The 139,737-nt window shown below is 55.9% G+C and overlaps 3 protein-coding genes and 2 long non-coding RNA genes across 12 annotated transcripts in view; 2 read left to right on the forward strand and 3 right to left on the reverse strand.

Moving 5' to 3' along the window:
* The window catches only part of Clptm1l (CLPTM1 like), a 15,858-nt gene extending 8,819 nt beyond the window's left edge, over positions 1–7,039 (reverse strand). For 2 of the 3 annotated variants that reach the window (XM_063257932.1, XM_003462093.5), the window contains exons 1-5: positions 6,693–7,039; positions 6,158–6,258; positions 4,224–4,413; positions 2,239–2,387; positions 1,103–1,181 (exon numbers count right to left, since the gene is read on the reverse strand). In XM_063257932.1, the coding sequence (XP_063114002.1) occupies positions 1,103–1,181; positions 2,239–2,387; positions 4,224–4,413; positions 6,158–6,258; positions 6,693–6,854 (681 nt within the window). In that variant the 5' untranslated portion in view covers positions 6,855–7,039. The remainder of the gene's footprint in view (positions 1–1,102; positions 1,182–2,238; positions 2,388–4,223; positions 4,414–6,157; positions 6,259–6,692) is intronic. The other variant, XM_005000011.4, reaches the window with a different exon arrangement.
* A 116-nt stretch (positions 7,040–7,155) lies between these two features.
* On the forward strand, positions 7,156–13,329 carry LOC134478042 (uncharacterized). The gene is made up of 2 exons (XR_010050380.1): positions 7,156–7,410; positions 8,074–13,329. It is a non-coding gene; the product is annotated as an uncharacterized LOC134478042 (long non-coding RNA).
* Positions 13,330–28,405: 15,076 nt separating this feature from the next.
* Positions 28,406–53,927, reverse strand: Slc6a3 (solute carrier family 6 member 3). 6 transcript variants are annotated; one of them, XR_010050382.1, is made up of 16 exons: positions 53,861–53,927; positions 52,260–52,585; positions 51,214–51,345; positions 45,789–46,020; positions 42,027–42,165; positions 41,425–41,559; positions 40,840–40,943; positions 39,737–39,861; positions 37,481–37,593; positions 36,636–36,764; positions 36,112–36,211; positions 34,766–34,866; positions 33,272–33,439; positions 32,599–32,670; positions 29,681–29,812; positions 28,406–29,563 (listed from the first exon to the last, which is right to left on the reverse strand). XR_010050382.1 is itself a non-coding variant. In XM_003462109.3 (15 exons), exons 2-15 carry the CDS (start codon positions 52,543–52,545, stop codon positions 29,540–29,542), a joined length of 1,860 nt encoding a protein of 619 aa, XP_003462157.1. In that variant the 5' UTR covers positions 52,546–52,585; positions 53,861–53,927; the 3' UTR covers positions 28,406–29,539. The 6 variants fall into 6 exon arrangements, 4 of the variants coding, with proteins under 4 accessions (XP_003462157.1, XP_063114003.1, XP_063114004.1 ...); XR_010050383.1 differs by lacking the exon at positions 36,636–36,764; XM_003462109.3 differs by lacking the exon at positions 29,681–29,812.
* A 5,895-nt stretch (positions 53,928–59,822) lies between these two features.
* LOC134478044 (uncharacterized) lies at positions 59,823–68,719 on the forward strand. Its single transcript, XR_010050384.1, has 3 exons — positions 59,823–60,782; positions 61,009–61,108; positions 68,596–68,719. It is a non-coding gene; the product is annotated as an uncharacterized LOC134478044 (long non-coding RNA).
* Positions 68,720–68,757: 38 nt separating this feature from the next.
* On the reverse strand, positions 68,758–94,304 carry Lpcat1 (lysophosphatidylcholine acyltransferase 1). The gene is made up of 14 exons (XM_013140829.2): positions 94,058–94,304; positions 81,459–81,601; positions 80,259–80,473; positions 79,419–79,531; positions 78,615–78,675; positions 76,841–76,899; positions 76,187–76,221; positions 75,461–75,515; positions 74,157–74,239; positions 73,441–73,566; positions 72,781–72,934; positions 72,273–72,371; positions 71,560–71,701; positions 68,758–70,690 (listed from the first exon to the last, which is right to left on the reverse strand). Exons 1-14 carry the CDS (start codon positions 94,187–94,189, stop codon positions 70,506–70,508), a joined length of 1,602 nt encoding a protein of 533 aa, XP_012996283.2. The 5' UTR covers positions 94,190–94,304; the 3' UTR covers positions 68,758–70,505.
* Positions 94,305–139,737: the final 45,433 nt, after the last annotated feature.

Here is a 139,737-nt window from a genome sequence, read left to right on the forward strand (position 1 = left end):
TGGAGGCTTTACTGCAGGGGGGTAGCAGGCACTGGGGACCCTCAGGCCACCCATTCCAGGGATGCCACTTTGCAAGGTGGTACTTCCCTGCCTGCTGGCTGCACTACCCTGGGGATGTGGCTGTCCTGTGTTGGCACTGCTCTAGGAAGTCACATGGCTCAGGCAAAGCCTGCTATGACAGAACTTCTCCTGAGTCAGGACAAGGCTGTCCCAGACCTGAGGGTCGTGGCCATGCCAATGCCAGCCTCCCTCAGCATGCAGGGATCTGCAGGTGCTGCCTCGAGCCTCCTCCCAGGACACCTGCTGCAGACAGCACTGGGCCTGTTTCCTGCAGGCCTTGCACACGGAGCTCCCAGAAGCCTGCACTGCACCACACCATCTGCTGCTGCAGAGCCCACATGCCCTTGGCCCAGGGTTGTGTGGTGCTGCCTCCCTGTTCCAGCAGAGTCCAAGTGCCCTCGGCATTGCAAATGCACTGCAGCATGGGCCATGAGGAGCAAAGGGAAACTGAGTTGGAGAAAGATGGGGCTGGGAATAGAGCCATCACCCCACCTGGCCTGCAGGTCACACAGGTGCAGCAGGCAGCCAGGACAGTAGCATGGCCAGCCTGGTGCCCTGGGGCCTGAGCAGACATCTACAGAGTCTGTCACCCACACGGGACCTGTGCACCAAGGCAAGCACCTCACTCCAGCATCGGCTCCACCCCATTCCCGACAGCAGGTACCCTCACGTGCCCTCCTCACAGGGACCTCAGCCAGAGCGCAGCCTTGCCCAGAACCCCAGCTGTGAAACAAGGAGTGCTGTTAAACATTAGCCATCAGCACTCCCGTGCCCAGCCAAAGGTCAGCTGGCCTCTTCTGCTGCTCTTGGTGCCTGGAACGCCTGCCTCTCTCCACTTCTCAGCCTCGCCTCACCCCAGGAGCCACAGCCACCTTTGGGCGGGGCCCCCACTGGGGAGGCCACTGTGCCAGGTGCTTCTGAACGGATCCAGAGGAGCTGTTTGGACAGAGCACCTGCGCTTGAGGAAGACGGGGTCAGGACCACAGCCACTTTGCTCCTGGAGGCCACCTCTCTCGTGCCACCAAGGACAATCCCAGCTCACCATCAAGTCCTTCACGCGGTTGCTCAGCTGGTCAATGAACAGGATGGGAAGGTAGTGCACCGTCTTCCCCAGCTGGATCCTGGAGCAGAAGCATAGCACCCTTGTCAGTGTGCACCGCTGCACCTGCGTGCAGAACCTGGGCCCAGGAAGCTACTCCAGTTCCTGTCGCCTGACTGCATCTTGGGCACTGTAATACAGACTTTCCCCACAGCGATGGGGTGACATGCAGTAAGATGGGAACCCCCTACAGGCTCCAGGGCTAGGGGTACCAGGGGCACAGTGACACACAGGGCTGGGCCCATCTGTGCGCTGACACAGAATGACCCATGAGGCAGCTGGGAGCAGAACAACACCCTTTGCTACTCCAAGAAGGATGTGTGCTGCCCTGCTGGAAACCAGGGACAGGTAGGGGTGCCCCACCAAATGGGCTTTCTGTCCCTTTTATGCTTTGAGCTGAGTGGGCAAATTATATGCTCATAAGTAAGAGGTAGTCTGAAGAAGAAAACACCCTGTGACAGCACCACGGGGCCTCACTGGGCCAACTCCTAAGCTGCGTGGTTTCAACATGGGGCTCCCTGAGTGTGGGAAAGGGACAACACGCGTCTGCCCCCCACATCAACAGTGACATTTAACACACGATGGCATGTGACTCGAGGTCGTGATCTAAAGACAGATTCTCCGGGCTGGGGATTTAGCTCAGCAGCATAAGCACCTGCCTTGTAAGCAGGCGGTCCTGAGTTCAATCCCTAGTACTGATTTTAAAAAAGACAGATTCTTCAGCATATTTAGAAGAATCAAGTAAAAACCTCCCTGTGCTTCCTGGCTCAGGCGGCCAGACACGGGGCCAAGTCACTATTGAAGAGGGGCCACACCCACTCACACCTGGCCATTTGCAACCTTGGACATCTCCACTGAGGGCAAAGGTCGAGGGGCACCTGCTGGAGCTCCCCCTCCTCCCAGGCTTGAGGGCCTCGATCAGTAGGGGGTCAGGGGTGGTGAGGAGGTGGGCAAGGGCCTGGAGGCTGTAGGCAACGCCAGGGCACAGGTGTGGTCCACACTGCCTGGGAGTTGCTGGCCCAGGTCTAGAGGCTCCTCGCACAGTGTCATGTCACCCAGCAGGGCCCAGAGACACTCACATTTTCATGTACCGGTGCACATCGGCAGGCAGCGAGGATCCATCGAAGACAAAGTCGTCCACCATCACGTTCAGCGTTAGCCTGGGTCTCCAGTGAGAGATGGGCTCGTCCAGGGCACTCGATGGCTTCTTCTCAGCCTCCATCTGCTGCTGCAAGAGAGAAACCACCCACACTGGGCAGATGCCAAGCTAGGCTCAGTGAGCCTAGCAGGGTGCCGTGAGGCCCCAGGCTGCGGGTTCCCTGGTTCTGGTCGCATGGTTCCTGTTCCATAGTCACGTGGCCAAGAGTCATCCTGACTCTGCTGCAGGACTGTTGGACTAAGCAGGCTCTCTGGGGGTTTGGAGGCAGAGCTCAGGGACCCTAGTGACACAGTGAGAGGGGCAGGGCTGTGAGACTGCATGGAGGCACTGCCAAGCCAGCTACCACCATGGTCTGCGAGAAGCCAGGCGAGGACTGGCATGAACTCTAAATAAACTCAGCTCAGAAACAAAGCACCAGGACAACCCTGCTCATCACAGACAGCCGACTGTTCTCTCTTTTTTTTTTTGTCCTTTTCCTTTTTATCGGTACCGGGGATCGAACTCACAACTGCCTGCTTGCAAGACAGGCGCTTATGCTGCTGAGCTAAATCCCTAGCCCAATAGCCGACTGTTCTCAAAGCAGCACTGTATCACCCTTCCTAAGAATCATTTACCTGTGACACTTTACACTACAGGGTCTTCCAAGAGGCCAGGGCACCTCTGCCACACCCCAGAGGCTACTGCACACACCCATCACGACACACTCGCCCTCCAGGAACCCCCATACAAGGTCCCAGGAGGACCACTGTCTCCAAGGAGACTGGTAGAGATGAGGGCTCCTCCCAAGGATACAAAGCAAGTAAGGGCCAGCTGGGAGAGGGTTTTCAAAGCCTGCCCTTCCCCTGAGATACCCATTTCCTGTGCCAGGAACACATGGAGACCGCTTCCTGGGAGCCGCTGCACCTTTGTGAATCAGCTCGCTTCCGCTTCCACTCCGTTTGATACAGATGAGCTTTCCCTTGTTTTGTTTGTGGCCCCAAGAATCACACTTTCGTGATTTCCAGTTATTCTCTGCACACACAGCTTTCAACCAGTAAACAAAATGGAACTCATGCCTGTAGCCTTCTACAGTCTCGGGTTATGAGCTCAGAATTAATGTCCAGCTGTCCAGTCTCCTGTGCCACAGCAGGGACTACAAGCAGAGGGACATAGGCCCTGTTCTGGAGATGCAGAGGACCTGTGGCCTGAGAGGTAATGTGGGTAAAGAGTGCTAGTAGTCACTTAAACTGGACATCCCCGATTTGATATGGAACTTTTTGGAGGACTACACCACGTAGCTCAGGTCTCACAGTCCTCAGGTGGTGCTGTCTCACCTCAGGAGCAGGAAGGGGCACAGAAGGCCTCGTGCTGCCTGGCTACGGGTGGAAGGCTGATAACCTGGCAATCCTAAAGCAAGACAGCACCTGCTGAGGACAGCTATCAATACACAGGGTACAGCGAACATCTGGCTCCCTGTTAACTTACTCCTCATTTCTCATTCCTTTTTTTTGATACTGAGGATCAAATTCACGACCTCGCGCTTGTCAGGCAGGCACTTACGCCGCTGAGCTAAATCCCCAGCCCCACCTTCTCACTCTTTATAGTTGCTATTTGTGAAACACGGGCCACACCCCTCTCCCTGTGCTTCTTGCTTATAAAAATAAGCCAACACAGAGGTTGTCAAGCCAGTCCACCTGTACCTTCAAGATTGTCTCTGCTTTTCTTTATTCCCTGTTGTTCTGATCAGTCCTTGGTAGCATTCATCTACAGACCTATTGGAAGTTGTGCAGGGAAAAGTGCACATTCAATCGCTCCACTCTCCAGCACTGGAGCCCCCCCACAAGCTGCCGTGGGACACACACATGCACACTCTGAGTGGGAGACGCGAGCTCAGTGCCGGCTGTGGGCACTCCATGAGGTTCCTACCTGTACAGCAGACTCCCCCGTGAGCAGGTTGACTTCCTCTGGCTTGGGGACCATGTAGGTGGTCAGAGGACTGACCAGGTGCACCTGTTTCCCATCATGCCAGGGCAGAATCCCAGCATGATGCAGGAAAATGTAGGCATATAGCGTCCCGTTGTTTCGGGTTTTCTTTGGTACAGAAACATTAACTGTTCTAAAACAGAAGAAAAGGTCATCTCAAAAATGTGTATCTTGGTGTCTGTTTACACAAACATGCACGTTACTCAAATGTCCACAGAGACAATGTTGTCCCACCTTAACTAATTTTAGCTCAGACAGCTAAAAACAAAACCCACCTGCCCATGACTTTACTCAGACATGCCCTGAGCATTTGGAGGAGCACGGGCACCTCCAACAGAAGGTGACAACCAGAACTGCCACCTCCACCTCATGAGGGTCAGACATTTCACTACCTTGCTGGAGAGGATGGGCAAGAGACCAGCTGATTTCCTGAGCCCCAAGCAATACAACTCAAAACTCACGAGGCCAGACCCCAGGCTCTCAAAGTTAGAACAACTGCATGTGTGCGGCAAATGCTTCCTTGCATAACAAAGAATGCTCAGAAATATTCAGTGTGGGTGGGTGGTCTTTGGTTTCTGTCATATTTTTAAAGAAAAGACAGCAGACTGTAACCACGAGAGACAAGAGTTTCCAGCCTCAAACTGGCCATGACTCTCAAACTGAGTGGGGACCACTCGAGCACTGCACATATCCCCAGAAACACCTCCCAATCCTCTGACCACAGAGGATCCTGCTTCCTCTTGCCTCTTCTGCAGCTCCACTGCCAGAGCTCTGAGCAGGCCCTGCTGCAAAGAGAAACACACTGCAGTGCTGGATGTCTTGCCCCACACACAGATGGATCTCCCCACCCATGGAGGTGTTTCCGGTGAGCACATGCTCTGGGGCAGGCTCGGGAACAGTTGCACCAATACACTCCTCTTCCAGGATCAGAAACTGAGGCCCTCACTATCTGACCTGCAAAACCTGCATGGGTCTGACACAGAAGTGGTCACAGCTAGGAAACAGAGCTCACCTGGGGACACATCTGAGCCCTGACAAGTGCTAGCACTGAACAGACATGGGCCAGCCCTCTTCAGCCACACTTCAAGAACCTCAGAATGGGCCTTCACTCGTCCAGGGAAGCTAAATGGCCAGGTGGAACTAGGCTGGCTGACAAGGCGCTGCTCACCCAGTGCAAGGTGGCAGCCAGCCAGGGAGGACTGGCCACTTAGAACACATCTGACATCTCCAGGCAGTGTAGATGGGAGAGGGCGGGATCTTGACTAGCAGATCGCTTTTAACATCACTCTTGATGAACTGTTTTTTTGTTTTGTTTTTTGCAGTTCAGGCTGGACTTGAACCTACTATGGAACCCAAGCTGGTGATCCTCCTGCCTCAAGCCTCCAAGCGCTGGGATTACAGGCATGTGTCACCATGCCCAGTGAACTTTTTAAAATTTTGAGACAGGGTCTTGCTATGTAATTCAGGTTAGCCTTAAACTCACTATGTAGCCCATGGAAGCCTCAAATTCAGGGCAATCCTCCTGCCTCAGCCTCCTGAGTGTCCCATATCTGGCTTCTTGACTGAACTTTTTTAAAAGGTAAAAAATTGCATGAGATGGTAAACTGTACAGTAAGAGTTAACATATGTGGACAATGTCTGATCTTTTCTAATTTTCTACACAATTCTTTTTTCCACCTTTATCTCATTTCTCTTGTTCATAACTCAAGGGAACTACTTCACCAGATAGAATGTGACACCTGCTTCTCTAGTGATTTCCCAGCTGTGTGTCTACAAAACCATCAGGCAAGCGCATGAGCTATTTCCTAAGTGACAAGTCCACCACCTGCTGCTTTCAGTCTGAATGTGATGCACCACATGCTAACATAATGCATCACCTTTCAAATTTGGACTCCACGTCAAAGTCTTCTACGTTCAAGACCAAGTCCACATTGTTCTCGGCACCAAGGCTGGACCTTGTAGTAGTATACACGCTCAACTGGAAAAGATGGTGAAAAAGTTAGCCTCTGAGGCACCTGGCAGACAATACATCCCCCAGTCCAGAGAGCAGATGATCTGATGGACCCCCAGAGGCGGAGTTCCAGACTGGGGAGGGGTCTGGCGTGTCTGCTACAGAGGAGGTACATGCTAGACTGCGAAGCTGGTGAAGATCACAGGCTGGGCATAAACTGCCTGGTGGGAGTCACAGGGAACAGCACCTAGGGGTGCCGACAACACAGGGGGCCAGGAGGAGCCGCGTCAGCACTCCAGGCATTGACACGAGTGATCAGGGGCAGCACCTGGAGCCCATAGCACACAGTCTAGGAGAACCCAAGCATACTTTCATTGGAGCCACCAGGACGCCGGACAGTGGTACCGGTGACAGGTGGCCAGCTCACACCCGCCTGGCCCGGCCTGGTCCGCAGCGCTCACCTGCAGCTTGGGCCGCCGCGCCAGGTACGGCTGGATGCAGTTGGTGTCGCCAGTGCACGGGCGGGTGTAGACGATGCCATACATGACCCAGCAGGTGTGCACCACGTACACGACGAACACGCCCACCACCAAGCTGGTGAAGGAGCTGCGGCCGCTCCACATGGCGCCGCCGTCCGCCGGCCGAGTGCGCCGCCCCGCCCGCCCCTTGCAGCCGGCCGCCCCGGCCGCCGCTCACGAAAGAGCCACCGCGCGTCGCCGCCACCGTCGCGGGGGAACGAACGCGCCGCGCGCGGGCCGCCGACCGCCCTGCATGCTCTCACCGCCTACACCTGGCGCCGCAGGATTCGCCGGCCGCCGCTTCCGGGGCCCTGGCCGCTGCCGGAAGTGGACGCGCGTGCGAGCCCCTAGGAGCGGTAATCGTCCCAAACTGCGCACGCGCTTTCAAAAATCGGAGCGCAGTTGTGACGTCACCCTCCCGCGCCGTCCTCCCAGAGTGCCCCGCGGGAGCTAGGCGCTTGACTGTATTGAGGGGGCCTCAGGTGGGCGGCTGCATAGGTGTGCGCGTAGCTAAGTGGGGTGTAGGGGTCTGCAGGGTACGGTGGTTGCGCGGGAGGCCGATCCTCGCCCCGGGGCCAGCCTCCGCCACAGAGGCGACAAGCAGGCGCGTGGGGATGGGGGCTGGAGCGAGAGCAGGAGGGGCGGCGCAGAGAATCTGCTGGTGAGTCTGGATTGTGTCCAAAAGTTAAGAAAAGAGACATAGCCACCTGATAAACACCTGATTTCGCATGTGTGTGGGGGTGTTGTTACAGTGTTGATCACAAAAATCGGAGTGGTCAAAAGGCGAGCAGACATTCATTCCAGAACTTTAGTCTCTTCTAAAGACTAAGGTGCCACACAGCAGTAGGTCAGAAACTGAGTTGGCCTGTCTTGATGTAGAGGCTGCGTTTGCTAAAAAGCACTGACTTTTGTGGGTCCTGCAGATACACAGTGCATAAGCGAAGGTAGGGTGAAGCTCAGCAGACTTGCCTTCATGTTGTGTCCCTGCTTTATTACCTTAAATTTTGACATAGATTCCCTCTCAGCTTTGCCCATGTGCACGTTAATCACCTGAGGAGTATCTGTGTAAACTAGGATTATTAGTCTCCAAATTTTATCTAACCTATTTGATCCCACTTCATGGAAGAAACCAAGCTAAGAGTAGCTAAGAAACTTGCAGGATTTTCAGGGACATTTAATTGCCAAAACGACCTGCTCTGAACTCTTCTGGGGCACACCTGGAAATCTTCAGTCATCACCCTAAACTTCAAGTCACCTTCAGCTCCAGGAATACTGATAACCATAATGAGATGGCTCCTAAGCGGGAGCAATTTCTCCTTGACAGGAACTGAGGCTTCTGGGCCCTTGCGCTGGAGCCATCAATTCATGGGAACCGGAGTTCCTTTGGGCCCCAAGGACTCTTCTGGAGCCGCCTTGCAGAAGCAGAACCGGGACAGTGATAACCAGACCAGAGTTGACTGTGTTACTGTGTAATTATGCACACTTGCTCTCGGCCTCAGTTCTTTTTCTGTATAAACTTAAGAGTGGCCAGTCCGTCTTCCTGAAGTTGTGGCTAAGGATATCTGCTCCCCCTATATTCCCCTTGTAGCTACAATAATGAAACTTCTTTCTCGTTTAATGATTTTTGGGGGCAACTGATTTCTTGGGATCTCCAGAGTCCAGCCTCTATCTTAGGACTCTAGTAGCAGCCAGAAGGAACAATTTTGTGGACTCTTAAGAACAGTTTTCAAGTTTGAGAAGCAGGAGTGTCTAATGCGCTCTTGATGTGGATGATCCAGTAGGCTTGCGAAATTTACAGCCCTCTGCTCAGTATCCATTTTCAACTGCTGAAATCACCTCGATCGTGCTCGTCTTCCTACAGAAGGCTGCTTTTTGATTAAAAAAAATTTAAAAAAGCCCAGGTCCTGCCCGACCTGTGCCCTACAATGTTTCGTGTTACAATATGAATCCAATGTAGGGACAAGCACTTTAGTTTTTTGTTTTTCTTTGCGATGGGGTTTCTATATATAGTCCATGCTGGCCGTGAACTCACTGTATATCCCATGCTGACCCTAAACTTGCAGTGATCCTGCTGCCTTATCCTCCTGAATGCTGGGAGTAGAGGCACAGGCCACTGTGCCCAGCCAGGGACAAGCACTTTGAAGGAAAATACAAAATTCCTTAGCATGAGATGGCCAGTGCCCACTCCCAGGGTCTAGGAAGAAGGAAACTTACTTCACTTTTGAGGGATCTGTGGGTGGCACCTCATGTTTTTGGTGGAAAGGCATCATTTCAGCCTGTGGTAGGGACCTGCTCTTCCCATTTCTTCCAGAGAGTTGCCAAAAGCAGGACCTTGCTCTGCTGGAGTTGCTGGTGTCCTTGCTCTATTCTCTGTGGTGGAGCCTGGGCTACTGAGTCTCCAGCACCCATGGATACATCATCAAAAGTATCCTTGGGCATTAACTGAAACATCAGTGCTATTGCTCAGGGGTTTCAGAGGCAGGAGGGGCTGTGGGGAGGGGGTCATGGGAACCAGCTTTTTCCAAGCAAGTGGAGGGATTAGTTGCAGATTTAGTAAAGGGGCTGAGGGTGGGGATGGTCGGCCAGCAGAGACTCCCTGCACCACACACTCACATCCCAGGTGTTTTTCAGCTACAGGATCTGTTCATAGCCCCACTGGTATCAGTGTTGTCATGGTGTCTAACCAGACTGCTTCCCTCTAGTTGTACTGTCCTGTCAGAAAACCCTCAGGGACCTCCTTTCACCCTGAGGGACATTCTTCCTTAGCAGGCTCCAAGCTTTTTTTCGAAGTGTGCCTGCTGTCCTCCACAGTGCTGTCCTGTGCCCATGGGGCATCTTGTCCTATTCTGAAGTGCTCTTGAGACCCCTGCATTGGTTGCATCTCCTGCTGCAGTCAACTGTAGGCAATGCCAGCTCTAAGCATGAGGGCTCGGGAAGCTGGGGCCTGCGGGGTCTTGTGGCATCTAGGTGGCTTAGAAAGGGCTGCAGAGCCCTGGGAGCTCTGGGATGGGCCATCCCCCAATTTCCTCAAGTGCCTCATTTTCCTGTCAGGGTCCAGGCTGTTCTCAGAGCTGGAATTGGATCCGTGCTGTTTCATTCTGTGTGCATCCTTGGTGAACCCAGTGGGCCCTGGGGCTCTCAGAGGAGGGACTTTGCAGCAGATGTGCTCCTTACAGGGTGGGCTGACCATGTCCCCTGCCCCACTCTGTTCAGGTTCCACAGGAGGACAAGGACAAGGTGCCTGTCTCAGTCTCCTTGGGACTTTGACCTCTGCTGAGCCACGTCACAGTTGTTACTCAAGGGCTAGAAAGCAGAAATCTTACCAACGCCTTTAAAGAGCACCAGAGGTGGTGCTGTTGGGCTCCCAAAGAGCCGTACACTGGCTCCTCAGTGCTTCAGCCTTGCTACACAGCTCAGTTCCCAGAAGGTGGTCTCTAGGCTTTGCTGGCCTCCCTGATCCCCAAGGCCAGCCTGTTTCTATGTACTGGGCAGCAGACGCACAAAAGGCCCACTGACTGACTGCTTAGGCAGCAGGAACTGCTGGGCCCCGCCCCGGCCTTAACTTCACCCTGTGATCTGAGGCTAGTGCTGGCAGCCGTGGGTCAGTGGCTCTCTGCCCTGCTGTGTTCTATGGATAGCTCAGAGAGATGCCGAAGAAATGTCTGCTTGCAGATTGGTGGCCGTAGAGTGGAGAGTGGCTCTCCTGGCATTCAGATCTGGATGTTTAGATTCTGCTGGCTCAATGCTGGCTGCAGAACGGTTGCTGCTGGTCCTCCAAGGCAATTGCCCTCATCGACGGTCCAATTCCCCAGGAGGAAAAATCAATGAGATTGTGGGTTTCTGCTGTAGCACACATGAGCCCTGTGATTATCGTACAAAAAGTCGGCTGGCCTCCCACAGTGGGACTTAGTTCTGTGGGCTTTGCTGTTACCTCAAGAAACTTATTTTTGAACAAATAATAGATGATATTCTCTGGCACCCATGGGAGCTAAACAGCTCCTGACAGCTGGTGAGCTCTCAGAGGCGGCTCTTCCTGGGCAGGTGGGGGAGCCATTTGCCAGGCTGTTCCACCCAATCTCCTGCTGATCCCGGGGTGCCAGCTTGCTTCTGCTGTGGCTGTAATTGCCCCCTTGATGAGCACGGTAATGACGGCCTGGAGCTGCCAGCATGAGTGCTGGAGCCAGAGTGCAGAGCACTTTCCCCGCCATGGAAAAGCCTCTGAAGGGCAAGGAGATGTGGCTGGGGACAAGGGCGCTTACCTGCCCAGGCACTCACAGGAAGCAGAGCAGCTATTCTGGCATGGGGTGCACCTGAGAGGAGGCACATGAGGACCCCTTCCAGTGGGCCCACTCAGTGGCTGTGGTGACCACAGGGCAGGAATGCAGGGCTGCAGTTGGGTGGATGAGGAAACTCAGGCAGGGAAGGGTTTTCACCAAACCCACACTGGGGTCCAGCGATGACCCCACAGAGCTGCCCACCTGCCCTCAAAAGTGTGCTCAAAGGCAGCACTGCCTGAAGGGTGCAGGCCCCAGGCCTCTGGCTGCCAGGAGGAGGCAGGCCGCAGGCAGGGTGCCGGGTCAAGGGAGGTTCCACAGGGACAGGTGGGCAGCCCTGATGGCTGTGTCTCAGGTCCAAGGGCAGAGGGCCTCCTGCAGGACAGAGGGAGAAGCAGGGGGTCCTTAGTAGTGTCCTCTCCTCCTCTAAAGATGGGGACACAGTACCCGGCCACATTCAGCCACAGTGGCCCTTGGTGAGGAGGGGCTGGTGGTATGGCAGGAGGGACCATGGCAGTGGCTCCTACTGGAGATGGGCAGCGGCTCTGGTTCCGGGGAGGCTGCAGCATCGGAGGGACATGGAACAGGGCGTCTTCCAGGACCGACCCTGACTACACCATGCCTGCTTGCACAGCACCACAGGAGGGCTCCCGGGTCAGGCCACGTGCATGTAGAGCTCCTGGCAGGCTTTCTGTAAGTGAGATGTCTCCAGGTAGACAGGTCTTGTCCCTGGGATAAGCTGAGTGTGAGGACTGCACCTGACTGCTTCCGTGTGAGCTGGGGCACAGTTATGTAACTCACAGCACTGGGGCCAAAGTGAGGAGACGAAGCTACCTGCAGGGGAGTCCAGTGCTGTGGAGGTGGTGGCACCAGCACAGGGGATCAAGGGCAATCTCTGGCTTTCTCGGACCATGCCGGCAGAAGGATAAGTCCAGCCCTGGTGTCAGACCCTCTTGGCTATGAGGGAGCCTGGCCAGGGTTCCTTGTTGCTGTGGGTTTCCAGATGGGAAGGCAGGGCATCCTCTTCGTAGGCTGGGGCTCCAACTCGGGTCCTGTGGGCAGGCTGCTTCCCATTTAGGCCGTAAGGCTCCACCCTCAAATTCTCATGATTCTGTCTCTGAGCTGGTGTTTTGCCATTGAGGTCTGCAGGGCCAGGTGGGTGTGAGCAGCATAGAGATGCAGTGCTCATGCTGCCTGCTCCATGGAGCCTTCATGGCACCCAGGAGGTAAGAGAGGCCCGAGGTGTCCTCTGGAGTCATGCGGCTGAGGCTGGAGAGGCCAGCTGGCATCAGGAGGCTGTGCCTTGTGCTGCCTGTGTTGAGGCCTGGACTTGCCCACCCCTGACTGTCCTGGCCTTCCCTGCTGAGCACGTGATTCTCCCCACTCTTGTCTGTCACTGGTGGACAATTATGCTGCTCTTCCCCAAATTTTCCTGAGAAGATGCTCTCGGCCCCCAGGTCCGGCAGACTCGTTCGTGGTGAGTGTTGGCCTATGCAGTGCAGGACATGGCTTGGATCTGTGGGCCTTTCCTAGAGCCCACTGTCTGGGCTTCTGAAGCCCTTTTGTCCCAGAGGCTCCACGGTCTCTAGACTTTGGCTCTCGCCTCATGGGCACAGAATCCATGAACCCACTGCAGGATATGTGGGCAAGGACAGGCAGCGTGTCACACCTACAGCTGGATAGTGAGAGCCTTCATTCAAGCCAGACCTCAGGCAGAGAGGGCCACAGGGGCCAGGGCACAGGGCAGAGAGGCAGGGACAGGTGACAATTTCGAGGTGGCTTCCGAGGGACATTGTGAGCGCAGACTGCCTCTGACACCCAGCAGGGCCTCTGCAGACTCAGGGTGCAGGTTTGATGCACACATAAAGGTGAATGTCAAGTCCATGATGCTGACTCTAAATTTTGGGGTTTTTAAGTAAAAAATTAAATTGGCCCAGGATAATTGCACACTGTTGGGAGCCGTGGCACTGTCAAGTCATCAGACGCGGTGATTGCGAGGCCTGTGGGAAAGTACAAAAGCCTGAGCTAGATTACCCCTCTCATCGAGCCCGCCTGTGTGGCACCTGTTTCTTATCACCCCACTAAGTTCCCGCCTCACAGGGTAGTCTGCCTAGCTATTAATCCTATATATAGCCAGTGCCTCCACCCCCGAGAGAGAGACTGAAGCACGGAAGGAGCCGCGGGGAGCGGACCGGTAGAGGCTTCGGGGCAGACTGAAGCACGGAAGGAGCCGCGGAGAGCGGACCGGTAGAGGCTTCGGGGCAGACTGTATAAGGAGAGAATAAAGAAAAGCCTGACCACCGCCAGACCTTGTCGTGTGTCTTTCCTGCCGGCCGGGAGCGACATCGACAGCACACTTTGTGGGGCATCACATGAGACTCTTGACAAGCTGTGTTGTGTCCAGGTCAGCTGTCTATGTCTGTCTTCTGGGATACTGATCATTACTATGTGCTGAGAACTCTCTGAGTCCTATCTTCCAGTGTTCGGGAATCCAGTCACCCTCCCTGCCTGCAGTCACTATCCTGCACTATGGCACCCCAGGGCTTCTTGCTCCTGTTGTACCCGTGGATCAACCTCTCCCCTCCCCAGTATCTGGGAGCCACCACTCCATTCTCAACATCTATGAGATCAACTCTCTTAGATTCCTTGTGTGAGTCCCATCTGGAGCATCTGGTCTTTCTGAACCTGGCATCAGGACTGTGATCCTCCTAGTTCCAACCATGCTGTCACCAGTGACCAGATTTCACCCTTTTTATGGTTGAATTGTGTTCCATGATGTGTATTTGTTACTGTTGCTGTTGCTGAGGTGAAATACCCACCACCTGTGATTTAAAGGATTCATGGTTCCAGAGGGTTCAGTTCATGGAGAGCTGGCTCCAAGGCAGAAACGGCCTGGTGGAGGAGAACTGCTCATCCCATGGCGGCTAGGAAGCAAAGAGGGAAGGGAGGAGCTGGGGACCAGAGCACACCCAGGCCATGGATCAGTGACTGCTTCCACTGAGGCCCCACCTCTGAGTGTGAACCATAGGGGTACATTTTGGATGTAGACCCTAAGATATAGATCAGGTTCTCCTTACACATTCATCTGCTGATAGGCACCTTGTGGGCCAGTGCTCTGTCCTGGCTGCAGTTCACTCCATGTGGGTGTCCCTTCCAGTCCATGATCTCTTCTGTGGATCTGTGCATAGATCTACATTGAAGTTTTAGAGAAGGCACCACACTTTTCTGTGATGGTAGATTTTTCCTTGTTGAGAATGTCATTGAACAGTAAAAAGCAATGCTGTTTGAGGGAGAAACCGCAAGAAGAGAAGCTGTGCAGTTGCATCCCTTTCCACCTGCATCTTCAAGAGAGCCACTGGGTTTTCATTTGGCTTTGGGTCCGGTTAGTGCACCAGCAGGTCCTGCAGAGGCCTGCCGAGAATGCTCCTCAGCCCTGAGCCGGGTGGCACCTGGTTCCCCCTTCCTTGGCCAGGTGCACCTTGCAGAGGTGCGTGGATTGGTCCCCTCAGAACACCAGGGACATAGCACGCTGTTCTGGAGGTCTCCATTTACATTCTTCCTCAGCACATTTTGTTAGAAGTCTACCTGCCTTTCACCAGAGGTCTTGAGGTTTTCTCACCAGTCTCTCTGTGCAGCTGATTCTATGGGACAAGAGTTGATGTCCTGACGCCTCCCCATTTTTGGAAGACAGTTGGACATGGCTTTTGGTGTCATGTGGCCCACCTCCCCCCACCTGTGCATGCATCTCCTTCCTCTCTTGATGTGGCCCACCTCCCTCTTCTTCCTATGTATAGTCCACCTCTGGTGAGTTGGAAACTGGCGGTCAACTTGACACCAGCTGACCTGAGTCAGCATGGTGTCGAGTGTTCAAGGCCCACCTGAGGACTGTGCCAGCATAAAAAGGAGATGTGGAGAGGAAGAAGAGTGTTGTTCTTCAGGAGCTGTTGGTTCTCTTGTTGCCGTGGTTCTCCTGGAGGTGCCTGCTGAGCTGCTTTCCTGATGTAAACTTGGCTGTTCTCATCATCAGAGGAACTTGGGACCTTACCACCAAGAATGGCTGAGGTCACTTTGGGGGAGCTCTGGTTCTCACATTGAGCATTGCATCCTGGGTCCAGCGGGAAAGATGTGTGCTGTTAATTCTCCAGGAGAAGCTTGTCACACTGGCTTTCTGATTCGAGCTTGGCTGTGCTCACTGCTGGAGGAGCTCAGGACCTTGTCGTCATGAGGATGACTGTGGTACTTTTGGAGGAGCCTTATTTTGCATATTACTTCTTGGCTCCAGTGCAGATCACTTAGCCCACTGGCACAGATCTTCCACCCCTAGCACAGACTTTGTAGCTTCCACTGCTGACCTTTGGGCCTTCCCAGGGCAGATCCATGAAATATACTTGCGTGAGTCATTGTTGTGGGCTCAAGGCCTCCAGCTGAACTTGTGGGAGATGTTGTCATAGGCTCTAGGTCTTCAGGACTCAGGCAGGATATTGTGGAATCCTTGCCCTCAGCCGAATTCTCTAGGTCTGTAGTGTGTGGACAGATTTCCTGTATCTTCTTTGCATCTGACTCCTTCGGTGACCATTATAAACAATACTGTAAGTTATGTGTCCTGTATTGTCTTGTTCTCGCTGGGCACCCCGGACTACAACTTCCTCCCTCTCCCCATGTGGACCCCACCTTCCCCCACCTTCCTCTCCCCACCTGGTCTGCCTCCTTTCTCTCTCCCTGTGATCCAGGGTGGCTGTAGCACTCACAAAACCCCCTTGCCCTTCCGAGTCTCTTAGTTAGACTTCTACATTTCTCAGGTTCACACGATGTATCTGTCATAACATGATGCTAATTTTCATCTCCACCAACAACCTGTAACAGGCCCCCATTCATTCTTACCAGCATTTATTATATTTTGGGACCTTACCACCAAGAGAATGGCTGAGGTCACTTTGGGGGAGCTCTGGTCCTCACATTGAGCATTGCATCCTGGGTCCAGCGGGAAAGATGTGTGCTGTTAATTCTCCGGGAGAAGCTTGTCACACTGGCTTTCTTTATATTTTGTGTTCTTCACAACAGCCTTCCTGACTAGAGTGAGATAGAATCCCATCTGCATTTTCCCCATAGCAAAAGAGTCAAACATTTACAAATTATTTTGTTTTATTTATTTATTTATTGTCTTTTTGAGACAGGGTCTGGCTATGCAGTTCAGGCTGGCCTTGAGCTCACTTTGTAGCCCAGGTTGGTCTTAAACTTGCAACAATCCATCTGCCACAGCCTCCCGAGTGCTGGAACGACAGGAGCGTGCCACCATGCCTGGCTATCAAACCTTTTTTTTTGTACAATTATGACCATTTGTACTTCTGAGAAGTATTTTCAGTTCATTTACCCATTTATTGATTGGGTGACTTGTTCTTTTGGTGGTTTTGAGTCCTTTATATATTCTGGATATAAACCCCCTCTCTGGTGTCAGAGAGTGAGTGAGGGGCATGTCTCCCCTCCTACACCATGGAACAGTTCAAAGAACATTGATGTTGGCTCTTTAAAGTTCTGCTAAAATTCAGCCAGGAACGTGTCTGGTCCTGGACTTCTCTCTTGAAATAGTTACAGCTGCTTCAATCTCATTGTTTGTTATTTAAGTACACAGGTTTTTAATGCCCTCTTGGTTCCATTCTGGTAGGTTGTATGTGTCCTGCAGTTTACCTGTTACTAGTAGGTTTTTCTGGCCGCTTGTTCGGTCTCTTGACCTCTTCAGCCCTCACTGAGTTCTGGTCCCAGTGGGGAAGGGCTGTGCTCCCTATCACTCTCAGCCCATCTTCACTTGGGGGGGGGGCTTCAGATGGTGACTCCGCTCACCATCTCAGGTGCATCCCCCAGCTCCCCCTGTCCTGGCCCTTGTCTTCACAGTGAGGCCACTGGGCTCTAGGAGGAGGAGCCCACTTGCCATCCTGTTGGGCTTCATTTGAGACAAAAACCACTGGGTCCTGCAGGTTGGGCTTGCATGACAGTGGCTATGCACCGTGGCTCTTCAGAGACAGCCTTGAGACCCGTGTGCACACCAGTCACAGTCACCAACACTGTCACTGTCACCATTACTGTCACTGTAGGGCCGGGCATCTGGACTTGCGTCCCATTCTCCCTGTTCTCCCTGACACAGGCTGTCCCTGCCTGGGCAGGGCCATAAGAAGGGCTACTCAGGCAATGGAGAAGGAGGGGACACAGCCCTGCGGGGGGGGGGCACTCGCTGTTTCCCACCAAGTTCTGTCCCCGCCCCAAGCCTCTGCCAGGATGATGGGAAAAAGCTTGGGTGGAGCTGATCCTGCTGCATGGACCCAGGCCCACTACAGGGCGCCCTGTGTGGAGGAGCAGAACGGGCCTGGAGACACTGTGTCTGCAGCCTCCTGGACTAATGACTTCAGAGAAAAGCCCAGGCTGGTTAATGTCACCTGTGTGTCAGATAAGTGCTCGGTCAATTCCATCGATGGCACTGGCTGGCAGAGCCAGAGATAATGGGCTTTGCCTTTTCTGTGGATTTGGGTGCATTGTTTTATTTGGAGCCTTTGGCTGAGTGTCACAGTAGACACCAGGACCCAAGCAGGGGGCTGGGCAGGACAGGACCAGAGCACAGTCACAGTGTTGCCACTGACTCTTCGGAGAACTCTTTAGGTGGTGTGGATATTTGGATTTTTGTTTAGATTTGGAACAGGATGAAAAGTCCAGAAGCAGAACCAAATATGTGGACGAGTTAAACTATGGTGAAGGCAGGGAAAGATAAACTTTTGGAAGACGATTTTCTTGGAACGCTTGTCTAGGCGCTTAGAGGAAGACACGACTTAATCGCCAGCTCCGGCTCAAGGCCAGAGCGACCCAACATGTAAGTGTGAAAGGAGGACATGTGTCTGGCTGGGAACATGGGCCCCCGACTGGACCTGGGGTGGGGAGGCCTTGCTGATGGCCCCTGGGGTTCAGAAGGACAATCAAGGATGACACTCTTCTCTTTGGAAGAAGCACACATGGACAACTCCCAGCAAAGGACGCCCGAGGGTTGGGGAGTGCAGCTGATGCAGCTGAAGAGGAGCCCAGCAGGGAGACCGAAGATGGAGCTGTGGGAGCCCAGCCATGTGACACTGGTTATGGATGGGGCAGGGCCAGGACAGGAGCCACAGCAGGGCCAGAGAAATGCAGCCGAGGCCATGGTGGCCATGCACAGGGCCACTGTGGAGGAAGGCAGCCTCCTTGCCAGTGGTTCTCGAGCAACTGGACAGCCACATGCAGAAATCAAACCTGGACACCGTAGTCCTAAGATGCAAAGGTGCAAACCTCTTAGGAGATGACCAGAGACAGCCCTGCTGCTCCTGGACATAGAGGTGACTTCTGAAATACAGCAGCAAAGGCACAGTCCCCTGGGTTCAAGTCCCACCACAAAAACAAAAACAGCATAAGCATCCAAACACCTCGCCAAACAAAAGACGCAGATAATAACCAGGAAGACGGAGTGACACCCAACACCGTGTGCCCAGAGCGGGCTGGAGATGACAGTGCACCTGTCAGGACAGCCACCCCCTGCACTGGCCATGCTGTGAGCCACAAGGATGGGGCAACAGGGAAGTAGAGGGCACGGCCAGTTTGGAAGGCAGCTTGCGGCTTCTTATATGTGGAGTCCCACCCATCGCATTCAGTGGTGTTGCCCCAGGGAGCTGCACACCGTCAGCCACGTAAAAATCCCCACAGATTTTACAGCAGACAAGTACCAGACTTCCGAGAAGCCAGGATGTTCTTGCAGGGAAGAGAATAAACTCAGAACATCCAGATGGGGACGTGCCTGTGCTCAGCACCAAAAAGACAGGCATTGCAAGCTGTGAAGAGAGACAAAAGCATGAATGTGATTGCTAGGTGGCAGGAGCTGTGTTAGTCTGGTTCTGTTTCTACCACAGCAGTGTCACGGCATGGGCGGTGGTAAAGAAAACTTTGTTTCGGCGCCAGGTTCTGCCAGCCCACGCCGGGGACCCACATGGAGTGACAGGGCACATATGCTGAGGCAGGAACACACGTGTGTGTGTGTGTGTGTGTGTGTGTGTGTGTGTGTGTGTGTCCTCCAGTTTGTTTTCTTTCTTTGGCAGGACTTGAACCCAGAGCCTCCAGCATGCTAAACCAAAGCTCTGTCACTGGGCTGTACCTCAGCCCGTCTCCTTTCCAAGCCATGCTATCCAATCACGGCATCTATGTGGTTGTACCCCACCCACACCCACAGAGGTGAAAGACAGATAGACAGATGTTTTGCTTAGGGGAGGGAGCAGAGGGCAGAGTTGGGGCTGAGCTGCCTGCCCGCCCAGGGAAGAAAGTGCAGGCAGGGCTGCCTGTCCCTGGCTCTTTCTCTGCAGTTTTGGCAGAGTGCAGGGTCACCTCCCTAAGGAGAGGGAGGCTGGGGAAGCCCCTCTTTAGGGTCCAGCTAATGGAGGCTCACACAGCTGAGACTCCCCCGGCTCGTCCCCTGACCTGGGGAGTGTGTGCCCACTCCTGGGCTCTTCCTTGGCCTCAGGTCACCTCTCAACCCAGCCACCCCAACACGGTTCCTGTGAGAGCTCCCGAAGAGCTCGGGGTCACTGCTCTTCCTATCCTACAAGGACCAAACCCTTGTATTCAGGGCCACCTAATCCAGGGTAACCCCATCTGAGTAACTCGTCTGCAGAGACCCTGCTTGTACACAGGCTGGCCACTCAAGGCCCTGGAGGACTTGCACTGGGGCCGCCCTTTCCCCTGGGGGGACAGGGGACTGTGGCAGTTACTATGCAGCCTTGCCCGGGAAGAATGCTTTTTACGATGCTCTGGTTTTCTTCCTCTAGGTGCTGGGGTGGAACTTGGGGCCTCACACCTGCAAGGCAAGTGTTTACCATGGAGCTGCATCCCCAGTCCTTCTAAAGTTTTACTATGGGACATGGATGTGGCTTAGCTGGCCTCAAACTTTCAGTTCTCCTTCCTCAGCCTCCTGAGCAGCTCGAGTTATAGGATGCACCACCACACCCATTCTCAATGACTTTGAATGCACACTGCACATCCTTGGTTGGGCTGGATCTACTAAGGACAAAATTGAATCTTCTGTTTAATTCTTTTGCCTTTAACCTGTGCACTTCAAAATGTTTTCACACTTACAAAAAGAGTCACAATACATCACAAAATAGGGGAGGGGCTCAGTGGTGGAGCTCTTGCCTTGCAGGCACAAGACCAGGGTTCGATCTCCAACACTGCAAAACAAAACAAAACAAAACAAAAGAAAACCATTCCGCAGTACCGAGGATCTCAGAACATCTCTCATCATTGTCCCCAACATCTGTCACCCAGGACACCAAAGGAATCAGGCCCGTGGTGCCAGTGTGGAGGACAACCGTGCCCTGTCGTGTCCCAACCCAGCATCCAGCCAAGCCCTCAGAGGGCTGCTGTTGTCACTTCCCCAGTGCCTCCCTGGGGCCAGCGTTCACAGTCAGCGTGTTCCGGGACAGCTGACTGCTGGGCAACACTACCCCCCTTTGCTGGGCTCGTGGGCTGCTCCCTGCCACCAGACCTAGGCCACATGGTAGTAACAGCCCCATGAGGTCAGCAGCTAAGTGGGCACCTGGACGCAGTTGGGCGTCTCTCAGCCTCACCCTGAAGTGTGTCTTGGGTCCCTGGAATTGGACAGCACCCTGTTCTCATCAGACACTGCTCCCTGGCTGTCCTGACCCCCACGCACCCTGCAGTTTGAAAGCAGCTGTTCTGGGCCCAGAGCCCCTCTTTCCCCTTCTTGTCCTGCTGTCCAGTTACTTCTGGACCTGCAGGACTGGGCTCTCTCGAGGGGCTGACATCAGAGCCCCCCTTGCTGTGCTCTGCCCCAAGCCCTTCCTGCTGCCCTGTGAACTTTTCACACCCCAGGGCCCCAGATCTTCTCTGGCTGGAGATGGGGAATGGCCGCTGGATGCAGGTGCGCTCAGGGCCCTGCGCATCCCTGAGTGAGGCTTAGGTGCGATGACGCAAACACCTGACCTCCCCTGCTCCGCACCTGGCCTGTCCCCCTACCCTGCTCTCCCTGTCTCTGTCCCTGTCCCTGGTGTGGGCCCTCTGTGCCCTCAGGCTACCTTCGCCTGCAGGGCTGGTGTCGGGAGGCTGGTGCGGTGCCGTCGCCCTTGATGAGCAGAGCAGCCCGCAAATTGAACAACACAACTCTGATTGCCATAATCTGTTTGTTCTGGACGCACACAAGCAATTTCAGAATCACTGCCTGGCATCTCTGGGCAGAGCTGCCTGGCACAGCGGGGCACAGGGTGTGCCTCCCTGCGGTGTCCTCAGGATGCTCCTATGGGCGCTGCCCTCTCTGTTACTCGTGCTCCATGTGGGACCCACACCTGGTAGATCTTAACCACTTTGTGGGAGTGTGTGAGTATTTCTATGGTCCTACAGGACGTGCTCAGAAGCCCACAGTGAGGCATGTCTGCCAGCGTCTGCTCCCTGGGGACAGAGGGGCCTGTGGCCCTGTGCCCTCTGAGTCTCACTCTTCCTGCTAGGATGCATACATCTAGCGCAGCTGGCTGTGTCCTCCACCTGTGCGGGGACAGGGCAGGGCCTTGGGCAGGGTTCTGGCTCCTCTCCACACAGGGTAGCTACCACACACATGTAATTCTCTGTGCACACATGCACACATCTGCATATATGCACACCTGCCTGCACATCTCCACTTGCACACACATAGGACCACGTGTGGGAGTGCATGGCTGAGTGTGGTTCCCGCTGGGAGTGTGCACAGCCCTGTGCTGTGTCCTCCACGAGGCCCTGCAGGCCTAATTTCTGTCCTTTGGGGAGCAGCGCCCGCCCTAACACCCAAGCCACCCTCAGTAGTGCCAGTTTCCCAGGAGGAGGCACCCTACTCGGAGCCTGTGGGTGAGGTGGAGGTGGAGAGCACATGGGCTGAGGGGCCCAACTGCTGGCCCAGGTAGGGACTCCCCTGCCCTGCTGCTACCTCTGCCGTCTCTGCTGCCTGTCTTTCCCTGCCTTGTCCCAAAGTCTCCCGCTCTGAGCACACAGGGCTGCACATGGCCACTCTGGGCCCTGTCACCCTGTCGATATGGCTGCCTAATGACAGAGGAGAGACCCATGTGCGGGGTGCCCTCTGGCAGTGTCACTCCACCTCCCACCTATCCTGAGCTTGGAGAAGCAGTCGGCCCAGAGTGCAGCTCCTGGGCCCCAGCCCCGGGCAGACCATCGCCGTGAGGGTGACCAGGGGGATGGTGTCTCTGTGGAGGCTCCATGGTCCAGCAGACGGGAAGGAGCACAGCTAGCAGGCCCTGCCCCACCAGTGCTGGTGTTTTTGGGGCTGCGGTGTTTCCGCTATACACAGTGCAAACCCCCAGGGGCCCCCACCCACCCTCATCTCCTCCAAAGTGCTTGCAGTGTGTTCCGAGCCTGGGGTGTCAGCAGATGCTGGGTAGCAAAGCTATGAGTGACAGTCGGTGTGACCACCTCCCGTGGTGATGCAGCCATAGCTCGAGGCTGAGATGGCTCCTGGTTAAGTGGCTCTGCGGGAGGACCAGGCTGGGGTCCCATCATGTGTGTCTCTAAGCCCTTTCCACATTTCAGCTCTTGCGGTCTTTCTGCAGCTTTTCATGCTGGCCCCAGCTCCTTTGAGCAGAGGGGGTAGACTGAGGCACAGAAGTTCAGGACACCATGCACTTCTGCCCTTGTCTGCAACTGTCTGCCCTCTCTAAATGCCCAGATCACAGGGCCAGAAAAGAGCAGCTTCTGTGATGACAGCAGTCAGCCTAGAGGCCAGCCCTGGGTCCCTGCCTTTGCTCAAGGCCAGGCAGTGTGTTTTCCCTTTTCTTTCTAAGCCCTAAAATTAGCACTCAGCAGAATAACACCACTGTTTGAATTTTACCTGCAGCACCTCTGTGTGAAAAGGCTCGCGGCATACCCAAATGTTTAGCAGCTGGAGCTCATAATCTGAGCGTGAACCTTTGCTTGGAGCCAGTGCTGGGCTTCACCAGGGACATCCAGGGTGTGGTCAGGTGACTGCCCAGCCTGGCTATGGCTGAGGGTACAGCTTAGAAAGGGCATGTCTTCAGCGATCAATGCTGAGCAAATATTACAGCATCCAAGAGTCATCAAAGGAGGTGTCTCCTCTGACAGAGCCCTTGATCCCCATGGCAAATAGCTTTAGGAGAGAGGAGCTTAGCTTCCGGAATAAGTGAAATTATTTAAATTCTAGGTAAATATGCTTGAGGGGAAGCTCATTTATAAGCAGGTCTGTCGTGCTGGCTCGAAGGGCAATGCTCTAAGCAAACAGCCTGTGGATTTTCCATGCATGTCGCCTCCCAAGACTCTCAGACACTTGCACAGAACCTCCAGGTCCTGTCTCTCTGGGGCTCCCAAGGTGACAGCAGAGTGGACCCTTTCTGCCTCAGAAGGAGTCCTTGTTAACCGAAGCCCTCGCAGGTAGCCAGGAGGGCACAGACCCGTGCTGGAGCTGCCCTTGGAGTGCACACCTGCCTCTCGACCGCAGAGTCAGACCCAAGGAGCCGCCATCTTTCCAGACCCACAGTCTGCGAAGGTGCAAAGAAGCAACACTGAGTGGCCAGCCCTGACGGCTGTGCCCACACAGCCCCAGCTCATGAATGGCCCTCGGGATGGGCTGACGTGGCCCTGTCGTACCCTGATCAGGATGAGGCTCCGGCAGTGTCTGCAGAGGTGGCTGGGGCTCTGGTCTCCTCAATCTTGATCTGTGGGCTGCAGAGCTGCCTCAGGTGACCCGAGAGCTGGTTTCCTGGAGGCTCCCACGAGTGTCCCCACCCTGGCCAGGCACATACAGCTACTGTCACCAACAATCCCTCGGCCTTGTTCGGCATCTTGAGCTCAGGATGGAGGCCCCCTCCCAAGTCCTGCATCCCAGTGGGTCAACCCTGGGCAGCTGGGGGCCTTCACCCCTCCGGAATCACACCCTAGCCGGGACCCTCACTCTTGGCACAAAGGTCTGTCTTGTCTTCCTGTCTGTCTCCTCTTCCCTGCCTGCTGTACTGCCCACTCTGCCTCCAGGCTATCCTCCAGGGCCCACTCTCCAGCAAGGAGTGTGGGCCTGTCAGAGGGCAAGGGGCTCCTCATTCTCTCTTCACTGGGAATTTGAGGTCACAGTGGCAGTGCTGGGCTGGCTGCCTAGGACTGGTACCTCCTGGGAGGAGGCCAGGCAGGCCAGTGTCTTCCATGTGCTGATGGCCACATTTTCCTCCTGTGGCCAGACATTGGGGACACTAGAGGCCAGGCATCTAGATAAGCATCTCTTGTCCCTGAACCTGGCTTCTGTTCCTGGGTTACTGTGTGACAAGAGCCTGCTCCAGAGCCAACTCTGGGGAATAAGTGCCACACTCAGGGACAGATAGGGAAAAAACACAAGCCATCTATGCTCCCATCTCTGCCACCGCATCTGCACCCACCTGTAGACAGTAATATCTGCCGCTGTCCAGCATACTCCAGCTGGCAATGAGCTGACCAGCATGGCCCTGCTCTGGTGAATCTCCAACAGGGCACTGCCAGGAGCCTGCTCCACCAGGCAAAGCCGGGGACCTGGGCAGGGCAGCTGGGTGGAGGGAGGTGCAGGGAGCAGGGACACAGAGGAGCAGGGTGGGGATGCAGGGGCCGGGTGGGGGACACAGCATGAGGATGGCAAGGACACTGTAGAGGGCCCACAGGCCCTCAGGGCAGCCTCAGGGCCAGGTGCCCACTTGGGCGGCTCTGGTCACTCCATACCCTAGGCAGCTGCTGGCTGTCACTTCTGTGATTGCACAGTGGGGACAGCTCAGGTCTACCTGCATGGAGGTGTTTTTTGTTTTTTAAGATTTGCACAATTTAAAAAATTCTGAGAAGAACCACATAGCCAGAAATAGTGAACAAATTAAGAAAAAGCCTGACATGGCCACGTAGATCTACCTAGGCAGCCATCTGGCCTTGGTGTATTAGCCTGGGACACACTCAGGGCTGCTGTGAAAGTAAACCTTGGTCAGCACAGCCCCTTGCAGGCAGGGAGAGGGGCCACGCACGGGAAGACGCAGAACCTCTGCACTGCTGCCACGACCTCGAGGTGAAGCTGGCACCTGTCCTTTGTCTGCACATGGGAGCTGCTCCCCCAGCCCTGGCAGTTGAGTCAGTGCACCTGGAAGAGCAAACTGTATGTCTCGGGTCCTTTGTGCATTTCACATGCAGAAAACAGGCACTGACAGTGTGCATCGCTCCAGGTTTGTGTGACTGGTAGGGCTCTGCTCAACAATGGCTGCTGGCAGCTGTGTTTCAGAGAGTCGCAGGCATGCACAGGGCTAAATGAGGAGTGGGAGCCAACAGTGAGCCCCAGAGAGCCCTGGGAAGCCTCACTGAAGCAGCCTAGTCCCGCCAAGATCACAAGCACAGAGCAGGGGGAGAAGAGGGTGAGCAAAGGCAGACTTCGGGCTCATGGTCACAGCCTCTTTGCTGAGACTGTGTTGTCCGCTGCTCATGCGAGGTCCAGAGATCCCAGGCCCCAAGATGGCAAGAGGAGAAAGCAGCTGGCCCGTCCCCAGAGGCTGTCCACTCCCAGCGTGGCACTGTTTCCCCGGCCCCACAAAGGAAGCCAACAGAAACCAGCAGCCCAGAGTGCACAGGGCTTGCTCAGGCTGTGGCTGGAGCTGCCTGTGGCGCCCAGAGTCTGGGTCATTTATTTTCACCTGAAACTGATGCTTTTTGATGACAAAATGTTTTGAAAAAGTCTGGCTTAGTCACATGCAGTGGTGGACACCTCTAATCCCAGCCCTCTTGGAGGCTGAGGCAGTAATGGTAAATTGGAGCCCAGCCTAGACAACTTAATAACCTGTCTAAAAATGGCTGGGGTGTAACTCGGGGTGAAGGCTCTGGATACGGGGGTAGGGGGAATCTGACTTTTCTCCATGCACTTTTTAAAATTTATTTATTTATTTATTCTTTTTGAGAGGTTTTAATATGTAGTTCAAGTTGGGCTTGAACTCACTTTGTAGCCCAGGCTGGCCTCAAACTCACAGTGATCCTCCTGCCTCAGCCTCTTGAGTGCGGGGATTACAGGCATGAGCCACCACACTCAGTGAATATTTTTCTGGTAAAGTTGAGTCAGCTTGCAGCTTTGCAGGGTCCCACCCCCAACCCTGAGGTGTGAAGGCGCGGCAGGCCAAGTGGCTATAGGCACAGACATGAGGCCCACTGCTAAGGGCCTCGCTGGGCACTGGGGTGCAGCCGGTCCAATGGTGGCTCCCATTAAGGTGCCCAGTGCCAAGTGCCCACTGTGTCCTGGCCTTTGGGTCATTGGTGTTTTTATCTCTGGCTTCCTCCCATCCTCAAAAGGCCATCAACCACCTGGAGGTAGACCCAGCCCTCATGACATCTGCTGCAACCCCATTTTCACAGTCACTGTGCGGGCTCAGGCAGGGCCCTTGGCATGTCGTCTGGGGCTGTGTTCTCCCCGTAACACACCCAGACCAGCACCATCAGCGTGGCTCTGACATGACCCAGGAACAGCAAGCCAATGTCAGCTCTGCACTCAGTGTGGCTGCTGTGCGCGCGTCCACATGTGTGCTGTGAACACCCTGACACCCTGTGTGTGTCATGGACACACTTGCCTGCATGTGTTGATGTGCAATTCCACACACATCGGTGGGCCTGGTGAGGGACTGCAGGCTTGGGGGCTACACCTCTGAGCAGGACACCTGGGCACCTGAGGATTGCCCTGAGGGACCTGTGTGCTACTCTCTAGCCGAGGGAACAGGCTGAGGGCACGAACTGACAGAAAGACAGGGGCGGGAGCAGGTGTGTGGCCTGGACCTTGGCTGTGGGTTGGCTGGCGTGAGGTCCAGGTGAGCCTGTGGAGCATCACCTACACAGGGGCACTCAGTATGGCCCTGCTGAAGGGATGCACAGGTGAGCTGGCTGTCGGGGACAAGACCACATAGTGCTCCAGCCACTATCATAGTTTGCCCTCTGGCCAGAGATGCACCACGCTTTTCCTGCTCTAATCCCACCACGGCGGCCTCAGAGTTGCAGACTCTGCTGTAGTGGGCAGGTGTCCTCCAATTTCGTTGATCATGGATCATGCTGGCATCTTTCCCTTTGGACCATCTGGATAAGGTGCTGGTGCAGCGTGCCTGCCAGGGCTCAGACCTGGAGTGTCCCCAGGGCCACACCCCAGAAGCATGGGTCCCAGGGTGTTGCTACTTTAGGAGGTGGGGCTTCATGGGACCATGCCCTCAGAGAGAGACAATGGTGGTCTCTGCCTGTCTTCTGCACTCCAGCTCTGAAGTGAGTGTTTGACACATGGTCACCACAGTGGCTGCCCAGGGGCCAACCATGGACTGAACCCTGCAAAACCATGAACCCAACATCCATTTTCCTCAGCAGCTGCTAATTCAGGTTTTGCTGACAGTGCAGCCCTGCTCACCGTTTCCATACCTTTCCCTCTGGGTTGCTGTTTTCCTGTTAACTTCCTGGCGCTCTCTATATATTCAGAGTACTAACCACTGCTCACCCCACGCTCCCTCACACTTCCTGCGGGGTCACTTGAACCAGCACCCAGCTGGGATCTGGACCACAGTGCTGTGTGTAACAACTCCCATATTTGGTCACCTGGAGCTGCCAGTGGGCATGGGGTGTTGGGGTGCATAGTGACTGCCCTGGTCCTGGAGCCCCAACCTAGGTGTCCCTCTGTTGTCCCCAAGGTACCTGTCCACAGCATTGCTTCTGTGTGTTGGACCCCAGTCTCTCCCTCTTCCCTCATGTGCGGCTGGGGTGGGGACCTCAGTGGGTTTGGCACCACATGTGATCTGTCTAGGAGGTGTTGCTACCTCCCTGGGTCTGCGGCAGGGTCATCACATGAGTGGAATGAGAAGACCTCCATGGGGGTGGGGTGGGTGTGGATTGCTGGTGGGGACACTGGCAGAAGTGACTGCTGTCTTCTACAGGCCTGGTCTGCATGGGAGCCCCTGCTACCCAAGTGACCAGTGATTGATCATGTGCCCCTGAAGGATGATCTTGGGCGTGGCTGGCTCTCATGTCCCCAGTGTCCCTGGTGACATTGCGGTGAGGGCTGGCGGTCACAGAGCTTGGGCTGTGGGGCTGAGCTGGGTGCAGGGAGCCTGGAGAGGCTGGTGGGGGCGCCAGGACTGGGCAGCAGTAAGGGCCCCGGAGTGGGGAGGTACTGTGTGCATCCATGGGGGACCTCAGTGGGGTGTCCTGGAGAGGGTGGGGGTTATCCTACACGCCCACCCCACTTGGGAGGTGTATGGCAGGTGGAAGGGGACAGACCTCCTCAGGGCAGCCAAGTGGCCATGACGTGCAGGGAACAGGGCCTCGCAGAACAACAGTGCCAAGCAGACGCGCAGCCTCGAGGTGAGGTCACTTCCAACATGGACTTCGTTTATTGTGCACAGGACCCACACACAACACTGACAGCAGGACAGGGACAGAGGCTGATTACACTGCTTTCTACATGGAGCCTCTCAGGCAGGGTCCTCCCAGCCAGGACCACAGGTGCTCCCCACGGGCAGGCGACTACAACCAACTTCCTACAGTCCACGTTCCCCTGCCCCTGGGGTGGAGGTGTACTTCCTGGCTGCAGCCCGCCTCTCTGCACAGCATGACTGCCGCACCACTCTGCGATGCCCATGTGGCCAGGAGCTTGCTCAGCCTCATGGCAAGAACGGGTGAGCAGGTCCTGCCATGCCCTGGGGTGGCCAGTGTGCTGTGGGAGGGCGGCAGAGGCAGGCGGGGCTCAGTCTTCACTGGTATTGCTAATTATTCTTGTAAACAAAACCCAGAACATCTGTAAACAGATATGCAGAAATAAACCGTGCACTTTGAGAATTTGTTTTGACACAGATAAATAGGATTTAAAATGCCAGTTCCTAGCAAAGGATATGTCCCAAGATGTCATGTGTGCTGGAGACCACTCAGGCTGGAGGATGTGGGCTCCAGGCACGCAGGTGGCCACAGTTGGGGACGTACTCAGGCCAGGTCCAGAGTGCAGTGGGCAAGAGTGGCTGTGGCCTGAGCTGGGTCCACAGAAAATCACTTCTCTCAGTGGCAAGGAAGCAGCATCCCACCACATGAACCAGCCTGGTCCTCCATGCCCCTGGATGGAACTCACGTGTGTGACAGGTGAGTGGTACCCTTGGATCACTGTCCACTCACAGCCTGGTGCCAGGAAAGGACTGTGTCAACTCAGCCTCTTCCCCTCTATGTGCTGCTCAGACTCAGCAGGGGACCTAGCTTTTAAATCTGAGCAGCACGAGTGGCCCAGGCAGCCCCTGAGGGTACAGGGACAGTGTAGGTACAGTTGCTGCATCCTCCTGTGGGGCATGGGCATCCACATAGGGCGGCAACTGGTTGGCCTCACTGCACGGATGGGTGCGGTTCTTACAGCGAGTCTGCCCAGGCTGTTTGTCCGTGAAGGCGAGGTCCCAGGGTGGACGCAGCCCTCTGTCTCCTCTCCCTGGTGAGGACCTGCCCAGCTGGCCAGGTCACTGCTTGCTACACCAGGAGCCAGTGGCGCAGCTGGAAATAAAAGGGACTACTCAGAGTGTGGGCAGCACTGTGTGAGAGCAGCCTCCCATGGGGCTCAGGCCCGACCTGACTGCCAGGGCTGCGGTCCACAATGCTGTAGTGCGGTACCTGGCATCTGCCCCTGTGCACCACCTGGGGCAGGAGGAGCCTCACGGCCCCAGCAAGTGTCACTGCTGGGGTGCAGACCTTGCTTGTTCAGCCTGTTTCTGAGCATCAGTAACACTCAGTGCACAGCTGTGTCTGCAAATGAGTAGAACGGAAGCCTGTTATGCAGCGCACGAGGGGCGCGACATGGGCAGGGCCTCTGCCCACGGTGCTCAGCCCTGTGGGCCTCACAGGATGTGCTGTGGTGAGGACCTGGTGGAGACTCTGGCTCTGGGACCTGGCTCCATGTGCCACCGCTGCAGGACAGAAGTGAGGGATGCGCACTGCTGGGAGGGAGGCAGCCCAGAGCCGGAGCTGAGGCTCAGATTTGCAGACTGGAAGCCCAAGCAGCTGCTCCACATGGTGAGACCCAGAGGCAGGTTACAGGGATGTCCAGAGGAGGGACATGATGACTTCAAGGAAGGTGTGTCCCTAGAAAGTGGGCAGATGGGGTGCAGACCAGAGGGTGGGCAGCTGGGCCCCAGAGGGCTGAGGGAAGACAGGGCAGACACGGCTGAAGGAGCCCAGATCTGATGGAAATAACAAACTCCACCAGCCCAGTGAACAGCAGCACCAAAAGCAGTATGTACTACACCCCACTGTGCACAGACACACTGAGCTGGAGACGGCAGAGGAGCAGGATGCCTCCTCACCAGTGGGAGGCTGAGACGAGAGGACTGCTACTTGGAGCCTAGCATGGTGACTTTTTGACTTAGTGAGAGTCTTGTCTTTAATAAAAAGTACTATCAAAAGGGTTGGGGATGTTCTCAGTGCAGAGGTCCTGTGTTCCATCTCTAGTACTGAAAAAAAAAAAACAAGCAAAAACAAACCAAAAGTCCCATAATGACACAATAACAACAAAACCAAAACCCAACGTTGCTTTCTGGGAATGTAGGTCTCATTTGAGCTAGCTCCTTTCTTGTATCTCTTGGCCATTTGTCATCTGTCAGTCTCCGCTGGCATGCAGCAGTCACCTACTGTCGTCTGTCTGGGGTCTGTTTGCCTCTCTGCTTTCCACCCGCCTGCTGCCTGTTACAGGAGGGGCCGCTATGGTGGGCAGGGCCAGGGAGGACCTGAGGGGCAGGCGCAGGGTGGCAGGGGGAAATGTTTGGTTTTCACAGGGTGGGCTCAACAGACGGCCACATGTGCCCCATTGCACGGGTACAAACCCCGAGCCCCAGTCTGCACTCAGTAAGCGACCCAGGCAAACATGCCCAGACCTAGGAAAGGACAGGGAGGCGAGAGGACAGGGCAGCAAGAGGCCAGGCGGCCATGTGACCATGAAGCTTCAGAGCCGCCTGGGCTGAGAACCTGGCTGCGGACAGCAAGAGAAACTGAGGCCAGCAAGTCATGAGCTGATAGTAGAGCCTGGGGGTCAGGACCAAGACACCAGGGAGCAGCAGCACCTGCTGTCCAGGGCCCCCACATGATGGGGTGGGCAGAGAGGGCCACCCCTGCCAGGAGGACTGTGAGCCCCCTGCCACCTAGGGATCCTGAGAAGCCAGGCCAAGCCCCAGGGACAGCAGCTATGCCTCCAGGCGTGCAGGCATGCGGGGCGCCCTGGATGAGGCAGCTGCTCTTGATCAGGGGGCCCAAAGTCCTTGGGGCACTGGGACCACGAGATTCAGCCCAGCTTCAGACAAAGTGAAATATCTGCCAACTTCAGGAAACCGTGCAGTGAACCGAAGTACTGGATTCAGAGCAAGCGGAGAGAAACGAATAGGATGAGAAAAATGACCCGAAAAGGCCAGAAAGAAGGAGGCAGGCAGCTAAGCCGGGCCAACAGGATGAAGCGGCAGTGAGCCAGCTTCTGTGCACTGTGACTGGTGACCGGTGACTGGGGCAGGCCATCAGGGAGTAGCCATCCCGCCGGGCTGGGATTGCAACAAACGCCTGAGGTTAAAGTTAACGCTGCATTCACCCCAGCAAGAGGGCTGAGAGCAGCAGTGATGGGTCTGGGCTGTGTTTCAGGGAGCTGAAGGGACCTCAGGGACCAGGGGCCAAGGGCCAGGATCAGGGGCGGGTGGAGCCCTGGATCGTAGCGGCCGACGCAGTTGGCAGCAGAGGCAACACAGCCCACAGGGAGGGGCAAGCTGTCAGCAGACACGCAGAGGTCTCGTCAAAGCTGGGCGGATGTCCGTGCACAACACAACCACGTTACAGAGAAACAAGGGGTCCCCTGGGAGGCTGAGGCAAGAGGATCACAAGTGTGAGTCCAGGGGGCTGGGGATTTAGCTCAGCGACATAAGCACCTGCCTTGCAAGCAGGCAGTCGTGAGTTCGATCCTGGTACCGATAAAAATGAAAAATGAAAGAGACAAAAAAAAAAAAAAAAAAACAAGTGTGAGTCCAGCCCCAGGAGACTCCGTGAGATGCAGATGTCTCCAAATGAGAAGTGAAAAGGGGCTGGAAATGCAGCCCAGCGTGAACGGCTGGGTTCAGTCTCCACTACTGCACCAAGAGACCTCCAAGCAGACTTCTACGCCACTCGGGAATTGAAGTCACACCGGAAATTAAAATATATTTAAAACCAATCACTAAAAAAACCTGCCAGAACCCATGGAAGGCAAGAAATGGGGCACCAGAGGGGATTCCCAGCCCTGCACGATGAATTAAAAGGGAACCAGGCTGAAAAGGACCTGAGGCCGACTGAGGAGCCAGCCATAAGGGGACAGAGCTGGCCGGGAATTGGGAGGGGGAACCACAGCTTGGTCGCCTGTGAGGCCGCTGCTGAGGGCGTAGAGGGTGGATGCGGCGGTCAGTGTTGGGGACTGGGCTGCTCACAGCCAGAACCTCCCAGCCCCGAGCAGCCCCGAGCAGCCCCTGGGCAAAGAGCCGCCCTCTGTCATCCTGTCCCTGCCAAGGGCTTGGGTGGGCACTCACCGTGAACTGGCGCACCTCTCCTCGGTTCACAAGCTCGCGGTCCTTCTCGGGTGTGATGGCCTGGGCCAGTTTCTAAGACAGAGCCAGGCACAGTGGACATGTGGTCACACATGCCTGAGATCAGGACCTCAGGCAGGCAGTGCCAAGGTCCATGCCCGCCTTGCAGGATGGTGCTGGGGCCCAGGACCCAGAGCCCAGGGGTTAGTGCAGCGGGTGCTGAGGGCACATCCCTCCCCACCTCCCACAGAACAGCCTACCGGAGCCTGACCACAGCATCCAGATGGCCCGGACTCTGGGGCTCTGTCCCACTGGTGTCTGTGGGCACCACACATGCATGGGCCTGCCCACAGACACAGCATGCGCACAAGCACAGGACACATTAACACACAGGGAGGCACATACCCAGACAAAGTGCACGGGTGTATGAGGCACATGCAGACACACACTAACTCGGCCTGTGTACACCTGTACACTCAGGATAAAGGCAGACACAGACACTTGGTGTGCAGACACCAGTGACACATGTGACACACAAGGATGGGGAATGCCACTGCAGCCCCACCCCAAGGGCCACAGATCAGGTAGGATTGGGCGGGAGCGGGCAGGGATAGGGATGTCGTCCTGAGCTGGTGCCCTCAGTTGGGGAGACACCAAGTGGGGGCTGTACACCCACCTCTCGGAAAGAGCCTGGGAGGCTGCAGAACTTGTAGGCCGCATAGATGGGCACCATGGCCATGGAGGAGGCGGCAACTGCCCAGCCCAGTGCGTTGGCCCAGGCGGGGAAGACGTAGGAGCCGTAGTGGGGGGGTCTGAAGGTCACAACGCTGACCACAACCACAAACTGAAACCAAGGACACAGTCAGCAGGCTCCCTGAGGGACGGGTCAGACAGGCAGCAGGGGCTTTCAGCTATGCTGTCTGCCCAGGCGCAGCTGTCCTGCCCTCTCATCCTTTGCTGGGCACCACAGCCCAAAAGAGCTGGCCACTGCTCAGGGCACTGCTTGGGCACTTCTTGCAATCTGCATCCTGTGTGGGAGGCAGGGCTGTCTCCGTGTGATCTGGAGAAAGTGACAGACTACGGAGTGGGCCGTCACCTGGGCTCTGGGTGGCCCCCTAGCCAGCAGCATACACACATCCTGCTTCTGTAAATGTGAGTTCGTACCCACGCACCTGGACACACACTGCCTGCTACACACACAGTGTGCACCTACAGGGCACTACACGTCTACAGAGCACCGTGCGCCTACACGGGTATTACACGTCTACTCAGGTACTACGCGGCTACACGGGTACACATGTCTCTCGGGTACTACATGTTCACACATACAATGTGTGTGCAAGTGGACTGCACATCTACACGTACACCCCGGGCACTGTCTGTCTACACACATCCTGTGCCTCTGTGCACACTGCGTGTCTTGCTGCCAGCACCTCCTCGGAAGTCTCTGGAATCTCGCACAGGCCAAGTCCTACACAGGACACTGGTGAGCACAGGGCTGGCACGGGGCTGGCCTGGGACACTCATCTCACCTGGCCATACTCGCAAGCTGGAACCCAGCTGCTGCCACTTCCCGCTGTGCCTGGTCTGGGCTGTCTGCTATCTCTTCCCTCTGCCTAGCACCCCGAGAGCTCAGTGGCTGGGGAACCAGCTCACGGGTAGAGGACCAGGAAAATTCACTGCAGGCCCTGCTGGCCCTGAGGCAGCTCCAGTGGCCCTCTGATGGGCCTGGCCCTGCCCCCAGCAGCTCCTGGCATCGGCAGGGCCAAAGCAGTGCAATCCCAGCCAGCGGTCTCAGCCACCTGTCCCAGCAGCCTGGCAGGTGCAGACTTTGCCAGCTTCCCCTGGCCGAGAGTGTAAATTGAGGTAATGGCAGGTCACACTGAGGAGGGCCCAGGGACTTGGGGGACGGAGCCTGCCTCATTCCTATCCTGGGTTCTGGTATCGTCGGCCTGAGTCCCATCCTCCTCCTGCCAGAGGCAGGAGCATGGCTAGCTTGGCCCAGGTGCCCGGATCATGCGTGCATCACTTCTGAGGTCCCTGGGAGAAGGAAGCCGCCAGCAGACCAGGGACACCATGCTGCGCCTGCCTGCTCTTTGGGACCTGGGGCCCTCTGAAGCAGATGCAAGCGGCAGGTGGGGCTGCTGAGGACCAGCTGCACATGTCTTACCAGAAGGAAGCAGGGGCTGACCAGCTTCCAGCACAGCCGCCAGTAGAGGCTGGGCCGCCGGCCCGTCATTTGTTTGATGTCCTCGCTGAACTGCCGGACACCTGGAGGAGGCGGGGCCGTGGGGCATCAGGACCACGTGATCACAGACCCCCACCCCACGGACCCCCAGCTGCACCCAGGCTCCCCAGAGGGGCCGCACCCATCCACTCGTGGCCTTGCTGGCTGTTGGACCCCATGTGTGGGCTCAGCCTGACGTCCCTCTGGCTTGGCCTGCACCCAGGACAGCTGCCTGGCAGGCCCCGCCCTGCCCCTTTCCTCTTCCGGTCCCATGGCCACTCTCCACCGCCTCCCTCCCTCTGCATCTGGCATTTCTATACTTTTTAAAAATTGTGGGAGAAGCATGGCACACACGTGTAACCTCAGCACTCAGGAAGCTGGGCAGGAGCATTGCTGTGAGTCCAAGACCACCAGCCTGAGCTCTAGCAGGACCATCTTTAACTCGCAGCACGACAGTGAATTCACCTCTGTAACCCTTAGGTGCACAGTGCAGTGTTAAGTGCCCCCGTGGCTGTGTAGCTGTCGCACCTTCCACGCCCTGGTCTCAGTTTGTCTGTGGTAAGCTCTGCCTATTCCCACTGCCCGCCTATCTGCAGCCCCATGTCTTCACTGTCTTCTGCCTGACCCACGTTGAGGGGCATGTGGTATCTGCCTCTGGGGACTGGTGCTCAGCAAGCGTCCCTGAGTTCATTCAGATCACAGTACCCTGCCAACCCTTTTGAAGGCTGCATAATGTTCTGCAGCTTGTATAGTCACCCACACTTAGGCGAAGTGACTTCTGGAATGTAATAAACGACATTTTTTCTCCAACAGCAGCCCTGGGCCCACTTGGGGAGGTGGGTTTTTCTTTCAGTTCTGTTATCTAACTTGTAAGAACTGGTGAGAAATGTGAGCAGGCTCCCTCGCACTGCTGGCCTACTATGTGATCTGGTGCTGAGGTCAGGGAGAAGGCATGGTCACCCTGGCATGTGTGGCTGGTCTCCCAGGCAGCCACCAGCCCCTCAGAGGTACTGTAGGGTGGGCAAGGCTGGCACCCTTCCCATGTTACAGACAGAAAACCCGGAGCGCGTTGAGAGACCCAGCCAGCACCAGCCTGGGTTCCTGGTGCTTCATCCGATGTATGTGTGGACGTCCTGGGCACAGTGGCCATGGCTGGGGCGGTGGGCAGGGCAGTGCCTGAAGTCCTGCTCGTGAGTAAGCAGCCGGACTTGGGTCCTGTCTGCACTAGGGCATCGCCTCCTGGGGCGGCATCCTCAACCTGCCCAGTGCCAAATCCTCACCGTACTCACCATAGAACCAGGCCACCCCAATGGCCTCAATGAGCACCCCAAAGAGGATGGACGTGCCAGCTGCAAAGTGGTCCAGCAGCGTGAAGACGTAGATGCCCCCCTGGAAGAGAGGGGCATGACGGAGCCTGGCCAGCCAGGCTGCAGACCCTGCTCTGAGGTGCTTCTCTTGGACTGGCCCGGCTCGCAGACATGCTCTGTGGGGCGCTGAGCCCCGAGAATCCCCCCATCAGACCTGCCCATTGCACCTCAGAGGGCATCATCAAGCCTCGCTTCTCACCTCCCACAGCTCCGGGGGTGCTGGGAGCAGCTACCTCCTCAGCCCCAAGCAGTGTCTCCCAGCACTCCAGTGGGGGACACTCCTGCAGGTCCCCAACTGCAGGCTGCCTGCCCCTCTTGCCACTGTGGGAGCTTCCCCAGGGACTCCTAGCTGGCCACATGCTGGGTCTCCCACACTCAGCACCCCCAGCTTCTGCTGCACAGCTGCCCATCCCATGGGGCCCAGACGCGAGCAGGGCAGTGCCTACGTTGGTGACGCAGAAGAGTGACAGCAGGAAGGTGCCCAGCACGATGCACAGTGTGAAGAGCTCCCGGTGCCGGTGCAGCAGCTGGAACTCATCGATGAGCCCCGTGATCACCGACTCCATGCCGCCCATCTGTGGGCACAGGCACGGCACTCACACCCACCTGTCACCCTGAGGTCAGCCTGGCACAGCAGGGGACACGGCCTTGGCAGGGGCCTCTCTGGTGACAGGGCCCTCAGAGAGAGGTCACAGGGCAGGGCAAGGCAGGCCACCTGGGTGACATAGTACTGTCCCCTCATGCAGGACCAAGGGGCGGAGCTCCACCCTGTTGTCTGGAGCAAGGCGGCAGAGCAGGCCTGCACGAGTCGTGATGGGAAGCCCCGGGCAGCCTGACATGGGATTGGGGACCTGTGTACCCCCTGAGCACAGGGAGGGGGCTATCCTCCTGGTGCAGAGATGTGGGGACAAGGGAGGCCCTGTCCACCCAGCAGGCTGTGATCCTGAGAGGTGGGGTTGCAGTGGAACCATCCCCTCAATGTGAGGCCTTGGGTCACACTCTAGAAGTGTGCTGAGCCCCAGCAGCTGGACAAAGACACAGGCAGCTACATGGCCCTGGCTGGTCCTGGCGCCCAGGGCTCAGTGGGGTTGGGGCACTGATGAGGAGGACCTCGGACTGGGTACCACAATGGCACCAAGACAGCCTGGCCAGGCCAGTACTGTAGTCAGACGCTGTCCTGAGGGTTTTGCAGGGAGTCTGCACACCAACACCAACACCCTGGTGCAGAGAGAGGGAAAGCTCAGCTCTGCCGCCAGCCCCCCATCCCCGGGCCCCTGGGCCCCACACTCACAGCACTGTCGAGCCCCAGGGTGAGCAGCATGATGAAGAACACCACCGCCCAGGCCGACGACAGCGGGAGTGTGGCGATTGCCTCCGGGTAGATGATGAAGATCAGCCCAGGGCCTGCGGTCAGAACCCGCTGTGTGGCAGGGGTTCCTACTCCCCAACCCCAGTGTGAGGCCGGCTCAGCCTGGGGCACTCGGCCAGACCACAGCAGTTCTGGGCACACAGAGAACCCCCACCCAACCATCCCCAGCCTGGCGGCCTTGCCACGCTCACTTGTGCCCACACCAGGCCATGGGGCACCGGAGGGGTGAAGGCCAAGGCAGGGACAGGCAATGAGAGGACTGAGGGGTTTCTGGAGTGGCCCCAGTGCTAGATAAAACATCAGCCTCATTCCTGTAGGTGCTCCTGGGCAGCTCTTGTGAGTGTGCACTCACACACACATGTGCAAGCACACATTGCACAGATGTGCAAGCATGCACACACACTTGCACAAACACACAAGCAAGCACAGACATACACATACACACAAGCAAGCATGCACTGGCACACTCACACATGTACACCTGCATCCTAGTACAAGGCACACGTGCACACACACACTCAGCTGCTGGAGCATGGTCCTGACCTCCATCCCTGGGCACTAAGGAACCCAGCCCCTCCCCTTCTGTGCTCAGGTGGATACAGCTGTGACCTCTAGGTAGACATGGGACAGCTGTGAGTGTGGCTCCTGTTCCCACTGCCCTGACAGCAGGGACCCTGGAAGCCACACAGAGGTCTGGGGCTCAGGACAGCAGGGCATTCTGTGGCTCCCATAGATGCAGAGGCAAGGGACACAGAAGAGAGTGGTGCCCTATGCCACCGGGACCTGGCCACCACACAGCCCCGGGGGCCCAGCCTGCAGGAGACCGGACCCAGTCAGGCACCCATTCTGATGGGAGGCAGTGGCCCTGCAAGGAGACACACACAGGGTGTGGCCCATAGGGATGATCCTCTTCCTCGGCACCAGAAGGTGGGGACCGTGGGAGGGGTAGGACTCCACAAGGCTCAATGTGCTCTCAAATGATCCCACCAGGGATCCCACCTGTGTGGTGACACTTTTCATGGCTCACAGCCATGTACCTGGGCCAGTCACCTTTGCAGAGTCCTCTTCTACGGGCCTGAGTCTGGCTCCTAGCCATGGGGACTGACATTTAGCAATCACTGTCTCCTGGGCCTCGGGACCGAGCCCAGGTTAGCTCTACCACTGAGCCAGCCTCCACCCTCAGCCCTTTCAAGGAAATTTTATTTTGAGATGAAGTCTCACTAGGTTACCCAGGCAGGACTTGAAACTGCAATCCTCCTGCTTCTGCTTTGCTCAGTGCTGGGGTGGCTGGCATACACCCTGCACTTGGCATCTTTTGAAAAAACCAAAGACCACAAGGTGGCCATGGTTTTATGAGATCCTAAGGCCAGCCAGGCAATGGGGTTGGACCCAGGTGCCCTGGAATTCCCAACTGCCCAGTGGTCCACCTGGGCTGGGCCACAGGCTCCTTGGAGACTGAAGCTTAAATGCCACAAGCTGCAATCCTGGGAAGCTCCTTCCCCACTCGGTGGAGATAAAGACAGCGCCAGCTCTTCCTCCCTGCACCCCAGCGACATTTCACCCGCAGTCTGCATGCCAGGGCCGCCAGTGACATTTACTTTGCCTGTTAGGAAATGCGTGGAGGATGCTGCCCCACTTGCAGGGCGATGGGTTTTCAGGGCGACTGCTATTTATCATAATAAAGGGCAGGGAGCCAGGCGTGGAGCAGCCCCAAGTAAAGTTCACCTCTGGACTGATTTGCATTCTGTCTCCTTTTTCAGCTTTATCAGGTCTGTCTGGAGGGCAGACCCCAGTCTCAGGGACACCCAGAGGGTCGCCCCAGCCTGGCTTTTGGCTGTAGACCCCGCCCATGTCCTTTTTGCAGAGGGGGCCTCCATGCTCAGCTCTCTAGCAGCTGTGGGGGATCAAGGCTGACCCCTCAGTCCTCAGCACATGGGTGACAGGGCCCACAGCTCCCCACATTCCCTTCCCACACCCGAGGCCCCAGAAGAGATCAGACAGCAGAGATGCCTGTGGGACAAGAGCTCCTGATGTGGCATGGGCACTGAGCCCAGCCCCAAGCAGACGCTTGTTGCCAGCTTAGCCCCCAGTCTTCACTTTGGCCTTCACCTTGGCCATTGCCACCTGAGCACCGAGGGTTGCAGGTCAGGGTGTGGTGTGGGGGTGCACAGGGCTCACCGTCCTTGGCCACGTCCCCGATGGGCACGCTGTGTTTCTGGGCCATGTACCCCAGGAAGGAGAAGACCACAAAGCCCGAGGAGAAGCTGGTCAGGGAGTTGATGGAGGTGGTGAGGATTGCATCCCTGCAAGACAAGACCGATGTCCTGGTGCTGTGGGCAAGACCCCCGTGGCCTCCCCCCAGCCTTGCTCTTAGGTCCCCACGTCTTGGCCTGGGAGGAAGTCCGGGGCCCGACTTCCTGGACATGCACAGGTGGCTGCCACTCTGCAACTGCCTGGGGCCATGTGGGCTCAGGGTGGGATGGAGCCTGAGCATACGGGTAGGGCTCTCAGCACAAATGTGTATGATGGGGATCCTGGGAAATACAGACTCCCCACAGCGGGCTCCAAGAGCTGAAATAAAGTCCCATGCTCACCTGGGCTGCAAGGACCCTAGTCAGGCCAAGAAACCTGAGGGCCAGCAGCAAGGGAGGCCCTGGAGTGCAGGTCCTTCTGGATGTCACTGCCCTCCCAGCTCCCCGGATGGCCATCTGCTGCTGAGGGGCTGCACACGCCATCCAGAGAGTGGCAGACCCACGTGGACACAGACTGGGCTCGAGCAGGGTGATCTGGGACCTGGACCTGCTGTCCTTCTCCTGGGAACCTGGAGGAGCTGCCTGGCCATTTTGCTGCGTGCTGTCTTTATTTTTAGTGCATTTTTATCCCCAGGATGTGAGAGTAAACACAAGCCCATAAAGGTCAAAGAAAGCAGGCCTCAGATTTAATTCTACTCCTGTTTTTAGGAGGATTTGGGCCAGCTTGAGGCTATGGGCAAAGCAGGTCCTCCAGACCCTGGTGGTGCTCACACTCAGGTGGGAGGGAGTGAAGCGGGGCCCTGGGAGAGCCGAGCTCTTGGGGTGGCCAGGGCGGAGGGCAGAGGCTGCCCCCACAGACCCCAGCACAGTCCCCACGCAGCCAGGCTTCTTTAAGGCAAGGGGGTTCTGCTGCAAGCTGCCTGGCCTCGTGGATCAACGTTTTGCCAGCAGTTTCTCTCCCTCCCTCTGGTTCTGAGCTGGGTCCCACCTTGGGGCAGCCTGGCCATCACTACCGGGGCCCGGGCTCACCGATAGCAGTTGTTGGTGAACTGGTTGTAGCTGGAGAAAGCAATCAGCACCCCAAACCCAACACCCAGAGAGAAGCACACCTGGGTGGCAGCATCAATCCACACCTATGAGCCAAGGGAGGGGTCCCAGGTTAGAGGGGCCTGCCAGGCTCTGGCCAGTGGGACCCCGTGGAGCTGACCTGCACCCCTCCCCACCCTGGGGTTTGGAAACAGTAGCAACAGCACGGCCCACTCGGCTCGGTAGCAAAATCAGAGAGGTTGTCTGGATTTCCGGGGTGTCAGGGCTCACGCACGCAGGTACCTGTATAACCTACCCACAGCCCTGGCTCCTGCTCGGTGGGAGCCCTGACCCCACTCAGCCTCCCTCCCGCCCAGGACCCCTCACACCCGGAGGTGTAGGAGACAGCTCAGGCTGCCTGAGATGGACGCTGCGCCCCACTTGTCAGCTCACAGCTCGGACACACGTCGCTGTCACTGCACTATGTGGCATTTAAGTCTCAGACATGCAGAGTGGTGGGCACTGCTGTCACCCTCAGGAGGCTGAGGCAGACTATGTGTCTGTGGAGCTCACGGAGGGCACGCTCACCGACGCCTCGCAGAGCCGGTAGAAGTCCACACTCAGGTAGGCCCGGATGCCGTCGATGGCTCCCGGGAGGGTGAGACCACGCAGGAGCAGGGCGGTGAGGACCACGTAGGGCATGGTGGCCGTGATCCACACCACCTGTGGGAGAGGACCACGTCACGGGCCACTCGTTCAGTCCTGCCAGGGCCTGATGGGCACCATAGAGCCACCTTGTAGCAGGGTGAGGAGAAGCGCCCTCTGCTGGGGCAGCAGCGGTAGGTAGCCAGGCAGGAGCAGGAGCGGCAGCCTGAGGCCCTGGGGCTGCCGGTTCCCTGGGGGTGGGGCTGAGCACAAAGCAAGGCAGACAGTGGTCGTGGTGGGGGACCGGATCCTGGCGGGCAAAGGGGACTGAGTGTGTGCGGAGACAAAGGTGGCCCACCAGTCTGGGGCTCTGTGCCCAGCACAGCTATCCCGGGATCACTTTGCTCAAAGCAGCCTGGTTGAGGCCCAATACTCTGCCAGGAAGACAGAAGACCCTGCTGCTCTGTCCTCCTCTGCACGCACCTCGCCGTGGGCACCCTCTGCCCAGATGCTCCCAGGCACCTCGAGTGTCCACTCCGCCTCACCTTGCCTGAGGTCTTCACACCCTTCCACAAGCTGAAGTAGAGCAGCACGATGACCAGCACTAGGCAGGCCGTGAGCTGCCAGCGCGGCGGGCCCAAGTCGTCAATGCCGTGGCTCAGGTGCAGGTGCAGCACGCCGCGTCTGGGGGCAAGGCTGGGTCAGCTGCAGGACCTGCCTTCCCTTCCCACTCCTGCCAGTGAGCCCCGGAGAGGCCCTGTCCTTGCCCTCCCCCCTGGGGAGGCTCCACCCCTGCCCATCTGTGCCATCCTTCCCCTCCTGCCTCTTGCCCTTGAGCCCAGCTGAGTTGAGGCAGTGCTCCACCCCTACCCTCAGAAGGACAGGAACTCCGGCCTGTGAGGAGCCCAGCACAAGCCTGGTGCCCAGGGGTGGCCTGGGCACCGAGCAGTGATGCCACATGCGGCCCTGTGCTTTCTGAGGGTGACACCTGACTCCTGCTGCATGAAGACCAGATCTGGGACAGTGCTGGCCAGGCGTGATCAGGAGTCACCCTGCATGTCCTTCTCAAGAGGACAGGTAGATTGGCCTGGGTGCTGCCTCAGTAACTCATTGGACTCCACAGATGGCCTGTGGGCAGCCATGGGAAAGGCACCGTCCTTTCCACTGGGCTCTGCTTGGGGGAGGAGGGGCCATGTTACGAAGAAGATGCTGCAGCCCACACATGCTTTGACTGTGGGTCTGCACTTCTTCTCCGAAATAATGCCGAGCCCCAGGTTGCATCTCTGCCCACCCAGGCCTCGTGAAGAAACCTGGCTATTCTGGCTCTCGCATTGCAGCCAAGACAGAGCCCTGGGAGGTGGGCAGCTGGAGAGAGTCCCTATAACCTGCACACTGGCCACGAGGTTGCACTGGGCACAGGACACAGCCCCGGGAGACTGGGAGCTCCCAGAGCTCAGCAGGGTATGAGGCCACTGCACAGCTGGTGTGACCTGGTCACAGTGAGCAGGGCCACCTGTGCCGCTGAGGTTGGCCCCAGCCAGGTGGGAAAGGCAGCTGAGAGCCAGAAGGCCAGATGGCACCCGATCGCATTGCCTTCCCACCTGTGAAATCTCACATCCAGACAGGGAGCACCCAAGCTGCACACTGTCCATGTGAAACTCGCCAAGCCTCATACAAATTAGAGAGCACGACCAGAGCAGGAAAACGTGGCCTGAGTCCAGGAGGAAACTGGAAGTGGCCACACACACAGGTTAGCTTGCAATGGCCGGGAGAGCTGGAAGGCAGCGCCGAAGCGCTCTTGGAAGAAGCTGTGGGCTGACTGCACCAGCTCGCCCTTGTAGTGGACTCTTAGACGTGGCATGAAGGAATAATTAGGTAAATCTGGCTTCATCAAGTCTAAAACATCTGGGCATCACAGGGCTCTACCCAGCAAGGAAAAGGCACAACCTCAGCGCGAGACCAGGAGAAGGGATCGATGGAGGAGCAAGGGAGGGGGGTGTCAAGCAGGGGAGCAGTAAGAGGGGAGACGGAGCCCAGCCACACGGCCACTGCCATACCACAATCCCAGTCACGAGACAGAGGTCACCCCTCAGATGCAGTAGCGAGGGCTGTGCCCACGTTAACAACACACACGGGTTAGAAACGAAAGCCACGAGAGTCACTGCCCCTCCCAGTCCTGCAGGACGCCGCCATCAGACAGAGCGAACTTGGGGAGCAGGAGTGAGCCAAGCAGACTCCTGAGAGGGGCCACACACACGCTCCTCCTGTGGAAGCGTCACTCCCGAAGGACACAGACACACCCGCGACCTCTCTCTCAGTAGTGAAGACGGCAGTACAGGGACTGTCCCTAAGGGTGAGAAAACCTCCCCACCAGGAGCACAACCTGGGGACACTGCAGTGCTCTGCCCGACAGCAGTGGAACAGTGCATGACTTAAAAAAACAAAACAAAAAAAAAAAACAAAAACGGAATTGCACCATTTCCAAGGCTGGCCTCTGATTGCTGACCTCAAGTGATTGTCTTGCCTCAGCCTCCGAGGACTGGCTTGACAGGCAGCATCACCAAGCCTGGCAAGAAGCATATTGTTTTTATTTTTTTAATTTATTTAATTTTATTTATTTTTTCGATACTGGGGATTGAACTCACGACCTTACAGGACCCTAAAGGTGCAAGCTTTACGCCTTCCTAGGGGTGTGCCTGGGAAGCTACCACCCCTTCCACCACGACCTGCATGACAAGGTGTGTGTGGGCTCCGGACCCCAGGGACCTGAGCATGCCAGGCTGCCTTGGGGAGCCCCGTGTGTGTGCAGGGTGAGGACTTGTGGTGTCACCAAGGGCCTCCTGGAACAAGGGCTGAGGGACTTCTCACACTGAGAAAATAACTTCATCCTCTCCTCCAGCACCCCCTGCATTGCAGAGCACAGCACTAACCCCTCTCCCTCTCGTCCTCTTGTCCTCTTGTCTGAAAGTCTCTTGGATGACTTGAAGGTCTCTACTACCAAAGAGGAGACAGATGCCCCCCACACATCACTCCCGATGTTTCAAATTGCACAAACCCCATGGGAAATTAGACACTTGAGCTGGAAATCCTCATCCGCTTTTGCCTGTCAGACCCACTCACACACAGACGATTCTAGTGCCAAGCGGCCCACAGGCTCCACCGCGGCGTTTGCGGTGCCTCCTCTGCTGGCCACATGCTGCCCCAGGCTTGGGTCACTTGGCTGGGGCACTGTGGCCAAGCCTCGTTCCCTCCGCCAGAGTTTTGCATCTGGGAAATGGAGCAAGGACAGTCTCCCGAGACCGTGCCAAGGCCACGGAGGATTCAGAGCCGTCCTTCACTCAGGGTACCTGTGCCTTTATCTGCCCAGCATCCCAGCTTGCGCCCTGCTCTTCTGCACCTTCCCCAGCAGTCAGTGGGCAGTCGCCCCCTTTGCTGTCCATGTTGAAGGACAAAGTCCCTCCTGCTACACAGGCAGTGGACCCCCACACAGACATACGAGTGGGAATGCATAGCCAGCAGAGCAGCACTGGCCACATGAAATCACAGACCTGCTGCAGGTGCTGCGGCCCGTCCTCTGCCAACGCCAACACTGCGGATGGGAGGGGCCAGTCAGGGAGAGCCAAAACCCAGCCCAGCTTGCTTGCTCCTGTCCTGCAGTGGCTGGCAGGGGCCCTGCCACTCACACACTCACGACCCCATTTCCGCGACGCTTGCTGGAAGCCACGATTCTTCCAACACATGGCAGGGGATGGCGGGCCCAAGAGTCCTCCCGGATCGGCCCTGGTGACAGTGGCGGGACACAGAAGCTGACTAGACAGCAGACCCAGAGAAAAGCTTCTGGGGAGGCCTAGCCTGCAAGGGGGAACCTCAGGCCATGGGGGCGCGTGGGTCAGGGACAGGAGAGCAACAGTGGAGGAAAGGAAACCCATCCGTGACGGCAAAGACCTCAGGAGCAGTGCACACCTGCGCAGGTAGCCAGCCTGTCTGAGAAGCGGGCTTCGATCATGGTGCTCAGAAAGGTGGCTTTCCCACAGGAGCTCAGAGCCCACACCTGAGAGGGGGCCTGACGCCTGAGAAGTGCAAGAGGGGGACTGGTGCCATGGTGTCTCCAGCCTCCCCGCCCACCCTGCAGCAGGAATAGGACAGAACTGTGAGGGGCTGCCTGTGTCCACCCCTGCCCAGAGCTGACCCTGCTGGGCTCTACTGAGCCACATGACTACCCGGGGCATCAGAGGTCCCCTCTCAAGTCTGTGCAGGGTAACTGCGCCCTCAGCACTGCCCCCCATCCCACACCGACCCCCACATACTCAAAGTACTCGGCTGCAGGCGTGGTCCCGAAGGTGCTGTTGAGGCCGGGGCCAGTGCTGGCGTTGCCCGAGGGGGCGTCGGAGCAGTTGGGGCTGTTCCAGGTGTTGTTGCAGTGGGTCCAGGGCAGCTCCACGGAGAAGGAGGAGAAGAAGTAGTGCAGTGCCCAGGCGATGATGACGTTGTAGAAGAAGCCCACGTAGAGCGAGATGAGGATGACTGTGAAGCCCACCCCTGGCAGGGACAGCACAGAGCCACTCAGCACAGTCACCATCGGCCACTGTCTGCCCACTCATGGTGGACATCTCCACCCAGCAGCAGCACCCTGGCATCCTGGGTGTCAGGCAACTCCCCAAGACACACAGCTTGTGGAGGGCTGCGCCCCACTCCACATGGGACCTCAGAGAAGGGGCCGCTCACCTTCCGGAGCATCTCTCCCCACAAAGACATCAGGGTGTCACCAGGGCCAAGACTGCTTTTGTACCTCCAGGGACCCCTGTGGCCAGCCAGGGACACGGGATCACTTGGGGCCACTGAAGACCATTCAGGGCCACCCAGGCACACCAAGGCCACCCATAGCCATGCAGAGCCAGGGAGGACCACACAGAGAGCAAGGGACACCCGTGGCCACCACAGCCACTGAGGCTCACCCAGAGCCACCCAACCAGGGGCCACCTAGGACTAATGGGCCCAGATAAACCACTGGAGTCATGCACAGCCACCCATGGCCATCACATCAGCCAGGGCCACTGAAGGACACCCACACCAGCAGAACCATCAACGCTGACTCAGTGTTACCACAGCCACAGACAGTACAGAGGGACAATAGGAGCTCTGTGGCCATTCACAGCAACTCAGGCTCACCTAGGGACCAAACTGGCCGTGGCTACCCAGGGGACATAGGGCCACCAAGAGTCACAGGGCCATTCACAGTCATCTGTGTCCTTCATGGCCAATAGGGCTTCCCAGGGCCCACTGAGGTCATCCATTGTCATACATTGCCCCAGATACCAGGAGAAGCAGAGTCAACTGAAGCCATTCACAGCCACCTAGAGCCACCCAGGCCAGGCAAGGCCTGTAGGGTCTCTTGGGGTCATTTGTGACCACCCAGGCCATCCATAAACACCTAAGGCTTCTCTGGGTTATCTAGGGCCATGTGTGACCACAAAGGGCCCCCGGCCATACAAGGCCACCCAAGACCACCCCGGGCATGTAGAACCATCTAAGGCTCCCAGGGCCACACAAAGCCTCTCAGAAGGTTGGCATCTGGGGTTGGTCATTCAACAGTGCTCCTGGTGACCCGGAACAGGATGCCATGTGTGTAGTCACCAGGCTGTTGCCTTCCTGAATAATGGGTAGATGGCCTGGCAGTTAGCAGGCTCCTCCCTTGGTTGAGGGATCTTCCTCAGGCGGTGCTGGTCATGCGTGCCATTGCCGCTGTGATTCACCTGACTCAGCTCCACACAGAACCCTCTTTATTGCAGAATTTCCTCTCAGCTGTGCAAGGTCTAAGCTACACTGTGAATTCACTTTAGTAAAACTCGGTGGCAGCTTGTCCTGTATGCTGGCCTGGAGGAGGGGGCAGGGCAGGAACATGTCTTCAAGGGGACTTTTGCAAGTGGCTTGGGTTGCTTTTTATGGTCCTAATCTTAAGGAGAAGCTGTTTTCCTTCTTTTTTTGATACCAGGGATTGAACTCATGACCTCACACTTGCCAGGCAGGCGCTTGTGCACTGAGCTAAATCCTCAGCCCCCAGAGAACTCACATATACGGCCCTGTTGTTGGGAAGCCAAATTGTTGGGAAGCCATGTTGTCGGGAAGCCATGTTGTCGGGAAGCCTAATTAGAAGCCACATTATTGAGAAGCTGTGTTGTCAGGAAACCTTACTACTAGGAAACCATGCTGTTCCAAAGTGTACCACGGAAGTTTCTCTGGCAGCCAGTCGACCACGGATGTCCAGTCTGAAACTGTTTAGGGTTAAAACTTTGTATACCAAATACTCAACTCTGGGAACTCAAAGAAGCCTTTGGTCAAATGCAAGAGCAGATCCAAACCCAGAGTCTAAAGGAGGGGCTGGTCTTTCTGGGGCCACTGCTGTGTGGAGGGCCCTTTGGCTTCATGGCAGATAGTGGTACCAAGATTCACAAGAAAGCAGGTCTGCCCTGGCTGATGTGGCTCCCAAAGCGAGTGGTGCATGTGGCTGGTGACGTGCAGTTCAGCAGTCTCAGAGCCTCTCCTGTGTTGTCATCCCAGTGCCCCATTGCCTGCTGAGGAAACTGGTGTCCCAGGAAGGAGGTGCAAGTGTTGGCCACACATCCAGTCACTCTGAGCACTGCCCTCCAAGAAGCCAGAGACTCAGAAAGCCATGGGCCCATGCCATGAAGCATGGCCCTTGCTAGCCTACCCTACATGGCCAAGCTACTCCTCAGCTCACACAAGACCCAGTGAGAGGTGTCCACCTGCTTACCAGCTGTCAGATAGTCCCTCAATCGCTGCCCTGCACACCCCTCCTGCTCTAAGGAAAGCTCCCGCAGATGCTTCTCATTTGCCACTATCTCTGCGTGTCCCAGGAAATCTCAACAGAAACCCAGCACAGCTCCCTGTCCCAGGGACTTCAGGGTTGGACATGAACAGCAGCCCGCATGCCCTGCAAGAGCTCCCAGGTGGGGCTCTTGGAAGAAAGGCAGGAGGGCGGCTTTCCAAAGCCCAGGTGTCCTTAGTGCTGTGAGAGTGCACGTGTGTGCAGGCATGTGTTCTGTATGCACTGCACGTTCACTATGTGTGCATGTGTGTGTGCTGTGGTGCTATGGGTGCCTATGTATGCTGTGTGTGCTCACATGCTCATACCAGAGAGGCCAGCATGGGGAGGGAGACCTAGAGAGGGAGGGGGAGGAAGAGGGCTTGAGGCTGATATTTAAGGACAAAGCTCCTTGACCGTGGTGGCTGCGTCTGTACGGAGGTCACCAGGAGCCTCTCTAGCTGGGGTGATGCTACTGGCTCTGGAGTTGGCCTCAGACACAGCTGGGCCTTGCCCTGGACGTCACTGTCTGTCCCTCGCCCTGATTTTCACCAGTCAGTGGGCAGGTCTTGGGAGTGAAGCTCAGCACTTGTTGGGATGGTGCCCAGGGCCGAAGCTCCCAGATGCCAACCGCCTGGGGAGGCCACTAAGGAACTTAGTTCCTTAAGTGCTTAGTTCCTGGGAAACCATTCCGGGTGATGTAGCTGCTGTCACCACTCACCACACACTGTCCTATTCACAGAGAAAAGATCCAGTAGAGATTTTAGGAATGAGGCCTAATGCACAGAAGAGAGAAGGCACAGGGCCCGGGGTGTCCAGGGCACCAGGCTCTGCCTCTCAGGCTGTAAGGAGCAGCTGTGTCCTTACACGCTGGCCTGTGGCTGTCCCAAGTGGATAGCAGGAAGTCCCCTCTTGGCGCTGTGGCCCCGTGAAGCTGGATCTCTCCTGTGACTTCAGATCTGTCCCTGATCACAAAACGGCCCTAGAGCCACACTGCTCATGTCCTGGGACTCACAAGGTCCCAGAGATCATGGCAAGGAGGTGGCGGTGGTCCAGGGTACGGCCTGTAGGTGGGCAGATTGCTGCCTGCCACCTCCTCCAAGATCATGCCAAGCAGGCAGCCACCACCTGGGTCTGCTTCCCTGTGGTGGGTGCTGCCATCCTGCAGGTGGCAGACTTTCATCCCCTGCATCCCAAGTCAAATCTTCAGCACTCTGTGGGGCCCTGGCGCTCCTGGGGATCACTGGACAGATTAAATCTGAACGGTTGTAAATTGCGAGATAAAAGCCCATGGCAATAGCTGGTTGGGAGTCCCGGGCTTGTGGACTCACATCCAGGTGGACACAGCTCTCACTACACTCCCACTGAACAGACAGGGCCACCGTCCAGCTCCCTGGTGGGGCAGTGAGCAGGGTGATCTGAGTTGGTGCCCTGCAGCAGGACTGGGCCACCCCGCAGAGCAAACCCTGGCCTCACACAGTCTCTGGTCCCCAATACCTGCTCCACCGAAGACTTTGAGCTCCCAGATGCCACCAAAGTGGTGCCTGGGCTGAGCTTCACTTGGCCCCCACCATCTGGGCCATGCTGTCCACTCCAGGGCCACAACACCGATGGGAACAGGCCTGGAGGACACAGCAGTTCCTCTGCCTCTGGAGCTATAGGTGTGGCATCACAGATCACTGAGTCCATACAGTTCAGTAAGTGGACAGTGCAGTGTCCAGTCTGCCTCATGCATCAGTCTCTAGAATTCCAGGGTCTCCAGATTGGCTGGCCAGCACCTCCTGGGGGGGCATGGTGGGGACAGAAACACACTTGGGCAGCAATTTTTGTTTTTTATTTTTCACTTTTTGGGGTAGTTCTTTTAAACTTTGACTCCTGCTCTGAGATCCCACTGGATCCCCACACACATCACCCCAGAAGAGAATTCTCTGGAGAGAGAATCAATCGCTCAGCTTAGGAAAGCACGGTGGCCTTAGGGTCACCACAGGCCCTTGGGGCCCTGCAGAGCCTGTCTGCTACCCTGAGTCTCTGCTGCTCAAGTGGCCTCCTGGAAGATACTCAGCCACTGTCCTAATCCAAGAGCAGAGAAAGCACCCCAAAGGTCCAGGAACCCCCCAGGTCCTGAAACCTAGAGCCTGGCTTGGCGCTGGACAGGTGCAGACCACATCCCACTTTGCTCTCCTCAGGTGATTACTCAAGCCCCCATGCCTGGTCTGCATCTCCAGCACCCAGCATGGCATGCGCACGCCAGCTCTGCGGGACCCCCAGCGGGGTGGGGAGAGGACCTGGGAAGGCAGCTGTTGGGCTGGTCACCTGGACTCAACACAAGGCAGCCTTGCACCAGCAGCTCGAAGGCTTGGTGAATGATAGAGAATGAGATGGATGAATATAGAAAGAGGCTGGGTGGAGATAGCTGGGTGAGAGATGATAAAAGTGGACAGGTAGATGATGGACAGATGGAGGACAGATGATTGACAGATAGAGGATATATGGATATATGGTGGAAGATGAACAGAGATGATGGAATGAGATAGAAGGATGATGGGTGGATGGAGAGATGATAAATATAGATAGGTAGATGATGGACAGCGAATGGACTGAGGGGTGAGAAGGTTGGGTAGGTAGATTATGGGTGGGCGGATGGATGACTTATGGATGATGAATAGATGACAGATCAATAGATCAATGGATGCTTAATCTTGTGTACCATTTCAATACCCTGACCACAGACCATCACCACTGAGGCAGGCATGTCCCCAGCACCATTGAGGGACTCTCATATCCAGGTCAGGACCTGTCCCTAAAGCAAGACTCAGGTTAGCACGAGGTGCGGGAACCCCATGCCTTAGCAAGTAGGCCTGTGTGCATGCTCTGATGCCCACTCGCCCATACCCCAGGGTGTGCCTTACCCTTCAGGATGGGGCAGATCTTCCAGACGCCGGCGGCCCCCTCCCTGTTGAACTGCCCAAGGGCCAGCTCCATGTAGAACAGGGGCATCCCGGCGATCACCATGAAGAGCAGGTAGGGTACCAGGAAGGCTCCTGTGGGCAGATGGCTCCTTGAGCAGAGGGAGCTGCGGGGCAGGGGTCACCTTTTGGGATGGGGCCCTGCTGTCCCGGTGGGTGTGATCCTCTTCTCTAGGCCTGCCCCCCACTCCTCCTGGGTCACAGCGAGACCCCAGCAGAGGGGAGGCCCTGCCCACCAGCTGTGCTGGTGCCACCTGCTCACTCTGGCCCTCCAGACCCACTCTTCATGATCCTCAGGGGCTCCTGCATTCACAGCTTCCCTTCCCTGCAGCCTTGGCTGGGGTCCAGGTGCTGGTGGGACCTGTGGTTGGGACCCCAAGTTCCTCCTGCCTCCTCATCAGCCTTGGGTGGTCTTGGCTGGGCTCCATTCTGCTCTGGGGCGCTTGGTCCCCTCATCTCCAAGAGGAGCCACGAGGCCCATGCACCTGGGCATGCGACTGGCATCCCCAGGAGAAGCCTTGCAAATGTCTGGCCCAGGGAGCCCATGGGCCCAAGCCAGACAGGAAGGGAAGGAGACTCGGGAGGAGCGCCCAATCACACAGTCCCAGCTCCCCATCTGGTGGAGATGGGGGAAGGACGGTGAGGCGGACACACCTGAGTTCAGGGCCTCCACACTCTCTGTGTGCACTGATTGTATCAACCAGACTGCAGGGCCTGAAGGCCTTCTGAACTTTACTTCCCAAGGGAAGACTGTCGGAAACGAAGGCAGAGCAGAGCCGCCCAGGCTGCTGCCTCCTGGTTCTCCCTCCGTGGCCCTCTGTGCCCCTCTCAGGGTCCTGAGCAGACTGGCAGCTGAGGAGGAGGAGGAGTCGGTACCACCACATATGGTCAGGAGCTGGGTCTCCCTGCAGTGTGTGCGGTCTCGGGGCACCTCCATCTGCCATCCAAGGTACTCACTGGGGCCTGGGTGGAGCCCGGGCAGCACTCACCCCCGCCATTTTTGTAGCACAGGTAGGGAAACCGCCAGACGTTGGCCAGGTCCACGGCAAAGCCGATGACGGACAGCAGGAAGTCGATCTTCTTGCCCCAGGTCTCACGTTCCTGGGCCCCCGTGGGGCTGTGGGGCGCACTGATGAGGGTGGAGTTAGTGAGCTGCACCCCATTCTGCTCTTTGACCAGGACAAGCTCCACCTCCCGAGGCCCCATGGCGTTGGGCTCCTTGGCCGGGGCCACCACTGAGGATGTCAGCCCCACGGGACACCTGCGCCCGCTCATGGCTCCCAGGATGCGGGGCTCTGCGTGGCTTCCTCTTGGTCTTCAGCCGATGTGAGGAACACAGAGAGCATGGGGTCAGTGCCTGGGCCGAGGGCAGAGACCTGCGTGCTCACCCCACACACCCACACTAAGGGGCACAGCTTGGTGGCGCTGGGTTTCACCGGGGTCACACAGGACCAGAGGCATATACGCAGGCTGGCTCCTCCTCCCCAAGCCCACTGGGTCAGGCACAGTGCAGCACCTCTGATTTCTTGCCCAGCGGCATGTGCCAGGGAGCGAGCTCACTCCCCTCAAACACGCTGACGCTGTTCTCACACAGCACGGGCAACTCAGCACCACTGCTAACCCTTGACAGGCTCCAGAGCCCCAGGAGTAAGCATATCTGTGAGTCCCAGGGAGACCAGGGACAGGTCTGCCGAGGCCCCTCCTGCCCAGGCTGCCCTCCAGGCAGCCACGGTACCCAGAAGCCTCTGAAACTGGCTGCAGCCAGTCCTCTGCTGTGTATGCTGGTAGCACCCCGGGATTAAAATAAAGAGCAAAACCCTCAGCCACATAGGTGGGGGTTTGGAAATGGTCTGACAGCCCAGCTCTGCTGTGCCCACCTGAGTGGCCAGGGGCACTGGGGGCTCTGCTGGGAGACAGTGGCCGCATTCCCAGGGCAGAGCTTTCAGGGTGTCAGTGTGGGTAGGGAGCTGGCCGGGCTGGGCTGCTGACACTGTGCACAGGACCACCTCAGACCCGGCCCCACCCGACTTAGCCTCCTGAAGCTAGGGCTCCCTGCAGAAGTTACTCTGTGCTGCTTTTTCCTGCTCCTTTGGCTCAGGGTGACAGGCGCTGGACCACACACACCCTAAGCAGCCACTCCTGAGATAGGCAGTGGAGCACGAGGGTTCGAGGGCTTGGAGCCCGTGCAGAGTACGGCACAAAGTTCGGAGCCTGGGTGTCTCTGTGGAGACCGGCTGCGGGGGATCAAGGGATCCGCAGGCAGAGAGTCGCGGCCCCTCCTGAGCCCGGACCTCGGACCCCCCCCCCCCAAGCATCTCCCTGCCCAGCAGAGCCAGAGCTGGTGAGAGCCCCACGCACCAGGCCCCAGCAGCCGGCAGTTGGGGCACTGAGCCCCGCACTGTCCCAGGCCTCAAATTGGAGAGGGCCAGGTCTACACTGGAGCCAGGTACGTGAGAAGCAAAGCGGCCACCGCCCGCCGCTAGGATCCGGGCGCAGCGCCCCGCGCCCCCCAACCCTGCACCCTTGGTTGCAGCGATCCCGCCTGATGGCGCCTGCCCTGCCTGGCCTCGGGGTGTGGGCACAGCCTCACCTGCCGCCACCTCCTTCGCTTCTGCCTGCGTAGTCCGCGGAGTTAACGCACAGTCTCTGGTGCTGGGCGTGCAGTCTTGAGCTCTTATGCAGCCGCTGGGGTCCGTGCAGCCCCGCCCCGCCCCGCCCCGCCCCGCCCCTGGAAACTCCTAGGAGCCAGGCGCGCTTCCAGACACTTCGGAGTACAGACTGCGGGGCCAGCGCGAGCAGCCCGAGTCTCCCCACACATCCTCGTATCCTGGACTCAGCAGGATCCGGACCCTGCCCGCACCTCCAGACCCCTTATCGGTGCATGGCTCTCCTAGTGTTGGTGTTGGGGTGATGCTCTGCTAGTGTCCCTTGCCCTCCACCGGCGTGCTCTCTGCCTGCTGGCTCAGGACTCCACATGGGCTCCTCTGGTCCCCCAGACGGCGGTTCTCTGTGCCCCAAGATTTGTATATCACGGCGCACACTCTGGAGCCGGGCTCCAGGCTCCTCGTGTGGGAAGGCAGTTTCCCGGACCTGCCTGGCAGCCATCGGGCTGCCCCTGGCTCCAGGACTGGACGCAAAGTCCTCAGTGCCGGAGCTGCGATGTTACTGACACCAGACCAGAGCCGAGTTCAGGGTGGAGGAGGTCCCTGGGTGAGTGAGGTGCCTTGGCTCTGCCATCTGGGTTAGGGTCAGGGCTGGGTTCTCCCCAGAGGCAGGGAAGTTGGGGCCTTGGGGGCAGTCAGCCTCAGCCTTGCTCTGGGGGCGGAGCAGCACCACCGAGTTCACCTCTCCCGGGGCCACACCCTCAGGCTCTCTGAGCCTTGTAGCCCTGTTGGTTGCCTGCCTCCAGGCTGAATGAGACCCAGTGGGGAGAAGGGCCGAGGCCTGCTGTGTGTGCTCCCCCACAGCTTAGCAGGTGACCTCCAGGCCAAGACCCTGCCATTGCAGTCTGCTGAGGGCACCTGTGGGCTGGAGCAGGTGGGAATCCCCAGGGAGGAGGCAGAGCTCCTGGGGCTGCTGCTGGGGACACCGGTTCCATCCCTGATCCATCACCTCCCAGGGCTCCCACCTCCTACACCGTCCTCTGTGGACAAGGCTCTAACAGGGTCCAGAGTGGAGGCAGTGGGGCCCGGGCTCTCTGGGAGGGAGTTTGGGCTCCAGGAGGTGATAAGGGGAACCCATGGGCGTCAGGGAGCAGGAGGGGGCCCTACCAGAGGAGTCAGAGTGCTCGGGAGACCCTGTAACCGTGGAGACGGTGGCGAGGGAGGCCAGGGCACAAGCAAATGAAGATGGGAAGGATTACAGCCCCGCAGGGCGCAGATCACATCCCACCCACCCAGGAGATGAGGGGTCACGGGTGGGGACCTCGCTACAGACATGTGACACTCAGAGTGCACCAGTGACTCTCAAGGCAGAGCGACATCAGGTGGTCACGTCAGGTCCCCTGCACCTGGCGGGAAGCAGGCAGGAAGCAGCATCACAGAGGGATCAGGGCTGAGTCCTCAGCGATGTGGTGGGGGCTGGGCCAGCAGTCTGGCCGCAGGGGACAAAGGCCAGGGTCGGCCTTTCCCGGCCGAGCAGAGGTAGTGCCGAGCTGCTTGGTTATGAGTTGATTAAACCTGATTAAACGACGACCTTTGCCTGCTCAGATCCTTGCCCTAAATGCCAAGCTCACTTCATTACGGTCCTGCCACAGCTTCAGATGCAGGTGCGGAGCCCCAGATACAAAACATCACCGGCTTCCTGCCTCAGTCTGCTGGGGACCAGGCTTGACTACAGAGCGCTGTGAGGTGGGAGAGAGAGAGAGAGAGAGAGAGAGAGAGAGAGAGAGAGAGAGAGAGAGATAGATTGGGGGGGAGGGAGGAGGGAAAAGGGGAACGGGGGAGGGGGAGGAGAGAGGCAGAGAGACACAGAGACAGAGACAGAGAGAGTCAGACAGACACAGATGTAGACAGATAGGTATGGGCTGGTGTGGGGTCCTGGCTGGGACCCCGAGGGCAGGTCAGGCTGTGGAGGGTGCGTGTAGACTCCTCCAGCATCAGGAAACAGTGATGGTGGCGGCATCGGTGCTGGGGTCCTGTTCTTGCAGGAGTTCATGGAAGACATGGAAAATAAACAGAAAGCCACGTGGGGCTCTGCTCAAGCATGAGCTAAAAGGCCTCTTGGGTCTTGGGGTGAGCAGCTTTGGGTTCTGAAGCTCTGACCTCTGGCTGTGTCTTGAAGTGCCGCAACATACCTGTCCCCAGCACCCCAAGGGTGCAGGGGTGGCTGGGCCAGAGTCAGGTCCAGGGCTGCTTCCTCCCAACACTGGGGGGCACAGGCTGCAGGCCCCTTTCCAGCCATAGGGCACCGGAGTCTCTGGCGCCATCCATGGGCACCCAGATGCACAATCGCCCGGCCCTGTCCCCTTCACACGCCTGTCTATGGGGACAGTGGGATGTGGGCTGGCAGCCCTGCCTCCTGCCTCACCTTCCTTGGTGCTGCTGTAAAGGCCCATCTGCAGGAAGGGCCCACCTGCAAAGGGGGACAACATTCAACCCCACACAAAGAGGAACTGAAACAGATTGCACAGAAGGGGCATCTTTAATCACGGCGTGGCAACTTGGGGTGCATGACCTGGACTTGGAGGGAACCAGGCTGCAGAGCCAGCTTCAATGTCTTGGAAGTTTTCCAAGGAAAGAAAATTCCCCACAGCAAGGTGGCCAGGCCAGGCTGGGCTAGACCGGAAAGGAGGGCTGGGGTGGGCACACCTGACAATGTACTGCCTTCTCTTCAGAAGGACGGGGACCACAGAGCCCTGCCAGCCCTGGCCCCCTCGAGAAGTGAGGTGATACAGAAGAAATGCCCCTTTCCCAGCAGGTGCCCCATGGGTCTCAGAGGAAGCCAGAGGGAGCTCAGCAGGGCTGCCCACCCCAACCTCGCCTAGGTGCCCAAAGGCTTGCAGGTTGCAGGCCAGGAAGGTGGCCTCAAGGGGCTTGGTGGGACCAGATGAGGGGCCTCCAGGGCCACCTGATTGCTGTCCACCTCTTGGCCCAGGCACTTGGGAAGCTGAGCCAGATTGAGTGGGGTGCTGGGGCAGAGTTCATAGCACCTGCATGGTGGGGCAAGGGTGCCTGGAGCCCACCCAGAGGTGGCCCTGTCTCTCCTGCTCACTTCATCCCTGAGCCCACCTGTGCCCACTGCCCGGCAGGAGCCTCAGCCATCCCCTGACTCACCCAGTTCTCTTTCCAGGATCCCTGTGTGCGCAGCCATGCACTAGCTCTTTGGGGCAGCCACAAGGGTGGCAGCTCCCCCTGCTGGTTCTGCAGGCCCATGGCGGAGCACCTCTACCTCCGGGTCTGTGGGAAGAAGAGCTGCACAGGACCCTGCTGCACTGTCCCCAAGCCCAACCCTGCTCTCCGCCTGCTTTGTGCCACGGTGATGCTGGTCCAGGCCAGCAGGGCCCCGAGCAGAAGCGGGAGGCAAGTAGATGCTCCTGGCCAGCCACTCGCAGGGACAACTGTCCCTGGGATGAAGTAGCTGACAACAGCTTAGCGGGAGAGGGTCACTGGCTCACGGTTGCTGAGGTTCAGTCCACAGTCGATGGCTCCAAGGCAGGAACCTCATGGTGCAGGAGAGCTGCTCACACAGGGCAGCCAGGAAGCAGAGGGAGGCAGGCACGGGGCTGGAATGTGGCCTTTCAGGTCTCACCCACGACCCCCTCCTCTCCACCGCCCACCAGCAGCTCCTCAGCCGTGAACATGTTAATCCACTGCTAAGGTCAGTGGGATCCCAGCCCCTCCTAAAGGCCCCGCCTCTGAACACAGGAGCCTCCTGGGGTCACTGTGGATCTGAACCAGAACACCCTCAGCTCAAGGGCCCGACTCTGATGCAGCTGGGGGAGACCTCTGTGCACAGGCAGTGGGGTGTGGGCCTCACCAACCTCAGCTCCGGACAATGCCCTCCCCCGCGGGGCCCCTCCGGCACTGCTCCCCTAGTTTCCCTGTCCACGGAACTGTCTGGTGGCCGAGCTCCAGGCTGAGATGCTTGTGGCTTTAAACTGAGCTCAGTGCTCCAGGGTTGCATTTCTTTCTTGGAACTGTTTTATTTTCCTCTAAGTTAATGACTTTCTACTTCTCTCTTTTTTTTTTGTCGGTACTGGGGATTGAACTCATGATCATGCGCTTGCAAGGCAGGTGCTTATGCCTCTGAGCTAAATCCCCAGCCCCAATGATTTTCTACTTCTCAATGGTTAATTTTCTATGTTCTTACCATTAGTCCATCTCCAGTGTCTCCTCCAGATGTTGGGGTGATATTGGCTTGTGTTGTGATTTCATCACCATTTAGTGGTGGCTGGTTAACCATGTGCCCCTTTATCAGCCATCGGGACAGACAAGTCTGATAAAACTCATTCATCACACATGAGACCCAGCTCCCCGTCCTGTCCAGAGTACAGGGGACAAACCTGACCCTGCAGTGAGAGGAGGGAGGGCAGGGAAGAGCAGGAGCAACACTGTGAATGCAAATCGATCCCCTCAGCTGCCAAAGGGGCCATGGCCATTCCCAGGGCGTCTGCCCAGAGGACGGGGCTGCTGAGCCAAGGCCCAGACACCAGCTCTGCCGTGACACTAATTCCCGGGACTCCAGTGCCATGTGGTCCTTTCAGAGCTGGGCTCACACAGTCAGCAGATAACAGACTTGGCCAGGCACTGTGCATTGTTACCCTGTCGGGAATGCGAGGCTCAGTGAGATGCGCTCAGCATCTGGCAGACGCCACACGCTAATATCCTGATCCACGATGAGGGGCGGAGAGAGGCGAGCACCCCGTGGGGGGACTGCCCTCATCAGTTCTCAGCTGGCAGTGACCCCCCTCTGGGGAAGCCCACCAAAATTAGGGCTTGAATTAGGACAGAAAAGCAGAAGATGAGATTTCTGTCTGCTGTATTCAGGGGTTGTGAGGAGAATAATTACAATCAGGTCACAGGATTTACAGTATTATTTTAAGATGACCACTCAAAGTAAAACACAAAAAGTGCAGGGAATCTGTCCAAAACACTAAGACGCAGAATATTCAGCCAAGAGTCTGAATCCCACAGCAATGCCCTGCATGAGTCCAGATAAAGACCCAGAGCCAATGACAACACCTCCCACGAGTCCAGTTGGAGGTCTAGAGACCACGAGAAGGACTCAAGCCAGTCTCTTCTATAGATCCACACTGGGAAGGCCCAAAGGTCAGTTGTGGAAGCTAGAAAGTCCACACCAGCGGGCTGAAGGAGCTGTGCTGGTAGGTTGAGGGTTCTACACTGGAGCTGAGAACTCACCCTCATAATAAAGACCAGGGCACCACAGCCATCCTCAGCAATACGGAGGTCCCCGAGCTCCTCTGAGAACAGTGAAGTAAATGACAAAAAGCCAGCACGACAGACTTCTCCTGGAGATTAAACAGCACACACCTTCCCTTCGGGAGCCAGCAAGCAATGCTCAATGTAAGGAGCAGAGCTCCCCAAAGTGAACCACAGCCACTCTCACTGATTGTCGGAGAGCACTGAAGCTGAATACATGTGCAGGGCATGGCGTGGCCCGGGCATGATTAGACTGAGAACGAGGGGGCAAGACAGGCCACAGCTGAGGCCACCTGGAGACTTTCTGGGTCGTTCCCCTTCATTAGCACTGTCTGTTGCTCTGAGAGGTCCATGAGCCCCTCCTAAGATCCTGCTCAGGTTTCCTCCACTGTCCACTCAGCTCCTTGCTTGTCCTGATTAAATACAGGCTGCCCAGCGTCGACCAGCCGGGTAGCAGAGTTACGAACTCAGCTGAAGATTTCAGTCCTCCTGCAGCCCTAATGATCATGCAGCTTTCTCATTCCTTGGAGCCTCCTCCATGCACCTGCTTGGGGCCCTGGGGGCCTACGTACAACCCCGGCAGCCTGGCGGCTGAACAGGGCCTCGACAGTGGAGATGTCTGCTGTGGAGGGTGACTTAGCTTTGCTGTGTTCCTGGGGTGGAACACGGTCTCCTTGTGTATCTACTTTACCTTACCTCATTTTCTTCGGAAAATCCCTTTGTCAGGTAAGTCGTGGACAATTCTCTGAAGTGCAGCAGAACCGCAGAGCAGCACTGCTTTTGCTTCTTAGGAAGCCGGGCCGTGTTAGCCCTGAGGATAGTGTGGTACAACTCTGTTGGAAATTCATGATGGGTGCCCTTGATCTCCTGCGGGGGTTACGCTCATTATGGAGGACTGGGACAATAGAGGCAAACTGCGACATGAGGCGCCTCGAGCTCCTCTGTCACACACCTGATATCTTTGCTGGGAGGCTGTGACAGCATTTGGCAGGTTGGCAGATGAAACACCACATGGTCGGCTTCCCAGTTTTTCTGGGGGTGCCGTTTCTGCCCCCTCGCTGCTGCCACTGCAAGACACAGGCCCTGAAAAGCCTCTGGGCAACTGCCCACCCATTCTAACTCCCATGCAAAAGCTGGCCCAAGAAGCTAAACGACATGGGGAATTAGTTGCTTGCCCTGTTTTGCATCAACAAGAGACCTGCTTTTCAAGTTTGCAATACTCTGTTTAAAAAGTTAAGGCTGTCAAGGAACATGGACTTAAAAGCACTTTTGTAATTGGCATTATTTAGGGTATTGGTTACAAACTGTTGCTTCAATTGTGGTCTCTTTTGCCCTTCAACTAAATGTTTCTGAATTTGTAGATCAGCCAATTGTCTTGCCCTATGTCTCCTCTAAGCGCGTGCTGTTACTCGTGAAAATCAAGGGTTTGGCTCTACTGTGGTGGCTGCTGCCACTCTCCTGGAGGACGAATGAATGCCCAAGCCTCGCCTTAGCTGTTGACAACCTTTCCTTTTCAGGTTTTAGCTCCTCTATTCGATGCTTTATGGGGTCGCACGGATCCCGCTGACGCGACCTCTCCTCTGCAGCAGGCCCTTCGAAGTGCTGCTCACACGCTCACCTCACTGCAGCAGGGTGAGTCCGCAAGGACTGCCTCCCTTCCTGCTCATTTTCCATCAGCCCCTTTGCCCGCGGGGGCTCTGTTGCCATCCAGAGCAGCAAGGCATATATTGTTGAGTGATTACATTTACTCCACTTGCCTGGCGTACTTTAAATGAAAGCTGCTTGTTTGTGCAGGCCGGGCGTGGCCTTTCTGCCGACCCTTGGTGTACAGGTCCCTTTATTTTCTCTTTACCTGCAGAGCCCAGCAGTCCTTTCCAAGATCCTTTTCTATGAGATCGCTGCTAATGGGTCTACGACAAGACAAATCCGGCTGGTTGGTTTACAGTGGTAAATTCTAAGTGCGTAAAAAGTACTGTAATTCGGTTTGGTTAAGCATGTGTTGAGTGCACTCTGCTTTTGCAAGATGTCTGCAGTCTGTCTGTATACTGTCGTCTGTCCAGTCTGTTCATAAGTGGTTGCTGGGAGTTGCTGAGCTAGTGATTGTTCACATATGGGGAGCAGAAAGCAAAAATGCCCATACAGGAGTGCCCAAGTGGCACGGAGCACCCGGGGAAAGCCCAGACAGCACAGGAGATAGGAGGTGAGCTAGTTTAGTGAGGGTGCATGGTACGTCCCCGTACCTGAATGACCCCGGGGGAACTTGGAGCATTCTCACCAATCCCAGCGGGCTCTGTGCTTGTTTCTGTGTTCGTTTGAATCTGTACAGATCATCTGTCCATGTTTGTCCACTTGTCTGCTCTGTGAATAGCTGTTCCTTTTGAGCTCAGTTTCTCTATTTTCCATTTTTAGGTCGTCTGATCAAAAATTAATTTGGGGTTGGGATTGCTGGACAGGACTTGACTGATAAATAAGAAAGCTGCTGCCTGGGAACATTTTTAACCAGTTTTTGTTTCTTGATAGGAGACCCCAGTAACTTCAATGGCCTTCTAGGAGAAACCCCAACTAAAAGCTATAAAATATATTATTGTGATATATTCATATTGGTCCTTATCCAAAAGAAATCATACAAGTTTTTTGGTTTGAAAATGCCTGTGCAAAGGTTTCCTGGGGCCGTAACAGTTGAATGCTATCAACTTGGTGATGCAGAGGTCTCCCAGGTTGTAATATTACTTATGATAATAACTGCTGTTTCATGTTCAGACATCTGCTGGTACCAAAGACAAATGTGAGATTCACATTTGTCTAAAGGTCAATAAGTAGGATAGAAGTCTCTTGTGTATTAGATAAGGGTGATTAGACTAAAAAGGAGATTTTATGTCAAAACAGAAATTTGGATCACTGTAAGAATGTCATGATTGACATGATACAATATGTACGATTTTGATCCTGATTTACTGTGTAAATATGTAACTGTTAACACTTTTAGGTGTTCAAATGCTAAAAAATCCATGGACAGTAGAAAATAGGCTTCTTTAATGCTGTTAGGTGCTTCATGTTTAGATAAGGTAGTAATGTTAAGCTTACTGCCACTGACATGCTGTATTATTACCAGTCTTCTCTTCTGGATGTTCAACAACTAAGGTTTAGAGGCCAAAAACTAGATGGATGAGCTAAAAGCATAGCCAGTGTTTTGGCCCCAGTCCTTCAAGGTCAGAGGGGATCCAGGACATAAAGGAACCTCTGCTTATGTCACTCTAAGATACTCAGTCCCTGGACTTCTGATCATGAAAATTATGGGGCCACAGAGGAAAGTGATCTTCGATGTGTGGTGGGCCTAAGGAGAGTCGCCAGGAGAAAAATCCCCCAAGCTTTCACAGAAAGCAACTTAGTCAAGCAGTGGCTGTGACTCTTCCAGAGGGCTGACACTGACTGCAGAGCCAAGAGGTGCTGTGCATGGTTCTAAGATAGCTCCCGAGGAGCCCTAACTGACCTTGAAAGTAAGAAACTGTTTATATTTAATGCGAGTCTCACCTTAGTGTGGTCTTGAACCTCCCACAGAAAAGCATGGCCCCCGGAGGTGTGATGCCATGCGAAATGCTGGCTGTGGGGGAAGCTGGGATCACTGGCCTCCTCTGGCAATTGCTGGCTATGCTGGTCACTGCTGTTATGAACTGATGGACTGTGCGGAGTTTAAATTGTGGGAGCTCTCCTGAGGCAGCTTCTCTAGCTTCAGCGGGCCCCCGTTTGTGTAGCAACAAAACAAAAAGTATGTTGGAGAGTGTTGGACCTGGATACACGTGCAGAGCTGTGGCGTGGCCTGGGCATGATTGAACCGAGAACGAAGAGATACCTCAGGGGGCAAGACAGGCCAGAGCTGAGGCCACCTGGAGACTTTCTGGGTAGTTTTCCTTAGTTGTTGAACATACCAGAAGACTGGTAACAATACAGCATGTTAGTGGCAGTAAGCTTAACATTACTACCTTATCTAAACATGAAGCACCTAACAGCATTAAAGAAGCCTATTTTCTACTGTCCATGGATTTTTTAGCATTTGAACACCTAAAGTGTTAACAGTTACATATTTATACAGTAAATCAGGATCAAAATCGTACATATTATTGTATCATGTCAATCTGACATTCTTACAGTGATCACACGGTTTTCCAGCTTTTCCAGCACAATATATTAAAGATGCAACCACTGTGGAAATCAGTGTGGAGATTTCTTTTCTTTTTTTGAACTGAGGATTGAACTCATGACGCTTGCCAGGCAGGTGCTTGTGCCACTGAGCTAAACCCCCACTTCCTATCATTTAGTAAAGAGGCTGTCTTTCTTCCAGTGAATGTATTTGACACTTTTGTCAAAGATAAGGTGGCTTAGGGGCTGGGGATTTAGCTCAGCGGCATAAGCACCTGCCTTGCAAAGCAGGTGGTTGTGAGTTCGATCCCTGGTACCGATAAAAATGAAAAAGACAAAAAAAAAAAAAAAAAGAGATAAGATGGCTTAGTGTGTCTGGAGTTATTTCTACACCTTCTAATCTCTTCTATTGATATTTGGGTCTGTTTTTTTTTCCAGTACCACATTGTTTTTATTATAGTAGTTTTACAGTATAATTTCAAGTCAGGAATTGTGATGCCTTCTGTCTTGTCTTTGTTGCCCACAATTGCCTTTGCGATTCTAGATCTCTTCTGGTTCCAGATGAATTTTAAGGTTGTTTTCTCTAATTCTGTGAGATATACTATTGGAATTTTGATTAGGTTTACAATGAATTTGTATAACAGTTTTGGGAAGTATGGCCATTTTCTCTATATTGATTCTTCCTACCCAAGAGCAGGGATATCTCCATTTTCTAATACCCTCTTCACTTTCCTTTTTCAGAGCACTGCAGTTGTCAATATAGAGGTTTTTGACATCCTTTGTTAGCTTGATCCCTAGGTATTTCATTTTTGGGGGGATGCTATTGTAAAAGGTATTGTTTCCCTGATTTCGCTCCCAGTGAGTTTATTTTTGTACAGGAAGGCTATTGATTTTTGAGTGTTGACTTTGTAACCAGCTACATTATTGAATTTGCTTATCAAATCTAGTAATCTTTTGGTGGAGTTTTGGGTCTTCTAAGTAGAATGTCATGTCATCTGTTTAACTTCTTTCCTATCTTTAGTTCTTTTATTTCTTTCTCTTGTCTTAGTGTTCTAGATAAACTTTCCAGGACTATGTTGAATAAGAGATAGTGGACATCCTTGTCTTGTTCCTGATTTTAGAGAGAAAACTTTTAGTTTTTTTTTTTAATTTTATTTAAGGAGAAAAAAGAAAAAAAAACAGAAAAAGGGTACAAGTTATACAGAATTTCAGAAAAAATGAACAGTAGGAAATCACTAGTTTTGTTCAATAATCCAACAAAACTCAGTAATATGGTTATCTATCTTATACACTTAAATATATATGCAGTTATATCTTTTAGAGAACTTTCTTTTCCTTTCTTTTGTACAATGACAATAACACATTTTGGGTTTTATTACTCCCACAGTTCTTCTTACTTTTTTTTTGAAGAAAGTAAAACCAAATGTGACATACCAGAACATAGTCAGTCAAATCAAAAGGATGGACATAATACATAATGTAAAAACAAAACACAAGGTGATCAACAATGGTTACCATAATGCCTCGTTATCTTAAAAAGAATTGCCTATATCATCAGTTATAATAAAATTGAACAAAACAGTAAAGAATAAGACCAATAAAACCAAAAAATTGGAGACATTAGAGGACTTAAAAAGAAGATAATAGTCAACCAGAATGGGCGTCACAATGGATCTTATTGTCTTCATAGTTGTTGCCTAGACTTTCAAACTTGGTACTATCAAGCATAACAGAATAGAGGAAAATCAGTCAAAACAAGATGGTGAGAGCAACACAGAATTTCAAATCAAGTTAACAGGAAATCAAAGTGGGCTACTATAATATATCCTGCTACTTTTTATTTATTTTTCCCTTAATTAAAAGGATAAAAATGAAAAAGTAGATAATAAAAAGGAGATTGAGATAAAAGAGGGCATAACAACAAAGCAGTGCAGGTCAAAACATAGCCATTTAAGCAAAATAGTGTTTCACCACAAGATAATCTCGACATAATAGTAGTTACCATAGTGTCTCTTCCATTAAAATCTTTGGGTATAACTTGTATACTGTAGCATCAAACATATCAAGACAATGTAAAACCATTCAAGAGAATGACAGTATTACAGGGTAGTTAGAATCAACTAACAGAAAATGAACAATGGTTTCTGTATAATCTCCTTGTCTATAAAAGTTTTTGTTTATATTATCATATATAATAAAATCCAATAAAATACAACACGTTAAAACCGATGGAGACAGAAGAACAAAAGCTTGATGGGACTTCAAAACAAGAGGATATTAAATCAGCACTACCTATTATGATGTCTTGTTTTCTCCAAAATGGCTGTTCCTACCATCCAACCTTCTCTGCCTCATTTCTGTTGAGCTTTTTTTCTGTCATTAGTTGTCCATTTGTCCTCTTCATTTCGCTTTCTGCTCCATTCATTGTGGCCGCTCTGCCACTGTTTCTGGAATCTTGGTATTTTTCAGTTTTAGAATATCCTGCAGTAATCTCTGTAGAGTTGAATTGGTGGTTGCAAATTCCTCTAGTTCCTCTTTATCCTGGAAGTACCTTGTTTTTCCATCAATTTCTAGGGACAGTTGTGCAGGATATATCAATCTTGGCTGGAGGTTATTATCTTTCAAAGCTTGAATTATTTCCCCCCACACTCTGATCATATGATTTTTGTCCTTGGTTCTGTGCATATGTATTACATCCATGGATTTATGTATGTTAAAGATCCCTGTGTCCCTAGGATGAATCCCACTTTGTCATGGTGTACAATCTTCTTGACGATTTGTTGTGGTCTGTTTGCCTGTATCTTATTGAGTGTTTCTGCATCATTGTTCATTAGGGAGACAGGGCTGTAATTCTCTTTCTTAGTTTGGTCCTTTCTCTGCTTGCCTCCAGGAATGAATTCAGGAATACTGCTTCCCATTCAATTTCATTAAAGAGTTTGCAAAGTGGTGTTGTCAGGTCTTCTCTAAATTTCTTGTAGAATTCAGCTGTGCCCTTCTCAGCTGTGTTCCTCCATGGTTACGTTTTCCCCAGGTTACTTCTGAAATTCTCTCTTAGTGGTTTTGGCAATGTGCTCTGTGTCTGATTGCATTTTTTTTTAAAACTCTGCTTTGTGTTTACTGAGCCTCTTGGGTACAAGGTCATAGATCTGACAAGATCTGCTCGTTACTTGGTCAAATACTTTTTCTTCCCTCCTGTCTGAGTTTAGGTATGGTGGGTACCCATGATCCTACTGCCAGGTTTGGGGCTCAGGGCAGGATGGGGTCATGGGCCATTGGTGAGTGTTCTGTCTTGTCCCCAGCCCTCCTGTCTGCCTCTCACGATCTCTGCTTCCCGGCTGTCAGGCAGGCGGCTTCCTGGACACGACGTCCTCCCTCACCTCAGGCTACGGCAGGGAAGCAAACCCCAAGGCCACGCAGCTATCGCAGAGTGGCAGCACTGCAGGGAAACCTGAACACTGAGATCTCACATTAGGAAAAACAGTGTACACGTTAACATCTTAAAACAACGCGTGCCCTAGGCTGCCCACCGCTGGCCAGAGGGATGGAGCAACGGCTAGGGACTGGCACCGGAGACTACGTGGGCATCTTGTTCTGTCACAGCACACTGACCAACTCCAAGTCCCTGTGAGCAGCTGAGGCTGCCCATGGTCACCGCTCTTTCTGTCCCTGTTTCTCCCTGTGCTGGGCTGGGACCCCAGGTCACCACCCGCCCAGTTCCTGCTTTTCCTGATGCCCCCTGCACAGACTGTTGCTTTTAACATGGTGGTGGATGTCAGCCTGTGTCTTCCCAGCACCTGGCCTCACTGGATGGAACCCCGCTCCTGCAGGGTGGGGGGGGGGGGACAAAGCATGGACGGCAGTGTGGAAGCTGCTGGCCACCAACTGGGCCAGGTCAGTAGTCACCTGGTCCCCACTTAGACCATCCAGTGCCCAACAACTGGCCTGGAGGATGTAGGGACAGCCTTGGGGTCAGGATGTCGTGCCACAGGACAGGGCTATGAGCCACTGTCCAATGCTCCACCCCATGAGGTGGGCAGCCCTGTGACTCCCCTTGAGGAGGGGAGGGAGAGGTCACTTCTGCGCTCAGAACTCAAGATCTGGGGCTTGGATGTCACCTCCCTGTGCCACCTGACCTGCCAGCCCAGGGCATGGGGATGGTGACACTGGGCAGGGCTGCTGCTGCTGGCCTGTCAGAGATGGGGACCCATTCTTGGTAGTTTACTCTGTCAACCGACAAGCAAGAAGCCACCCCGATCAGTATCCTTTCTCTGCAGCTGAGCTCACCGCTCCCCAGGGGCACTCCAGCTGGGCCCATCACCTGCTGTGCTTGGCCCTGGGCGCCCTCTGCTTCTGAATCACTGTGGCAAGATGAGTTCCCAACTGGGAAGCCACTCAGGGCAGCTGGGGCCACTTGTGAGCTCAGGGCCTTCCTGTGCTTTGTGACCCAAGATGGGCCAGGCGGGGCCAGGGGCCGGGCACACCGTGGCTGAGGCCACAGCCACAGAGGAGGCCGGTCTCATCGGTGGGGGGCTGCGGGCTGGCTAACTGGTCACTCACCTCTGCCTCAGTGCCAATGTTCAAGGACACTTGGGGGTGGGGAGGTGAACTGTTGATCCCCAAAGTCTCTGTTGCTCGGAGGAGGTTCCAGGGAGGCAACTGGACCTGGGCTGCACTCACCCTGGGCTCCTCCCAAGTTTGCAGTAGTGAGGCCTGGCAGGCGCAGCCCCCGGCCTCACGGTCCCCAGCCATCCTCACTGCAGCTTCTCCACTGGATGTGTCCCTCGAGCCAGCTAACCCTGGGCCCAGTGCTCGGACCCGTGGGCCACAACAAACCTTTGGTTTATCTTAGGCACCTGGTCATACTGGTGGGTGCCGCTCAGGCTTGGGGCTGCCCCAGAAACATCAGCACTACTCGCAGTGGAGGCCAAGGTCCTGGAGAGGGTGCAGGAGGCAGCAGACACTCAGGCCCTGAGTGGGTCCATCAGCTGTGCACCTGGGGGTGGGGTCAGCCTTCTACTCAGTGGCCAGCTTGGCAGGGCAAGGGGGCAGGCAGGTTTTGGGGATGCACAGCTGGCCCCCGTGTTACTTGTACCTCTGGCCCATCCTTGCTGTGGGACCCACAAATGCGCTCTGCCTCAGAGGCCGGGTTTGTGTCCCCTGTGGCCTGCCCAGCAGTGGCTTTCCTGGCTACACTCTCTGCAGTCAGGAGTCTACCTGGTCACAGAAGCTGGGGCCACGCATGCCCAGCATTTAGGGGGTCTGCAGGGCTGCTCCTTAGCTGTTAATTTTACCTGGAAATCTTTTACAGTTGCACAGGAATGGACGCAGGACTCCTTCTCCCCAGTGACATCATGTGGTCAAGGCCTCGTGTATGGAGAGAAGCCAGACACCAACTCCACGGGATGGTGGCACCTGTAACCCCCCAGGGCCGCTCCCAAGTCTCACTATGAACAAGACATGCACGCACTCGTGGGGTCCACGCCTTCATGCTATTTATTCCATGGAAGAGGGCTCTGCATGGAGACCTTGCCCTCCCCTAAGTACATCCCCACAGAGCGGCTCCCACAGAGCTGAAGGCTCAGGAGGTAAAACATCCATCCGGGCTGCGTCTCAGAGGTTCCCAGGAACCCTTCATCTGCAGGCGGCAGGGAGGTTCACAGCCCTCCCGCAGGACATCTTAGTTTATGCCTCCTTCATGAGTTGCCTTAGGCGCTCCCGTGGTATGGATGAATTTTATATGCAAGGTGCGGCAGCGCACCTCTGCAATCCCAGCACTCAGAGGCTGAGGTGATGGAGGGGGTCGCCTGGAGTACACAGTGAGACCCTGTCTCAAAGAAACCGAAAACCAAAACCAAAACTGAGACCGATGTGTGCTACAGTTGTAAAATCATCACTGTCCTTCCCCAGGCCCCATATGCCAGGACCTGGACTGCCTTGCAGACATGACACTGTCGCGCTGGCGGCAATGTGGCGCTGGTGACAGATGGGTTTGGTTTCCCAAGGTACCCTCTGGAGAGATGCGGGCTGTGTTTGGGGAAGCGGTTGACACGCATCCTCGACTGGCTTGGCAGTGGCTCAGTGTTGAGACCCCGGTGTTACTGGTTCATCTCAGGAATAAAATGAAACCCCTGACAGACCTGCAGCCTCACCTGCGGCACTGCACTGCTGCACAGAGGGGCTTGTGACCGCATCACAAGACTCGAGGGCACAGGTGGGACGGGCAGCCAGGTGCCCCAGATGCCACCCAGTCCGCCAAGCCTCTTCCCACCCGCGCTCACATGACAGCTGCTTCCCCCAGCGGGACAGCGGGGCACCGAGGGGCGCCTGGGAAGCGGAGCAGAGACCAGGCCTCAGTCCCGCCAGGACCTGGGGTGGGGGACGGGCCTGCCGGCCCCAGTCTATATCCAGGGTGCACCTGGGGACCCCAACTGTCCCCCTGCTGTGTCCCCCACTCTGTCGCAGGTGGAGCCTACGCTACAGTGAAGTAGATCTTGTTATGCTGAAACAGAAACACCAAACTGGCAAAGTTATAAAAAGGGGTTTCGAAAGGATGGAGACCAGAGCACCTGGGGCCAGGTGCCCGAGCCGGGTCGGGAGGACAGGAGCTGACCTGCGGGGACACCGGCTGGGAACGCAGGGCAGAGCCCGAGACCGAAAATAAATAACTGGCCTCCGACCTCAACAGGAAAAATGAAGTAGAAAAACAATTTTCTCGTTTCTTTAAAAAAATGCTGAATGTCTTCTGAAGTACCTAAATGAAGTTATAAAATACTCATGCGCGCCTGCGCAAATATAGAAATGTTTAAAAACCAGACAGCGGTTCCTCTGTGTCGTGACCCAAGGCAGTGGAGGTCACTGGATCACAGTGCAGGTGACCGTTGGCCCCATGTTCGACCCTGGATCACAGCACAGTGACCTTGTGCTCCACTGGTCAGGGAGGGAATTTTGGGAGGTGGTGACAGGGAACTCGGAGCAGGGACTCACCACAAGGGGCGAGGCCCTGCTGGTGCCCACCCCTCCAGGCCACGGAGCCCTGCCCAGAGCCGCCTCTCCACATGCTCCGAACCGAGGCTCTTCACAGAGAAACACGCAACAAGCCCCAGGTCTCTGGAACTCGGCGCAAAGACTGGCCAGGCACAGCACAGCGGTCCCCGAGGGCCTGGGCTCCTGGCTGAGGGCAGTGGTGGCCGTAGGAGACCCAGCCCCTGGGCACGAGCCCTAGTCCAGTTTCTTAGAGGGTGGCTTTGCCCCCAAGTCCGAGCCCTCAGGGCTGAAATCGGTACAGAAGCCATTGGGGGTCGGCGTGGAGGGTGTCCGGGTACAGCCATGGAAGGGCCGCTGCTCAGGGTACAGGTACTCCTCAGCAAAGTTAGGGTACAGCTCCGCGAACCTCTGCAAGTCGGCTGCAAAAACAAGGGAACCAGTGGATGCCAGGACCTCGAGCAGTGATGCCCAGGGCTCGGGCTCCTTCCTTGGACCTGGGTTGTGAACCAGGTGGCCTTGGGGGGTGAGAGCCCCACCTCAGGGTCTCCCTACGTGCCAGATCACAGTGACCATGAGGAGCAGCGCGCGAGGCCCCTGCCTTCCTGCTACCCTCGTGCGAGGAAGAGCTTGCATCTGTGAGGTGCCACAGACCAGCACTGCTGGCCTGGCCGTGCCACATCGGGCAGGGCAAGGACACGGCACCAGCCCCAGACCCTGGGCACTGTGGTGAGCATGGCACTGGGCCCTGGGAACACACTGCTGGGTGTCAACGTAGACATGGACAGCCCTATGCAGATGCACAGGTGTGATGATCCCGCCGCAGCTGCACTGAGCAGGTGCTCGGTGGCCCCAACTGGCTGGTTGCGCCACGGCTGTGCTCAGCTGTCCACGCTGTACTGAGTGTGTCAGGCTCAGCAAATGTCCCAGGACTAGAAGCAAACTGGCTGCTGTCTGTGTGACCCTGCGGGGTCCCCAGCTGCAAACCCCTCACAGTGGTGGCTCCATTGTCTCCTGCTTTCTCCTCTCGGCACCTGCTCATCCCACACCTGGGGGCAGCAGCTGGGCATGGAGCCTGACAGGGAGCTGTGTGGGACCACAGAGGCAGCCTCCTGAGGACAGCCCTACCCAGCTCAGGCACGGGTACCCTGCAGCTGACGGACACTTGTAGGCCAGGTCTGTGACCCCCCACCCCGGGACCCTGTGTCAAGCGGGCAGGTGGCAGCTGATCTGGCAGGAGGTGGGTTTCACTGGCCTGCACCCCGAGGCCCTCACATCTTACTCCTCATACCGAACGAAATTCTCCCCTTGTCCTCTCCATCGATGGCCCGGAACAAGTTGGTCACAGAGAGCTCGGCCACACCCAGAGCGGTCCTGAGAATGCAGGCGAGGTGGTCCTCATAGATGTGCCCATCCCCGGGCGCCCCGTACATCTGCAAGGGACAGCAGCGTCACCCAGGCCACCGCACTGTCCAGCACTCAGCTCTGGGCTCCAGCCCGGCTCTGGGAGCTTGGGAGGGGGGTAACCCTCAGTTGAGAGGGGACCCAGGTGACAGAAGCTATAGGGGGACAAGCGGTCAAAACCTGGGGGACAGTGGGAGGCAATGTCATGGGAACAAGGAGGGTGTGGAGGCAGAGCCATGCCTGCCTGGGAGCCAGGCTGCATCTTCAGTCACAGTCTCCAGTGGGCCTCCAGTGCCACCTGGTGGCCACGTAGAGAACCAAGGTGCCTCGCACAGTGCTGCCTGGAGGCTGCAGGTGCCACCGCGGGACCTGGTCCCTCCCAGCTTTGGGGCTGAGCAGGACAGGGCCATGTCTGGGAGGGACACACACAGTATGAGGCTGGTCCTTAGGAAACGGTGTCCAGAGGAGGGCACCAGCGAGAGGAAGGGGTTTCCTGAAGTGAGCCACGAGCCACTGGGATGAGGGATGCTGGCCTACAGGAGACAGGGCCCCGCCCATGGCAGTGATGGCAGCTGCCTGCAGCAGAGCTCTGCCACTCACCTTGAAGGCCAGCTGGATGGTGTCCAGGGTCTGGGCTGGCCGGCACACGACTGACAGGGCAATCACGCACTCCCGCAGGTCCACCATGCCGCAGCCACTCTGTGGAGAGAGGTGCTCAGCCTGGCACTCAGGGCGGTGTGTGGGAGTGCTGCAGAGTGGGTGGCATGCTGAGCACTGGCGCAGGCAATGTGCACACCGGCTCGGGTGACACAACAGAGATCTGCGAGTGACAGTTGTACTTTTGCACTCTTACAGTTTGGGCTTTAGCTATGCAGCCTGAAATTTGAAGCAGTCCTCCTGCCTCAGCCTGAATGGCGCTGGGATGACAGGGGTGTACGCCACGATGCCTCACCCAGAGACCCTGGGGGTGGTCTCCTGCTTGGAGACCCTGTCCCTCCTCCAGTGTCACCTGCTTTCTCCTCTCGGCACCTGCTCATGGGAGGAGGGACAGGATCCCCACTGCTTTCAGAGCTGCCTCACATGTGTGAACGCAGACAAGGCCACACACCTCGTCGAAGAGTGCGAACGCGTCCTGCAGCGCATCCGACACCGGCACTTGCAGGAAGGCCGAGAACTCTTCGAGGCCGACTTTCTCCCCGCCCCGCGTCCTCGCGATTGACGAGTACCCATCCAGATCCTTCTCAAGCTTTTCTGGTCTCAACCTAAATGAGAGAGGGACGATCTCAGTAAACCACAGAAGGCCGAAGCAGACTTGCCCTGCACAAGAGTGGCGAGGGGCTTCCCAGGAGCACAGCCCACAGGCAGTACTCGGTGTGGATCCACAAAGCTTCAGGGCGGCTCTGTGCTTCCCAGATGGCCCCAGGGTGGCCCAGTGCAGAGGCCTGGTGCCCAGCACAGGTTTTAAGGCCCTCTGTGTGGGCCAAATTTGATATTTGAAAAATGAAGACAAAATTGGTGGCACACAGCTGTCATCCCAGCTACCCAAGAGGCTGAGGCAGGACAGTTTCAGGCCACCTGTGTGACTCAGGCAGGTGTCTTTAGAATAAAAACTAAGGGCTGGGACGTAGTACACAGTGGGGCACCTGCGTGTGGTCCTGGGCCCAGTCTCCCACACTCTGGCCCCAAACAATCACAGCAAGCACAGCACAGCCATCTACCCCACTGTTCGCCTGGGTCTGGAGTGAGGGCAGAGGCCGAAGGCACTTACCCGAGGGCCCGTGTCAGCCTGGCAAACTCCAGCAGGCATGAGTCGGCGGGGAGGCGTAGCTGTCCTCCTGACAGTGCGAGCTGGCAGTCTTCAAAAGTGTAGTCCGTCACCGAAACACCCAGGGCCCTGTGGGAGGGATCCGTCAGCTGCCAGTCCCAGTGCAGGTGCGGAACTGCCCCAGCATCTGTGGGGTATCTGCATGTGGCCACAGAGGCATGGCAATTGCCCATGCCCTGCCCTGTCCTGCCTAGGGACTGTGACCAGGGGCCTCAAAGTCTACAGGGTACCCATTTCCCAGGACTGTGTCTGCTCCACCGAGCCAGCTATGAATGCAGCACCCAGGGGGAGCCCAAGACATCTGTAGCCTCCACCACCTGTGCCCTGACGGTCTGTGTCCTGTGCACACGGAACCTCACAGAACCAGGCTGCTGGCCAGGCACTAGCACCTCATGTCCGAGTTAAACACTGAAGACAATGGACACGGTCACAGGCCGGGGTGAGCACGGCAGTGCACCCTGTCTTCTAACACCCAGCAAGTGGGAACAGCATCGGAGATCAGGAGACAGGAGGTGTCCAGCCTACATATCGAGGGCCAGCATGCACAGAATACACCTGTTCAGCTCGGCAGAAGCCCCTTCCCTGCCCATGCCACCTGCTTCAACTCCACGGAGCAACGGGCACTGCTGTGCCTAGAACCGGCTCGCACGCGCACTCACTCAGCCATGACACGCCGCACATTGCCAGCATACAGCGCAGGGTTCCTCCGCTCCTCCTCCGAAGGGCTGTACACGGGAAGGAACTGCACACAGAGGTGGGATTGTTGCACGTGTGGTGCAGCTGGGCCCCACCCGCCTGTCTAACAAAACTAGGGTCCTGCCAGGATCGCCCCTACATGTACACATGCACCCCACCACATTAAGCTCATGACCCAGCCACCCGGGTGCCCCTATTACAGCACCCAGCTGGGGAGCACTCATCTAACCCTGCCCCGCTGAGCCTTTGGGTACAAAAGCATTGCACACACGTCCCCACCTCTTGGTGTGGACTCTGAGCAGCCTCTGGTGTCCACTGCGGCTTCCAATGAAAACCATTCCTCCCGTGGCTGCACGCGGAGCTCAAGGACTAAGCCCACAGGCTGCCACCCCGAGCCCTTTCTTCTTTTTTGAGACAGAGTTTTTCACTATGCAGTTCAGGCTGGCCATGAACTCACTTTGTGGCTCAAGTTGACTTCGAACTCATGGAAGTCCTCCTGCCTCAGCCTCCTGAGTGCTGGGATTACAGGCATGCACCATCATGCCTGGCTTCCCTTAACACACACGTCTACTGACACAGGAACACCCTGAAACCCCGCCTGCTCTGAGTAACTTTAAGGAACCTTTTGAGTTCTGTAATGACAACGCCCCTCCCGCGGCCCCACCCCATGTGAGCACAGTAACCGGAGGTGTTTACACTGTCGGGTCTCATCTCTGGGAGACACCAGGTCTGAAACAGAGCTGCTGAATGGGGGCGGGGGGACACCCTGGTCAGCAGGGGCGCCAGGCTCACGTTCATTCCTGGCTGGGTCAGGGCCACAGCCCGGCCCACAGCGTCCTCTTCCCCAGCAGGTGCTTGCTCTCCTGCAGTGGGGGAGGCCACGGACCGTGCCGCTGCACAGCACGGCAGCCTGGCTGCAGGTGCACCTGGGTTACTCCAATTCCCTCTCCTACCACTCAGGATTCCCATGACGAGCAGGGCCTGGCCAGGGCGTGGTGCCAGGACCCTGAGATCTCAGATGGCAAAACTAGGAGGCAGCAGGGAGAAAGCAGCAGGCTGGATTCCGCAGCACTTGCAAGGCGTAGAAATAAACGCCAAAACACGTTCATTGCCTGTGTGCCGATTTTACACCCTCTCAGGCCACAGCAACCAAGATAAAGGGCGGAGTGGCTTCCCTGGGGACTGGGGTCTTGTCAGCCATTGGATGGGGACACTGAGCCCACACCCACCGTGAGCCCCGACACCCCGCAACACCGGGTCCACGCACCTCGATCTCCACCTGATTGTGGAACTGGCATAGGGTGAGCCACAGGATCTCCAGCCTGGGAACAGCACAGACGTGTTTGAGGATAGGAAGGGAGGTTCCGAGCCCTCAGGGCTGTGCCCTGGCTCTGCCACCCTCCGGGACATGGGGGAACTCTGATGGCAGACGTGTTATCAGCAGTCTCTGCTCCTTTCCAATGTCTGGTGTCTCTGCTTTGTCCAGCAAACTGTCCTCCCCAGTAAGCCATCCCCACGCAGGGAGCTCAGCCCTGCAGCCCTGGTCACATCACAGCCCAAGCCTGGCTCTGGGGCCCCAATTTAGAACTGGCCGCGCCACCCTGATTGGCAGGAGTGGAAGGGGCCACCTCTGACACCACCACTGGACGCTGTCACCCTCAGGATGCCCTGTGGCGCTCAGGTGTCTGGCCCTGCCTCCCCCCAAGGGTCTGGAACCCACCAGCCCGTCCCTACACATCAGCCCAGGTCTGCACTGTCACTTCTGCCAGAGAGCCTCACTTGCCACTCAACAGAGCCACAGGGACAGATGCCAGCTAGGCCACCAGGTGCATGGTGCCCACCATGCCTAAAGGACCTCAGCACTTCCTGTTGGGCCCAGGCAAGGGTCCCCACTGTGGGTGTCAGAACTGCCACACTCCATCATCCTCGCTCCCAAAGCCATGGGGTCACCAAGGTCTGAGTGCCCACACACAGGACATAGAGTCTGACTTACGCTCCAGGGCCACGCCACGTCCATGTGATGGTGTCCTGGGGGACAGGAGGAGCAGGGTCATCACACCACCCTGCCTGCCTGGGCCGGAGAGCAGGAGCTCATCATGCCCTTCAGCACCAGGCCAGAAGACTAAGACGCCCCCCCCGTCGCCCACCTGAGTCCCATTCTGGCTCCTGTCCTCCTCTCTTCCCAGGTGCCCAGTGACCTTCAGCTGCCATGTTGGGCATCCTCTGAGGTGCTCAGGCAGGTGTGGCCCCTGTCCCACCCACATAAAGTCTCCTGCAGGCTTGCCCCTTTGAGCTAAGGTCCTTTTAGCCACCCCAAAAGCCCTGGACCCCAACTGCTTCTTTTGTTTTCTTAAAGGGAACCTGTGTCCAAACAGTGGCCCAAGAGAGGCCACCAGCTACAAAGCCCCTAGCTCGGCCCCCCACACCAGCGTCCACATTCTGAGTTGTCTACAAGGGTGAGCCAGGCACATCGTGCCCAAAACATGGGGACTGGCCCTAGGGGAGGAGAGGCCAGGGTGACTGTTTGAGCTGAGCTCTGCCCTGCTGTTCCAGGCTGTGCTGCCCGCTGCTGCCAGTGGTCAAGGACACAGTGAGCTGATGGCACGGGGACCATGCAGTTCTCACCCTTGTCCGGGGGCTCACTCACCAGCTTGTTCGGGTATCGGAGCACCACTGGCTGCACAGGGACCCCGGGGATGAATGCACCTGTGGGGAGTGCTGACTCATTCATGGGCCGAGGGGTGGGATCCCAGCCACATCCCTGCTGCCTCTCATGAAACCGGCCTCCTGCTCCACCCCTCTGGGTGACACAGGGCCGGCACTGGGGCAACCTCTGCAACATCAGCACAGATGGGCTGTGTCTCTGCAGCAGCAAGACGGAAATCAGAGTAGCCAGCACCTGTGGCTCCACCCATGGGGCATTGGGGCCACCTGGTCTCCTGCTATCGCTACCAGGACCATGGCCGCAAGACACCCATCACAGGGGGGCAGCTGCTGTTGGAGGGCCTGGGAACATCCAAGCTCCTGCTGGGCCAGCAGACACTGCCCCTGTCCCGCTCCACCTTCCACACCGGCTGCACAGGTGCCCTGCAGGTGGATGAGGCTGCAGGCATCCACAGCAAAGCCTTGCTTCAGTCACGGCTCCACCCAGAGCTCATTCTCCTAGCAGGTGGGTACGGCTGTCAGGAGCGCCGGATGGGACACATTGAGGGATGTCAGAGAAGGAGGCAGGGCCATTGCACCTGCAGGGGGCCAGCGCCTTGTCCTCATGTATCCACAGGGCTCTCGAAGGGCCAGCAGCGGCTCTGGGATGAAGCACCTGAGCTGCCTCTGCTCAGCCACCCTGGAGTCCACCTGGTCTTGGCTCGTTGGGAGGGGACTGCCTGGGCCAGTACTGAGGACAGTTCGGTCCAGGACCAGGGCTGCTTGTCCAACAGCCCAGCCTGCCAGTTCTACCAACATTGCAGGCAGCGACTTCCTACTGCAGGTTGTCAGTGGCACATGGAACAGTGGGAACGTCCATGTCTGGGTGGAGGCCGTGACATGCATGCCGGTGAGTAGAGCCCCAGCCACAGGCTGGGTGGGGATCTGCAGGAAGTGCCACATCCACTGAGGGCCATCCTGGTGCCCACTGCCACACACTCAGTGATGGTACCAACACTCAAGTAATCAGAAAAGGGGTCAGGTGCACATTTCCGATGTTCAGCCCAAGAAGTCGGGCAGCCCACATTCTGAACGTGCATGCTGTGCACCGAGGTGAGTGTGGCCAGCATTGGACTCTGTGGATGCCTGGCACTGTGCTCACCCGGAGGCTCCAGGAACCAGGACTGAGGCCATGGGGCCTTCAGCAAAGCCTAAACATTGGTGGTGATATCCACATGGGCATGGGGCAGGTTCCTGGATATCACAGGAATCTCCCTGGCCCAAAGGACCAGACCTCACACGGAAATTCCACCAGGAAAGCTGCTCTAGCCTAGACTCTTTGGTGCCCAGCACAGGAGCACGGGGACCCTGGTGCTGATGCCCAGCAGATAAGGGTGGCTCGCCACACTGCTCGTGCTGAATTCCACTGCCAGGGGCAGGGGCTGGCAGTCACATGACGAGTCCTCTCTTCCCCCGTGCAGCTAGCATCCCCCGGTTCTGGGGTCTGCACCCCACGGGGGGGGGGGGGGGGAGAGGGTACCACACATGCAGGAAGCCTCTCCGCCTAGTTAAGCGTGTGGTCAGAACCTCGCCCTCCCAGGATTGCCATGATCCTCCCCTCAGAGACTGAGTTTGCTTAGAGATGGTCCTAAGCTCCTCGGCGGGTGGAAGAGGCAGAACTGCTTCCTCCTCCCTGCCGTTCCCTACTCCGTAACCAGGGCTGGGCTGGGTTGGCCGCTTCTCTCTTCTGGAGAGGAAAAATGAGGAAAATTACATACCAGGCTTGAAGGTAATCAGGCAGGTCCTATTGGTACAAGTTCCTTCTGGGAAAATCATTATCTTCAAATGAGAAGAAAAAGTCAGCATTAAATGATCATAATTACAACCCATAGCCCCCAGAGCCTGCCCTGCTGAGCGCAATCCCAATTCCTGCCGAGGCCGAGGCCGAGGTCGAGACCGCTCAGTCGCGTTCTGTGGAAAACTGCCTGCGCAGGTGTGCACGCTGATCACTCTACGGCTTCGAGCAGAAGCAACCCATTTCTCGCTCCCTCTCTTGTGCCGCATGCGCACACATATACACTGTGCACACACACTGCACACACACAGACACGCACACAGCAGGAGCCTGCCCTTCAGGTCTGCTGCACCGTGGATGCACGGTGTGGATGAGGTCATCACACAGAAGACCGGGAGCAGAGGCTGTGGCTGCAGAGCCAGTGGAGAGGGCCTGAGGGGAGGTATCAACAGGCACAGGGCTCCCCCAGGCACCCACATCGCAGGGGAAATAAACCACACCTCCCCGCAGCTGCTTCAGTCCTGCACCCCAGGCCAGCCACAAGCCTCTCTGATTTTGGAAACTGCTGGCCGGGGAACTCTCAAGCCTCTGAGAACTGGTTCCTTCCATCTTCCAACTGTGAGTACCAAACAGGAAGTGGGGACACCCAACGTGTTCATGGATTTGCAGTCAGACAAGAGACGATGGCTCAAAACAGTTTAGGCCCCAGAGAAGGGCGACCCAGCTCTCCCCACTCTCAAGTCCACACTGCTTCAAAGAGACCCAGGGACACGGGCAGGATGGTTACCTGGGGCCACTTCCCGCCTGACTGCGCACGCCTCTTGATCTCCTCCACGGTTTTCCTGCGAGAATCTTGGTCAGAGCGGGACACGAACACTGGCCGTATGTACCGAATCAGGGCTGCACAGGGTGCAAACAAGACAATGTCGGCCCCCAGCCCCTAGCACAATCGGAGACTTCGGGTAGGGACTGGGGAGACCCCCAGAGATCCCGGACTGCACCCAGACTCGACAGTAAGGAGCCAGGAAAACCCCGACCTTCCAGGAATTTAGTGAGGGCTGGTAGCAAACAACCCTCGTTACTGAAGGAATCAAGTGGTAAGCATTTCCACTGCTGGACCCGGTCCCTCGCCTCCCCTAAAGACAGGTTGGGTCCTGACTCCTGGGGTCGGATGTGGGGTCCTGCTTGGAAACAGCGTCTGCAGGTAATCACTGCAGACAGGGTTATACTGTCACCGGGTCCGTGGGAGGGCAAGGGGATGCTCATGCAGGGCCACATGTGGTTCCCAGGACAGCTGAAGAAGCACAAAGCATGCTGGCTGTGCCCCACATGGGCCACTCCTTCTGGCACAGGCATCCCAGCAGTAACTCGCCCAGCTGTGCTGCTGCAGAGACGCATCTCTGAGCACTGTCTCTGGGCCCCATGGGGCTGGGAGCCACCAGCAGGGGCCCTCTGTTGCCTCTCGCCATTTAGGGAGGAAACCCCACAGAGCCCAGTGCCCCACTGGGAAACCTCTGCAGGGTCTGTCCAGGCCTGGAAGCCCCTGAGAGCCCGGACCCTGCCAGGCCCCCCAGCCACACTGGGGGTCTCTCCCCACTCCGGGTACCCCTCTTCCAGGCTCACGCACTGCCCCAGATAGGGATGTCTCTGCTCTCCGCCTTCATCACGACAGAGGACATGGTCATGGTGACGGGGATGGCATCAAAGTAGGATGAATGTGGGGCCAACGTGAGGATGGTAGCCTCGCTTGGCAGTGCCTGTCGTCCCTTCACGGTCACATGGTGGAAGCCACCGGCGAACCACATGGCACGCATGATGGCCTTGAGCAGGACATCCACCAACCTGCGAGAAAGGGGCGGCCGGTCAGCTGCCAGGGGAGAGGGGCGGGGCTTGGGCCCAGCCCCTCCACCTAGGAGGACCTGTCCACAAGTGACGAGACCTCTGGCACCACCCACCCACTCCCAAGGGTCTACACAACTTCTCTGCCACCTGGCTCCCTGTGTGGGCTGCCCGGGGTGCTGCAGGCACTACAGAGCCACTGATGTGCAACTCCAGGAGACGTGGGTGGACATGAGAGTGGACAGAGTGGTGTGAGCCAGCGTGGCCAGAGTACAGGCTGCCCACGGCCTCCTCGCAAAATGGTGAGGACAACGTGGGCACTGATCTGTACGCACCCTTCCTGTCAGTCTCCAGGGAGCTGTAGATTGTCCCGCTCAGCCATCTGAGACGTGTGTGCCTGGCCCACAAGGACAGTGCCTTGGGAGAGCCAGGCCTTGGGGCGCAAGCAGGAGAGCAGCCACCAGGTAAACCTCATCACAGCAAAACAAGAGCTGGGACAGTTCCAACTGATTCCCAGGGGCCTGAACCCCTGCAGAAGCGGGCACGGAGCCCAGGAGCTGCGCGACAGGACCTTGCCAGCTGGGAGGATAAACGGTCACCGTGGTGACGGCCTCCACATGGGGCAGGCACCAACAGTGGCTGCGATCACGTGAGGCGCACTGCAGAACTTTGCAGGACGCTCCCTGATGCGCTCTTCTGCGCACGTTTCACAACATGTCCAAAAATACAAGCCAAGTGGTAACGGAAGATGCTGAGACATCTGTAACCCTCACCTTGCCGCCGGCATCTATCCACTCGAAAGTGTCCAGGGAACAGGTGGTAAGCTGTGACTTCAGTTGTAGCCACGAGGAGCCACCAGAGGGGGCCTGTGCCCTGAGCCAGGGAGCAGGACAGGGGCCATGGGGGCAGGCAGGGGGCAGGCAGGGACACAGGCCAGGAGGGGAGGTGAAGGTCCTCACTCAGTGACAGCACACCCCAGGGCACTCACCTGCGCCACAGCGTGGGGGGCTGTGTGGGCTCCTCCTCTGCAGATCCCAGCGAGGCCACAAGCGCCAAGGGCCAGGCCAGCAGCATCATGAAAGCGGCAAATAGGAGCCGGACAGGGAACAGGGTCACAGTCATGAAGGCCACCTGGGGGCAGAGAGATGTCACCTGGAACCTGTCACCTGGATCTGGACCTGCCCAGAGCCTGGCACACAGCCGAGCCACAGCTGAACCTGAGCCGCCTGCACCTGTGGCCCCCACTCCCCACCTCCTGGGCACTGCCACCAGGGATGCTGGGGACAGCACAGTGGAACTGGCTCTGTCCACGCAGAGTTGCACCACAGCAGCCTTGCTACGGGCCACATCTCCTGTTCTCAGGGGTCGCCTTCCTCTCCATGGGGTCACCCTCCTGTCCCCAGGTCATCTAGAAGTTACAGGAAAGCAGACTAAGCACACAGCTCCTTGGGACACTGTGCTACCAGTGGAAGCACCCAGCAGGCGACACTGTGTACAGGTCAGGGCAGGGTCAGGCTGACTCAGGGAGTGGACGAGGCCAGATCAGAACACAGAGCAGAGGACAGCAGTGCTGCTCTCCTAGTGACAACAGCAGGGGCTCCAGCTGTGGGTGTGTGGGCATGGGGTGACAGCAGGCCACAGGATAGCAACGATAGCAAGGCTGGGACCTGCAGCCTGGCCAGCCACAGCTGAGGCTGCCTGGATCCAGCCTCAGTTAACTACACAGCATGCCGCTGCAGGGGTCTCGCTCCTCGGGATAAGACAGCTCTGACTGGCACAACTCAATGCTTGGTAAAGTCTCCAAACTACTCCCAAGGTCCTGCGGAGTTCCCACACTTTCTACTCTTATCTCCTTCCTTTGTTTGAAAACCAAATAAATATGGGCCTCCCAAAGAAGCTCTTGGTCTCAGACCCCAAAATCTCGAATGCTGTTAAAGTTTTGATTTACCTGGAGTCCTAAAATCATACCACTATCTCTTTTATTTAAGCCTTTGTCGTCCACTTATTTAAGAGATTTTGGGCCTGGTCAGTTTGTGGTAAAGAAGGAAATTATAAAGATCAGAGTAGAAACTAATGCAACTGAAACTAAGAGAATAATACAAAGAATCAGTGAATCCAAGAGTTGGTCTTTTGAAAGATTAAATGAAACTGACAAACCCTTAGCCAACCTTACCAAGAAAAGAAGACTCAAATTCATGTAATTAGCAATGAAAAGGGCGAAATCATAACCAATCCTGTGGAAATTCAGAAGATCATCAATACCTACACACAGAAGAAATGGACAGATGCCTAGATGCACGGAATTACAAGTGAATCAAGATGATATAAAAATTCTAAATAACCCACTATCAATCAACAAAATAAAAATGTAATTAAAAACCTATCAACAAAGGGAAGCCCAGGTCCTAATGGAGTCAATGCTGACTTCTACATGAACTTTAGACAAGATTTAATGCTAATATGTCTCAAACTCTTTAATGAAACTGAAAGGGAAGGAACACTCCCTGTCATTCCAGGAAGCATTACCCCCATACCAAAACCAGAGAAGGATCCAACCAAAAACAAGAACTTCAGGACAACGTCCTGAATGAACACAGATCCAAGAATCCTCAAGAAGAGCGACAGACAGAATGCAGTGGTTCATCCAGAAGGTCACATACACAAACAAGTCGGGTTCACCCTTGGGACACAGGGATGGTTCAACCCATATGAGTCAACAGACGTAGCACCATATTAACAGAGCCTGGGACAAAAATCGTACGATCACCTCAACAGATGCAGAAAACGCTTTTGACAAAATCAGCACGCCTTCACGATTAAAACTCTACAGAAAGTTGGAACAGATGGTCTTTATTTCAATCTGATAAAAGCCATCTACGACAAACCAACAGCCAGCATCACACTAAGTGGCCAGAAATTGAAAGCTTTCACTCTAAAATCAGAACAAGACAAGGATGCCCAATATCACCACTCCTATCCAATATAGTTCTAGAAACACTATCAAGAGAAATCAGACAACGGAAAGAAACAAGGACAGAGAAGGGAAAAGTTAAATCATTATTTGTAGATGACACGATACTCTATACAGAAAGACCCCCAAACTCCACAAAATGACTTGTAGCTTTAATAACCAAATTCAGTACTACAGGTGGATACAAAGTCAACACTCAGAACTCAAGTCTTGCTGTACATGAATAACAAACTCACCGAGTGAGAAATGAGGGAAACAACACTTTCACAACAGCATAAAGAAACACGAAATACACAGGAATCAATCTAACGAAGGAAGTAAAAAAAAGATGAAATCAGAAAGCTCTTGGGTAGAAAGAACCAATATAGTAAAAATGGCCATACTTCCAAAATTGTTACACAGATTTAATGCAATCCCAATCAAAATACTAATGGAATATAGCTGATGGAATTAAGAGAAAATCATCCTAAAATTCATTTGGAACCAGAATAGACCTAGAATAGCAAAGGCAATCCTGGTCAACAAATACAGGGCAGGGGGGGCATTACAATCCCTGACTTGAAATTATACTACAAAGCTACTGTGATAAAAACAGCATGAATGAATAAACAGACCTGAGGATCGGTAGAACAGATTAGGAGATGGAAAAGCAACTACAGATGAACCTAGCCACCTTCTCTTTGACAAAGGGGCCAAACACCTTCATTGGAAGATAACTTTGTGAGTGGTGTGTGTGTGTATGTGAGACAGAGAGAGAGAGAGAGAGAGAGAGAGAGAGAGAGAGAGAGAGAGAGAGAGAGAGAGAAAGAGAGAAAGAAAGGGACAGGGTCTCACTATGTAGCTCAGGCTGGCCTCAGATTCACGGTGATCTTCCTGCCTCAGCTTCTGAGCTTGGGAGTACAGGTGTGTGCCATCATACAGGCAACAGACTTTTGATAAATGGTGCTGGGAATACTGGCTTTCCAAGATTAAAACTAGAGGCACATCTCTCACTGTGCACTAAGCTAAATAAAAATGGATCAGAGATCTAAATATTACAACAGAAAATCTACTGGAAGGGAGAACACGTAAAATCCCTGAAGACAGAATATTGGCAAAGACTTGTCAGGGTGTTTTTTTCTTTTGTACTGGGAAATGAACTCAGAACTTAGTGACTGCCAGGCAGGTGCTGTGCCACTGAGCTATATCCTCGGTCCTAGGCAAAGACTTTTATGACCAAAATCCCAACTGCACAGGAAATATAACAAAAAATGAACAATTGAGATCTTGTCTTATTAAAAAGCTTTTGAACAGCAAAAGAAATCACCAACAGAGTGAAAAGACAACCCGCGTAGCGGGAAAAAAATTTGCCAGCTGTTCCTCAAAGGGCTAACATCTAGAATATATAAAAAGCTCAAAAGAAAAAAAAAATCAGATCTCCTCCTCAAAATTTAAAGACTCAACCCAAAAATGGGCATCTCAAATAGATGCTTCTCAGATGAAGAATGGCAAATATATGAAAAAACGTTCAGCATCACTGATTGTTTGAGAAATGCAAATTAGCAATGTGGAGACTCCACCTCACTCCAGAAAGAATGGCTGTTATCAAGAAATCAACCAATAACAAACAACTGGCAGGGCCATGGGGAAAAAGGACCCTTCTCCACTGTTGGTGGGAGTGTGGACTGGTGCAACCACTATGGAAGCCAGTGTGGAGATTCCTCAGAAGCCTAGGATCGAAGGATCCACTCGACCCAGCTATTCCTCTCCTGGGTATCTTCCTGGAAGATGAAAAGCAATGTACCACAGCGACGTGCGCACACCCAGGTTTATGGCAGCACAGACTCTGACAGCTAAATTCTGGAAACAGCCCAAATGCTTGTCACCTGATGAATGGGTAAGGAAGACGTGGGTTTTGAACACAATCGAGCACTACTCTGCCACAGAGGATAAGCCTGGGACATTTCTTGGTAAATGGATACTCCTTGAGACCATACTGGTAAGTAAGTGAAATAAATTGGACACATGTAGATATTACGTTGTTTCTCTCCTTTGAGAAACTGAAAAGGTAAATAAGGACCAAAATGTGTAATAGTTATTGGGAAACAGGAGACAAAAAAATGAGACTAGAAGGTAGAAATGGAAACAAGGCTTTTGAAAATGAGGAGGGGAAGAACCAAGCACCGTGAAGTACATCTATAAATCCCAGCGCTTGGGAGGCTGAGGCAGGAGGACCTCCTGAGCTACACAGTGAGTTTAAGACTAGCCTGAAGGGGCTGGGGACTTAGCTTAGCAGCATGAGTGCCTGACTGGCAAGTGCCAGGTTGTGAGTTTGATCCCAAAAAAGACCAGCCTGAATTACAGAGTGAGACCCTGTTGAACAAAAGAAGAAAAAAAAAAAAAAAAAAAAAAGGAGGGGGAAAGCACCTGAAGGGGAGAGGAGGGATTGGAGAAAGAATCCAGATACATTTTGTATAGACTCAAATGCCCTATGATGAAAGTGATTAGGTATACCTGAAGTGAACCTATAAAATTAACAAAACAAACGAGGCGCGGTCAGATGTGAGAGGTAGCTAAGCTAAAAGGGTCACTAGGGTGGGTCCCAGTCTGGCTGCAGGGTCCTTATGTGATGGGGCCACAGACTCAGGCTGTGAGGATGCGGGGGCCGGCGGGGGGCTGCTGCATCTGCAGCCTGCAGGACGCTGGAGAAACACCTGCCATGCGGGGGGCTGCCTGTACTCTGACCGACACATTCCACAAGCGCCAGGCATTCCCCAGGCTGGAGGTGAACTTAACAGGCTGGCTGTACATGGATGCAGAACGCAAATGGGGTACCTGCATTGGCACACAGACTTAAGAGATGCCAACTGATCTCCCTTGCTGTCTGCCTAAGCTGCGGTGTCTCGGGCAGCTCTAGTCCACGGTGGCAAGATCCCCGTCCTCGGACGGACCTGGGAGACCACCACACCTACACACCAGGCAGACAGGCTCCTTCTTCTCTGTCCAGTGCTCGGTGCTCACTTTGCGTGCCTGCTGTGAACACTTCCTGTCCCCAGCACTGGGGTCTCTGTTACCCACAGGCATGACAAGCGCATCTCCACACAGCCCACTGCTGAGTCCAGCAGGAGCGCAGAGCCTTCCAGAGTTGGGGTGCCCTGTGGTTCCCAGCTGGGGGACGTGGGCTGCATCCACGTGGCCTGGCCTGGCAGTCTCATGTCTCTGAGGAGCTGTGCAGGCCACTGGGGCTGTCGTGGAGACAGTGTTACTGGTGGCAGCAGACCTGGACGCCACCCAATGAGCCACCAGGGGACAGGCAAGTGGAAGGTTCTCTGTGGGCCAGCCGAGGGTGGAGCCATGAGTGACACCACACAGGGACGGGTCCCCAGTGACGAGCTCAGAGAAGCAGGCACAAGGGCCCAGAGGCTCCGCATCTGAGGGGTGCATTGTTCAGCCATGGCAGAGCTCATGCTGGGGAGCAGGGCGCCTATAGGTGCAGGGCGAGGGTCACACAGAGGCTGTGGTGAGGCCAGGCAGCATCTGAGGGAGGCGAGCCCAGCGAAGCACCCTGGAACCACCGGCAGAAAACCAGGTGTCGGCCCAGTTTCCTCTAGCCCCAGACAGTGACCTGCCTCATGGGTGCTGGGGCCAGAGAACCAGAAGCCAGAGGCCAGCATCTGGGCCTCCTCCAAACCCCACCACATAGAATGGGTACCACAGGCTAGAACTTCCAGGGCCACCCAGCCTGGTCTAGCCAGGCTGCAATCCTCCCCTCAGAGGTGACTGCTGCAGAGAGGAAGATAGCATCCCTAGCACTGGGGACCCCCACGGATGATGGAATGCACGGGTGGGGAGTGCTGGTCAGAGAAGAAGGCAGGCGGAGCGGACACCAGGGCATGCGGCAGGGCCAGAAAGATCCAGGGTGGGCCATGCCCCTCGGTGCACTTGCACCTGGGCGCTGCCATACCTGGCATAGGGCATCGCTCCCCAGGCCCACACCCCAGGTGGTGGCAGAGCTGCAGCCCACCAGGATGCAGGCTTGGCCCTAAGCTCAGGCATGGCCCAGCTCTGTCCTAAGCCCAGCCAGTGGCCCCGCCTCATTCCTGTAGAGCCCAGCACCAGTCCCTGGGGGCCACTTTCAAGAGCACGGTCATCCTTGTTTCCTGTCCCAAGGGCCAGGCCCTCGGAGTCAAAGCTTCACTTCCAAAATAGTCAGAACTGGCCCAAGAGGGCCTCCCATCCTCTGGACCTGGGACCTGGAACCACTTAGGATGGAACTGCTCAATCCCTAGCAGGCCAGCACTGGTACACAGACACTGGGGCATCATTAGGAGCCAGGAGCCAGGAGGTCTGCAAGTGCTGGGGATGGTGGATCGGCTCGGATCCGGGCTATCTGTCAAGGAAAAACGGCTGCACTGGCTAGGGAGGCACTGCTGTCACAGAAGCCAGGCCCTTGGGTCCTCAGGGGTCCGCAGGGATGCTGGCCTGGTCATCTGCTTGGACTCTGGATCAGAACAGAGACAAGAGGGAAAACTCCACAGATCCCTCCAGGGGAATGAGAGGCAGTCTCCAGAGTGCAATCTGATGGGGCAAAGGCCGGAGCAGAAGACGGGAATCCAGGACTCTGGCAGTGGCTCCTGGACTGGCTCTCCCGGCCCAGCTGCTCCAGGTGCATGCTGCTGTCCAGCCTGAGGCAGAGGCCGGGCCAGTGTGGTTCTGTGTATTGCACATCTGGGCTTCTTTTCTTCTGAGTCACCTGTTTATTTGAATCCTCTGCTCAGGTTTACAGAGTTCGCATTTCTCTTCAACACAGGAAGTCGACTGCCTCAGCCTCAGCTCTCACGCCACACCGTCCACAGCGCCCCCTGAGCTCTCCCACTCACATCTAAAATTAAGCACAGCTTCCAGCATGGAGCTATTCTTTCTCTGAAACCTGTGACCAGCCCCAACTCTCAAGTCGCTGCCACCTCCATGTGTCCCCACCGTCTGGATCCGAGAGCCAGCCCGAGGCTTCTCCCCGGCAGCCTTCCTGTCTTCCACTGGACAGCAAACCGCCTCCCAGTGAGGCTGGGCTCGTGGCACAGTAACCTGCCCATGCCACCTCTGCCCCTCCACACTGCAGAGCACTCAGGAGACATGTACCTCATGACCCTGGGCACCCGAGAGACTTGCTGCCACCTCCCCTTCCCCCCACATGGCCCCAGGCCCCACACAGCCCTTGTGGCCTCGATCCTGCCCAGCTCAGGTCTGTGTCAGGTGCCTCAGCACAAAGACATTACAGCATCATGGGGACCTTCAGGGTGATGGCTCCGGAGCACCAGGGAGAGTCACTGAGGACCCAGGAGTCACCGAGGCTGCACGCCATACACAGTACAGCCAGCCACCCCAACAGCTCTGCATGCGCTGGCCAGGCTCCCCACGCAGCTGCTGGCATCCACAGCTGGCTCTTGTCCTGTGTCACACAGGGCCTCAGAGACATGCAGCAGGTTGCCTGCTACAAGACTGGGCTGTGGGTGAGTCATTGACCCCAGGGCCAGGAGGGAGGAGGCGCAGGAGCAGCAACATGCAATGTTTTAGTTACTCCTCTTGCTGCTGTGACAAAATACCTGACCCCAAAGGCAAAGGAGGAAAGGTTTGTTTAGCTCACAGTTTGTGGAGGTTTCACTCCATGATCATCTGGCTTCCAGTGAGGGTGGCATCACAGAGAAGAGACAGTTGATGGTGGGCAAAAAGCAGCAGAGCACCAAGGGCCACCCACAGCTCTTTCTACCCCTTCTATCCTATCCAGGTTACTCAGGGCAGGCATCACTCACACTGTTAATCCCAGTGGCCTTGAGCCTAGCATGGCACCAGGAATCCATCCCAGGGTCACACATTCTAGATCCAGTCACCTCTGAAAAGCCTTACCTGTGACTGCATGAGGCTCTGGAGGGGCACCAAACTAGACAGCATGGTGCTGCACTTACACCTCACAAAACAGGGTAACAGTGCCACAGGGCTCGGGAGGTCCAGGGGCTCGGGGCAGTGGCAGGAGGCCACACACCTGCTGTGGGACAGCTCCTGTGTACCTCCAGTCTAATCAGGACCAGGTGGGGTCTGTAAGCTGCCCTCACATCCCCTCTGGAGGCTCACGGGGCCCAGCCAGGCACAAAGTGGGGAGGGGCCTTCAGCTGAGAGGCCCACTCTACCGCCTACCCGGCAGCCAGTGCCTCTGCTGGGCGCTGCAGGGCAGGTTGCTGACATCCTGGAGGGTGACACACACTGACTGACCTTTTGCCCTGTCCTGCAAACACAGCAGTGCACCCTCAGCCCCTGCTCTGCAGCCCCCAGGGCACAGAATACCAGCCCAACTGGCCCCCAAGGCAGGTGATATCATCATTCAGCAGAAGGTCCAGAGACCAAGGATCAGGGATGGCTCTGCTGTGAAGATGTGGCCCTCTTACCCCAACTGCCGAGACCCACTTAGGAGGTCCAGGTGTGCAGACTTGGGGCATAGGGGCAGAAGCACTGACATTGAGAAAGGTCTGTCTGGCCCTTCAGCCCAGCTGAAGGAAAAGGGGGTTGGATGCTGGAAGCCTGGAGGCACATGCAAAAGTCCTGCGGTGGTGGGGTGCAGGCCGGCAGCCAGCCTGGGCACCCATGGCTGAAGCCCATCTGTTGCTCTCCTGGGTTTCCATATGCCACTCATTCTGCTCATAACAAACCTCAGCTCCCTGGGGGTCCTGGGACCCCTCAGTGGAGCAGACCAGTGCTCTGGCCCTGTGGCTCCCACAGTCCCTTCCCCCAGGTCAGAAGTGAAATCCCAGACACACTGCAGAGCAAGCCCATGTGCGGGAGGACGGCAGCTTGGAGTGCAGGCAGTACTGCCACAGGAGGCCTGGCCAGGGCCAGTCGGGTGGTGGACAGGACTTGCGCTGCAGCCACGGCAGGCACCACAGCCCTGCCCCCAGGGCCAGTACATATGCCAGGGCTGCGTCTCAGAGGAGTGTCCCATGCTGGCACAGGGAGACAACTCCGCTCCTTCCAGAGGTCACTGCGGGGCCAGGACCTCTGCCCTCAGGGCCCTACCTGCCCTGTACCCTGGGGTGGGGACACAGCATCCCAGTCCTGGGCCTTGGTGGGGCAGGGGGACAGCAGATGGGGCTCAGGAGAGACACTGCAGAGCACAGCCAGCCCACAGCTCCTCGGGGTGGCACGACGCTCCATACTGTCACCAGAGCTGCCAGGACCCAGCATGGTGTGTGCACAAAGAATCCTGAAAGCCCAGACTTGAGCCCCCTCACCACTCCTATTTGTCTAGCAAATGGCTGCCAAAAACTATAGGCCTGCCAAAAATCGTTGCTTGGGTCCCCCCATCCCGGGATAAATCCAAAAACCAGGAAAAATCAGAATACACAAGCTCCAGCTGATGGCTCTTCCCCATACACAGGATACCTAGAGGGAGCAGAGGAGGCCAGCGCTCACCCCTGTGGCCGGCTCTGGACACTCCTGCAGTAAGGGTGCTCTGTGACTTAATCACCATGTGAAACTGCTTCGCCACCTTATAGACCGAACCTGCATGTGAACTTACACTACGTGTGTGTCTACACAAATCCATGCCTGGTCCTACTGGAAGTGCAGATTTCAGTGCAGAGGGCGATAAACACGGAGAAGTCTCCACTTTCCAGTCCCCTTCCTGCTGTTCTCACCCTATAGTTGCCCTCTGGAATGTCTGGGCCAGCCCTGATGGCCTCAGGGAGCTGGAGAAGGCCATTCACTCTCCAAAGGGGGTCTCCGTGAGGGTGGTCATGTGTCTACACCAAGCCCCGGAGATGGGCCACACATCTGTGACACAGGACCATGTGCCCAGCTGCCAGGGCTGCTGCTGAGGCACTAGAGGCACTGGGCAGTGGACTCGGATTCCTCCTGGGTACCCAGAGGTCCTTGTGACACTGGTGCCTCGGGCCGCAGGTGTGCACCAGGGAGGGACCAAACACCATGCAGCCCCTCCAGAGAACTCTCTGAGGCAGCACTGTGAGTCCCACCATCCCAGGGCTGAGAGCCCCAGCTCTGGCCACTCCATGTCACTGCAGGGCGTCAGGCAGCAGGGAAGGCTACGTAAGGAGCTGCCCCTTCACCCTCATGCTTGGAAATTCCGCTGTCCAAGTGGTGGGCAGCAGACACTGGTCAGAGGTTGTGCTGGCCAGTGTGCACACCCAGGACCTGTCGGCCAGGAGGCTCCGAGGGACTCCCGGCTCCGGAATAGCCGCATCCAACGCTGCCCTGTCCTCATACTCAGGCTGCCAGGCAGGGGTGCCTGGTGGGGACACGGCCTGAGGATGGCACCACACCAGCCTGGGGCAGACACTCTGCTTTCAGGAAGTGAAGTCTGCCGGCAGTCGGGGTCACAGGAGGGCATGAACTCAGAAACAGGGAAAGCCCACAGCAGTGGGTGGGAAGGGCTCTCAGCACTGGGTCTACGGGAAGCACCACAAAACCCTGCATGACAGAAAACCACCTCAGGGCTCTAAAATAACTGTGGCACATGGCTGCCAAGAACTTCAGCCCAAAGCCCTGGAGGCCAGGGTCCACCCTCAGACCTACCTGCACTGCACTCACCCCCGAATCAGCCAGGGGAAGAGAGCCCAGGCTCTGTAGAACCCCTGGCCTCCATCCCTCTGCTCAGAGATGCTTAAGCTCCTACTCAATCTGTGGTAAATGACAGATGGCTGCCAGAGGCCAGGGTGGCCCGGCTGGCGCTCATCCAAGCCACACAGCAGCCCCTCCCAGGCAGGGCGCACAGGGCAAGCGGGCGCTGCCAGCTTATCTCCCCTGGAATTTGGGTAGGTGAGTTCCGCTGCCCTGGAGCGTGCAGCCTGACAGGGCTGAGATAACACAGCAGTGCCAGGGTGCTGTGGGCTCCTCGGGGGAAGCGGCACTTCTGCCAGGACCGTGGGCACCCACAGCCTGGCTGAACGCGTAGACACCTGAGCAGGAAAGCCGTCATCACAGCTGCACCTGTGCCTCTGACGGCCCCAACATGGCACTGAGGGGTGGGCAGGTTCCCTCTCTTCCTGGGAGGAGAGGGCATCCTGCCCACCTGCCTTGGTTCTGAATGTCCCCCAGGTGAGCCTCAGGGAAGCCACCACCCACACCAGAAACAAGGCCTCAGCCTCACAGGGCCCTCCGGAAGAGCAGCCTTAGAGACGCCTGTGTCTGCATAGAGCACATCCAGGACCAGAGCATGCCCTTGATTCCCGCTGCCCCAGAGCAGCCCGCAGGAGCCATGCCTACACGTGGGGGAAGGGGCTGTGATAGGGCAGGGAAAGGACTGGGGTAGGGCACACAGGTGAGGGGCTGGGTGGGCAGGTGTGTGGGCTGGGGCAGGGCTAGGGCACACCTGGGAGTCCACAAGAAGGGGTCAAGGCTGGGCTCCTGAAAGGCCACAGAGTAGAGGACAAGGACTGCCATGCTAGGCCCTGTTCCAGGGAGAGTGCTGGGGGGCGGAGAGGGGAAGAAGGGGAGGAACAAATTAGGGGTACAGAAGTGTTTGTGCCATAGTGACCCCTCCTCCCAGGCACAGCGGGTGGCTGGGACCCTGAGTCAGCAGGGAGGGGATCAGCTGGGAGAGAGGGAGGCTCAGGGCTGAGCCCAGGGGCAGTGCTGCTGGCAGGGCTGGGTCAGACGCCCTCAGGCAGGGGACACCACCAGGAACCTCTTCCAGGCAGCATGCCCAATGTTTAACCCCCTGCCTTCCTACGGTCACAAGCCCACCAGGGCGTCCTGGGAAAGGGACCATTTGGACCCACTTGAATAACTTTTTGTCAGTATGGTCAGATGAGTGGCTACACCCATGGCTCCCAAGGGAATTTCTCAGACCTAAGCGACCCTAGGCTGTTCCACAGTGCAGCTCCCAGGCACTACCCTAGGGTCTCATGCACTGCCCTCACCCAATGCCAAGGGCGGTGCAGAGAGTGGGGTGTCCACGTGGCCATTCAGCACCGCAGGGACATTCGAGTGGCAGAGGCCATGGGAACAAAGGGACAAGTGCCCCTCTCTCCCTGACGGGATCCCCAGTACCACCTGGGAAGCCCCACCGACGAGTTTCGGGGAAGCCACCACCCCTCCCATGTGGCACCTGACTGCACAAAGTTGATTCCGGTCACAGAGCCCAAGGGACAGTCCCAGCCTGCGCACACGCAGAACTGAGCAAGCCCAGAGCTGGAAACCCAGTGAAGACCCCAGGTCCACGCCCGCGGGCTTGGGAGGCACAGTCGGCCTTGGGCCCTACAGAGGTAGGGCACACTCTGGGCCGGGGTCAAGGTCCCAGCGGGGATATGAGCTATACATCCAGAAAAGGGTTGCGGGCCTGGGAAGGGGGTCCCGGCTATAGACCTGGGAAAGGGGTGCGAACCAGACACCCGGAAATGGGGTGCGTGCCCGGGTAAGCGGTGCGGGCCATAGACCTGGGCAGGGGGTGTGGGCCACAGAGCTGGGTAGGGCTGCGGGCAGTGGACCGGCATTGGGGTGAGCGCCCGGAAAGGGGGTGTGGGCCACACACCTGGGAAGGGCTGCGGGAGTGGGCGCTCGGGCTGCCCAGAGCCCAGGCCGAGCTCGCATGCCATCCTGGACCCTCCCGCTGGCCGGCCCCGCGCACCCACCTGGATCTTCTGCAGGGCGCTGAGGCGCAGCTCGTGCACGAACGGGTTCCGCCCGGGGGGCGCCAGGGGCGCGTCGCCCGCCCCTGAGCTGCAGGCGGGAAAGACGCGCGGCCCGCGGCCCCGCAGCCTCATGGTGCCGCTAGCGAGGAGAAGCCGGGCGGGCGGCAGAGCGCAGTGGCGCGGACGCCGCGGGAGGAGCGGGCAGCGGGATGCGCGGCCGCCGGGATGCGCGGCGCGCGGGATGCGCAGGCGCGGCGGGCGGCGGTGACGTACGGGGCGTGACCCCAGCGTGGGCGGAGCTATAGGGAGCCCCGCCCCTCCGCCCGCGCCTGCGCATCCGTGCCCTGGGACAAGCCTACCCTGACCCGACTCCAGGGCCGGCTCGGGATCAGCGAGTGCGCGGGGTCGGGGTTGGGCTGTTCAGCGGGGCTAGAGCAGGACAGCTTTCTGGGTCTTTACGGGCCCGGGGAACCAGGAAGGCGGAGCGAGCAGGGCGGGCACAGGTGCCCCCATGCCCAGGGTTCCCGCCCTGGCTGTCCCCAGACCTTGCCTGACCAGACCCTCTTGGGGGCCGGACACGTGCCTTGGCACGGCGGTCTGAGCTTGGGCCCCCGGCTGCTGAGGGCTCCCCCAGCCACCCCCAAGACGAGGTCGAAGGGCCACCTGCCGGTGTGGCAATGGTGACCTCTCCCGGAACAGCATCCTCTCCCTGTGGTCTGTTGACAGCCCTCGCAACTGGAAGCTGGGGCTGTGGCAGCACCATTGCCAGGCTCTGCATCCTCCTGCTGTGGCCTGGCTCTCCGGGTCCTGCTGATCTCCAGCCACTGCCACCTGCTCCTGCCCAGCCCTGAGGGTAGAGGTGGCCCTGTGGCAAAAAGGCCCTTCAGTCCTGGGGCCACAGCGTACACCTCAGACCCAAGTGGACAGCCAGAGGGTGTCCAGGCCGGGGACACCTGAAGCCACGGTCTTGGAAAACAGGAAAGCGGGAACAGATGTGTTAGCTAGGATCCCCCAGTTACTTTCTCTACTGTGTGAGTGGGCAGATTTGAGCTGGACATGGGGCAGGGCTGCCCAGCCTGGCGCCCTCATGAGGTGTCCCTAAGAGACGTTGCAGTCTCCAGGCCCTGGAGATGACCCACAATGACTAATGTCCTTGCAGGACATGCAGCAGGAGCCATGTGAAGACTGGAGAGGCTGGCCTCACAGTGCCCTGCCTGGGATGTACCCACAAGAGGACACAGCTGTGTTTCTCCCAGCCCTGCTGTTTGTCACTCAGCCTTAGAGGCTCCGTCAGTGTGAGTCAGGAGAGTGGGGTGGGGACTCCCTCGATCCTCCCGGCTCCAGGGTCCTGAGGCCCTGTGCAGGAGCTCCAGGCAGGCGATGTGCTGGTTGGGGTGGTGACACTCCACATGGAGAGTCCATCACGAGGAAGGTGTTCGGTATGTTCTCAGACGCCCAGAAATGGGCGCACTGCCAGGGCTGTCTGGGAAGTCTTATGCTGCTCTGACAAGCCTGGGCCTGGGCAGCACACATGGGCAGCACTGGCTCCCAGTGCAGTGGCCCAGGGAGCCCGAGACCGAGGCAGGGCCTCTGCTCCCTTGGTGGCAGTTCTGTCTCGTCCCTTCTACTTCAGGTTCCATTTGCTGGCCCGTGGTGGGCTCGGGGCGCAGGGCTCAGGGTCGGGCCTTGGTAATCGAATGCTCTGCTCGGATCCTAAGGACAGCCTGGTCCTGCCCATGGTGCTGGTGTGCAGGCTTCTCACTTCCCTTCCTTTGGAGTTCAACTTGCTTCCTCTTTTCCCATGTGGTTTCTTGTGTGACCCTCTGTCTAGTTCTGTGTCAGTGTCCAAGTGTTTGGGGAAATTCCAGGTGTGTTTCCAACCTTTATGGATGTTAATGTAATTCCTCTATGGACACATCATGTCTGTATTACTTCAGGCCTTCCATGATGTGGAATTGTGACTCACATGCATATGATAAAAGTGTTGCTCTATTCTGAGGTGTTCTATGAATGCCAGTTAGGTCCAGTTAGTTGACTTTTGTTTGTTCACACTTTCTATTACTTCTTTTTATATGTCCCATTAACAATAGACTGTAACCCCAGAACTCTGAGAGGCTGAGGCAGGAGGATCACAATTTCAAACCCAGCTCAAGTGACTTAGGGAGACCACAACTCAAAATATAAAATAAAAAAAGGGACTGGAGATATAACTTAGTGTAAAGGCCCTAGATTCAATCCCCAGCAACACAAATGACAAAAGCAGGCTGATGAGCCGTGGGTTTGACTGTTTTACACTTCTATCCTGTTATTTTGTGCTGTCCTAGGTATATGTATGTACATAGCTGTGCACATGTGTGCCATTCTGATGTATTCTCCATGAACAACACCGCTCTTTGCAGGCAGGATCCCCCAGCCTGATGTCCACTGTGGTGACGTTGTGTGGCCACTCCAGCCTTTTTTGTGCGGTGTCTGCCCCCTCCTTTTGTCTCTCTGTGGCGGGCAGCACTGGCTGCATCTGCCTTTATTCACTCAGCCTTGAGAAGTGCCTGTTAGGGGAGGTGGCAGAGATGATGGTGTTTGCCGTGTCAGTGTTAAAATGCAACCCTGCTGCTTGCTTTCTGTTTGTGAGGACTTTACGTCTTTTCTCAGATTTGATGCTTTCAGGTTGCCTTGGGGACTCACCTTGGGCCCACCCAGCTGCGACAGGTACCTCTCCCAGCACGGCCTCCGTTCCCCGCCCTCCTTCCTGTGGCCAAGAGTTCTGATTTTACTTAGGCTGCAGACTCCGAGGCCCGATGCTGTTGTTTTTGCTTCAAGTGGTGACTGTACTTTAAAGGGCTTAAAAAGACTTAATTCTAAAGGCCTTTGTATTTATTCATATATTTACCATTAAAGTGCATCCATTGCTCCTTCTAGGTCTGAGTGTTCTATTATTTTCCTTTTTCAGAAATAAATTCCATTACTATTTTTGAAGTGTGGAGCTGTTGGCAGCCAATCTCCCAGGTTGTGATTGCCTTTGAATGTTCCCATTCCGAAGCTCTTTCCCTGGTGAATGCAGAATTCTAGCACATGCATTTGTTTTGTTTGCTTCAGCAAACTGTTTTTTCCCTCCTCACCGGTACTTGGTGTGGTTAGACTTTCTAACCTCAGGCCTTCTGGTGTGCATATGGTGGCATCTGGTGGATTTGCACCTGATGGGACCGTGGTGTCCAGTGTGTACTCCATGCTTGCCCACCGCCTGTGGATCTTCAGTGGCCTGACAAAATCCTTCACTCATTGAAATAATTTTGTTTTTATTAGTGGGTCCACAGAGGTTTTGTGTATTCTGAATATAACTCTTTTATCATCTGTATGATTTGCAATCATTTTTCCTCCCTATGAGTATGTTACCACTCTGCTAATAGGATTTTACACTTTCTCCATTTCCTTTTTTCTTTTCTTCTTCCTTCCTTTCCTGTCTCCTTTCTTTTTTCCTTCTTTGAAAAATACTGATTGGAAAACTCTTACTAGAGTCAGCTTGCCAGTTTCCACCAGGAATGCCCCGTGGTTTTCCTGGGGAGCGAGTTGGCTCCGTACAGAACCACAGGGAGCAGTGACACCTTAGCCACTGGGTGTTCCGATCGTGAATAAACCCTCAGCGCTCACTTCGCCTGGGCTCTCCTTCGTGTTCCACGGCCTTTTCCAGCTTTGCTTGTACAGACTCTGCGTTTGGCCCGGTGTACTGTCACGAATTCTTTTGAGCTGGTGTAAAAGGTGCTCTGAATTTGTTCAGCTCTTGCCTGTGTATTGCTAGCCTAGAGGACACTGGGGTGCAGGGATGAGGAAGCAGAGCCCTGGCCACATGGCATCCTCTCTGCAGGTTGGTGTAGCTTCTAGAAATTCCATGAAGTCCTCAGAATGCCCCTTCGCAGCCTTCCCCACCCAAATCATCACCATGCCGTTCCCCGAAAGCCCTGGCTCTGGCCCTTCCGGGACCCAGGCCTGCTGCATGGCATGGGAGCCTGCTGTTTGTGAGCCCCCTCCGGTCCCATCACCACCTGCCCCACCTGCCACTGCTGTCCTGTCCCCAGGCTCCTCAGTGGTCACTGCTTAGGAAAACAGTCTTCCTCTGTGTGCCCCACTGGCTCAGGGCATCTGGGATCTGCAGTGTGGTCTCTGAGGAGAAGGAAGGTGGCCACCTCTGGAGAGTAGAAATCAACCCTTGGCCTCCCTTCTGCCTCCTCCTTCACAGTGACCTAACCAGCCCTCCATCCCAGAGCTCTGCTGGGTGAGCCCTGGGGTGGGTTTGCCCTGCTAGCAACCAGCGCCTCCTTGTCACCTGGAGCTTCAGGGGAGGGGAAAGCCCCCGACTGGCGGCCTTGGGCAGGAGCCAGGCACTCTGAAGGGTGGTGGAGGCTGGTACCTCGACATCCACCAGGCCAGGGTCTGCACCCTGCAGTGCCCGCGCCTGGCCTTCAGGTCTGTACTGCACTGCAGTGCACAAGGAGGGGTGGACGGTGTGGGCTGCACCCTCTCCTCCCCCTCCACTCTACCCTACCTTGCACACCCACCTGCAGGCACTCCGCCCACAGCACATGGACACCCACAAGGTGGCCAGGGATGCTGCAAAAGCAAACAGAACCCATCTGCTCCGTCAGAGCTCGGCATCACATGGGGTGCACAAGCGACCTCTCCTTTCAGCATGGTGTCACAACTGCCAACACACAGTCCACTCCAGGTCCACCCTGTGTCTCCTGGAGCCTGGTGAGGGGCATGAGGGCAGCTGCTTTACCCACACAGGTGTCCTCCACCCACACTAGTCCTCTGAGCATTAGAGTCTGACAGGAGTTGCCCCCCACCTGTGACAGCGCAAAGGTCCTCTTTAGATGAAGCCCCAGTCATGGCCACACTGCCTCACTGGACCAAGGATGGCTTCAGAGAGCAGTATCCCTGGCCACCTTGTGGGTGTTCCTCAAGGGCCAGCTGCAGAGAGCTGGGCCCAGGTGGTGCTGCTGGAGGTGGGGTGCTCTTCTGCCATTGGGGAGCCCTTGAGGGCACCATGGGCCCAACCCCTGCCATTTTCTCTTCAGTCCTGGGCTATGAGGACCACTGGTTCTGCCCAAACCACAGGCTAGCCCAGCAAGGGCTAGAACTGTCCTCTCTGTGGGTTGTTATCTCCAGTGTTTGTTACAATAAGAGAAAGCCCCAGCCCTGGTGCTTGAGTGTTAAAGTATCATCCAGCTCATCAGAGAAGATACAGTGGCCGAGACTCTGTGGCTCTCAGTAAAAGCTGGGGCAAAATAGACTCAAGTGTTCAGACTCGGAACAGCTTTGCAATCCTCCTTCTCCCCCTGTTCCTCCTCCTCTCCCTCTTCTTCTTCTTCTTCTCCTTTTTTTTTTTTTTTTTTTTTTGGTACTGGGGATTGAACTCACAACCTTGAGTTTGCCAAGCAGGCACTTGTGCCACTGAGCTAAATCCCTGGCCCCTCCTCTTCTTTTTGCCAGTCAAGCTGTGTGAATGATTTTGTTTTTGCAGTGCTGGAGTTCAAACCCTGGCTTTAAGTCAGCTGAGCCAGGATCCCTCTGAGCCCTGTTGTAAGTTCTTTCCCTTCCTGCCTCATCATCTGCTCTGAACACTGAGAGCCAGTTTCTTACAGTGCCCGAATCAGTGGACATGGACTCCAGGGACTCACGGTGTCATGGGATGAGCACTGCACATTTTCATGCCAACCCTGGGCGCCACTGTCTCGGGGGCCATGCTGTTGTTCTCAGACGTCTGACTCAATGCCCTGGACCCTCAAGACCATTTCCCTCGAGACTGCTGGTGGCCACTGTGCTGAGCAACAGGGAGTTCCCTCCCAGGCCCCAAGACCAATTGGTTTTCTGCACATGAATGTGTGAGGTCCCTTGAGTAGTGGCCATGCTGGCCTGGAGGAAACAAGCAGAAAGGAGGCCACCCTGGGTGACAGAGCCCACGTCAGGCTGCTGCAGGGACAGGGCCAGCCCTCATGGCAGCTACATTCAGAGTCACCCAGGGCGAGGACCTAGCTGCTGCAGCTCCCAAGCTGGGCCCCACAGAGCTGGCCAGCAGCCTGGGTCCGGAAGCACTTGGGCAAGCCATCTTTGAAGTGTTCCTCGAGCCATAAACTCTACAGAGCTGCAGTCCTTGAAGTGCTTCCCGCACCTTTTCCAGGTTAATCATTGACTTACTGCTGGGAATTCGGAAGCAGCAGTCTTTGGGAGCCCCTGACTACGTCCAGGAAAAACATCCTGCTGGGGACTGTCCCCAGCAGATCCCAGTCTGGGTGTCGGGCCCATGGCCTTGCAGGGCAGGGCTTATCCCTGAGCTCACGGAGCTTCAGGGGCATGAGAGCGCCTCTTCTCCCCCTCTGGGCCCAGTGCCTGCCTGCTACCTGGATGCCCATCTCCTGGGAGAAAGGCCCAAATGCCAGAGCCTCTGTCACTGGTGGGGGCACCTGGGCCTGGGGCAGGGTGAGGGTCAGTGCCACACAAGCCCAGGAGGACCTCTGTTGGACCAGGCTGCTGGGCACTGCCCCAGGGGGACTTTGGGGGCCACAGGATGCCCTGGGCGAGTGTGGAGGAGTGAGGATGGCAGGTGAGGGGATGCAGGGACCCAGTCCTCCTGGTTGGCTGCCCCTTTCCCCTATTCCTGTGTCATGGCTGAGTGGCATTTGTGCTGTTCCCTGCTTTTCTTCCTAGAATCCCGTGAGTTGTGTGACCCTAGGACCCCTGAGACCTGGACTAGCTGGAGGGTATCACAGCGGGCACCGCCTGCCCCCAGCTGTTTCTGGACTTTACCTACTGCATCGCTGAGAGGAAGGGGTGGGGCGTGAGTGCAGAGGGACCCAAAGGCTCCTCCTCAGGGCTGGTAGGGTGGAGCTTTGCTGGAACTCCCTGCCTCAGCCGCAGAGGCAGGGCTGCCAGGGAGCAGGCTGGCCGCAGAGTAGGCAGCCTGAGTGACCTTTCAGGAGGAGGCTAGATTCAATGGGGTTGGGGCTGGCAGGACAGGGCTCCTCCTGGTACTGCAAGTGACAGGATTGAATCTGGGGACCAGGGACACAGTCAGCCCTAGGGCTCCCACAGGTGTGGTGTGGCCCTGACTGTGGTCCGCTGGGCAGAAGCTGGCGACACCCCTCACTTGCAGTCACCGAGACACCGTACACACCTGTGCTGGAACACCGGCATTTGTCTTTCCAGGCACTGTTCTGCGCAGGTGCCGGCTGCATGTTCACAGCCTGCATGTTCGGGGGAGGAAGAGGGGATGTGGTGCTGTGGGGCAGTGTGCTGGCCTGCTCCTAGCCGGCTGCCCTCCAAGACCCACTCCCCCTCCCTACCCCAATCTTCCCAGGGCTCAGAGGCCTGGGTGGCCCTGCCTGGTCCTGGCATAGCCCTGTTCCTGTGAAGCCTTGGGACTAGCGTGTGAGCGCTGTGGGTGAAGGGTCTGTGGTGGGCAGTGGGATGGAGCCTGGGTGCTCAAGTTTGACAGCACAGAGACCCAGTCTGGGCATTGAGAGCCACCGGATGCGCACTCAGAGGTGGGTAGGTCAGTGGCAGTGCCCGAATATGCTGGAAAGGAGAGGCGGTCACCTAGGCACTTGGGGTGACCTCCCTTGCGGCCATCTTTGGTGCCTGAGTGGAGACTATAACCTCGGTAAGTGTGGCATCCTCCCAGGAAGTGGCCCCATTGGCTGGGGTGTTGCACATGGGACGGGACCGGCCCGTAAGGGCTGCCCTCTGGCTAGGCTAGATGGTCTTTCCCCAGCAGTCTGTGGCCCCAGGCTGGCCCCTTGCTGGACTCCAAGCCTGTTCTTATCGAGTCCCCACCCTCAACCTGTGTCTCCTGTCCTGTCCACCTGTCTACAGTGAGGGCTACCTGGTCCTGGGGAGTTAGGATGGGCCTGGGGTCGGCTGATCTGCAGCTCCTCATGAGGCTGGGGTCCCCTGGGGTCTCCAGACCATGGTCTGGGGTAGATTGGGGGTCAAGAGGCTGAGGAGGTTTGCAGGCGTTTAACTGTAGCCTTGAAGTTCAGGTGCGTCATTTTATTTTACAATGGAATGCTTTATGTTTTACTTTAATTTCAGTTTTTCAACCTCATATTATGTTTGGTGCAAAAGTGTCCTCCTCACAAATTTCTCTCTCAGTACTGCCTGCATTTCTGGGGGCCGAGCTGCGGCACCTTGCTGCCCAGGGGCCAGTGCCTCAGTGACTGGCAGGCAGCCCCACCCAGCCACGGTGTCAGCCCAGGGAAACTTCAGACGGGCGCCAGCCACAGCCATTCACAGCCAGCGCAGCTGGCAGAGCGAGCTCATCTCAGTGACTATGCTGAGCTTCGTTAGGGGGAAGAGCGGAGCTGGCTGGGCCCAGGCTTCTGATGTTTGCATTGAGAACCCAAACGCCAGCCCTGGCAGAGAGCCGGAAGCTGGCATGGGCAGACCTGGCCGCTGGGAAAAGTGAACCCCATTCACTCTCCTGCCGCGGCCGGGCTGGGACCCTGGCCCAGCCCCACACACAGACCCCTCTGTCCCTGGCTGGCCGCTGGCCAGGCGCCCTGGCCCAGGCGATGAGGCCCCCCAGTGAGTGCGCCAGCTCAGCCTGAAAGCCCGGTGCCACACAGGCACAGTGTGACAGGCTGGCCGTCTCTGGGCAGCAGGGCCCCCACCCTGCAGCCTTCGGTGACAGCGGACTCATAGGCGGTGCCTGGGGTGGGGGTGCCCTCTGAATCTGATCACCTGTTCACGGGCCTCCGGCTCTGTGGAAGAGGCCCCTGTCCCTGGGGGAGGGAAGCCCCTCTCGAGCGGCTGGCTGGCGCAGTGCCCATCCTCCCCTCACTTCCTGAAGCACAGGAGGCTGGTTCTGGTTTCCAGGCCAGGCTGGGGAGCTGGCCCGAGGCCCACTCCTGCCACCCAGCCTGGAGCCTGTGCTGTGTGGGTTGTGGCCATCTGCACAGGCCCGGCCCTTCCTCCTTGGGCCTTGAACCAAGCCATCTGGCCAGCTTCCTGGCAGGAGACCCGAGGGGACACCTCTAGCTCCCCTGGGCCATGTCCAGCTGCTCCTATGGCCTGGAAGCCCAGCCTCGGGGACTCGGGCTGTTGGACCACTGCTGCTCCCCGCTGATTGGTGAGGGGGGCTGGACCCCCAGGGTGAGGCCCTGGGGAGGGGATAGGCAGACCATGGTGATGTGGCTTAGACTGTCACCCATGGGCCAGCCACACAGAGTGGCTCAGAGGGTAGGTGACCTGGCTGCTGTGGGGAGTATGACAGCTTGTATGTGCTGCCCAGGACCTGGGAGCAAGCTTGTCCGGGGTGGGCAGCAGAATGGGGTAGCTCCCAGGGGCAGAGCTGCAAGTTCAGGGTCTGGCTGGGCTCAGCCAGGGGACAGTGCTGGCTGTGGGTCTGGGTCTGGGCACACGGCCCAGGCGTGCACACTGTCCAGCACCCCTCCATGAGCACTGGGGAGCTGCAGCCCCGCCTCCTTTTAAAGGTTTTTTATCTTGAGATTGAGAAAAGGTCTCACTCAATCAGTACGTTGCTCAGTCTGGGTTTAAACTTCCACCTGCCTGCCTCAGCCTCCCAGAATGCTGGGATGACAGGTGTGAGCCATGGGGCTGCTTCTGTGTCATCTGGGAGCACGGTGCTAGCTGTGGTGTGGGACAGCTGGCATCACTTGGAAATCAACCAAGGGGGACAGGCTGGGTCAGTGGCTTTCCCTGTGCCTCTGTGGGCCGACTTCTTCCCAGGGTCCCCAGACCCTGCTGGGGAGCCTGCTAGAGGTGATGCTGCCCTTCCTGCTCTCACCCAAGCTCCTGGGATGGTGTTCCAGCTCCATCCCTGGGAGTCTGGCAGTGGTATTGGCAGAGGTGACCATCTAGGGGCAGCTGGCAGGGCAGGGGGACGTTGTGGCCTCATATGTCCCAGGTGTGGCTCCATTTAGAAGGGTGCTGGACAGTGGTCACGTGGGCACCCAGTCACTGGAGGTGGGAGGTGATCTAGCCACATGTGCCAGCTGTGCCATCCTGGTCCGGGTCACCATGGCCTTATGAAGGGGCCTGGTCTCTTCAGGGAGACGAGTCCAACTCCTCAGCTCATCATGACTGGCTCATGGTGCCCCAGTCTCACCACAGGCAGCCACCCAGCCAGCCAGCATGAGCCCTGTGCTCAGGACCGTGCTGAGGGGGTGACCGGGCCGCCAGTGGACTTCCAGGGTGTGCCGACACTGCGTGCGATGCTTCTGTTCCTGAGGATTTCTGGCTTTGAGGGACGGATCTGCAAACGGATTTCTGTAGGGTGATTCTCTGGGACCAGTGGTATAGGACGATAATCCCGGTTACACAGGGGACTGAGGAAAGGGGATTTTGGGTTCAAGGACAGCGTGGGCAATGTGTAAGACCCTGTCGCAAAAGGAAATAGAAAAGGGCTGGGGATGTAGTTGGGGGTAACACAGCCCCAAAACCAACCGATGAATAAATGAACGAGGGTGCGTGCTGTGTGTGGTGTGTGTGTGGGTATGTTGGGTAGTGTGAGGTGTATGGCGTGTTTCTGTGGTTGCATCAGGTGTGGGGGGCGTGTGTGTGCAGTCTGGGGTCTGTGGATGTGACAGTGTGCAGGGTGTAGGGGGTGTGGAGTGTGGGAGTTGAAGTCTCCTCACATGGCAGGCAGCCACGTGTAAATTCAGTGGCGAGTCCTCAGGCCGACAGTGCCTGGGGTTTGGGAGGCGAGGGGCACCCCCAAAGAAGGAGGGAGGAGCTGGAGGGGCGGGAGGTCCTGGTATTGAGGAGCAACCTCGGCTGGTCGCTGTGCTCTCAGTGTGCCCACACAGCCCACAGCCACTCAGGGTGGCCGAGTGAGATACAGGTGCCTACCCATGCCCTGATGGAAACTCAGGGCCTCTGTGTCTCCCCAACACAAAGCCACTGCACTCCCCAAGAAGCCCCCGACCCCCCCCCCCCATCTCCAGGAGTACCTGCAGCAACCCAACCCCATGTGTGTGTGTGAATGCGCGCGCACACACACACACACACACACACACACACACACACACGTGTGGAGCTCGGTGGGGGTGGGCAGGGCACCGACCGTGTCTGGCTGTCTAGGCCAGAGCCACACTATGGAGCAAAGAGGACACAATTAACTGCCCCACCTTGGTTTCCACTGCAGACTAACGTGCACACCCAGGAAGTGGTGCCTGCTGTTCTGACTGCTGGGAACATGAACCCGGCTTGCCACGGAGGAAGGGTAATGCTGTGATGCTCCTGCTTGGGGCCCGGCCAGTTTGCTCAGGCGGGGTCCCACGCAGCCCCTGGGGGTCTGGCACTGCCCAGCAGGGCTCTGGGAGGAGAGGAGTGAATTCGAGGTTGGCGGGGCCTAAGGCCTGACTTCGGGTACAGGGTTCAGGAATGTGTGTTGTCGTGACCCATGCAGCTCTTGAGGTTCTTGGGGTGACAGACCACAAAAGGATGAGAGAATAAAGAAGAGGCAAAAGGTAGGGTCAGGTGGAGGAGCCCTCTCTCCTGATGGGAAGGAAGGAGCTGGTCACCACCACAGACTCAGGAGAACCACGTTAGTTTCAACCCCGCTGCCCGGCAGCTGGCTCGCCTGGCGGGTCTGGGCCCCCGCCTTCTTGGAGCTGGAACAGCTGGTTTATGTGGCTCGCTGTGTTTTCAGGGCCGACCTTGCTTTAGCCCCACATGTGATCCATCTCCAGCTCCCACGGTTCCCTCCCTGTCCTTCTTTGTTGTTGGTGTAGCACAGGGTGTGTGGTCAGCTGAAGCTGAAGGAGCTGTGTTTGAAGAACTCTGGAAGACCTTTTCATTCTTGAATGCTTTTCATTTTAAGTGCAGTCCAAGGATTTTAAGTTCCTGAATTCTGCCACTGAAACCCTGTGCAGTCCACTAATCCATAACAGTAGACGGCTATCAGTGTAGCTGGCAATTGTCAGAAAGTGTTGGTGACTCCAGTTTCTTTTGTAACTAACATTAATATAGCATTATTTTACACATTTTGTGGTAAACTTTTCTGTTCGATGTCCAAGACCAAGATCTCTTGCCATCTATCAAAGTCGTTAGGTGTCCTCAGGAACTGTCGTGGAACCATGCACAGTATCTCTTCTCTCTTCTGTCCGTTTCAGCTCTCTGGATGAGTCACAGCCACTGCTTGACTAAGTTGCTTTCTGTGAAAGCTTGGGAGATTTTTTCCCCTTGGTTACTCTCCTTAGGCACACTACATATTGTTGATTACTTTCCTCTGTGGCCCCACAATCTCCTTGGTCAGAAGACCAGGGACTCACCAAGTATAGGATGTCACAGCAGAGGTTCTCATGTCCTGGGTCCTCACTGACCTTGGAGGGCTGTGGCAAAATATGGGCTGTCCTCTTAGCCCATCTGTCTCTGTAATTTTTTGTCTCTAATCCTCAGTTGTTAAACACTCAGAAGAAAAGATTCATAACAGTATATTGTAGTAGAGGCAGTAAGCTTAAATTTATCTAAATATCAAACATCTTAGAATGTAAAATAGAACCATTATATTTTTCTAAAAATCGTGGATGTTTTAACCTCTTTTAGTCAGTCATCCTTATCTAATACGTAAGAAGCTTTTACCTAATTTGTTGACCTGTGGTGGGATGGACACCTCATGAGTTTTTGTTAAAGGCAGAGGTCTGAATGTGAACCAATTTGATCACCATAAACAGTTCCTGTTTTACATTTTGGAAGCCCTGTACATCTAGAGGCAGGAATACATTCATCTATCATGAGGCTGATACTGCTCGGTCACAGCCATCTGAAAACCCTTGTATGGGCGCCTTTCCATCCAAAACCTTATTGTGCTATTTCTTTTGACAATGAGCAATGTGAATGTATTAAAATAATTTGATAACTTTAATTTGGGTGTCTCCTATAAGGCTGTGGACATCACAGGGGCCTCTGATCAATGAACAGGAGCTGGTAACATGTTACCAGGTGGCTGTTTTCTTATTCAGTTGAAGTCCTGTCCAATAACCTCTCCTCACTCCCATAGATTTTGTTTAATCGCTTAATACTTTTTAATGACTTATGAAAAACCCAGTCACAACACTTACCACATTAGTTTTGAACAGTGTGTTTACATTGCGTTTACACAACCGGTTTTAGCATCATTTTCGCCACCTGGCAACCCAGGTGGAAGTGAGTTTTTAAATCCAAATTAAACTTTGATTAACTAGTTCAAAAGTGCAAAAGAAAGAAGAGAAAGAATTGTTGCGCTCAAATGAAAAGGAATGCAGTTCACAGAATGGACAAATGGACACACATGGACAGATGGTCTGTACGGGTTTGGACAGATACAGAAACAGTCACAGAGTTGGTGGTGTCTGTGAGAACTGTCTGAGTTCCTGGGGGTGACTTGTACACTTTGCTGAACTAGCTCTAATCGCACCCCCTGCTCACCGCCAGCACCCCATGCCCTCGGGGCATTTCTTAGGCACTCTGTGTCCTTGGGCATCCCGTAAGGTACCTTGTGCCTGTGAAGTAGCTCAGCAGTTCCCAACAACTGCTTAACAGCTGCACAAGCAGACAAACATACACAAGCAAGACTGACCAACATCTTACACAATCAGAGTACACTCAAATATATTTTAGTCAAACTGAATTACACTTTTTACTATTGTAGAGTTTGTAACTATAAATAGACTAGTCAGATTTGTTGTAAGTTGCTTAGCAGAGATCTAGTATGAAAGGATTTAGAGAAGACAAAACCTTATCTATAATTAACATTGTTCTTTGTATTTTATGTTAAGAATACTAGTAACTTCTGTGTCCTCTTTCATGTAACTTTTGGTTTGGGTATCTATATTCTCATCACCTATTTAGACCTTTGAGTTTTGATTTTGGTTATATCTCCTGGGCATCCAGTATCAATTAAGGTTGGCTGTTAGCCCCACCCCTTTCTACCGGTTGTGACATGGTCTCTGAGGCATCACTGTCATAGGACTGAGCATCAGCTTCTCAAGGAGTGGACTCAACTCCTCCTCTGGGCCGGGGTTTGTGACACACGCGGACACATGTTCTGGCTCCAGACAGGCCATGGAGCACTTCTTGGAGAAACATAAGCACACCCTGGGCCCCAAATTAGCCTGAGCTGAGTCCCTTCCCTTGTCTAGTGGGAAGATCTCTCAGAAGGACCCTTCCTAGCCTTTTGCTCTTACTGACTGACTTGCCTTGCTGCTGCTGTGGCTCCATCCTTAGAGGGTTTAAAAATTTAGTGGTACGGACTGTCCAATGAAGTCTAGGTAAAATTCTCCTTTTTTGTTTTTTTAATTAAATTTTGAGCAAGTTTAACAAGTTTTAGCCTGTATCTGGGTTAAGCGGAACTGTTTGCATAAGGCAGAAGCGTCCTGATGGACGGTGGCAGGGGAGACAGAAGCCTGCTGAACAGCGTCCGAGGGAGTCACAGCTCACGCAGTGGAAGACGGGAAGGTAGCAGAAGCAGAGGGGAAGCCTAAGCCTCCTTTTTTTTTGGTAAGCAGGCTAACCACCCCCACTCCTGGCCTTACAAGGACGTTTACAAAATGAGAACCAGCCCCCAAACTGAGTCACTCAGCCAAGCACTCAAACTTCAAGCTGACACATTGTATCAACCGCTTCCATCCACCATTGTCAACTTTTGGCAACCAGACACATTGCTTAAACCAGTTTCTAGCTACAAAGTCATGCTTGCTTTGAACAGTTTACAACTTGAACATTGTAACAGATTTAACAATGTTTAAGAACCAGTATGGAGCCTATCAACATCATATTACACTAGAAGCACACATCTCAGCCTTTGCAGCCGAAGTAGGCAATACCAGTTCTCCACCTCCGTCCGGGCCAGGCTCCAGACTCCTGGAGCCATCGGTGCCCTCCCCTGCCTGGGGGCTGTGAGAAGTGGTGAGAGCGGCAGACAGCAGCAGTTTCTCCTGTAAATAACCCTTTAAAGTCTGTAGAGGTCCAGATAGATCTGTGCTGCTTTGCCTTTTCCCTTGCTTTGTTCTCAGCTGTTTCCCAATTTCCTCCCAAGTATGCAAATTTACAATTCCTTCTTCTAGAAACAAACAAACTCAAGAAACTTAGCAAGCTGTGTAGTGTCAGTGTACTGACGACTAAAAATTGATACAAGAAGGCAAAAAAGACCTTAATAAATGTAGTCACAGTAATCATGAATTTGAAGGAAGTGCCCTAAAGTAAACAATTTCGAGAATTTACACTACCAGATATCAAGACTCGCCACAAAGCTATGATGACACAGTGACACGCTGGAACCAGCTTATCACCAGCTCATGAAAGCCAATTATGAATTTTTAGAATTTTACAGGTTAGTTGTCATTGTACTGGTTATTGGAAATTTGTCTTTTGTGACAGAGTTTGGTACATAAATATCAGCAAACCACGAATCAGGACCACATTACCCCCACCACGAGGAGCCTGCTGGGCCAAGCAGGCCGGGCCCTCTCAGGGACGCTGTCCGGGCTGTCGCACCCCTTACTCTTCTGCAGGCCCAGCTAGAGGTTTTCCTGTAACAGGAAGGGCTTCCACCTCAGGTTGCAATTGACATGGAGTGGCCCAACCATACCGTCCCCTACACCGTGGACAGACAGGAGAAGGTTTTGTTGAAGGGACAGATGGTGGCTGTGTTGCCCCCACAGGTACAGCATTGCAACTGTTGACAAAGCCCCGCCTCCCCCTGCAACAAAAACAAGCCGCTGTGCCGATGGCCTGAATAATTATAATCTGTCTGGGACTACCTGGGATTTGAAGTTTAGTAACAGGGAGGTAGATAGATGAAAACCCTTCCCGATTTCCCACCCGCCTGGCTTCTTTCAGCGTCAGCTGCTCTGCTCCCGTAGAGGGGGAAGTTCCAACCGAGAGGCAGCAACAGTTCCGAGTTTCAGCCACTTCTCCCAGGGCTGCGCATGCCCAGCTCCCCGGCTTCGTTGCACCTGTGCATCCAGCTGCCACCTGGGCTGGGGTCCCGAAGCCCTGGCCCCTTCCACACTGGTGGACCCCCCTCCCTTCGGGACAGAGAGCCCAGCCCTGGCCTCAGCACTCAGCCCCTAGGGCTCTCCACTGCTGGTCACAGGAGGACGCAGGAAGGCTTTTCCCCAGCAAAGCCTCGCAGGAGTTGCAGGAGTGTGGCTCCTGGACCTTGCTTGCATCGGGGCCGCCCTGAGATTTGGTGATTTCCGGCACCAGGCACTGTCTGGCTCCAAGGTTCACTATTACAGCCGCGCCTGGGTGCCGCTCTGGTTCTTCAGGACGAGGCCCTGGTTGGGCAGAGTAGGGCAGGGCTCCCTGAGGACACCTCGAAGGCCAGGCCAGGTCCCAGAGAGGAGCTTTGCGGTGGTCATTCCCCCTGTGTGGAAGCACCAGCTTGCACCGTGACCAGCCGGGTCACCCAGGGAGGAGACGTGAAGTGACCCTGAGCTGTCCTTTTCTGCAGCACAGTGCAGCACTTTCTCAGCCCTGATTGGATGGTGCTCCTGATTGTCTGGCCGGAAACGACCCCTGCCTTGCCTCTGTGGTCAAATATATCTGGTCACTTTAGGAGCTTATTCTGTGTGAGTTAAAGAAGTCCAATTCTGATGGAATTTCTACTGGCTGTGAGCACTGGCTGTAAAGCATTGTTGAATGGCTGTGTGACCAGGTTGGTTGTTTGCATTAACAGTTATGACATCCTCCCAGTTAGTGGCCCAGGCTTTGGAAGCTGCATTTCTGTTGGTTCACAAACTGCAGAGGTTAGGGTGGAGATCAGCCCTAGTGGCTTTGGGATCCCTACAGGTGTCGGAGTGGTAACGGGGCAGTGGCCTTGGGGTCTCTGTCTGCTCCCTTGCCCCTTGCTCTGGGGCTGTTGCTTGTTCTGCTTCTGGGCCACCATGTATGGAGGAGCTTTGTGTCTCTGTGTCCTCCCTGCCAGAATTCTGCTGCCTGGGAGCAGCATGCCATGGACCAACCCCCTGAAGTCCTGAGTCCACCTGAGCCTCTCCTCCCTTCAGGTGTGGGTGTCCGTGCTGGTCCAGCAATGGGCACACCAACGGCTGCACTAACACACAGGGAAGGGCCACACCCTGTTCTGCCCTCCAGGATCCTTGTCCTGTGACTCTGCCAACCTGCTTGTCCTGTCCCCATGGTGGCTCCTCGGAGGCTGTGCGCATCCTGGCGGCTCCAGAGGAGGCCTGTGTCTGAGAAGGTCCTAAGACATGCACAGCATGGTGAGGACTGCAGGACTACAGGATAGAGCACAGGTCCCTACCACCATTGTGACCCCTCCGTGGGAGCTGGGGTAGGCTGCAGCATCACCCAGGACAATCTCACCATTTGCTCAGGGCAGGGACGTGGCTGAGGGTGTCTTAGTGAAGGTCTCATTGTGGGAAGCTCCCACCTGGACATCCTGGCAGTGCTTGTCTGTTCCTGCAGGGCTGTGTGAGCCCCATGTCCTGAGAAACAAGGTCCACGCCCTATATGGGATGCACCAGGCCAGCAGACTCAACAGGACATCCCTGGGTCCTCTCCCCCAGCAGGCACCAGGGTCCAGGGCTTTGCCTGTGCACAGCAGGCCCTGGGGCCAGGGAATTTTGGAGCCTTCCTCCCCATCTGACTTCATCTGCATGTCCTGTGGCATTGCAGCACAGCCTTGAGTCAGCCTGGGCTCTGCAGGGAGGACAGGAAGGCCAGCCTGGAGCTGTGCTGGGCTCCCACGAGGACTGTGCTGTGGATGCTGGGCCCAGGGCCACCAGATCTCAAGCTGTATTCTAGGGCCAATGGCCAGGCCATGAGGTCCTGGAGTTTGGTGGCCATGGTGTGGTGGCTATGGGGATGCTTGGGCTGCTCCTGGGGACAGGAGCCCTGTCCCTCAGCTTTCCTGTGACCCAGGCCAGTGTCCCTCATGGGTGCTGACCCTGCACATGCTGAGCAGAGCCTATGCTGCTGCTCATGGACAGAACAGGCTGCAGATTCTCATGGCCCTGGAGTACCCCACACCCTCCTGTGGAGTGCCGCTGATGCCTGCTGTGATGTGTCTGTGTGTCCTGAGCCAGGGCCTGAGGCGGTGACCTGTCTTTGGCTAGGGATCTGGAGATAAGGAGATTACAGCAGACAACAGGCTTGGCCCCAAGCACCTCACTGCCTGTGAGGGCGGAGATGAGGCAGTGAGACCCAGAGGAGCCCAGTGGGAACAGAGGTGGCCACTAGCTCAGGGGCCAAGAGGCGGAAGAGCAGAAAGGCATCCCGGGTGTGGGAGGGAGTGGCCCTGTCACCCGCTTGACTTGGGATTGGGTGTCTGGTAGGTGGGCTGCCACCTACCCAGTGGCCCACCCAGCAGGTGAGCATGTCCACGCGGCCAGAATGCCTGTGGAGGAAGCCAGCTGTGCTCCCTTTGGGAGTAGCGGTGGCTGCCCGGGTCTCTGCCTGGTATCCCATCACTGTGTGTGTGGGGGTCCCTGTCACCCAGCCTGGAACCCTGTCTCAGCACAGGTGGGCAGACCCCACTCTCACCCATGCCTCAGTGGTGTGGAGGGGCCAAGCCGGTCAGGGACGCAGTCGTCCAAGAGGAGAGGGGCAAGAGCTCACCACCTAAGTCACTGAGCTGCTCAGGTTCCAGTCAGACTTTGCCATCCTCCTGCCTCAGCCTCCCAGATGTTAGGATTACAGGCATGCACTGCCACAGCCTGCTAGGGAAGCCCTTTTAAACCACAGGGCCACAGTTTATAGATTCCTGGTATTCACTTAATCATTACCATCTGTGCAAACAAAATAGTTGATCATAAAATTGTTCACGGTGCAGTGAAAAGGGCTGTGTAGTTTAATGTACACTAAGGACAGCCATGAGTATTTCACGGTGACCGGTGGCCCTAAGGTGCAGTCCCCCCTTGGCATCACATATGTCGTAGGGAACCAGATTAGTCCAGTGAACTCTGTAGGAGTGGCTCTCCTGGGAAGTCAGCAGCCTCACAGTCAGATTCCTGGGCGAGCAGAGGTCCCTGCAGGGCTGAGGATGAGGTAGCCAGGATCTGGGGAGCAGGGAGCCTGCAGGGGTCTGTGTGCAGAGAGCCCAGGGCCCCTGCTTTGTGCTTTGGCCCCCTGCAGGCCCCCCCAGCATCCCAAGTCCCACTTTCCGTGTCTTCCCCACGGTGCACAGAGCCCAAGGGCAGCAGGACGGGCCACGCCTAGGTGGAGGGTCGGGACAGGGAGCAGATGTACTGCCTCGGCTCTTCTCTCCTTCTGCAGCACTGGTTCTGGTGCTGTGGTGACCAGTGATGCATGAGGCAGCTCCTCCCCCAAGGCACCCCCACACTCAGCTTCCTGGGCTCCACCCCGCATGCCCATCAGGAGATGCAGATTCCACTGCTGGGTGGGCATGGCAGTGTGGACCGGGAAGCCGCTCAGTGGGGCAGCGGGACCAGGGTCACTCAGGGATGCTCAGCTTCCGGAAAGTCCCACCTGGTGCGCCCCCCGAAGTCCCAGCTAGGGCCCCCACAGTACAGCTCCCCGAGGGGCTGGCCTCCCTCATCCCGCGTGTGAGAGAGGGACAGGGTGCTGTTGATGCCTCCCCTGCCTTTGGACCAAGCCAGGAAGGCGCGTGTCCCCGAGTCCCCTGCCCAGCTGTTCCGGGTTCCTAAGTGGAGTCCTTAAATGGGCCGCACTGTCCCTCAGCCAAGGGCCGGCCCATCCTGCTGTCAGCGGGCGGCTGTCCTCACGGGCTCCAAGACCGGGTGCAGAGCAGGGTCGTAACCAGCCCCACGCGCCCGCGCGTCTCTTACGTCGCCTTTGCTGTGGGGTTCACAGCGCGGGTTTGACTCGAAGTCGGCTGGGAGGACACGAGGGCGGGTGCCATGCAGCTGCGTCCGGGAGCCCCGAGGGTCACAAGCTGGAGCTGAGCCTGAGCAACTTGGCGATTTGGGCCTTGACTCAAAACAAAAATAGAGAAGGACAGGGATGCAGCTCCGCGTGGAGGCCCTGGGTTCGCCCCCCAGCGGTGGAAACAAATCTGGGAATTAACCTTGACGTCAGGGGAAAACCCTGCCCGCAGCGCCACCGTGCGGCGCGCGGGTCGAGACGGGCGGCAGCCAGTTCCCGCGCAGAACCCTGCAAGCACCTCGAGGGAGCATCCGCTCGCCGCAGTCCCGGGCCGCAGGGTCCGGGCTTGGTGCTCACGCTCTCGCGGTCTCCCCATGGCCCTCTGGTCTGCGACTCCCTTTGGTGGAGCTGAGGACTCAGCCTATGCAGGGCGGGGCGCGAAGCTCCCTGGGAGCTTGGGTGTGTGCACGCACGCAGGGGTGTCCAAGGAGCTGGTGGCCAGGAATTGGCCCGGCCACACACCAACCTCAGTAGTGAGGACAGGCAGTGGAGCAGGGCTCCTGTCCACCCTCACTTCCAACGAGTTGCAGGGGTCCGGAGCTCTCCGGGCGCACAGGGTGCCGGCCTCCTCACATCCCTGCTCTGCCCAGCTCCCCTGTCCTGAGGCCTCCAGAGCAGGGAGAGGGGATGGGCCGGGCCTGCGTGGCCAGCTGCTGTAGCCTGCGTTAGCCGCAGTGCCGCTGGTGGAGGGGGGCTGGTGGAGGAGCAGGAAGCCCCCACTGGCCGCAGCGCAGCCCTGGCTCTGCAGAACGGGAAGTTCCTGCTCTTGGGCGCCTTCCTCCTCCGCCTGCCAGGCTCACCTCAAACTGCCCACTTGAGATCTTTCTGCTGTGCTTGAAACAAGGAAAGAAACAAGATGAAACGGTTAGATCGGATTACAAGGTCAGGACGCTGTAAAACTGCAGGGAAACCCCGCACACCTGGGGCAGCACTGCGCAGGCCCTGGGAAACAGGAAATTGGCCCGAGCTCAGCCAAGGGCAGAGGTGAAACCGCCAGGGTCACAAGGCCGCGAGTGGCCCGCTGAGCCTATGGGAGCCTGCGAGGGTGGGGCAGGCCATGAGCTTCTGCCGAAGGGACTTGGTGGCTCAAGTCACAGGCTTCACAGCTGCTTCCCTTCTGGCTCATGCGGAAACTTGGCCCATGGCCTGGCCAGCCAAGAGGCAGGTGACACCCAGCCCTCAGCCTAGGGGCAGGGGGGACGTGGTAGTGACCTAAGACCTCTAAATGATACCAGGGAGACATTGTAACCACCAAGTGCCCAAAATGGAAGAATGAATTCTAAGGAGCAATGGAGTTAACTAAGAGTAGGAAATTTAATAGAGAGGAGAGAGAGAGAGAGAGAGAGAGAGAGAGAGAGAGAGAGATGCTAAGAGACAGGAGGGAACCCCAAAGTGGGCTGCTGCAGACCCTGCTCTCCAGAGGAAGTTTTTTAGACCAAAATCACACGGTGGGCACAATGTGGGACAAAACTATGATTAACCAAAAAGATTCCCAGTACAGCCACTCAGGTGATGTTGATCAGAGGGGAAGCAGGTCACGCAGCAAATGTGCTGGAGAGAGCAAGGGCCGTTTTAGGAAGGGATGGATTAGGAGGTCCTGTCACTCACCGGGTGACAGATGTCTCTGGACTTTGTGGACCAGGTGAGCACAGTCTTTAATTTATAGCGTATCCCTCGGGGAGGTGTGTGGGCCTGGTCACTCCAGCTGTACTTGGATGGCTTCCGGCCACAGTCCTGCTGCGTCTCCAGCCTCTGCACAGACTCCCTCCCTCCTGTTTGACTCCTAGAATGTCCCCACCTAACCCAGCCACCTGTCAATAGTGGTGACCACTCTCTGCACTGTCTGCAGATCCTGGACCTTGGGGAGCAAGCAGCAGGGGTCTCCCCTGCTCTTCTCTGCAGACATTTATTTTTTGAGACCGCATCATGCTGTGTAGTTGAGGCTGGCCTTGAACTCACGACAATCCTCCTGCCTCAGCTCCCTCAATGCTGGGACTACAGGTGTGCGCCACCACACCTGGCTAGGAATTTTATTATTAGCAAAGATAAAATAAAGGGCTTGAATACTGGTCTTTCAAACATCATGGGAGTAGTTCAGTAGACTTTAGCAAATCCAAATCTTGTCATACTGACAACCATTCAAATGCAGCGTTTTTGAAGAACTTCTCGTTCTTCACGCCCAATGCAGTGACTGCTAAGTGGGAAAGTCACGTAGAGCTATGGGCAGCCACCACCCACTTTTATTTTGAAGGTTGTGTGCCCGGAGTGGGCTGGAGGACAGTCCTTGAAGCTACAGCTCTGCAGTGTCCCCACTGCCCCTGCCTTGGGGCTGCACTGAGGGACACCTGTGCGGGCTGCCGGGGAGCTGGGCAGACCCCACGGAGGGTGAATCAGGTACGCCCAGGAGCATAGGGGAGGGTTGAAGGGTACTGGGTGGCTGGATGAATGCACCCCACTAACGGGTTGGCACTGGGTCATCCTGGGTCAGGCAGGGCTGTGAGGACGAGTCAGTGCCTGATCCCAAGGCCCAAGCCCCCCACCCCACCTGGCCCAGGGCTGCCCCTTGGCTGCTGGGGGGCTCCTTCCTCCAAGGCCTTAACAGGGGACGTGCTACACTCTTCTCTTCTGCAGGACTCCAGGTACATGTAAAGCGGGTAGAGGGAGGAGGGCAGTCAGATCACACGGCATGATGACAGTGTCACTCTGCTGACATCCAAATTGGCGCCTGCAGGGCCAGGGAGTGTGCTGTGATCACTCCTCTAAGGGACGGAGGTTAGATCCCCTTCACCTGTTCTCCTAGGAGACCGGGTAACTCTGCACATCAAGTCTTAGACGTGCCTGGTGTCGAGTGGGAGGTTTGTTTTAACACAGCCTGGGTCACCTTCATTATCATATTAAGGACTGATGCGCCGTGGAAACTGAATATTGGCCCGCACATGGATGTGCATCAATGCAATAAATGAACAAAACGGCTGCACATCCCATCCGGGCTCCCTGTTCCTGCTCTCACTACTGCTGTGGATGGGATGGACCCCACTCACGCTCCCCAGGGCCTCGAAGCCTGCCATGGCGCTGGGCAGGGAGAGAGCAGCCTTTGGAGGAGGAGGCAGGAGTGCGGCCCCGCCACATCTCAGGAAGCTTCTCCTGGGTGCTGCTCATTCCATGGGTGCTAACCCGCCTGTGGAGCCCATGCAGGCTGCTTGGGAGTGGGTATTTGTAATGCACGGTGCACATGTCCATTGTGGGGAAGGATACAGATGCGCTCGGAATCCGGACCCTTCCCACTTGGCTTCTGCACCTCTTCTCGACTCCCCATCTCCACACCGATGCTGTCCCAGCTCTAGGTCTCTCTGAGATGATGTTGGATCACACAGCTTATCCTCCTCCCCTCTCGGGCCTCCTGCTTAGCATTGGGCCTCAACCCCCTTGGATGTGAGGATAAGTGCAGCCCTTGCCTGAGAGTGCACATGTGCCTGCACACATGGTGTTCACACGAGGACGAGTGTGCACACAGTATGCGTGTGACCCTGTCCTGGTGGGCAGGGAAGTTTGCAGTCACTGGGACTCTGGGCCCTGGGGAGCTTGCTGCTCCCTGCACCATTCAGCCCTTCTGCAAGCCCGGCCTCCTGTGGACAGGACCCTCCAAGCCTGGCTGGGCCATGGGAGAGCCGGGCAGGGGCTGTGGCAAAAGCCCAGAGATAGTGAAAACGGGCTTTGTCCTCAAATGTGGTCTAGGGGGAAGCTCCTAGGGGTTCTAGAGCACAGGATGGGGCAGCCAGGCCCTGCCCCTGGCCAGAGCCGCCTTGGGAACAGCACAGATTAGGCTGGGACCCCATCAGACATCTGCCAGGTCTCCTGCAGCCCGCGTTGTGGCGCCAGCAGCGCCCCCTGGTGCCAGGTTGCCTCTCGCAGAGCCCGAGAAAGGGACGGGTGCCCGAGGAGCCATGGCACCCCGGGTGGGGGGCCCTCTGGTGCGGTGCCTGGTAGCTGGTGACTGGGTGGGGGCGGAGTATGCACAACAACGAGGGGACCCGACAGTGGAGTGTGCCGGTAACTAGTTGTCACCATGTCCTCGTGCTTGGGCACCGTGGTCTGCTCTGACCCCGTTCCCAGCATCCTCTGCTCCTGCCTTTTGCCACACCCTGGATGAATCTCCATTTTTATGCTCTGGTGAAAAGTCCTCTGAACTGAGTATTTTAGATCCGCTGCTTCCTAGGAAGTAACGATCGTGGGGCTCATTTTCCATGCAGTGCACACAGTGAGGCTAAGGGGAAAGCGAAATCCTTCACAGGACCCTGCTGTGGTTTTGGGTTAAAAATCCACAGACTCTGGCCTGCAGCTGCACACAGGTCCTGGCCACCTGGCGCTGCCTCCCGTCGGTCGCCTTTCCTCTCCTACACAGCCAGCCCTCCTGAGCTGCTCCGCTGGGCACCGGGTGTGGAGCTGGGCCCATGATATGCTCAGGTCTCGGAAAGGCCTCAGTGAGAAGGAGAAGGTGGGTGCTGAGATCCAGGTCAGTGCCGCATGATGGAGCCAGTGGTGCTGGCCTAGGTACCCTGGCCTCTTGTTCAGCCTTGGGGTGGCATCCTGGTCGGGGCTTTCCCAAGTCCCCAAACCTGAGGAGAGTGTAACCTCATGTATCCAGGTGTTTTTAGGGTCCTCCTGCGGCACCCCATCTCTGTGGCTGTCTTCTGATCTTGTCTCATCATTCCACTGTGAGTATCTTTATGCTTCTGGGTTTTTTGTTTTTTGGGGGTAAGGCTTCACTATGTTTCAGACTGGCCTTGAACTCACAGTGATCCTCCTGCCTCAGTCTCCTGTGTGCTGGGGTTACATGTGTGCGCCACCACACCTGGCTCTGTGTCTCTGTGTTTTGGTGAAGCCCTGGTAACAGAGTGCTGTGGACTGGGGGCTTAAACACCAGGAAGCTGCGGCCTACAGTTCCAGAGGCTGAAACCTGGCCTGTGTATGGGCCTCCCTCCCTGCAGGTTCTGGGGTGTGGGGGGGTCTCCTTCTGCTTCTCCCTGCCCTCAGGGTGCTGGTGACCTCTGCATTTCTTGGCTTGTGGGCCTATTACCGCAGACTCTGCTCCCCCCCCCAGTCCAGGGACTTACATCCAGGCTGTTTCTCCACAAGGTCACTTACGAGGCTCTGGCAGGTGTGGGTTTAGGGATGCCTTCTTCTCTTGTACCTGCAGGTCTCCCCCACTCCCCAGCTGGGCCTGGGACACAGGAGAGGTGGGTGTCCACCTCCCGGCCTCCTTCCCTGAGGCACCCAGGGGCCACGGGGCTCTGCAGGGCTGCCCAGCCACTGCTGTTGGGATAAAAAATCTTGAGGCAAATCCTGACAGGGACTCGTCCTGTGGGCCACGTGCTGAGGGCTGAGGGCCATGGGTACTTGTTTTGGGGCTGCCGATTTGGGGTGCCTCTCTGGCTGGCCCTCTGCTGCACTGTGGCCTCCGAGCCGAGGCAAGGCCCCTCTGTGCCATAATCACCAGTCCTGGGGACGCTTGTTTCACTTGCTGTTTGCATAGTGAACATGACTGCTAATGCCGATTACTGATGTACACGCACAAAGGCTTAAATGGTTAAACATCCAAAGCAAACACACCCCCGAATCGAAGTCAAACCGTATTTTCTTTTAATTTCAGGGTTGTCTGTGGCAAGCTGACTTGAAAGACGTTGAAATTGGATAGGTAATTAATTCACATGCGCCTACAAGAGAGGGGACAGAATGCACAAATTATTTGTAACATTTTGTAAGCACTGAAATTAATGTAGTGTGAATTTGTCATCTCTACCCAAAGTTACAGATTTTCTATATTATAATTTAATCTTTTTAATGTAAAAAGAATAGGAATTTTGCCCTTTCTGGCCTCTTGGGAAGCCAGAACTAGTGTATCTAATTATCTGAACACGTAAGAACATAAAGGAATAGCAAGTAGTGAAATTATAAATCGGCCGGAACAACCCCATGTGTTCTGATTAAAGTCTCTTTCTGGGGCCCTTAGCAATCATGTTGCCCCTATGTTCGTAGTAATTGCATGTGTCAAAGCTGAGGCTTTGTGTAAATGGGACCGAGCGAGTTACAGTTTTAATTTAGAAGGAGATAACTCGGTGTGCTCGCAGGCCGGCTGGCAGGTGGGAGCCTGGCCGGAGCGGGAGGCCTGGGCCCCAGGGCGCCAGGTTAATGGCAAGCCCGATCTAATCAGGCCACATCACAACAGTGGAATTTTTTAAGAAGAGAAATGCAATTTACCAACACAAAACCAACCACCTGCTCTCTTCCTGCGTTATCCATGTAAAGCGGGTGTCTAATTTTTTTCATAGCTGAAGGGCAATGAATTTTAACAATGGCCACTGTGTTGATCATCAAATGGGCAGCAGACTCAAAATGAGCTCTTCTGACTCGCTAGGATCCTATGAACAAAGCAGCCTTCTGCTCTCAACTTCCGAAGTGCTTGTGGGAGCCAGCGGAGCCACCATTGTATCTCCTCCAGGCCTCAGCTGTTTTGTGTTCAGGGGTGCTGGTGACTTGGTTTCCCTTGCCCTGAAGGATGGATTTGACTGCTTGCAAGTGGGGAGCACCGGCTCAGCTGTTAACAGCAAAACCCAGTGAGAGGCTCTTGCCGTGGCTTGGCGAGAGGAGCCACTGTGGGGTCCACCCAAAGTGTCGACTGTCGCCGGCCCCTGTGTGGCAGGGCAGAGCAGAGCCGAGGACCTCTTCCGGGCTGCCTGCATGGACTGCAGTGCTGCCCTGTCCTTCTGCTGCGCCCTGCACCTGGCTTCCCATGAGCCCAAGAAGGTCCTGGGACCCGGGGTGCTGGATCAGCACCTCGCGCTCAGCCCTCTCTGGCCCTTACTGCTGGTGTGATGGCCAGGCCCTGGGCATGCGGCTGGCGGTTCAGTCCTGTTGGCGGCTGCTGCCCTCCCTTGAGCGTAAGGTTGAGGGGCTGATCCCAAGGACTCTGACCCCAGGATGGGCGCATCCCCTCCAAGGGCCGCCCTGTACTGTTCCTCAGGCACTTGGGCAGGGGAGGAAGAGTTTGGCCCTGAGCAGCTCTGGTACTTGTTCCGTAAGCACTTCGGGTGCCTTCACTGCACCCAGGTTCTGCTTGGACCCTGCTTCTGCATACAGCAAGGCCACACCCGGCCTGCTTCTTTGCCCCTACAGCTCTGTGGATGGAAGCAGGACCTCAGTGCAGCCCAGCCCCGTGTGGATGCCTTGGCTGGAAATGCCCAGGACTTGGGATGCGGCCCACGTCCCCTTCCCAGAGAGGAGCAGACCTCAAAGAAGGCAGGGATGCGGGATGTGGCCATACGGGCCATCTCGGACCGTCCTGCCTCCACCTCACATTGTGGCTCCTCACCCAGGACGGCCTGGCGTGGGGTGACTTCAGCATACCAGCACGAGTGTCGGACTGAGGACTTAGTGCCCATGTGGCAGCGGGGCCTTCCCTGCCACTGACAGGCCTGGATGCAGAGTCTAGCCGCTGCTGGCAGCTGCGTCCCCCAGCCGCGGAGCCATCTGTCCTGGAGCCCGTGGCGGCCACGCTGCCTCAATCACCCATCCGTGGTGCCGTCCCAAGGCGACTTTGCGACAGCACTTGGAGCACTTTTCTAAAGGCACTAAATGACGCCTGGGCTTGAAACATCACCGATAGAGAAGCGCAGAGCCTTCAGGCCCCCAGGCAGCCTCCTGTCCTGTGCCGGACTCGGGAGTCCACCCCAGCTCCCCTCGAGCACAGCGGGTGGCTCCTGCTCACAGTTGCAGAGCTCGTGGACCCGCACGAGGGACGGTGCGAGGGTGACGGCCGGTGGAACAGCCGCAGGTGGCAGAGAAGGGCTGTTCTCCAAACACCGGCTGTGACTCAGTTCAGATCGCTGCTAATTTACTGCGTCAGCAAAGTCATCGACGATGCTAGGTGTCAGCTGCAGGCACCACAGCCTCAGCTGCTAGACGGGCGCACTCTGAGTGTGGGCACCTGCACCCTGGGACACAGGTGTCACAGGCGCAGTCCAGGCTTCCGTGCCTGGACTGGGGAGGGGGGGCACAGGTGTGCGAGCAGTGCCCTGAGCCTTCCACACCAGGACCCTCGGGACCAGTGTGCACAGAGCGCCCGATTCTCCCACAGTGGACCGGGAGGGAAGCTGTGTGAGGGGTGCCAGTCCTCACACTGGGACCCCAGGACCTCAGAGCGGTGGCTCAACTGTGCCCTCCCACGGGCCGAGGCCCAGACAGACTCCAGCTCACATTTCCTACAGCTACACTCCTTTCCTGTCACGAAGGCTTTAGATCATCAGGTCCAGTGGCACCAGCCCGGCCTGGCCTGCTCCTTGCTTAGGCCCCACAGCCGCAGGGGCGCTCTGCACTGCTGCCACCAGCCGGGGCGCCAGAAGTCAAAGCTTCTTTTTTTTAATTTTTTTTTTCTCTCTCTCTTTTTTTTTATTGGTATCAGAGATCGAACTCAACGACTGCCTGCTTGCAAGGCAGGTGCTTATGCCGTTGAGCTAAATCCCCAGCCCTGAAGTCAAAGCTTGTCCTCAGTTCCCCATGGCTGAGCGCTTGTGACCTCCTCCCGTCATCCTCCTGGCCTCCTCACTCGGGCTCTGACTCCTAAGATTGTCCCCATCCATTCCAGTGTCACATGTGCACATCACGTGATGACCCTCTAAGGCTTAGGCCACAAGTGACAGGTGGTTTTGGTGGTTTCTGCCCCTGTCCCCAGCACTTGCTGTGTTGTGCCCACGTGGTCAGAGCCCAGTGGGTGGCCTTGTGTCCCAGTCTGCTGCTTTGCTGCTTCTCGTGGCCTCTTACCTGGTGCTGTCCTCCATGGTGACCTCTGCAGGTGACCTGGCCATTCACCAGACAGAGACCCCAGAGCCTGGGCAAAGCTTTGGAGGCACAGAAATGGTCAGGGCGTCTCTGCAGGGGCCCTGCTGGGTGCTGAAGTCCACAGCATCTGCCCTTGGTGGCCTCATGGGAGGGTCTGGATTACAGAGAATATGACAGGAGAGCCGTCCACCGAAGGCCCAGGGCCACCGCGGGACAGGTCAGTCCCCTGCTCACGTGTGACAGAGTTTCCCAGTGCCTCCTCCTGGAGCCTGGGATGGGGACCCACATGGATTGGCCAGGTCTGGTGCCTGGGGTGCCTGGCCAGGAGCTCAGCTGTGTCCACATGGGACCTGAGGACAAGCCCTGGAGCAGGACTGGAGCCGAGGGCAGAGTGTTCCTCTGGCAGTGTTGTCCGAGCAGGTCCTGGGGAGTCCCAGCCCACCATCCTGGGCACCACACCCCTGAGCCGGTGGTCGGAGGGCAGCTTGCCCTCAGGGAGAGCAGGGCACATGCCTGCCTGGAGTGTAGGAGGGCGTGAGAGCTGGTGTCCAGGTGAAATGTTTGTGTCTGGGGACCCCAGACCACGTCCAGTCTCATCTACTCCCCATGAGGCCCAGGTCACCAGCCCCTTTCATGGGAAGGAGACACAAAACCGGCAAATGACCAAGGCCACACAGGGCATGGACTGGGGTCAGCAGCCCTGGACTCGGGCCCGGTGGGTGTAGCACTGGTGGCCTGGTGTGGTGGCTGCTGTCCTTGTCTTTTTCTCATGTGGTTTGGGCTGCTCCCTAGTTGCCAGACTGAGGTGTCAGGCGGGCCCTGTGTGAGGTCAGCCGTCCTCCCACCACTGTCCCCGAGTCCCCTTGTGGGGCTTGGCTGGAAGACGCCACCTCACTTCCCAGCCCGAGCAGCCGGCAGAACATGATCCGTGGCAGTGATGCTGTTGCAGGTCGCATCCCGATGCCTGCCTCGCCCCTATGGTTTATGAAGCCCCAGCCTGGCTCAGACTCTGGCCACTCTGTGCGTTCCGCATTGATCCTGAGTCCCTTGGCTGATTTATGGGTTGTGTCAGTGAAATATAAATCGTGGCCCTAATTTATAGATCATGAGGTTCCCCTCTGCTGACAATTTTGTTTATATTGCAGTCGGATTTTATTTATGTGTGACACAGGAACTATCTGACTGAGGACATGGTCTCCAGGATGTCAGGCTTGGTCCCATGGGTGTTTTCTGTGGCTTCACAGTGCCCAGTGTCCAGGGGCTTACCCTGGGGCGGCCCTGGCGGGTCGAGGTCTGGCCATATTCCCTGCTCTGCTGCGTCGGGTCTGTGTTGGGATGGGGGCATGTGACCTGGGCAAGCTGACTGAGGACTGCAAAGGTCCCTGGGGTACACTGAGGGCAGCGTGAAGCCGGGACTGTCACGGTGCACCGAGGAGGACTCAGTGGCGCGTGGTGTTTCCCTGTGAGAAGAGGATTTGCTGCATAGGGTCCTCCCGTGGGAAGGAGGCCCCGATGGGCTTCGGGGGTGGATTGTGCCAAAAACGTGGGCGGCTTCCTGGTTTCCAAGAAAGGACGCTCCACGTCAAGTCCCAACTCGCTGGCAGGGTCTTGAGATCTAAGGCCAAGCCCTTGAGTGCAAAGAAAGCTGGAGCAAAATGTTTCTCAAGAACACAGATTTAACAAAGGACCAGACTTTATACATTTTTTGTCTTTTTTGAGACAGGGTCCAGTATGCAATTCAGGTTGGTCTTGAACTCACGATGTAGCCTAAGCTGGCCCCAAATTCCTCCTGCCTCAGCCTCCCCATTGCTGGGATTATAGGTGTGCACTACCACACCCAGCTAGGATTTTAAATCATCAGGTCCAGTGATGTTTAAAAGAATAGCACACCTTGATCCACACGTGAAGAGAATCAGTATCAGGGATAGTAAAATTCTCAGCAGACTGTGTTGGAAGGGGCCTTCCCCAGGTGATGAGTTCTGCCCAGTCTAAGCTGGCCGGGGCACTGTGGGGAGGGTGGCATTGGCCCAAAGGCCAGGACTGGGAGAGCACCTTCTTTGTCCTCTGCAGGGACCATGGCACCCTCAGCCATGGCTTCTCAGACCTCCTGGGGAGGGAGAGGCCGGCTAGCTGAGTCCTCAGGGGATATCACTGTCCAGTGGAAAGCCCCAAAGGAGCTATGAAAGAAGGAGAGGACTGGTCAGTCATCCGGGCCCCCGGCAGCTTCACGGCACTGCCCCAGCTCCTTCACACTCAAGGGCCACTTCGAGGGCAAGGTGGCTGGTGGCCGGGTGACTCAAACTCTTAAAGGAGCCGTGGCCACTCAGGGAGGTGTGGGGTGTGGCTTCTGACCCAGGCTTCACCCAAAGCTTGGATGGAGTGGACAGGAGACAGGAACAGGAGCCAGGCTGCCCAAAGGAGAAGCCGCTGTGGCAGTGAACCCGGTGCTCCCCGCACAGGGGCCCCAGCAGTGACAGCTGTGACCAACTTCTGGTCATTTCCTGGCTTGTGTCCTGGTGCATGGTGGGAACTTTGGCCATCTTGAGAAAGAGGGCAGTCACTGGGGGCTGTGGGTCACAGACGGTGATTGGCTCCAGCACCCACTGTGGGACACAGCCCCACCCCCGTGACCAAGACCAGGCTGGCCCTGGGCTTCAGGTGGTGGCCGGCAGGTATCTCTGGGCACGCTGTGTGCTGTGCTGTGGTCCAGTGCTTCCCGAATGCTGCACTACTGCCCATGGTCCCTGCAGTCCCCTCAGTGTGAGCTGGGGACAGTGTCTGGGCCTGCAGGCCATGGCACCAGCGTGGCCTGTGCCCTGGGCCTGCAGCTTTCCCGCCTGCCTTCCTCAGGGCAAGAGCAGGAGTTCTGGTCACCTGGTGACGTCCTGAGGCCTGGGCTGTCTCCCCACTGCTGCTCCGCTCAGGGGCATGGGAGCCCCACTACACTGCCTCCTTGGCTGGGCCGCTGTCCTCCTCCAGCTCGGCTCTCTTCCCTTTGGCCTGGCTCGGGGCGTCTGTGTGCTTGGGGCATCTGTGTGCTGGGTACACTGCCCCAGGCGCTGAGGGGGTGATGCGGGTGGCGGCTCTGCAGAGCTGGCGCAGAAGTAGATCCCCTGGCCTTCATGTCGGGGCCACACAGTGACCCAGCACACATGCCCATGTCTCTGCTCCTGCTCATCAGCGCTGGACTCTTGGCTGTCCCCAGGTCTTGGCTAGGGTGGACATGCAGTGCATCCCGAGGTCCATCGTCCTCTTCTTTGTTGAGAAAGGGTCTTGCCATGTAGCCTAGGCTGGCCTCCAGCTTGTAATTCTCCTGTCTCAGCCTTTTGAGTGCTGGGGTTACAGCCATGGGCCACTATTACTGGCCGTTTAGGCTAACATTATCAGGTTCATCTTGCCACTGACCAAATCAAGAGGCTGGACATTGGGGGGAAAAGGAAAAATAATTTATTCAAAGCTGGCTCCAAGGGGCCCATTTGCCTCAAATTACCATCTCCTGTTCAGAAGGGGGCAGGGGTCCCCATGTCTGGTATGCGAGGTGCTGGGTGGAGTCCCGAGCCCCAGCCCCTCTGGTCAGGCCTGTCCTCCCCAGGGCTATTCTGACCCCGGTGCACACAGCACAGAGAAGGCAGTGTGGCTGCCCCTATGCCTGTATTCCACCCTCGTGGGCTGGGCGTCCCCCAGCTGTGTGGGGCCATTTGTTGGTCTCAGGAAGAAGGGAGGCCCTCACTGGTCCCTCGCTTGTCAGGGGTCCTGGCAGGGGGCTCTTGAGCCAGGCTTCTTGGGGGTCCTCTCTTCTCCCCACCCCGACCATCCCCCACTGTGCTCCTATGCTTGACTTGCTCGCTGGGGTTCTCAACACCTCCCCAGCAGGGCTAGGCTGGGGCAAAGAGAACTTTGTGCGGGTGTCAACTGTCCAGGGCCTGCTGCGGACTCAGCAGCCAGCAGTGGCAGACCCCACCAGGCACCCGTGTGGGTCTTGGGTACCCCAGCTGGGGCCCAGCAGACCCCACAGTCATGGCCTCCTGGTGGTGATGTGAGCCACGCTGCGGGGCTGGGCTGTGCACACCCGTGGCAGCCGCAGGTGGAGCCGTGGTTGTTCTGCCCTTGCTTTCTGGGCCACAGAAGAGGAAATAGTGGAGACAGAGCAGCCAGGAAATGGTGCTGAGGCTCACGATGCTGCCGCAGGGCTCACAGCCCTCGTGGCCTGGCCCAGGGCAGCTACTGCAACCAGGGCTGGGGTGCGTGGGCAGCTGGTGCAGCCTCCTCTGAGGACCCAGGAGCATGAGCCAGGTGACCGCTGTTGGAGTTGCTCACAGCCTGAAGAAGCAGGAAAAAGCCGCCACGTCATAGCCTGGGTCTGACCTGAGACTCCGCCAGTGTCACGGCCCACTGTCGGCATCTGTCCTGCCATTCGTTCCATAGGTTGCCTGTTCCCGTGTGTGTGTGTGTGTGTGTGTGTGTGTGTGTGACCCTGGGGATCGAACCCGGGACTTTGCACCTAGCTGCATCCTCAGCCTTTATTCTTTCCACTTTGACACGGGCTCATCAAGGTGCCCAGGCTGCGCTCAGATTTGTGATCCTCCTGCCTCAGCCTCCCAGAATGCTGGGATTACAGGTCAGGACCAGCTGCCTAGAATTTCCCTTAACTACACTTCCTGTAGTTTGTGTGTTACACAAAGAGGTAGCAGAGGAATAAAATTTAAAACAAGGCAAGTGGACAGACCCAGCTGCTGGAGTTCCTGGGCTGAGGGGTGAATTCCCCGTCTCCAGACTGCGCTTCTGGCATTGGTCAACAGGGGGCGGAGGGGCTGCAGGATGCTGGGTCTGGATGCTGGATGGACAGCTGAGGGCTGGCTGGGAGGAGCGGAGGAGCTGGTGGGCATTGGGTGCTGGAGCCACGAGGCCTGGAATGGAGAGGAGACACCTCACCGCCGTGAGGACAGAGCCCAAGCCCCAGGAAGTGGCCCATACTGCAGACCTGGTCACCCGCCCAGCCCTTGGCAGCTACCAAGGGAGGAGGTGTTACACACCCAGGAACACACACCAGGGCCCGTCCTTGGCCTGGCCTTCTCCTCTCCTGGCCCGGCCACGTTTGGCCCTTTGGCTGACCTGGCTCCAGCCATGGGCATCATCCAGCCTTTGTGCCGCCTTCTGCCAGGAGTGACTCCCTCTGCCCTCTGCCCTCTGCCTCCTCACGAGTGAAGGAGATTCAGGTCACCCTGTCCCAAAAGCAGGGCCAAGGAGCCTGGGGCCAGGGTGGTGGCAGAGGGGACTGCTGATTGCGGACAGTGCCCTCCTTCTGGATCTCCTCCTCTGGACCTCCTCCTCTCACCTGAGCCTCTCTCCTCCCCCAAACTCTCCCTTTCCCCGGGACTTCCCACTACCCGGGCCTCCCCCGCCCCTAGCCTGGGTGGCTGTGAGCTCCGAGGTTCTGGCACAGCAGGCTCTGGACCCCCCTCCCGTGGCCTGGGCCTGGCCCCTCCTCCCTTGCTGTGAGGGTCTTGCCGCTTTGCTCTGGGCCTGGGGGACAAGGCCAGTGCTCTCCCCCACCTGAGGCTGTCAGCAGCTCTGGTGCTGCCTGGGGACCTGGGTCCAGGGTTGCAGCCATGTACGCCAGGTATGTGCCTGGTTCCCTGGCGCTCCAGTGTGGGCACAGTGGGACAGAGCCTGCACTATGGGGTGGGGGTGTCCCATGCTGTGCACGAGAGCAGGGTTGGCAGGAGATGGTGCTCTTGGTGGGGCCAGTGGGGCACACGGCACAGGGCAGGCAGAGGAGAGTTGCCAAGCAGCCAGGGTCTGGCAGGTGAAGGGTCCATGGGGTCCATGGACTTGGGGTCGGGGAGTCCCTATGAGGGCATCTGGCAGGGATGGGTGCCAAGCTGTGAGCCCTGGACTGGGCTGCCTGCAGGGGTGACCACTGCAAGGCTCAGCACCAGGAGCCACTGAGCAGTGCTGCCTATATGCTGGGGGCGCTGGGTCCTGGCCCCACAGGTCCCACTGCCCTTCTCAGCGACTGCCATCTGGGATGGCTGAGTCCATGCCAGTCCCTGGGTCTTGGTTCCAGCCAGCTGTTCCTTGAGGACCTTGGCCCCCAAGACAGGTGGGCCAGGTGGTCCTCCTAGGGAGGGGAGCTGGGGATACCATCCCAAGATGTCAGCTGACAGGACTTTTGGGTCCTGGGGACCCCCTGCGTGGCCTGGGCAATGGGAGACCCAGAGTCCCAACCACCCGGAGTCCTGACCACCCAGAAAGGGCATTGGCAGAACCAGCAGCCAAGGGTAACAACTGCCCTGACCCTTCCCATGCCCTGCAGAGTCCCTCAGTGCCCAGGCCTGGACACAGGATGTAGCGTGGACCACTGTCCCTGAGGACAGCCTTTGGTCACCTTGGGGCCTCAGGAGGACAAGTCCTGGGAGCTCAGCTGAGGGGTGAGTGGGGTCCACGAGGCAAAGCTGGTCAGGCGCTGAGCATCCTGGGGGCTGGAAGGTCCCTGCTCCCAGCAGTCGGCTTCTAGGGCTCTCCCTAAAGGACAGATGGCACCAACACAGCTGACCGTGTAGGGTCATGGCCCTTGCAGAGACCCTGAGTCCCATCCTCGGGCCATTACTGAGCCTTGCCAGCCTGCGAGGGACTATGCTTTCAAGTTTCTGAGCTGGTGTCAGCTCAGGGTTACTTGGGGGTGTTGCCAGCTCTGTGAGAGGTTTTGTGTGATTCGTTCACAGGGAAACAGAGTGTTTGTTCGGATGGCCTTGATTTGTCCATGAGGGACCTGTGGGGGGCACTCTTTGGACAAGTTCTTCTTTTTCCCACATACTGGGGCCCAAAAGGTTTCTTTTCTAACTTTGGACACAAAAGGAGATTTAACCTTCCTGATGGTGCCCACGCTGCCCACACTGGTGGAAGATTCTGGAGGGGTAGAGGAGGGGCAGAGGGCAGTGGGGCACATGGGATGCCAGCTGGCTCTCTCTGGGCTCCCACTGGGCCAGCATCATCACGGGCCGAGGATAAGTTCTGTGCTCGGTATGCGTGGGGGTGGCAGAATCTCCCCAGCATCACCAGTGAGGTTCCTGCAGGTGGACTGCGAGGTCAGGGTAGAGCTTCAAGCTCCGGGCCCAAGTGGAAATGACTCCTTGTGTCTTGTGCCAGTTCCCAGGAGCCAGCAGGCCGGGCACAGCCTGAGCGAGGCGGGCGCTGGTCCTCAGCCCTGTGAATGGGACTGGAAGGGAGCCAGCATGAAGCTGAGGACACAGGACCTGACCTGGGCACCCAGGGAGAATCCATGTACCCCGGGGCTGAGCCCCGACCTGCAGGACCCCCCCAGCCCTGTCACGCTGGGTCTGGTGTTGGAGTCTGACTCAGGAGGGTGACCCCAGCTGGACCTCCCGACAGAGGCCTGACTGTTCCTGCCATGTAGCCCTGGTGCACACGAGCCCTCGCAGGTCCCCGTGATTTGACTCCTCCCAAGGCTGAGGGTGTTCCCTGAGGCACTGGAGTGCTGACGCAGTGCAGGTCACCTCCTTGCCGTGGGCCGGGAACAGAGACCTGTGATAGGTGTCATCTGTCACCTTCCACTGTGAGATTTCAAACGAATGTCATTTGTCCAAATCTGCTTCCTCCAAAGGTTTGTAACCCGGGCAGGGAGCAGGGGTTGAAGGGAGGGAGGGAGGGAACAGAGAGAAAGAATCGGCCAGACCTGCACGCCCAGGTGCAAATTCCCTGTGTGGGTGCAAGCACCTGGGCAGAACAGGCCACAGGAGCCTGGAACAGAGTCTGAGAAGCCCAGGACAGACGGGGGGGGGGGCGCAGTGGGGGAGCCTGTGTCGCCCTGGCATCCATTTGTCACCACCTCTCAGCCCAGAGCAGGCCAGGGAGCAGGGCCAGCATGGTGGGTGACGTCTCCTGGCCGAGGTGAGGTGAAGGAGCCAGGCGCAAACGCAGGGATGAGGCCACAGCGTTCCCGAGGGCAGCCTGTCCCTCGGCCCCTCAGTCTCTGTGTCTCTGTCTGTCTATCTCTGTCTCTCTCTCTCTTTGTTTCTCTGTCTCTGTCTCTTTCCATCTTTCTGTCTCTGTCTCTCTCCCTCTATCCATCTCTCTCTCTCTCTCTCTGTCTCTCTCTCTCTCTCTCCCCCCCGTCTCTCTCTGTCTCTCTCCCCATCTCTCTGTCTCTGTCTCTCTCTTTCTCACTGCTCCAGTGCCAAGTGAGAGCCTGGGACCTGCTTCTTTGTCTCAGATTTTACTTTGCTCTTTTGGACAGTGTGGGAAGGTATTTTCAGCTGACTTAGGCTCTCTTTCCAGTGGAGATCCTGGCAGCAGCCCCTGTGTTGCTGGCTGTGTGCAGGGCTCCTGCGGGATGTGGGGCGCTTCCGCAGGACAGAGCTGTCAGCCCCCATTAGCACTGCCCTCAGAGCACAGAGCTCAGCCAGTGCTGTGTGGCCAGCTGCTTGCTGATGGTCCACATCCGAGCGTCCTGTTCTCCTGTGGCTCTGCACACAGATGACAAAGGCCTGGATATGTGCAGAGGAAAGGTGCCAAGCTGCCGTGAGCTGGGTGCTGCTGGAATATTCCACACTTGGGTTGCAGGTGCTGTGAGTGTGTCTGTCTCTGTGCACGGCTATTGATGAGCACGTTCGGTAGATTACCCCTCCACTAGAAATGGCCTTGGGCGCTGAGGCACAGGTCCCGATGCAGAAACCACATAACGACCCTGCCATTGTTCCTGGGTCTTCCCCGCCCCTGCTGCCCAGCTTCCTGACGCTGGCAGGGAACTCAGGGGTGTCCTGTGGGGAGGGATGTCCATCCATGTCCACACGGTGCCACTTCACACAGCAGCCTGGAGCACATCCTGCTTCAGGAGGCCACCTGTCAACACTGCCTATGACTGCAGCAGGTGAGCCCCTCGGCTGCAGACACAGGACAAACGCTGCCTGCTCCTGGGAGACCACAGGTCAGGTGCCTCACCCGGCCAGCAGGTGCCCCAGCCCCCGAGGTGGTGAGGGTTTCGTGGACCCCAGGCTGGCACAGAACACAGAGCGTGGCCACTCTGAACACATGAGAAGCCGGTCACTGCCCAGCATGAAGGGTGAGGACAGCTGTCTCCAGGACAAGGTCCAAGCCACCCGAAGCTACTCCTGCCAAAGGGGGTCCTAGCCCTGCTCTGCCTGGGCAGGTGGGGGCTGAGTTGGTCTCCATGAGGTTCCACAGGCTGTGCTGCCTGGGCCAAGGCTGGTGACTTCCAGGACTCTGCCCAACCCATACTCCATTGCACTGGGGGCTGCGGCCGAGATCTCCCCTTTCCCAGGGCTGAGCACTTAGCCGGTCAATGCACAGGAAGGGGGCAGGCAGCTGGTGAGGGACACAGGATGGCTGAGCCACTTCCAGGCTGCCCTGCCCTTGAGGAGCCTGAGCACAGCCAGGAGGAGCGGCTCCTTATAAATAATCCACCAGCTCTTCCACTCCAGTGCCCTGGCCCTCAGGAGGGAGCTGAGCAGGGCAGCACAGGGCTGGGCTGGGCTTGCATGGCCAGGGTCTCCCGGTGAGGCTCACAGGTCACTGCTGCAGCTCCTGCTGGACAGAGTGAGCGTCTCCCTCCAAGCAAGCTGGTGGCTGGCACTGTCCTTCAGCCCATGCCTCCAGGACCAAGCCACTTCACAGGCCCTGCTGACCCCTCCTGACCACACCTATGGCTGCCCAACCCTGCCAGCCCTGGATACCCCTGGAAGATGCTGAGGCCTGGGGTCCCTCTGTCACAACCAGTGGTCATTTATGTCCCAGAAGTTCTTTCTTCCTCCCACTGACTGGGCCACAGTGCGCCCTGTGGCACAGAGGGTGACACTCACGGGGCGAAGGACCCGGCCTGCTGGCGACGCCTGATGGAAACGTCAGCCTGGGTGGCACTGACATCCGGGGAGGCTCTGCGCTCAGCTCACAAGTGTCCAGTGCTGCTGGGCATGGTCCACCTGTGTGTACCTGCCTGGGTATGCTCCGTGTGCATGCGCTTTAAGGAGGAGGAGGCCTCAGAGCCCCACCGGAGGGCAGGTTCACCGTAAAGCTGATCAGGTGCTGGGTGTGGGAGCCTTCAGGACCCCGAAGAGCAGGGACAGCAGGAGGACACTGCTGGCGGCTCTGCCCGTGAGGCCTGGAGTGCTCTGCCGACGGCTCACCCTCTCCAGCCTGCTGCCCTCTGGAAGGGGCTGCAGAGGCTGTGTGCACCCCACTCCCGCACTGCAGCCCCAGCCCGCCCATCCCTGGTGCTCTGCAGCCCAGCTATGCTGGAGGCTGCGGTCAGCTTCCCCTAGGTGACCTCAGTGTCGTTCAATCCACAGGGGAATTGGGGGAATTAACATTCCAGCCCCTCTTGGTTTCCCAGTGCATAAATGTGTCACGTTCTTTATTCAATAGATCCCTAATATCCCTCAGCAATGTTTGTTATTTAAATGTGTGGGCTTTGCACATATGCCATATATTTTGATGCGATTTGTCTTGTTTTTAATTTTGTTTCCAATTACTTCGTTGGTTACAAATAGAAATATTAATTGAACATTGTGCATTGGCCTTGTAAATGCATTAATTCCAAAATTTTACAGACTATCTTGGATTCTATGTGCATAAACAAATCACACATGAATTCCAGCAGTTTTGCCTCTCTTTTTGACTTCACTTTCACAGATTTTCTTGTTCATGTTCTCCTTGGCTGCGCTACTCGGGGCCGGGCCCGCAGAGCCATCTGACGGGCGGTGGGGCGGTGGGCGACCTCCCACACCCAGCTCAGGATGAGTTCCGTACCCCGTCAAGGGGCCTTCGCCACCCGGCTGAGTCTGCAGAGCCCAAGTCAAATGTGCTCACCTGCGCCCCACACCTCCAGGGCGACTGCGCTAGGGTGACACTCCCCACCCGCCTGTCTGTCTCCTCCCGGCTACGCGGCCTGCCTCACTTTCCCACTGACCAGCCTGGTTGCTTCCCACCTCACACAGCTGCTTTTGAGAGTTGCCTTGTGGCAATGAGTTTATTCCTTTCCTTGCTGAGTGGTTTTCACTGTCTGGCTAGATTGACTTCTTTCTTGACGCACCAGGATTTCTAATTTTTTATCATCTTATGTATGTTGTCTGTCTTGGTAGCTTTTTTATTGCTAGCACAGAATACCCACCACCTCCAGCCTGAAGAAGGAGAGGTTTATTTTAGCTTGCTTATTTATTTTTTATTTATTTAAAGCAGGGTCTCACTATGTAGTGTAGGTTGGCCTTGAACTCCATAATTAGCCTGGTTAGCCTTGAAATTGTGGCAATTCTCCTGCCTGTGCCTGGGTCTGGTTGGCATTTTATTTGTTATTGTTTTGGCTGGTATTTTAAAAGCTTCAGTTCTTGCTGGGTGCAGTGGTGCATACCTCTAATCCCAGCACTCAGAAGGCTGAGGCAGGCAGAGGTGGCGTGGTGGAAGGGCCTGGGTAGAGGAGAGGTGCTCACTTCATGGACAGGAAGCAGAGGTCGTGGAGGGAGGTGTTACTAGGGAGAGAAACCCGCAGGCCATGCCCCCAGGGATGCCTCTTCTGTCCAGACCCCACCACTTAACAGCCAGTCAGTGCTCAGCGCCAGGACCCGGGCCCTCTCAGGTCCGAGAGGCCGATTTAGAGGAATCCTTACTCTGCAGTCGCTGCTCCGTGACTGTGCGGCAAACTCGCCAGCTGTGTGTTCATTTCCCCAGGGTCACTGGCTGTCACTGCACCAGCAGAGAATAGTCTTACGTGGTGGTCAGGGGGCCACAGCAGGGATGGTGTGCCCAGGTGGGTCCTGCGAAGGGCCAGCTGCATAGAGTGATGCCTCCCACCTGTCCGCTGCAGAGGGCAGTGCTTGAGCTGACCTTGGAAACACAAATAAACTGAGACTAAATGGGCCAACCAGTGTTCAGCTGTTTCCCATCACTAAAGAGAGCCTGGGGATTTGAATCTAGCCAATCAGCTGCCTCTAAAACGGATATGATAGAAGATCTTCAGAAGAACAAAAGTCTTTACAATTTTTATGGCAATGCAAGATGTCCTCCCTAAAAACACTGGCTTCTTATCATCGCTCCTTTATTTCATCCACTCATATTTTAGGGTCCTCATATAAGAGGAAACGTGATATTTGAATTTTGGAGTCTGACGCCTTTTGCTTAGCATAATGATCTTGAGTTCCACCCATTTTCCTGCCAATGACATGACTGCATTCTTCCTCCTGGCTGGCAGGGGTTGGTGTTTGAATTCTTCATGTATTCTAGATCTTAGTGCCTATCAGAAAAGCAGTTGGCAAACACTTCTCACGTCTTGCATGTTGACCTTTACTCTGGTGATCGTCCTCTTACCACGCAGGAGCCTTTTGATTTGACGTAGCCCCATCTGTTGACCCTTGGTACCGTTTCCTGTGCTACTGTGGCCACGGTCAGGGTTCCTTTACCTGTGCTGTGGCACCGAGGCCAGTGTCTCTGTCTTTATACCTACCTCTGTGGTCCATTCGGTGTGCTCTCAGTTCAGGATGGAGGGTCTAAGCTCTGAGCGGTCGTGCAGCTCTCCGGCACCACGTGTCTGCCCCTTGGTGAAAAGCCAGTGACTGTGGGTGCGCGGGCTGTCTCTGTGCCCTCTGTCTGTTCGTCTGGTCTAGAACAGTCTTTGTGCCAGTGCCACTGTTGTTTTCCTTGTTACAGTTTTGTAGTATAACTTGAAATTAAGTACCCTGGTGCCTCTCACTTTGCTCCTTTTGCCCGTTGCTTTGGTTGTCCTGGGTCTTTCCTGGTTGCGTATGGCTTTTAGGACTGTTCTGTCCAGTTCTGTGAAGCACGTTGTTGGTGTTTTAATGCGGCTGGGGCTAGAGCTCGAGATGACTTTTGACGATGTCGTCATTCCCACCGTATTACTTGTTCTGATCGAGGTCGAGGGAGGGTTTTCCTTTTCTTTTTTTCTGTCCTTTTCAGAGTCCTGCCATTTTTCTCTGCAGAGGTTTTTCACCTCCTGGGACAGGGTGATTCCTTCATATTTAATTTTTTTGGGAGCTACTGTGAGTGGAATTATGTTCCTGATTTCTTTCTTGGTGGGCTTCACTATTATACAAAATGCTATTGATTTTTGTGCTTTGATCTTTTTTTGTGTGGTGCTGTGGATCTAACTCATGTCCTTGCACTTGCCAGGCAGGCGCTTATACCACTAAGCTAAATCACCAGCCCTGTGTGTGCTGATCTTGTATCCTGTACTGTTGCTTTTTAAGTGCCATATTGTCATTTACTGTGTTAGAAATACCCTCAGACTGGCCCATCTGTCGCGTTGATCTCTTCTCCTTGTCTTCTGTCTTCTGATTTCCCACAGCTGAGATGTTTTGCCTCAGTTGTCCTCGTAATGCAAGTTTGACACAGGATTTCTCAACTTTTCATTTTGTGATTAGGAGTATCTTTATTATTTAAAGAATGTCTCGCGGGTAAGGGTGGTGGTTCCCACTTTGTTTCCGGCCTTTAAAGGTGCTGCCCACTGTCCCGTGACCCCCACAGTTCCTGCTGACAGTCATGCATGAGCCTCCCTGTGGGTGTGGCCGGTTGGGTTTGGATCGTGCTTTGCATGTACCATGCAGGCTTTCTCTGGCTAATTTTAAAATATTCTTCGTTTTGTATTTATTCTACTTGTGTTTATTGAATTTCTTGAATATGTGGGCTGAGGTCTTTGAGGCTTTAAGAAAAGCCCAGCTGTTCTTTCTTTAAACTAGTCACCTTCTGTCTCTTCCTCCTTGTGCGAGGGGGTGACTTGATGGTCACCCTTTCTGAACACAGTCCTCATGTCCTTTACTCTAACCTGTTTTCCTCACTCCCTGTCCTCTTTGAGATTCCTTTAATTTTTACTGATATTTCAGTTAATCATTTTAAACTATATCAACTTTATTAATGAATGCACCCAATAGATTATTAAATTCAAATATTATATTTTTATTTGCAGAATGTCCATGGATTCTTTTTTTTTTTTGCCCAATTTTTTTTATTTAAAGAAAAGGAAACAAAAAATACATGTAGATAAAAAAGGGTAGAAATAATACAAAATTACAGAAAAATAAACGGTAAGAAATCGCTAGTTAATAAGTTACATATTGTCATCTTAGAAATAGCTGTTCAGGTTACAAAATTAAAGTATGTAAAATGACATTCAAAAAGTGACACTGCCAACAGTTCTGCTCAGTGATCTAACAAAAACTCAGTAATATGATTATCAGTCCTACATACTTGTTTTATATCTCAAAGAGGGTAAGATTAAACATATCAAAACAGCACAAAACAATTAAAAAACAATTTAAAGAAATACAGATTTCAAAGCAAGTCCACTGGAGATCTTCACTGTTTATCTAATCATCTCTAGTTTCTTACAAATAGTTGTCCCCATCTTCACGCACATTAAATACATGTTGCATATTATGGAACTAATCAAATCATTACAGGATGATGAAGGTTTTTTAGGTCTTCAAGATCTAACATTGGGGAAGACAATAATAACTACCATCGCATCTCTCATTCTCTTCGTAGTAGCTGTCCTTATCTTTACATATGCTGAAATTGAACATAAGAGACTAAACTAATATCATTCTGATCAGTGAATAATAGTATTGCTAGAATTTATATCATAATGCTACAAAATTAGCATTGAGTTTCTTAGTGTCTCTTCTTCAGAGTATTTGTTCATTACATCTTGCAATATATAATCTGTTCCCAAAAATAATTTTTAAAAAAAATCTCATGTGTGAATTTCTACATATATATTTATCCTCTCTGTATTATAGGGAAAAACAAATCATAACAAGACAGCAAAACAAATTCCTAGAAAAACATGCAATGGATAAGACATATAAGACCACAATATAGGTGATCTTCCATAGTTACTATGTTTTCTCTTGTTATTTTCAATAGATTTGTCCACATCATTGGCTTAATATAGTTAAACATAGTATTACCTATTTTTACAAAAACACAACTTTGAAAACATTGTAGGATTTGAGAGCTGTTAATAATTAATACCAGTATGGATATCTTTTACATCTTGTCATCTTCAGAGTAGTTGCCTCTACTTTTAGGGTTGATACTAACAAGCATACCAAATTCAAATAAAATCGGCCAAGGCCGACCAATAGTCTTATGATTCAGATTCAATTAAGATCAGTCATAGTAAGACAATGTAAGTAATACAGGATTTCAGTTTAAGTTAATAGGAAAGTAAGGATAGTTACCATGGTATAACCTGCTATTTTTCGGTCAGATGTCTGTGCCCTCAAATCTGACATGAGTGGACAGACCAGAACAAATTAAATTCAAACTAAATATGGTGATAAGACTACTGTGTCTTTTAAATCCTGATACACTATTAACAATGACCTCTGCCTTTTTAAATGATGTTTCAGAGCTATCTATACTAAAGACTATAGCTTACTGTCTCTGCCTCATGTCTGCTACTTCACTTTTCTGCTATAATTTGTCCACCTTATTCCCTCATTCCACTGTCTGTCCCGTTCATTGAGGCCTCTCTGCCACTGTTGCTGGAATCCTGGTATCCCTTCCTCTCTTTCTCTGTAATGTCCTTCAGCACTCTCTGTAGGGTTGGATTGGTGGCCATGAACTCCCACAGCTCCTCCTTGTCTTGGAAGCATCTTATTTCTCCATTAATTTTGAGAGAAAGTTTTGATGGGTATATGAGTCTTGTTTGCATATTATTTTCTTTCAGGACTTGGAATATTTCTCCCCATTCCCTTCTTGATTTAAGAGTTTGTGTTGATAAGTCTGCTGTTATTTTGATAATTTTCCCATTGTAGGTAATCTGCATCTTTTCTCTGGCTGCTTTTACTATTCTGTTCTTTTGGTGGATTTCTGGAATCTTGATTATTATATGTCTAGGTGTAGATCTGTTTTGGTTGTAGGTAGCTGGTGTTCTGTATGCCTCTTTTATCTGGATATCATTTCTTTTTGCTATACATGGGAAATTTTGCTTTAATATATCTGTGAATATTCTTTGTATTTTATTCTTGGTTGCTCCTGCTTCCTCACTTACATTCTTTATTCTTAAGTTATGTATCCTTTTGTCATCTTCTAGCCTTTGAATTGTTTCTTTCTTGTTCCTTGTTATTTTTAAGAGGTTTTTCCTTTCATGATCATATGTTATAAATCTCTCTTCAAGTTTCAAAAGGCTGGCTTTAGTTTCTGTCAGGGCATTTTGCCAGTGTTCAATGGAGTTTTTAGTTTCCTGGTAATCTCTTTGGATCTGTTTCATGTATTCTAAGTTATGTTTAAATTCTTCTTCAGAAGTTTCTCTTTCTTTTCTGATTTCCTCAGTTCTTCCATCTGTGTTCTCTTGGGTGGGGCTTGTCATTTCTTTAATTAACCTCTTTATATCTTGCCTCAGTTGGATCAGGAGTACAGCTTTAAATTCAACTATGAGGTCATGGAGGTATTTTTTAATTTCGGCTGGTGCTGTGTCCAGTATTGAAGGGTTACTATGCTTGTTCTCTTCAGTGTTTACTTCTTCTGGGCTTATTTTCTCATGTTGGGCAGCTGGAGATTTTTTTTATTTTTATCTCTTGTCATGTTTCTGGTTTCTTTCAGACTGGAGTGTCCTGGGGGTCTCTGGCCCTCTCCGTATTGCTTAGGGCCTTTCAGAAGTGTGCTGACTTGAGTTTTTGCTTTCTTCCCCAATTTGCTGTTATCTGAGGTAGGCAGGGATGCAGAGACAGTGCAGGCTAGCCTCCAGCCTCTGTGCCAGCCAATCATAAATTAGGCTGTACTTTCTGGATGTCACAGAGTTGTGACTATTTTGTATCTGCTTATTGGGCCCCAAGCAGAGGCTTGGTTCAGCCCTAGCAGATCCTGCCAGTTCTCTCTGTGCCAGAAGCAGCACAGGGTTCTGCCCAAATCCCAGCTGTCCTCTTCCAGACCTCTCTGTGCCAGGAGCACCGGGACAGCGGGTCTGCCCAATTCCAAGATGTCTTCCACTAGTTCTC

The sequence above is a fragment of the Cavia porcellus genome, unplaced genomic scaffold, assembly GCF_034190915.1.
Source record: "Cavia porcellus strain 051 isolate PalLab524CR breed Dunkin Hartley unplaced genomic scaffold, mCavPor4.1 scaffold_11, whole genome shotgun sequence".
In the NCBI taxonomy this organism is placed as follows: Eukaryota; Metazoa; Chordata; class Mammalia; order Rodentia; family Caviidae; genus Cavia; species Cavia porcellus.

Bases quoted from the DNA above. Each gene is read 5' to 3' on its own strand.
- Slc6a3 (XM_063257933.1), bottom strand. From the start codon at position 52,545: ATGAGCGGGCGCAGGTGTCCCGTGGGGCTGACATCCTCAGTGGTGGCC. The intron at 42,166-45,788 runs GTATGTGGGGGT...CCTTGCCCCCAG, and splicing joins CCTGCAGCCGAGTACTTTGA to ACGCGGCGTGCTGCACCTGC. The intron at 40,944-41,424 runs GTGAGCGTGCCC...CTTGGCTCATAG, and splicing joins ACCGGCTCTGCGAGGCGTCG to GTGTGGATTGATGCTGCCAC.
- Lpcat1 (XM_013140829.2), bottom strand. From the start codon at position 94,189: ATGAGGCTGCGGGGCCGCGGGCCGCGCGTCTTTCCCGCCTGCAGCTCA. The intron at 79,532-80,258 runs GTGCGTGAGCCT...CACCCTGTGCAG, and splicing joins AGACATCCCTATCTGGGGCA to CCCTGATTCGGTACATACGG. The intron at 78,676-79,418 runs GTAACCATCCTG...TCTCATTTGAAG, and splicing joins CAGGCGGGAAGTGGCCCCAG to ATAATGATTTTCCCAGAAGG.